This window comes from Stenella coeruleoalba, assembly GCF_951394435.1.
Source record: "Stenella coeruleoalba genome assembly, chromosome: 17".
Classification (NCBI taxonomy): Eukaryota; Metazoa; Chordata; class Mammalia; order Artiodactyla; family Delphinidae; genus Stenella; species Stenella coeruleoalba.
This window is the reverse complement of record NC_137163.1, coordinates 2,287,090-2,425,099: the sequence shown is the minus strand read 5'-3', so window position 1 is coordinate 2,425,099 and position 138,010 is coordinate 2,287,090. Positions and strand designations below refer to the sequence as shown.

At 59.9% G+C, this 138,010-nt stretch overlaps 4 protein-coding genes across 7 annotated transcripts; 2 read left to right on the top strand and 2 right to left on the bottom strand.

Annotated features, from left to right (window-relative positions):
• Positions 1-11,961: 11,961 nt before the first annotated feature.
• GPR20 (G protein-coupled receptor 20) lies at positions 11,962-13,095 on the bottom strand (the record flags this gene model as incomplete). The annotated part of the gene is made up of 1 exon (XM_079901768.1): positions 11,962-13,095. One exon carries the CDS (start codon positions 13,093-13,095, stop codon positions 12,013-12,015), a length of 1,083 nt encoding a protein of 360 aa, XP_079757894.1. The 3' UTR covers positions 11,962-12,012.
• Positions 13,096-46,019: 32,924 nt separating this feature from the next.
• On the top strand, positions 46,020-80,549 carry PTP4A3 (protein tyrosine phosphatase 4A3). 4 transcript variants are annotated; one of them, XM_079902057.1, is made up of 6 exons: positions 46,020-46,071; positions 73,139-74,071; positions 76,088-76,180; positions 77,397-77,527; positions 78,149-78,223; positions 79,932-80,549. In XM_079902057.1, the coding sequence occupies exons 2-6, from the start codon at positions 73,967-73,969 to the stop codon at positions 80,047-80,049; spliced, it is 522 nt and encodes a 173-aa protein (XP_079758183.1). In that variant the 5' UTR covers positions 46,020-46,071; positions 73,139-73,966; the 3' UTR covers positions 80,050-80,549. The 4 variants fall into 4 exon arrangements, with proteins under 4 accessions (XP_079758183.1, XP_079758184.1, XP_079758182.1 ...); XM_079902058.1 differs by lacking the exon at positions 46,020-46,071 and adding an exon at positions 55,958-56,062 and having other exon boundaries at positions 73,851-74,071; XM_079902056.1 differs by lacking the exon at positions 46,020-46,071 and adding an exon at positions 63,158-63,222.
• A 2,628-nt stretch (positions 80,550-83,177) lies between these two features.
• Positions 83,178-122,642, bottom strand: LOC307176051 (maestro heat-like repeat family member 5; the record flags this gene model as incomplete). The annotated part of the gene is given in 22 exon segments (XM_079901797.1): positions 83,178-84,110; positions 84,538-84,743; positions 85,304-85,441; positions 85,443-85,481; positions 89,084-89,116; positions 89,120-89,227; positions 89,902-90,016; positions 90,486-90,535; positions 90,541-90,622; positions 105,722-105,801; positions 106,575-106,697; positions 107,318-107,349; positions 107,352-107,421; positions 107,424-107,459; positions 111,758-111,810; positions 113,327-113,404; positions 113,407-113,593; positions 114,768-114,796; positions 114,799-114,846; positions 114,849-114,911; positions 116,027-116,208; positions 122,602-122,642. Coding segments are annotated over 22 exon segments (2,484 nt in total). The 3' UTR covers positions 83,178-83,419.
• Positions 122,643-131,146: 8,504 nt separating this feature from the next.
• On the top strand, positions 131,147-136,001 carry LOC307176113 (uncharacterized protein C8orf90; the record flags this gene model as incomplete). Its single annotated transcript, XM_079901923.1, has 2 exons — positions 131,147-131,213; positions 135,418-136,001. 2 exons carry the CDS (start codon positions 131,147-131,149, stop codon positions 135,897-135,899), a joined length of 549 nt encoding a protein of 182 aa, XP_079758049.1. The 3' UTR covers positions 135,900-136,001.
• Between the last annotated feature and the right edge of the window lie 2,009 nt (positions 136,002-138,010).

Sequence of the window (138,010 nt, the reverse complement as noted above, 5' to 3'; positions counted from 1 at the left end):
GCTGGGTCAGGCCAATCCCCGAACCCCCAGTGGCGGTCACCAGGAGCCCTTGGCAGTCCCCCGCCCGCAGGCCCATGGAAAGGGGTGGGCTAGGGCTCGGACTGGTGCAGGGCTGTGATCCCCTCGGGCCACAGGCAGGCCCTTCTGGAGGCACCCCCCGCCCCCTGTGTGGTGTTGGGGTCCCTATGGGGATGGCAGGGGTGGCGGGTGACACGGAAGTGGGTGGAGTCTCCTGGCCACTCTCTGGGGTACATTGGGGTCTCCCTGGAGACTCTGGAGCTGGTGGTGAGGCTGCCCTTCCCCTGCTGACTCGCCTCAGCCGGCCTTGTCTGAGCACCAGGCTGGCTGCAGCAGTGCTAGGCGGGCCACAAACCGTACAGATGGTACTTCTGGTTAATCCTGTCCGCGGTCTTGTGGGGTGTTGTTACCCCTGTTTTTCAGATAAGGGTTTTTTAATAGTTTTCTTTCTTTGTTTTTTATTGACGTGAAATTCACGTAACACAAATCACCACAGCGAAGCGTACAGTTTGGTGGCCTTTGGTACATTCACAACGTTGTGCAACCACCCCCTCTATCGAGGTCCAGAATAAATACATTTTTTATTAATTAATTTATTTTTGTCCGTGTTGGGTCTTAGTTGCTGCGTGCGGACTTTCTCTAGTTGCGGCGAGCGGGGGCTACTCTTTGTTGCGGTGCGCAGGCTTCTCATTGCGGTGGCTTCTCTTGTTGCGGAGCACGGGCTCTAGGCGCGCGCGGGCTTCAGTAGTTGTGGCTTGCGGGCTCTAGAGCGCAGGCTCAGTAGTTGTGGCGCACGGGCTTAGTTGCTCCGCGGCATGTGGGATCTTCCCGGACCAGGGCTTGAACCCATGTCCCCTGCACTGGCAGGCGGATTCTTAACCACTGCGCCACCAGAGAAGTCCTAGGTCCAGAATATTTCCATTAGCGCAAAAGAAGAACCTGTATCCATTAAGCGGTCACTCTCCATTCCCTGCCCCCACTCCCTGGCAACCACTAATCTCCTTTCTTTTTTTTTTTTTTAAAGATTTTATTTTTTATTTATTTACTTATTTATTTTGGCCGTGCTGGGTCTTAGTTGCGGCATGCATGCAGGATCTAGTTCCCAGACCAGGGATCGAACCTGGGCCCCTGCATTGGGAGCGTGGAGTCTTACCCACTGGACCACTGTCTCCGTGGATTTTCCTGTCTGGACATTTCCTCTAAATGGAATCACGCACTATGATTTGTGTGTGTGTGTCTGGCCTCTTTCATGTAGCATAATGTTTTCACGTTTCATCTGTGTTGCGGCGTGTGTCGGTGCTTCCTTCTTTTTGATGGTTGAATAATATTCCACTGCATGGCTGTTTAACTGTGCTGAAGTCGGGGTTTGAACTCTTTGTGGAGTCCTGGCTGTGCTCTCTCCCATAGGCTTCACCACCCCAGGCCTGCCCTCCCCTAGCGACTGGGGGCTTCTGCCCCCTCCAGGGTGAGTGTCAGGCTGGGCTGGGGAGGGGTTGGGTGGGGAGTGTGAGGTCCCTCCAGACTGAGATTGAGCACAGCGGATATTCTGCAGATAACCTTCCGGCCTGAGGTTCCAGAATTGGCAAATCCTACAGTTCCAGGGTCTCAGAGCTCTTGGATCTGAAGATTCTTAAACACTCAGCCTCTGAGGTTCCAGGAGCTGAAGAGTTCTGAGCAGATACCTGTCCCCATCCACAGCCCCACAGCAGATATCACTAATCGAGCTAGCTGGGCCTTAGGGTCCCTGCAAGGGCCTGGGCTGGGGACCTCCACCCAACTGGGGTGAGGCCTGTTGGCCCCTGCTTCCAGCAAACTGTTCATCTCCAGCTGACCGTTCCCTCCCTCCTGGCCTCCCAGCCCCCTTCTCATGCCCCTAGGCTCCTCCCTGCCCCCTCCTACCCTGGGGGACCCTGGTCTTTCCTGCCCCCCTCCATCCTGTGACAGCAGGGCCTGTGACAGCCGGGGTGGACCCCGAGAGAGGGTCCTGCAGGCTCTCCTGTGGGGAGAGGTGGTGGGGACAGAGGGCTTTCCAGAGGCTGGGGGAGGCTGCCCAGGGTGCCCAGGCTCCTTGGCCAGCAGCAGAGAACCTGGCTGGAGGGCAGGGGAAGACCCCAGGAGGTGACGTGGCACCCTGTGCTCCCTCCTTGCCCACCTGTCCTCCAGGTGTCAGCCCCAGGGTCTGTCCTTTGGGTGGGGGATGGGCTCCTGGGGGGGGCTCCTGGGGCGGGGGGTGATGAGGTCACACATGGTGTTGGTAATTTCTCTCGTCTCCTCCTCCTGACATCTTGTGGACATCAGTTCCACGGCATCTGTTAAAGGGGGGCTTGGAATTGGAGCTGTGTGCTGGGGGCTCTCAAGCTGGGCTCTTGGCGCCCTGGGCCCCTGCGCATTGGGGGGTCTGTGCTGCCCTCGTGGGAAGACATTCCATTTCTGTTCCTCCTTGTGCCTCTGGCCCTGTCCTCCTGCCGCGGCCTGGGACTGGGGATCCTTTGTGGGAAAGGGCGAGCTCTGGCCTGGAAATAGCCAAGTGTGCACAGAAATAACCCTGGCCTCAAAAAAGAACATGGAAAATTAAATAGGGAATATTAGCATTCGCCTGGCCCTTTCCATGGCCATTATCTCATGGGGAGACAGCATTTTTATCCTCATTTTATAGACGAGGGAACTGAGGCTGGGGAGGGAAGTGACCTGCCTGAGGGCCTTCTGCCGGGCAGCTGGCCTCTGACCCCGTGCTTTCCGTGACGTGGCTGCACCCCACCCCCCCACCCCGGGGGCTCTGCCACCCCGGGAGATGTCCTAGCCTGCTTCTCTGAAGGCCAGATTCCTCTGCATCCCCCAAAACTCAGCGAAATGCCCCTTTCTCTGGAAAGCCCCCCCAGCCCCCTGGCTGCCAGTGGAGCCCTCCGTGGTCCCCACCAGGACAGCGCCACCCTGCAGCAGACGGTGGGCTCCGCAGGGCAGGGACCGTGGCTGTGTCCTTCACGCTGCGCCAGGCAGCACGTGGCAGGTGCTCGGTAAGTGCTTGCTGAGTGGCTCATCGATGGACTGTTCCTATTACCGTGTGGGTAGAGGTCAGCTGAACCCCTCATCCCCTCCCCTGCATTTTCATCACAACAACCTGAGAAGTTCAAATTAGCATGAGCATAGCCACTTTACCGATGAGGCTCAGAGAGGTCAACTCACCTACCCAAAGGTCACACAGCGACTAAGGGCAGGATCTGGGATTTGATCCCGGCCCCACAAGCACGGATCTTTCTGGAGAGCCCAGTGTGTGCCTGGCACTGGGCTCAGGTGGGCCTCTGACTGCCCCGCCTGTCAACTCCCTTCCCTTCCTGCACCCTGTGGCCCACTGTCCCTTGGGATGGCTCTCATGTGTGGCATCTGAACGCCCTTCCTCACAGCCAGCACCCCCTCTGTGGGGTCTGGCTTGTCTCTCGAGGGCCCCTCCCAGGCGTGGGGGGGCATGCTGCTCCAAGAGCATTTCAGGGACCCTGTGAGGTGCCGCCTGCAGCCGCCGGGGGGACCAGGAAAGGTGGATTATCACAGGAAGACAAGTGCCCGGTGCACCGACCAGACGTCCACGTTTCAGGGGCCTCCGGGAACACCCGCGAACCACAAACCTCCCTCTCTCAGCTCCCTCAGCCTGGCCCCCCATTTCTTGTCTCCTTGGCAAGCACCGAGGCCTGAGGCTCCCCCTGTGAGAGGCTGGGGTGGGCAGAGGCCACAGGCAGGGGACACGGGAGCAGCGGAAGGTTCTAGAGCCATCTCAGTGAAGGAAGATGGATGCAGGGAGGATGTCAAGGTCCTGGTGTACAGAATTAGGGTTCAGGGTCCTAGGGTTGTGTCCATCTCTCCAGCCCAGCAAACACCTGATATTTGGGGGAGTGCAAGGGGCTCTGGGAAGGGGACACAGGCTGAGGGGGTGGGTAGATGGGAGGATGGGAGGGAATATCTGGAAAGGGAAGCACGTCTGAGGGAGGGGTGGTCGGCCCTTGTTCCAGGAGGCCCGCCGGGGGTCTTGGGCCCCAGGGCCCTCGACTTGAGCTTCCTGGGGCTCCCGGTGGGGCTCCTCGGGAGAGGCCGGTCCCACTTGACGTCTCCAGGAATCCAGGCCCTGCGCCAGCCCCAGGACCAGACTGCCCTCCTCAGTGAGCCGGGCTGGGGGCTGCAGCCCGCCCCGACGGGCACCGCTGCGTGGAAGTTTGGTGGGCAGGTGAGGCATGGGCGGCTCCACACCTCAGCTGTCAGGCCAGTGCCTACTGGTCACTCCCCTCTGTGTCCAGTACAGGACCTGTCCCTTCTGCCTAAGCAGAGGGTCCAGGGACCACCAAGCGACTCATGCCCAGGGCAGTCTCTCCCTGGCTTCCACCTGTCCATCTGTCTGTCTCCTGCCTCCTTCCACAGCCTGGAGCTGGTGCCAGTGCTGCGGTTGGAAACGCAGAGCACCACTTGTCCGGACATCCCAGCCCTTGGGCGCGTTTCTCTCTCCTGCCACACAGCAGTCTCAGCTGCCAGGCTGTGTAACTCAGGGCAGCTGTCCGACCCTCTCTGGGCTCATGAGATGGTGAAATGAGGTTCTTCACCTGGGGCCCCAGTATGGCCTTGGGGGGCTCTCAGCTCCCCCTAGATCACGCGCCAGAAGAGGAGGCACATCTCAGGGGAGCCCCCGCTGCCCACAGAGCCCACCGTCCCCGCGTGTCATGGAGTCAGTCGTCGGCCTCATTCCACAGCCCACAGGGAGGGGCTGGCTCCTCCCCCTCTGCGATCACCTCGCCTAGCCGCCCCTCTGGCGGGTGGGGAGACAGACCTGGCGTGAGGGGCTGCCTGGAAGGTGGCCGAGTTGAAGGGGTCAGGGGCTTCCTGACTCAGTGTCACTCTTCTCTCCGGGAGGGGAAGGAAGCTGCAGCTCCTCTGAGCAGCCTTCCAGGATTGCCAGCTCTGGGGCCACCCCCCGAGGGTCAGGTGGCAGAGGTGATCAGGAGGGTCCCTGCCCTCCTTGGTCCTGGCTGGCGGCAGACACCTCGGGCGCCTGTCCTGGGCCAGCAGCGCCACCTGGTGGCCGCAGGCCCCCCGGACGCCTCCATCCAGCCGGTGGTGCCAGGGGATCAGCCGCGGGGGGGGGCTGGGCCAGCCGGGGAGGCGCCGGCCCAAGATCACTGGCAGCTCCGAGAGAGAACGCAGGCATCCTGCCCGCCTGAGACCAGAATGTGCCCCCCCACACACCATGGGTGCAGGCATCAGGGGGAAGCTCAAAGACAGGGCTTCACCCAGAGGGATGAGTGAGGATGGAGGCGTCTCAGTCACTGTGACCAGTGTGTGCGTGTGCGCCCAGGAGGGGAGGGCAGGCGTCCTGTTGGGAGGGAGACCCTCAGGTCATACCTGGCACAGGAAGGTAAAGGACGCTGTTGAAGGAATGAAGGAAAATGAATGAACGTGCTGGGACCTTCCTTGGGGAAGCCCTATTGCCCTCATTAGCTCACTTTAATCATTACTTATTGACAGCTGAGCACCGTGGGAAGACACACACACACACACACACACACACACGTATTACATACACGCACAATGCACGCACACACATACACAAAACGTATGCACACACAACACACGTGTACACAAATACATACACACAGAACACAATGCACATACAAATGTACACACAACACATGCATACACACATGTGCACAACACAACAAACGCATATACAACATACATGTACACACACGCACACAACACACGCACACATACAACACACACAAATATGCACATGTATATGTGCATGTGCCTGCATACATACACGTGCACTCACACACGTGCACTCACACACGCGATGCATGCATGTATAATATACGCCTGTGCACACACATTCAAATACATGCATACACTTCAATACACAACCACATACATGCATGCACACAACAAATACACACACGTCCCAGTACACGCACACATACGCACACACACGCACACACACAACTGTTTACTCCTCACGATCGCACCTGAAGGCAGAGGGTGTAATTATCCTCCACGACACAGAGGAAGGAAACGGAGTCCCGGGGACAGCGTGTGAGTTGCTCAAGGCTGGAGAAGCTGGTGTGGCCAAGGGGCCTGGCATGGGCCAGACGCCCTGTTACCCTGCCCTGGGCTGGACTGCGGCACCCACTCCACGAGCCTCTGGCAGTTGGGGTCCCAGGAGCTGCCTCCCGTGGCTTTGCTCTGGAGAGGAAGGGTGGAGTAGAGTTCAGCGTCCTGGATGTCACCCCTGTGGAGTAGAACTTGACCTTCAGTCCCCGGCAGGACACTCGGAGGGGTACCCATGGGGGTGGGTGGGGCAAGAAGACCCTCAGAGGTCCCAGGACTCCTTCATGAAGCGGTTCCCCAGGCCACTGGTACAGCCTGGACCCCTGGGGTACACACCTCATCCCTACTTCCATCTGAGACCCCCGTCAAGAGCCCCCACTCTGCCGGGGTGCCCCGGGAAGGCCTCCCTGTGGTGTGACTGGGGACCCCACGCCTTGTGAGGACACCTCCCTGCCCAGAACTGGGGCCCAAGAAGCCGAGGGGCTGCAGGGTAGGGGGAACAGAGCCCCAGGTTGGTTCATAAACACACACAGAGCGTCCCACATTTCAGTCGTTGCTGACCTGGGTACTGAGGGTCTAACACCGCAGGGAGCCATTCTGAGCTCCGGATTACGGATGAGGAAACTGGAGCCCAGAGAGGGGCAGGGGTGTGGCGGGGGTCTCATGGGGATTTGGAGGGACTCCTAGGCTGCGCCTCTAGCTGGATGGGTGCTGTCTCAGTTTGGGGGGGCACCTGCGGTCTGGGCAGCAGACTCCTACTTACAGGTGGCAGAGCCAATGCTCGGAAGGGTCCCAGAGTCAGCAGATCAGCAGATGAGCTGGTGTGGGACCGGTGTGCATGGTCCCAGTGCGTGGGCTTGTGTCCACGCACCCACTGGACCTCAGTTTCTTCATCTGTAAAATGGGGGTGAAACACCCTGGCCCTGCCATCCCGTCGGGCACTGGATGCTTGAAAAGCTCCCAGCACCACAGCCTCAGGAGAGGCCCAGCCCGAGGGGTCTGGAACCCAGGTGGATAAGGTGAGGACCAGGAGGGGAGAGCCGTGAATGTCTCCTCCTCCGGGAAGTCCTCCTGGATGCCCCTACGTGGCTGGTCCCACATGGTGTGGTGTGGGGCTCTGATCTCCCACCTGCCCAGCTGTGCCCCCAGGCTGCAGACTCCCCAGGGCCTGCAGAGAAGATGCTTCAGTGCAAAGCACAGAGCGTCAACATCATCTGAAGAACCAGGACGATGGGGGTGGGTAGGTGGGTGGGTGGGGAGTCCCTGAGGGATCAGCGAGGGGCCAAGGGCACCGGTGGGGCAGGCATCCAGTCCGGAGGGCACAGCTGAGCCATGTGGTCTGTCCTGCAGTTGGGTAGGTGCTGGCCCCGGGACAGCTGGGCAGAGAGGGAGGGACCCGCAAGGAGGACAGTCAGGGCTGGTCCTGGGCAGACTGGCCGGGCAGTGGACCTGCTGAGACCAAGACACAGAAGAGAACAGGACACCCCCGGTGCGGTTGTCGGGAAGCTCTGTGCCTTCCTCCCGCCAGTGGAGGCTGGGGAGGCCCCGAGGGGCAGGTGGTCAAGTGCAAACGGCGGGGCTAGGGTGGTGGGTAAGCCAGGGAGACAGCAGGGGCCCAGGCCCGGTAGCAGGGGAAGGCGGGGGCCATTTCCCCAGTCCCCCCACCGTGCCCCCTTCCTGCACCTGGGGGCGCCCTTCTGTTTGCTGACACTCAGCTGACTGGTCCCTGACCTCCCTGGCCCACAGCTGTCCTGGCTGCTGTCCAGGGGTCAGGGGTTGGGGGTGGCCTTGGCCCTGGGGTCAGGCAGGTCCGGGTGGGACATTCCAGCTCCGTTTTTAAGGTGGCATGGGGTAGCCTTGGATTGGTCCCATTGCATCGCTCAGCCTCAGTTTTCTCCTCTGTGAATTGGGAACAGAGACCCCTCGGGCATGGGGTCGGCCCCAGTGTGTGGGGGGATGCGAGGGGTGACTGGTCCCATGGGGGTCTTCGCCTCATTCAAGGGTCCCCCTCACACCTGCCTCCTGAGCTCCCCTGTCTGGGGCTAGGGGAGGGCTGCATCCGGGGGTGGGGGCACTGAGAGCCTCCCGAGGGGCTGAAGAATGGGAGGCGGTGAGGGCAGAGGGAGGAGTGTGAAGAGGCAGGGGGTGGGCAAAAGTGTGGGGTGTAAACCAGGACGTGAGGGTGGGACAGCCATCTCACAGGGCCGCCACCTCTGCTCAGGCATCAGAGGCCTCCAGGAAGCCGGGGCGGGCGCCCAGGGACATTTCCTGCTATTAATGGAGCTTAATCTAAACAGGCCCTAATATTTACCTCTAGGCGCCTCCGGCCTCTGAGGGTGCCGTACAGCGAGAGTGACGAGCCCCACCCGGGCAATGCCCTTCTTACCCCGTGCTTCCCGGGCCGTGTGTGAGGCAGGAACTAGGGGCCTGGGGGCTCAGGTTTGAGGCCCCTGCCAGATGCCCAGAGCCTGTTTCCCTGTCTGGGCAATGGGGTGACAGCCCAGGCTTACGGGGAAGTTCAGAAGGCGGACAGCTCAGCAGCTCTTGCCTGTAGCGGAGCCGTAGCCCCTCCCTCCGGATCATACCTGTGGGTGATCTGACTGGATGCTGCGGGCAGGCTGGCTGCCCTGCCCACGTCTATGTTCTCTCCCTGGGCAGGCGGAGTTGGGACCAGGCTGGGGCGACGACCCGTCACTCTGCCGGTCTGTGCCCCTAACCAGCTACTGTGCCCACCCACGGCCCACACCTTAGCACCTGCATCCCCTCCAACCCTCGCCCTTCAGAAGCCCCTGTGCCTGCCCCCAGCAGTGATGGCAAAACCATGACGCCACCACCACAGACTTTCCCGTGGAGCCCACTGTCCCCAACCACAGGATAGCGAGCGAAGTTGGGTGGACGAGGGGGCCCCCACCTGGCTCAGTGCCCCACGGCGACCCCTGCCCGCCAGCCAGGGCGCTGAGTCAAGGGCATGAAGGGAATAAACAGTTTTAATTCAGGACGAGGATTCCTCGTTAAGGAGAATGTTTACATCAGATATAAATACACAAGCCACCTCACGTCACTTGGGCTTTTCAAAAATCTGGGAAGGGAGGCCATGTGGAGGGGACTGCAGAAACTTCGCACTCTGGCCCCTGTGGGAAAAAGGACTGTCCCAGTCTGGCCTCTGGAGGCTCCTGGGCCTGTGTCCCCATGGAGGGAGTGGGGAGGAGCCAGCCGTCAGGAGGAGGAAGCAAGTGCCTGAGGAAGTTGTGGGGTCACGTGCGGTGAATCTCTTGCCCTCAGCCCCCTGTCCACCGGCTGCCAGGCTACAGAGAGGAGGGAGAGGAGTAGAGAGTGGGGAAAACTGAGGCCCACTTAGCGAGGGCTCTGCAAGGGGGCCATCAGACAGCTCTGGGGGGTGATGGAAGGCTCCCTTGGGCCCTGGCACCCTTTATCCCCACGGCTCTTCCAGTCCCTGAGGAACCCAGGCTGGATGGTGGGATTTCACATGTGGGATGAGGGGAGGGGGCTTGGCCACCCTGGATCTGGATCCCAGTTCTGCGCTGGGCTCTTACTTCCATGAATGGTGGGGACAAATGAGACACTGGGTGTGAAGCAGGGCCAGACAGACCTGGGACCCAGCAGGCGCCCAGTCAGTGTGTGCCGAGACCCACGCTGGCCCACCTACCTGAGACCGGCCTCCTCCTTGAGGAAGGAATTGTTTCAGAAGCATTGCAACCCCTCCACCCCCAAGCACAGCCGTCAGCTCAAGTCAGCCACTCACTCTTTAGTATAAATTAGAGTGAGAACCTGGGATAGAATCAGGGCTGCTGACCCTGGAGGAAAGCCCACAGGTGGTGCTGGGCTGGGACAAACACCTCACACTAACTTTCCCTCCTCTGCTGTGTGACGGCCCAGGTGCCGGCTTGCAGGCCGGGGAGAGACAAAGCTCTGTCAGAGCCTCCCCGCCTGAAAACCCACCATAAGTGCCACTCCCTGGGGTCAGCATCGCTGTCACCGTGGGCTTCTTGGCACAGACAACCCACTCCCGCACCCTCCTTTCCCGAGAGCCAGGCCCCTCCTCTGTTCCATGGAGCTCTGGGCCCCTCTCTGAGCTGGGAGGTGGGGGGAGGCTGCATACTGTGCCCGGCACCCAGTCAAGGCCAAGGATGGTGGTCCTGATGCTGACAACCACGCCCCTTGCTTCTTGAGCACCGGGCCCAGGAGGCAACCCTGGGTCCAGCTCCCCCACCACTTCACTGAGCAGGGCTTGGACTCCCCCGGGCTCCAGCATCTCCCACCTTGGCCACCCCACAAGGTCCTAGGGCCAAAGGAGCCACCCCCACTGGGCTCCAGCAGACAGTACTGGTCTTGCAGTACCTGGGTACTCTATGACCCTGGCAAGCTCCTTTCCCTCTTTGAGCCTCAGTTTCCTCATCTGTAATATGGGGATATAAATGGCCTTTCTGCCTCCCATCCAGGCCTTGCACTAGGGCCCTGAACTCGGGGCCAGGATACTCTGCCTGGAGCCGCCGAGCATGTAGGACTATTATTTTCTTTGGCTGTACCGTGTGGCATGTGGGATCTTAGTTTCCTGACCAGGGATCGAGCTCATGTCCCCTGCGGAGTCTTAACCACTGGACCACCAGGGAAGTCCCATGTAGGACACTTCTTTGCAGACAAAGGGCAAACATGGGGCCCAGATTCCATCTCACCAGTTTCAGTGGTGGTGGCCACGTGAGAGGGTGGAGCCTGGTGGCTAGAGGTGCCTGGGACGCCCAGAGCTCCTCTCTCACAACAGGCGCCCTCCCCCCATACAGCAGTCTAGAGAGGGCTCATGGGAGCTTGAACATTCAACTAGAAGGCATGCAGAGGCTATCCTGGAGTCCAGCTCAGAGGAGGCAACCAGAGGCCCAAGCCAGAGAAATGATCCCTCCCCAGGAAAGGCAGGGAAGCATGATGAGCCAGGTGAGAGGGAGAACGAAGGGTTCTGAGTGTGGGGAGATGGTGGCCTTAGGCCAGCAGGCCTGGGTTCCAGTCTCTGTGTCTTTGCCCTTGGTCTCTCATCCATAGGATGGGCTGTGAGCCTACTGCCTTCCTGGGCCAGCGGGCAGGGTCCTCCAAGATGGTTCCTATAGTGGAGGGCTTTGGGAAGATTTGAGTGGTCTCCATGGGGCAGGCAAGGGGATGTTGGAGGAGGTGGGGCCGAGCTGTGATTGGCCATCTCCCACTCATGGCACCTGTATGTGCCGCTCAGCCTCCCCCTCATGGCTGGTGGGTGGAAACAGTCTCCCCTTTGTAGGGTAGTGTCTGGTTTGCGTGTCAGCCCAGGTAGCACGGTACTCACAGCAAAGCACCCCACGGCGTCAGGCTGTCTTCCTGTGTGATTTATGGATGCCTCAAATGGAGGCCCTGCGGACGTGAACCCTTCACGTCCGCTCACATAACATTTGTGTCCTCTAACACTTCCTTTCTGTTCCTGTTCTTCTCTCTTTGTGGGGGAGGGAGAAAAAGGGGGAGGGGTGGGGAGGGAACCCCTTCAGGTTATCTTTTTAACCCTCTTTGAAATTCCCAGTATCTAAAACATCTTTGTCCATGTTTCTCAGGGACCCCTTCTAGAGGTTGAATGGTCCAAGTGAGAAGCAGCTCCTGGCTACCCCTCTGAGTTTTCAATGGACACAATATTTACCTTAGGGATGGCAAATTATCAGCATTCAGATCACCACATCCTGTCTAGAGCCCATGGCAGACATGGCTAATCAATCACAGCACAGTGGCCTTAGACACTTCCTCCACGCAGTGCACTGGGCAGCCATCACCAATTGATCAGGTGAACCCAATTTGCCATCCGAGTAGAGCAGATATCTGTGCTGTCCCCGACCTGGCGTGTCCAGTCCAGCCCTGACCTTTGGCCCCCTTGCAAAGTCCTACCAACTAAGCCTCAGGCCCGTTAGCCAGGGCCTGCGTGAGGGCTCGAGGTCTGGCGCCGAGGATGTGACGGTGAGCCGAGCTCTTGGAGCTCTTGCGCGTGCTGACCACGTTGCAGCCGTTGGGCTCGCACCCCGCTCCATGCTGGTGGAAGAGGCCACGGACGGTGGTCTGGAAGCTGCTGGTGACGAAGCAGTAGACGATGGGGTCCATGCAGCTGTTGAGGCTGCTGAGGGTCACTGCCACATGATAGACCACGAGGCTGGTGTGGCGCGGCACGTCGGGCCACAGCGCCACAGCCACCTGGCGGGCATGGAAGGGCGTGAAGCAGACGAGGAAGATGACGAGCACGGTGAGCAGCAGCTGCATGGCCCGCATGCGGCGCTGGCGGCCCTGGCGCAGCAGGCCCGGCCGTGACAGCGCACACATGATGCGGCCGGTGAATATGCTAATGACCAGCAGCGGCAGCAGGAACTCCAGGACGGTCAGTGCAAAGACGCGGCAGCAGGGCCCGCCGGTGGCCGTCACGCCCAGCACGGACAGGGTCACGGCGCCGGCGGCCAGCCACACGAAGGCGCACACGGCTCTGGCGCAGGCAGGCTGGCGCCAGCGGCGGCCACCATCGGGCTGCACGATGGCCAGGTAGCGGTCCACGCAGATGCAGGTGAGGAAGAGGATGGAGCAGTGCATGTTGAGGAAGTAGCCAAAGACGTGCGGGAGGGCGCAGCGCAGGCAGCCGCGGGTGCCGTAGAAGACAGCAAAGCGCGTGGGCAGGGACAGGCCCACCAGCAGGTCAGTCACTACCAGGTTGATGGTGTAGATGACCGACGGCGTCCTGGCCTGGGTGCGGCAGCCGAAGACGTACAGCGCCAGCCCGTTGAGCACCAGGCCCACCAGGAAGATGACGCCATGCACGGCCATCAGCGCCAGCCACAGGCCTGGGAAGGCGGCGTGCAGCTCCCCGTCCAGCACAGCAAACAGGTGGAACAGGGGCATCTCCGGCACGCTGACATTGGTCCACGCTGCCGCTGCCGCTGTGGCATTGGGGGCAGCCGCGGCCGAGGGCCCTGCGGAAGACGCGGAGGGCATGACGGCAGCCAGCGCACGCCCGGGGCCTGGAAGGAAGGAGACCGGGTTACCCTGGCGTTATTGGAGCCCTGCCCCGAGGCTGGACCTCACCTGGCTCGTCTGCCCACCCAGCACCCCAACATTCCCACCTTTGTGCCTCTGCCTGGCCTGGCCCTGGCACTTGCCAGCATGCAGCTCCAGCAGAATGCCAGTGCTGTGCACCTGCTGCTTGCTGTAATGGGAGGCGAAAAGCCTCGCAAGACTGTCACCGGGACTGAAAGATGACAAAGGCGACTGGTGTGGCACAGGTAAGATGACGGGCCAAGTGTGTGGTGTTTGAGCCTGGGCTCCAATTCCAGTTGCTTCCTCGCTCGCTGTGCAACCTCAGGCAAGTCGCTTAACCTCTCTGTGCCTCACGTCCTAATCTAGATCATTGGGACTACAGAGCTGCTGGGAGGATTAACTGAGCACAGCAGTGCTCAGCGCACCATTAGCTGGTGCCAAATACACCACGGTTCTGCTAGGACAGATCCGTGCCCTCGGTCACCCCAGCCCACAGCTCCCGCACCCATGCGACACAGCCCCTGTCCTCCAGGCCACCCATCTGTTCTCACCTCCTGCAAGGCTGGCACCAGGTCAATGCCCTGGGTGAAGGTCCTCATAAGGGAGGCTGGGACTGGGGAGCTGGGAGCCAGCTGGGAGCCAGCCCCCTGGCCACCCCAGTTTCTCCCCGGCCCTGAGAGGTGGCCACCTTTGCTGTCTTGGAGGCCCACGTGGGGTGGCTCACTGGGGCTCGAGCCTGGAGCCAGGTCCCAGCAGCGGCAGCACAGCAGATGTGAGTTAAATAAACACTGTGCTCCCTGCCTGGTCCAGGCCTGGTGGCCCAGACACTGCGGTGGGGGCAGGCTGGGGTGGGGCCGCCCACCCTGTTTCTGTTCCTGCTGAGCTGTTTAACTTGCTGAGGCTTATCCCTTTGTTTATAAACGAAGGGTTAACAGGCTCCCATCCCCGCCCTGGGCCAGGCTGATCCTCCAAATAAGGACATTTCTGTCTTTTTCAGGAGAAAGGAGAAGGCTTTGGGGAGAAGCAGGGAGGAGGCGAGGGCACATGGGACACCCCAGGCATAGTGTGCCCTCCCCCACCCGCGAGGGGAGGGAAGACCGCTCCCCCTTCCTGGCGACCAAGGGAAGTGAGGCGTCTGCTGTGAAGGGCCTCACGCTGCCCACTCCCCCGGACGGCTACTGCACATCCTCGAGCAACAGGCTCCTTCTGGCAGTTTCCACCCAGCGGAAGTCGTGCCCGCTGGGGGACTGGGGACCGAATGCCAGCCTGGAAGGGGTGGGCACAGCAGGGGACCTCTTGCTAGCTGAGGCTCAGGTCCCAACCTGGCCGGGAGGGGGCCCCTGGCAGGGCAGGCAGCCGCCCCCATCCTCCAGCTCAGAGAGGGCGGCATCGGCTGAGCCTCTGTCTCCGGGACGCCGGCCCTGAGCGTCTGCTAACTCTCAAGGCTGCCGGGAGGAGTCGGATGCTGCCCAAGACTGTGTCCGGCCCCTCTGGCCACCTCCAGCGCAAGTGGGCCCGGGCCTCAGCTCACGGGGTCCTCTGGGAGGGCTGTCCTCTGCCCGGTGTCCCCAGCCCCTAACACACAGGGTCTTTGGATGTGTTTGTCCAACGGCAGCTCAGGGAGACAGCGTGCGAGAGTGATGTCCGGGGTGGGGAGAGACCTGTGGGCGTGAGGGCCTGGGGAGCAGCGAGGGGAGGTGATGAGGCTAGGCTGTGGGGCTGGCATCTTGGTGCCTCAGGGCTGTGGGCTTCGTCCTCGGGCAGCGTGGACCCCTGCAGTCCCCCAGGAAGGAGAGGGATGCCTCCCAACGCGTCCCTGCTCTACTGTGGAAAACACGACGCCTCGGCAAACCCCCAGGAGGAAGGGCCCGGGAGACAGGAGCTGGCCCCAGACACACGCAAACAGGGTTTCGAATTTCCTTTCGCGCGCCTTTTGGTTTTCCAATGTGTCTGCATGAGGTCTGCATCCATGTGACAGTCAGAGACAAATAATAAACACCACAGAAGGTTTCCTCTGGCATTGAGTCCCAACCCAGGGACAGCCTCACACGCTGGCCAGCACCTCGCTGAAGGGGCCGGCGGTGTGGGCCAGGGCTGCACACCTGGAGCTCCAGAGCAGGGGTAAGCGCGGGACACCCCAGAGGCCGGGCAGGTGAGGACGGAGGACGTCAGCCAAGCGCACCATGATTCTCAGCTCCGAGAGTCTGAGCCTGATCTGGTCCCCGCCCTGGGCGCCGCCGCTCACACACTGAGGTCAGTCCCGGAACACGACGAACCTTGGCATCTGTCACGCCGGCCGAGCTCAGATCGCGGCCACAGCCCGGGTCCTCCCATCCCCCCGCTTTCTACACCACCATCTCTTCCCCTTTGCTCTCTGCTGAGTCTGGCTGTCTCTGTCTGTATGATAAGACCCCCGCCACCCCACCCTGCTTACACCGGCCCCAGCACACCCCTCACCTCTCACGGTGATAACACACTGACCTGATTAGTCACTGGCCGCTCTCTGGGGGCATCTACTCACGATCCCTTTTGTTTCGCAAGATGAGGAGCTCAAACCGTGAGACCCTGGGCCCTGTGGAGGTGGGCTTGCTGATGGCCTCGGGGATCCACAGTCCAGGGCGCTCGGCTCTCTGGGGCCGGGGAGGCACCGGGCTGGGAGTGTCTGGGCTGAGCTGCCTCCACCCCACATGGCCTCAGGGCAGACACTCCTTCACTGGGCCTCGGTTTCCCCCGTGGTCTCCACCGCCTCAGCTCTTGGTCCTCCTTGAGGCTCCACGGGATGGACCGCTCCACTCCCTGAATCTGCTTTGGTCAAGCGCGAGGGCTGCCGCGGGCCCCCCCCGAGCCCTGAGCAGAGCGCCCCCCCTTCCATGCTCTCAGCACTAGCCCTGCCCTCCGTGGTCCCGCCGGTCCTCCGGTCTGGGGCTGACTCGCCCTCGCGTCCACCATGTCCGCTTCTCCCTCTGTCCACACCCAGGACCCCATACCCCCATCTGCCAGCCCGGGCTGGGCCTGTCCACACTCCCGTGGGAAGATGGGGCTCAGTGTGGTGTGGGATGTCACAGCTGGTGGTGGCTGGGGGTGGTGGGCATTGCGGGGAGCACTTGACCAGTAAGAGTAACCAGTGGAGGTGCACGCTGGGGGCTGGCCCCCGCTCATGAGGGGTCACCCCGGGTGTTGACTAACCTCTCTGAGCCTCAGCCTCCCTGCCCACAAAGTGACGTAACAACAGCACCTTCCTTCTGCAGTTTCTGAGCGGGTTCATGGCATCGGTTCCCTTGCAGATCCAGGCACTGGTGATGGTAACTCCTTACCCACCTGGCTCCTGGCCTCCTCCACTCACTCAGAGGAAACTGAGGCTCTGGAAGGGACAGGCCAGGGCTCGAACCTGGGTCTGCCTAGTGCGAGCCCACAGCTGGGTCCTTGGGCCTGAGGGAGGGCGGGCACCCAGGCAACGGTCCCCTCCTCTAGCAGGTGCACGGTGGGCACCCACTCCCCACCTGCCTTCCACCCTGCTCCACTCTAAATGTAGCCTGGAATGAGGGGAAAGGAGAGAAGCCTCTGCTCTTCTGTGGGGATAGCCTGACGCTGGCCCTCACACTCGGGCTGAGTGGGGAGGCACAGACCTGGCCCTTGGATGGGCCCCAGGTGGTGAGCAAGCAGAAGCGTCCCAGACACCTGGGCTCGGGCCCAGCCCTGCCACTCCCTCGACCCTGGACCTCGGCCAGTCAGGGAGCCTTCTTCTCCTCATCTGCTAAATGGGGTCACTAGTGCTTTCCACAGCCTGAGGAAGCCAGTCTGAGGGTGGCGGCATGGCCCTGTCCCCGCCCCGTTCCTGGCAGGTGCCCTAGTCCTGGCTGAGGTGCAGCGAAGCCTGCAGCTGGGGTCAGCTGGCTGGATCCCAGTGGGCAGGGGCCACGTCCTCATAGTGCCTAGCACCGTGCCGGGCTCAAGGTCTGGAAACTGCCTCAGGGCAACTGACCCAGGCTGGGAGCCTTCACACATCTACCAGCCACTACCCTGGCCTGCTCCGCCCACCCATGCTCAGGCCCTTCCCTGGGCAGAGCGGAGGGCACGCGGACCTGCTCTCCGGGGGCTCAGGGTCAGAGGAAGAGACGCACAGTGGGTTGGGGGGACTGGAGCACAGCCACTAAGAGTCTCGACTCTGGCCTGGACGCCCCACCCAAAGCCTGGCTCCATCTCAGAACCGGCTTGTGACCTTAAAGTCTCTGAGCCTCAGTCTCCTCATCTGTAAAGTGGGCAGAATTGGATCCATCTCTGAGGCTGTACCGACACATTGTCAACACGTGGCCCTGGAAGGGTCCTGAGAGGATTTCAGCTGGTGAGGGGATGGGAGATGGGCCGAGTATAAACAAAGGTGAGGGTTAGGGAAGGGAGGTGCCCTGTGGAGAACAGCAGCAGGAGGACGGCAGGGCAGGCAGGCAGGCCTTGCAGAGTGCACTCTGCACAGCCCCAGGCCCCAAGGGCGAGTGCTGGTCCTGGGTGGACTGAACAGCTGGAGTGCAGCTGTGCGGGTGGGGCCCAGGGCTTCAGGTCCCTGGGGGCCTCCCTCCTCCTGCACCTCTCTTCCTTCCTTTTTCCCCTCCTGCCCATCTCAGAGGAAACTAGGGTCTTGGGAGGAAGGGTCAGGAATTCCTCCACTGCCCAGGCTGCCCAGGTCTCAGTCTCCCCATCTACGCAATGGGCAGGTGGCTCTGAGGGTACTTCCAGCTCGGAAGCACTTCAAGGCTTGAACATGTCTGCACCTTTGGGAACGTCTTGGCTGCAAGACTGCTCTGGAAGGCTCTTTCAGGGAGCAGGGCAGAGGGATGGTCGTGGAATCCCGGCGGCTTGGGGACTGGGGCGAGATGTGGGCCCAGTGCTTCCCAGGTTAGGAGGAGCCCTTGGGACCCGTGGGCAGGAAGTCTCAGCCTCCCTCCGCCATGTGTGGGATTAAGTCCTTCAGTGGCTTGGCGCTGCTCAGCTCCTAGCCTTAGACATGGGCTCCTGTGACACGGAACCCCAGGCTACAGTGCTTGGTCACAGGTGGCCTCATGACCCCAGCCCAGCCAGTCGCTACCGGCCCTGGGACTTTTGCTGGCAGCTCTCTTCCCTGGGGTTGCCACTCTAGCTGGTTATGAGACTCAAGCTGCTGATGGCCGTATTCCTCTAGAGGAAACCCACCAGGAGGAGAGACTAAGTCCTGACAGGATGGTTCAAGTGCCTGGATCCAGCCCTTCCTGAAGCTGGTCGTCTGGGACTTGGTTATCTCCCTCTTCGGCTTAAGTTACTTTGGAGTTTCTGTCACTTGTGACTAAAATAATTCTGACGATACCCTCTCATTCACCTGTCAGCTTTCTTCAGTTCGGATGCCGCTTCCTTCAGAGAGCCCCCCCTGATTGCTTCCGGTAGATCTGCTGCGCCTTCTGGGCCCTCACTGTACCCGAGGCTCTGCCGTTGCCTGGCCACGTGTCCAGTTTCCCCACCAGCCTGTGAATTTTTGGAGGAGTGGCCTGCGCATTCACATTCCGTATACGCCAAGTGGGTGAGTGAATGAATGTGCAAAAGCTCAGCTTGTGGGGCATCCCCGGCGGCACAGCGGTTAAGAATCCGCCTGCCAATGCAGGGGACACGGGTTCGAGCCCTGGCCCGGGAAGATCCCACATGCTGTGGAGCAAATAAACCCGTGTGCCACAACTACTGAGCCTGCGCTCTAGAGCCTGCGAGCCACAAATACTGAGCCCACGTGCCACAACTACTGAAGCCCGTGTGCCTAGAGCCCGTGCTCCACAACAAGAGAAGCCACCCCAGTGGGAAGCCTGTGCACTGCAACGAAGAGTAGCCTCCACTCGCCACAACTAGAGAGAGCCCGTGCACAGCAACAAAGACCCAACACAGCGAAAAAAAAAAAAGCTCAGCTTGCACTCCTCCGAGGACGGGGAACTCACTACCTACCAGGTTAGCCCACTGTAATGCAAAACTCTCTGAAAATAAGAAAGGTCTTTCTATATTGTAGCATAAATTAACTTTCTCTGACCCAAGCCTACAGCCCCTGGCCTCCCTAGAAATACGTCTGCTTTCTCTGCCCCCTACCCATGGGGCCCTGGCGAGAGACATCTGGATTCCTCCTATCATCGTGGAGGGGGCACAATCCATGTTTTATCAACGAGGATGCAGGATGCAGAGACAGGGAGCTTCAGCAACTAGCCTGGGGTCCCCCAGCTGGGCCCTGGGTCTTCTGGCCATAGGTAACCTTGTGGGCCTCCCTCCCATTGCCCCACCTGACCTTGGAGTGAGGGTTCTGACCCTGCAGGGGTTCTCGCTGAGCCTCAGTCTCCACTTGTGTGGAGTGGGGCTGGCACAGCTGTATTATACTGCTCCTCTGGGATGCTGCGGGCCTCAGCTGATTCAGAGCACCTGGTGCAGGTGTGGAGAGGTGCCGGAGAGTGCGGTGGGAGTGCACTGCTGCCACCTGGTGCCTGGTAAGGGGGGCACGTCTCCCCTTGCCCCCCCAGATCTGCAGACCTGGAGCTCCAAGACCCTCTAGGGGAGGCATATGGGGGGTGAAGGATGTCTTCCCCCCCCAATATGCTCTCCTCACAGGCATCTGGTCACAACCAGGCTTCGGAGCTGGGATTGCTGGGCAGGGGTCCTCCCCGGGAAAAGCCTCAGGTTCTGAGCAAGGCTAGGGGAGCCCCCTCCCCAGTCTCCTCGCGCCCCAACTGAATGACAACGCCCCAGGCACCCTCCAACCTCCGTGCCTTTGCCCAAGCTGCTTCTCGTCCCGCACTGCAGTATTCCTGCCCGCTTTCAGGGCTTCCTCTTGACCTCAGCTCCTCAGGAAGCCTTGTCTTTCCACCATGGCTGGCCCAGTACCTCTCCCGGATGCTCCTGCCCCAGCACCGGCCAGCCCAGCACCGTCCCACGGTGCCTCCCCGTTGGACCGTGAGCACCTCGGGGTGGGCCTGGCGGCTTCGGGGCTGGGGCAGTGCTCCTGTCTGCTCCTCCAGCACACCCAGAACAGCCGGGCGCAGAGCAGCACCCATCTTTCTCTTTGGCTGAGTGAACCGCTGAGCGAGCCCGGCAGGGCCTGCAGGGCGAGGCCCGTTTCTCACCCAGGCATCCGGTGCCCTCCCCGCCTGGCCCAGCCCCTCTACAGCCCACCCAGTGTCCCAGGGCCCCCGCCCTCGGCTCCACCCTCACTACCCACCGGTCTTTCCAGCTGAGCAGGTTTAACACCTCCTCCAGGAAACCCACCCGGTCACCCTGACCATCGTCGGGGGTCCCTCGGTCCCCATTGTCCTCCCCCTCCCCCTCCCCTTGGTGCTCAGCAGAGGTGTTTGGTTCAAGTCTCAGAGCCTCAGTTCCTTCACCTGTGATGCTGTGATTGCTATTTGTTGAATGGACAAGTGAGCAAACCAACAAGTGAAATCGGCAGGACAGTTGGGGGTATTGGGTGGCCAAACGGCCGCAGGTGCCCCCCCAAAGAAGGTGTATAATGACAACAGCAGCAGTGCTAGAGACCCCTGTTTTCCCACCTGAACGGAGGCCTGCCTGGGCCCCCCTGCCCATTTTGGGGAGAGGCCCGGGTCACACCGGGTGCTCAGTGCAGGACTTCTCAGAGCCTTTGTGAAGCTCTCAAACCCGGGGAATGAGCATCTTTCCCCAAGTCACTTGACCCTGTCCCCTCCTGGGCTCCCTCTCCATCCAGCCTGAGGGCCGCACCAGCTCCCCACTGAACACCGATGGGGGATCATGCCCCGCTGCCTCCACCTACAGCTTTCGGGTCCTTGTGTGCCCAGAGACACAGGCCAAGACCCAGAGGCTCAGGGTGCCAGCGCCTGCCCACAGGCTGCGAGGGGGACCCGGGCCACACTGACCTCCCCTCCTCGGCAGGTGGGCGGTGCATCCTGACCTCTCCTTGGCTTCTCTTGAAACCACCTTGCTATCCCTGTGTGTCCTCTGTGTCCGCGCAGCTGCCTAGCAGACCCCAAGCCCGCAGCCTGGCTGCCTCCTGTCCTGCCGTGTACAGGACCGGGGCAGCCAGGGGGCCTGGCCTCAGCCCCGGGCAACAGGTACCTGCCTGGAAGTGTGGCCCGAGATCCCATGTTCTGCTTGCATCGGGAGCCGGGAGGGACAGGCATGGAGGACAGGCCCAGCCTTTTTCCTGACCAAGGTGCCTGGAGCGTCTGCTGTGAACCAGCCGCCATGCCAGACACTCTGCGTCCACACGGCAGTCGTGGGTTTTATAGACAAGGAAGTGGAGGTCCAGAAGGGGGAGTGACAGGCCCTAGGACACACAGAGTGAAATTGACGGAGCCGGGACTCAAACCTAGGTCCACTGGCTCCTGGCCCAGGCAGGGGTGGGACCAGGGAGGGGTGAGCATCTCTGGCCCTGGGGTTTGTGGGCAATCAGATTCTGGGTACACAGCGTACCTGCATGTGCCTGTGCCCCTGTTGGGGTGACCCTCACAGCCTTCCAAGGCCAAAATAGCCATTATCGGGGGACCATCTGCCTGATTATTTTCCTGATTATTCGTGGTTCCATGGCATCTGCTTTAGAACATTGCCTGCTGTTTTTGGCTAGTCTGAGTCTCTGCTTGTTCCATCCAGGGACAGCTGGGCCCTTACTGAGGCCCCCAAGGGGGCCGGTCTGGCCCGTGGTCACCCAGCAGGTCCCAGGTGGCGCCAGCTGGCATCAAGCTCCCCATCCTGGCCAGGGCGCCCTCCCAGCTCAGGGAGAGGGGTCACTCGTGGGTGTGGGTGGAGTGCCGGGGACCTGGGCTCCCCTTCCACTGTCTGAGAGCCCTTGCTGAGATCTGGGCTCTGATGGAAATGCAGGCTCCTCTGGGAGGGGCCGCCTCAGGCGTCGCCGCACCTGGGGGTCCTGCCGGGGGTCAGACAGCCCTCCCTGCCACCCTGGCTCATCCCTCACCTCGTCCTGATGGTTGCAGCTGCTGCAGCACCTGACCGTTTCCCTGACCCAGCCTCCCCAGGGGCACAGGTCATGGATCTGCGGCTGCCCCTGCCAGGTCTCTGCCCGTTCCCTCGGCCCGGCATGTCACTTCTGCCTGCGTCACCTGCTGAAGGCCCCCAGCACCAACAGTGCCCACGCCCACAGTCCTCCCTGGGCGCCTGGACACCCCTCCACTGGGGCAGAGCCCTAATCCCACACTTCATAGCTTGCATCCGAGATGACCCCTCCCAGGGTCTCATGACCCCTCCCAAGATGCCCCACATTGGTGCTGCCTGTGAGGAAACTGAGGTACAGAGAGGTTAAGTGGCCTGTCTGGGGTCACCCAGCTGGGGGCGGAGGAGCTGGGATTTGAACCCTGCTCTGTGGACCCTCCTGCCTGTACCATGCCAGTGAAAGTTTACCACGTCCCACCGTACAGGGGAGGACTCAGAGGTCCAGGGCACGCAGCCCAGTGGCAAGGTCAGAGGAACGATGAGGACCCCATATGCTTTGGCGGCAGCAGACCTGGCCTTGAGGCCGGTGCTGGGGGCACAGAGGGTCTCAGGCAGATCTGGCTCTAGCTTGTGGAGCTCGCAGTCAGGGGCAGGGTGGGGGGAGTGGGCTAGAAAGTGGCTGGGGGGACCACTTTGGCCGCTCAGGAGCAGGAGGGGCCTCAGGAGGACCTGGGGGAACAGTGCTCCAGGCAGTGGGACGAGCACAGCAAGTGCAAAGGTCCTGAGGTGGGAACTGGCTTCTGTGTTCAGAGCACCGTGAGGGGTCTGAGGGGCAGCCTGGGTGTGGTGATAGCCAGCAGGGCAGAGCAGGGTTGGGGTCCACCAGTGCTCTTCAGGCCCGAGGGCTGCCTCCTCTGGGAGGCCCTCCCGGATCACCCAGCTCCCCGCACACCTTCACCTCCACCTGCTTTTTTTGCCTTGCAGCCCTCCCACCACCTGACAGCTTCGTATTTATTTGTTTCTTGTTTTTCCCCTACTGGACTGGCAGTGCCGTGAGGGCCAAGGCCTGGGCTGTGGCTAAATGAACAAATGAATGATTTTGAGAGCCCCCTCTGGCCTCTTCAAGCCTTAGTTTCCTCACCTATAAAGTGGGTGTGCTGAGACCCACCTCATCACATCAGGTTACCGCAGGACAAAAGGAGACCAGCCCGCAGGCTCCCAGGAGGTGCCCAGGAAACGTCCAATCCCCTCCCCCACACGCTGTAGAAGCAGCAGACTTTGCTTTTTCTGAGGCTCAGAGACACGCAGCAACTTGTCCATGGCCACACAGCCATGAGGGGAGGTGGTGCCCTGGTAACCCTCTGGCTGGGAGCGACCATAGGTTGGCAGAAGAATATGGGGGCCACTGGTAGGGCCAGCCGCCTGTCCGAGGGCTGTGAGCTGCTGCCACCATGCCTCCAGTCCCTTCCGTTCCCAGTCCTGCCCCAGGACGCACAGCTGCTCCTCGTCTGCCCTGCCCAGCACCCTGGCCACAGGCCAGTTCCCAACTGGCCGTCCCCCCCTCGGGACCCTGTTCCTGCTGCCTTCTCAGGACCGGCACCACCAGAGAGCCAGGCGGGGGCAGTGCCAGCCGTGAGGTCTACGTAGGGGGCTGGGTGGGCCCTGGGCCTCAGTTTCTCCGACCCTACAAGGGTGGGGAAGGGCCGGGCTGGGGCCTAGGACCTGAGCTGTGGGATGTCAGGAGGCGTGCCCTGGTCGGAGCCTGTCCTCACAAATCCCTCACCCCCTGGCCCTGCCCCAGCCTGGGGGATGGTGGTGGCCAAGGTCCCAGAGCTCAAGTGCCTCTCGGGTACCGCAACCCTTTCCCTGACCTCTGGGGCCGCCCAGACGGGGAAATCGAGGCACCCAGCAGATGACCAGTGAGAGTGCTGAATGAATGAAGGAAGGAAGGAAGTCCAGAGGAGGGGGCTTGGGAGTCCTGCAGCACAGGTGGGGCTGGGCACAGCAGGGATGTCCCCGCGAGCCCTGGGGAGCTCTCCCTCCCCTATCCTTCACTTGGCCTGGTCAGCTGTAGCTGCCCTCATCCTCGCCCTCAGTTTTCCCATCTGTACAATGGCTCCCTGCAGGGTGGGACCGCAAAGCCACATTTGGGCTCTGAGTTCTCTCCAGCCCGGGTCTTTCTCTGCCCCTGCCCCCTGCCTGCCTGCCTGCCTGCCTGCACGGGGCGTGAGGACCCCGGCACCCACCATCTCATCTCAGAGAGGGGAGGCCCGGCCGGCCCGAGGGGGACTCACCTCACCTTCGCCCGCGTGGAGAGGAGACGGCCGCGGCTGTGGCTCTGTGGGCCACTTACTGCTGCTTCCCTACGGACCTCGCCTTCCTGGGGGCTGACGTCAGGCCCGCGCTCGGGGCTCCTTTTGGGCAAAGGCAGCGGGGCGGGGGCGGGGTGGGGCGGGGCGGGCGTCTTCCCCGCCCCCGCCGGCCCCCTGAGGAGCGTGGTTCAGGGCCCTGGGGGAGGGAGCCTGGGGCAGCGGAGTCCACAGGCCCGGCCAGGCAGAGGAGGAAACTGAGGCACGGAGGGCAGAGCCGAAGCTGCACCACCCAGGAAGGGGAAGGGGTACAGCGGCTTCAGCCTGGCTCTCTGTCCCCCACAGTGTCCTCTCTGGGAAGGCTCCCTGGGCCTGGAGAGCTCAGCTGGCACTCACGTGTGCTCTAGGAGCTGGGGACACACGCAGATCGGTTTTCTGCCTGGGAGGGGACAAAGGCATCCCGGGCTGCCTCTGGCCATCCTGGCTGCCCCATGCAGGTCTGGGTTGCCGCGCTGCTCTCCAGTTCCGTTTGCCTGTTCTGGCCCTGGGGTGTCTGTGCCCGTGACCAAGGTCTCGAACGTGTGTTGTCTGGGTCTCTGCGTCCACTCGTGTGTGTCCCTGGGGCAGATGTGGCCTCACAGGGGCACACGCATGCCTGACGCCGTGCACCGGCCTGGCGCCACGTGTGACCCAGCATAACCTCTGTGAGTGCTGGTGGCTCTGTGGGAACACGTAGCGGCTGAGAGGGACATCCCTCCCCAGACAGACACCCTGACCAGGGTGGTGGCTTGTGGCCAGGCTGGGGGGTCAGGGTTTTGGGGTCGAGGTCAGGCAGGGCTCAGGGCCAAGTCTGTGACATGCCGCTTCCTGCGCCTGAGTGCCACCTCTGCTCTCCTGTCTCTGTGCTCCTGCCCACTCATGCGGTTGAACCACCCTAGACCCCCCGACGAAGCACCTACTGGCCTGGGGCTGGGCACTGAGGACACAGGCCAGAGACAGGCCCCTGGCCGCCACGCTCTGAGTCTGGTGGGGGACACGGCTTCAGTGCACCAGCGAGAGGGAGCGGGGTGCCGCAGGGCGCTGGCCAGGAGGGCAGCACATGCGGGCAGAGGCAGGGGTGACAGGAGGTAGGCAGCCTTGGTGGGCTGAGGGAGGGGAGGTCCTCGGGCAGCGGGAACTGCATGCCAGGGTCCCCGTGAGTGGAAGGCAGGAATGAGCAGGGCACTTCCACACGGAGTTATAGCTGCCCCTGTGGGGCCCAGAATGGGACACTTGACCCGAGGGCAGTGGGGAGCCATTGAAGATTCTGGGGGAGGGTGGTCCTTGCAGCAACCTCGCTGCCCCCCTCAACGGGCTCCCTACTAATGCAGGGCTGAGCCCACAGGCTGCCGTTGTCTCCTTAGAACGCTGTCGTATCTGTCCCAGAAGGGGAAACTGAGGCCCAGAGTGGTGCAGGAGCCCCTGGCCCATCCAGGTCCCTGACCCGGGCTGGCACTGGCTTCTGTCTGGCAAGGCAGGGGCAGCCAGGGTCTTGCTGGGGGAGTGTGGATCCAGCGTTGTTTGTGTGCGGGGCAGGGGTAGGGGCAGACTGGAGGCAGCCAAGACGTGGGAGGTGCCGGAGGGCTGAGCCGTCTGAGGGTCAGGTTTTATGAGCTGGAGGCAGCCCGCGGCCGCTGAGTCACTGGCAGGGCCTGCCAGGCCTCGTACTCTCTCTGAGGGCCGCGGGGCTCTGGGCTGGCACAGGAAGGCTGGTTCCCAAAGAAACCTCGGGGAGGTTCTCTGGAACGCAGCAGATGCCGTGTACTGCCGGGGAGCACCTCTCACTCTAGGGCGCTCTTCTCTGTAGGACCGAGGGGGTCTGGGGTGGGTGCCGGAGCCCACAAGGCTCGGGGTGACCAACCCCAACAGCGGCCCTCAGCGGAGACAGGGGCACCGGGACAGTCTCAGCCTTGTCACGTCCACAGGCTGGGTCGGGCCAGGCTGTCTGTGTCTGGGGTCAGGGGTCAGATGTTGGCTGGCTCAGGGGTCAGACCCCTTCTGGTGGGTCTGACGCGAGCAGTTTAGGGTGGGGCTGCCCCTCCTGGAGCCAGCCTGGCAGAGAGCCCGCTGAGCTGCAGAAGCCCCCCACGCTCACGGCTGGGCTGTGAGGCTCCACAGTCGTGTCTCGGGACGCCCCTCCCCTGCGGCCCGCCACCCTGAGGGACTAAGCCACAGAAGCAGCAGAGCAGCCCGGGGGCCCGAGGGCAGGCGGGGGACGCGCGGCAGCAGCCAGGCCGCTGCTCTCACCACCCTGCTGCCTGCAGCGCCAGACCTCATCCACCCTCCCTCATCCCGGTGCTGCCGGGGGATGTAAACAGCGCTGGACCCAGGCCACACAGGCTGCCCCGGGTGAGGCGGGGCGAGGGGCGCTGCGGGGGAGGGGACGCAGGCCAGCTGGGTGGTGGGGGAAGACTCGCCCCCAGAAGGGGTGATCCCGGCAAGACAGGTGGTAGCGGGGCTGGGTGGGTGGCTCAATGGCCATGCACCCCCTCCTGTGCTCTGGACCCCCTGGAAGGGCCCGGCAGCCACAGGGGAGGCCCGGGTAGGCTGTCGGGGTACCATGTGAGTGTGTTGTGTGTCTGGGTTGGGGGGCCCTTGGGCAGCCCTGTGTTCGAGCCCGGTTGGACCCCTCGCTCGTGTGCTCTGACCCTCAGCGTCTCCCCATAAAGTGGGGACAGCGTGGCCGGTGAAAGGCCCCAGGCCAAGTCCCTCTCCTCTCAGGAAGCACCGAGTCCTGCCACTGCACGTGGGACGTTTCACAGGAACGCTCATCCCCAGCAGATGTGGGGAAACGGGCCGCAGGTGGGGACTCACCCTAGGTGCACAGCCGCCGGTGGGAGAGCTGGAGAAACTGGGCCGGCTCTCTGGAGGGTGAATGAGGCTGAGGTGGGGCACAGATGCCCACCCTTCTCCCACCCCTGTGTCCTTAAATGCACGGAGCTCGTTTGGGCGGGCCAGCTAGAGCTGAAACGTGCATTGTGGGGAAATGCCCAGGGCACAGAGGATGGGCCTGGAGCACAGTTATGGTGGGAGCTTGCTCTGAAGCTCGCGGGACCACCACCCCTGGGCTTTGTCTCCTCAGTTCCCTGAGCCACTCTTCCAGGTCTCATTTGTTACCCAGAAGCCCCTCAGAGCTCATCTTGTGCCACCTTCAACTTTTACAGGCGGAGAATTTGAGGCCCAGAGACGGACAGAGACCTGCTTAAAGCCACACAGCAAATGGATCGCTGCAGAGGCTGGCGGGAACCAGGCCTGGGCTTCCTAACTTTTGGGCTGCCTGAGTGACCGGAGCAGGGTTGTTTAATCATTCGTTCAACGCAGCGTCTGGGACTGTGAGAGCAGCCGCCCTCATGGGTCTGCTGAGACTGTGGACCTGACCCTGGGTGAGCCCAGGGTGAGATGGAGGGGGGCTTTTGGTGCTGCTGAAGGGGGGCCTGGGGACTTGGCAGAGGTCCCGAGGCCCCACGGAGTGAGGGGAGGGGCCCCTGTGGGAATGGCAGGGAGGTACGGGGGCGGGGCTGGGCTCATCCCTGAGGAAGTCGAGGGAAGCCCTAGGTCTTTGAAGGGTGGGTCCAACCCAGGAGGGCTTGCAGGAGGAGGAGGCCTTGTCAGCAGCCTTTGCAGGCCTGGAGGAGCCATGGTTCCAGGCAGCAGGTCTCAGGGAAAGAAAGTCAGAGAATCATTCACAGAGGGAACTGTGGCCCCAGCAGGGTCTCACCCTGAGCTCTTGCTCTACCCCCCGCCAGGGGCTGTTTCAGGGCTTCCATGTGCATCACCTCATTTTCACAACAGCCCTGAAAGGCAGGTGCAGTTATGATCCCACTTTACAGATGTGGGGATTGCTGCCCAGAGCTAGGCCACTGACCAAGTCCCCAGCCGGAGAGGAGCTGGCTGACCTCTCAACCCCACAGCACATTTTCTGCACATCCCAGCCCTGAAATACAAGTGTCCGCTTTCACCCCATCCCTACGGCACACACAGACCCTGAGGCCGGCCCTGCTCCGGCCCTTACGTGCTTTTATACGCATTTGTGTGTGTGCACACGTATGCCTGCACGACACACACAGATGCATGCACGCAGACCAACACACACACCCCTGCACACTGCGATGCACACACACACACACCTGCATGTATACACACGGGCACAAGATGCACACTCACGTACACTCCCGCACACACACGGACGTGCACGCACACGCATGACACACGCCTCTCCCCAGCTTCCTGGTTAGCGTCAAGTCCTCTTGGGAGGCGTGTGTGCAACCCCCTCGCATGTATCCCGGCTGGGCTGTGGCGGCCGGAGGAGGAATTTCCAAACAGGAAGAGCTCGCTTGGTGGCACCGTCTTCCCTGTGTCAGACATCCCAGCCTGGCCTGGCTGAGGGACAGGAGCCTGTCACCGCTCCCACCGGCCCTCCCGGGATTCGCACCGGCTCTGCCCAGCTTGGCTGTGGAGCCCACCTGCCCAGGTGGCCCGACCTCTTACAGGTAAGCGAACTGAGGCCAGGAGTGGGGCTCGGCTCTCCAAACTCAGCTGCTGCTCAGCCCCCTCTGACCTCCCCAAGGTCTGGGCAGGTGCTCCCCCGACGGCTCACCTGTGACTGGCCAGGTCGGGCAGGGGTGCACTTCGGTGTTCTCCACACGGCCCTCTATGGGGGCACCCTTGTAACCATCGTGGTCTGATGGAGGGGAAGCAAGGCCAGAGGTCACGCAGCTGGGAAGGGGCGGAGTTGGGGGTTGAACCCAGGCAGCAGCGCGGGGCCTGCAGAGCACTGAAACTGCCCTGCTGAGCGGGTCTGCTTCCTCTGAGGAAATTTCAGGAACCCATCCGCCAGGCACGGTGGAGAGCTCCCCACATCCTGGAAGCCCCGCACCCGGGGCGGGGAGTGCTGGTTCCAGGCCTCTCCCAGGTCGAGGGCCCTGTCCGCAGGCAGCCTTGTGCCCAAGCCCTGGAGGCCCAGGCCGGCCGCCAAGAGCTGCCCCAGCCTGGCCTGGGCTGTGACTCCCTTGGCAGCGCCAGACTGGCCCACTCAGGTCACGGGCTGCCGCATCCCCTGCAGGGCCTTCCTGGGGACCTGCTTTCTATTTTAGCCTTTCCTGGCCTCTGCAAGGCACCATGGGACCGGAATAGCTCTGTCTGTCTCTGTCTGCTCAGCAGGACTTGGCGGGTGGCTCCGGACGCCTGGGCTCTATTTGCTGACCCTGGAGTGAGAGTGGGACCGGCAAGGGGGCAGCGGCCACGCAGGGACACTGTCGCAGCAGCCGCTGTTCTCTACACAGCCCTGTCTACCTTCCCTCCCAGAAGACGGTGAGCTCCCCGTCACTGTAAGTGGCCAAAATAGAGCCCGGATGGGCACATTCCAGAGCTGCTGAGTGGGTATCAGCATTGGGCGGCCAGGAAGACTGATGACCTCTGAGGAGTGGGACGCAGAGACCCCAGACTCTAAACATCACTGATTCTGGGATTCTGCGATTCCAAACTGCTAAGATGTTGTCACTTCTAAGAGTCTGGGGTTAAAGCTTCCGGGACAGGCTCTCCCCAGGCTCCAACCCCCCCCCCACCGCTGGAGACAGAGATGCCACCCTGAGGCCTCTCCCCACTGTCTCTGGGGGAGGCTGAGTTCCTTGCCATAACCACACCTTTGCCCTCACTGTTCTCGCCACTTCTCTCCAGATCCAAATCCACCCTAGCTTTGAGGCCACCTCTTCCATGAGGCCTGCCTTGATTGACTTCTCTAAGCCCCGGATTCTGAGGGCAGTTTGGGCCCTGGTCACTTGTCTGGATCTCCCAGGCCAACTCTGTCTCTAACTGGATGTTTAGGTCCCTCCAGACAGGGCCAGAATTTTACTTGTTTCTCTCTCTCTGATGCTCAGTGTATGTGAGGGTGTACGGTAGGAGCTCAATGAATGCAAACACCGTCTCATATTTTTTTTGGCCGCGCTGCACAGCTTGCGGGATCTCAGTTCCCCGACCAGGCGTTGAACCCGGGCCACGGCCGTGAAAGCGTGAGTCCTCGCCGCTAGGCCACTAGGGAATGCCCAAACCCATCATTAAAAAAAATTATTTGTTCTGGCTGCGCCAGGTCTTCATGGTGGCATGCGGGGTCTTTTAGTTGCGGCATGTGAACTCTTAGTTGAGGCATGCATGCAGGATCTAGTTCCCCGACCAGGGAGCGAACCGGGCCCCTGCATTGGGAGCGCGGAGTCTTCGCCCCTGGACCACCAGGGAAGTCCTTGCCCAGTCATTTTTAAAGTGGGCAGGCAGCCTGGCATGGCCCCGTCGCAGGCACTCGGACCCCTTTCCTGCCTTTCCAGGTTTCCCCAGCGTGCTTCCTACCCCTCTCACAAACAGGTCGCTCTTCCTGGTGGCCGACCTCCTCCGCTCCTGCTGCAGCTTCCTCTCGTGCTTGCTGAGTTGTAGGGCCGCTCACCCTGCCCTCTCCTCCGGGGGCCAGGCAGCCACCTCTTGTTGGTGAAGGGGACGGGGTGGGTGGCATGCAGCATCAGTGCTACCCCTCCCTCTTACAGGCAAGGAAACAGACTCAGAGAGGGCAGGGGCCCGAGGCCACGCAGCTAACGGGCAGCGGAGCGAGGATTCGAAACAGGCACTTGGGGATGTGATCCCCACGTTTCTCCAGCTGATGGGGTGCGGTGGGTGGCGGGAGCCTGGGTTGGCCCCTGCCTCCCGAGGGTGCCCTGGACACGTCCCAGCCTGTCTCCTCCCTGACTTGGTCTGTCCATCTGGGCAGCAGGGGCAAAGCCCAGATCAGGGTGCTGGGGGGATGTCCGGGTCCCTGTCCATGGAGCCCCACCCCCTGCCCACTGCCCTGAGGAGCGGGCAGCTGGTGGGAACGGGAGGAAGGCTGCTGTTTCTTTTGGCTAGGACAGTGGCTTTCTGGAAAGCTGGTGCCAGTTCTCTGGGTTGGTGGGTAGGGAGGGCACTGGGGTGGGGCACCAGGGAGTGGGCAGGCACCGGCCAACGGACAGCCACACAGAGGTGCAGGCTGCATAGTCCCCAGAGTCCCCACTCAAAGTCCTGAAGACCAAACTGCTCTGAGATGGGAAAGCAGCAGGTGAGGTACAGCTGAAGGGGCTCAAACCCCCTCGGCCGTAACCAGCCAGAGGGTATTGGGATCTTATGGGTTCCGCTCAGAGTGAACTTGATACTTCCCGCTGCAGAACGATCGGTGTTTGGTGGAAGGGGCAGCCCCGGACGCCACTGGGGCGACGTGTAATAGACAGTGTATACGTTTAGTGTCTTTCTCAAGTTGGAACCAGAAACGCATGCAGCCCCGGAAGGTTCACAGGGGCAGCTGTGTGTCTGCCAGCCTCCTCCATTTTACAGAGAGCTGACCCCGGGTGGGTGGGGTCTACGCTGGGGCTGGGACGTCTGCTCCCTGCCAGAGCTGACCCCTGGCTTTGCTGATGGGGTGCGGTGTGAGGTCATCTCCCACTAAGGAAGCACCTTCCCCCCAGATCGGACTCTTCTGTCCTGTGCTGTCTTCTCAGAGGCCTCTGGGGGAGCTTGGCCCCCAGCCCCACCGGGTCTTGCCCTCTGTCAGCGCTGGGCTGGGCACAGACCTGCTCTGCCCCTGGCCTCAGGGCACTTGCCCAGGAGAAGTGCATGTGACCCTCCCAGGGACCTGGTCATGTCCTCAGGAGCTTTATTTGGTGGGAGGTGACAGTGCCGACTCAGAGTCCAAGGCCCGGGCTCGGGTCCAGCTGCGGGAGCCAAGGCTGGGGCTTCACGGCTCGAGCCTCAGCGTGCTCACCTGCAGCAAGGACCAGTGAGCCCTCCGCCTCCCAGCTCACAGCCGAGGGGTCGGGGCTCAGCGTGGGACCAGGGGCGGGGCTCAGTGTGGGAGCAGGGCTCATCTGCTGGCTGGGGTCAGTAGTAGGGCACCCAGCCTGGGTACATGCCATCCCACCATCTGACCCTGGCATCTCTAAAGAAAGGTCTTCACGCATTACAAATGACCCTGTGGCCTCCGTGCCCTGCCCTGTCCCTGCCCCAGGGAGGTCTCTCTTTTGATGGGGAATCGGGGCGCTTGCTGGGTCCTATGGGAGGCCCTTCCCAAGCCTTCCTCTTTCTCCCGATGGAGCTGGTGGTGTCTGGGATCCGCCTGGGAGGGCCTGCTGGCTACTTCCTGCTTACAAGTCATGTCAGGAGGACAGAGGCCAGACCTAGAAGGTGTTTAGATGGGTGGGAGGGGTTGGGCGTGGGTTAAATTTGGGGTAGGAGTGAGGGAGCCAGGGCGGGGGCCAAGGCCTGTTTTCAGGCTGTCAGGATGGCTGCCCATGGTCAAGGGCGTTTTCTGGTGGCTGAGAATCTGGTTCCCATCTCCAGCTGGGTGACCTTGGGCAAGTCAGTGGAGGGAATGAGGGTGGGGCTGAATGTTTGGGCCCCAGCTGGCTTTCCCTCCAACGAGGGGGACTCTGGGCTCGGGCCCCTCCCTCACCTGCTCTCAGGCCATGAGCCCAGTGTCCATACTGGGCACTTGTCCCAGGCCCTGCACCTCAGGCTCTCCTCTGTGGGGAGGTGGGAGAGCACTGGGTCTGGCAGGGACACTGGTCATCAGAGCCACAGACACAGATGGACATGACGGTGATGGTGATGATGGCAACGGCATTAAGATGACCGTTAAGGTGGTGACCGAGCGGCAGCAGCTGGAGTTTGTTGGGCACGGGTTGGAGCCGGGGTGTGGTCCGGCCCCTCTCTGCAGTGGGGGAGGCGGCCCCCGCGGTCACACTGAGAGTTGGAGGGTCAGAGCCAGGACAGGCTGGGGGAGCTGCTGGGGAGGGGCCTCTGCCCCGACGCTCTGGACCCCGTTCTGGGGCTCATTTCTCTCCCCAGGAGGTTGGAGAGACTGGGATGTGTCCTCAGCTGAGGTGATGGGGACATTTTGTGATGACACGTTTAGGCTGTCATCCTAGCCCTGCTGCCTCCTACCTGAGTCACTGAGCCTGCCCGTGCCTCAGTTTCCCCATCTGCACGAGGAGGACAGCAGCGTTTGGCACTAGAGTGAGAGCAGCAGATGAGATAACAGATGTGCTTTGGGGTCCGTCTCATGGTCGTGCAGGGTTGAGTGTGTGGGCTGAGAGTCACCTGGGGGTCTGGATCCGATACAGAGGCCCAGGCCAGGCCCTGGGGAGGCTGGCCTCAGTGGTCTGGGTGGGAGCCTGGGCATCAGTATTTGAAAAGGCTCCCCCAGTGATTCTGGTGTGCAGCCAGGGGTGACTATGACTGGGCCAAGCTTGGCTCCTGCCAGCACACTGAGATGTTGGTCAGAGTGGACGCTGGGCTGCCGGCCCTCTCAGCTCCCAGTTTTCAGCCTAGACCCTGCCTGATGGTTACTACCTGAGGTTAGTCTCAGGTAGGTATGATCTCTTTCCATCCATCCATCCACCCGCCCACCCCCCCCACCATCCCTGCATCCGTCCATCCATTCAGGAACAGACTGTGTCTGAGGCCTTGTGGATAATTATTTTTTCCTTTTTATAAATCAGATCCTGTTATAAATCAAGGCCCCGCCGCCGGCTGGCCTGCTCCTCGTCTCCGGTCTGCCGAGCAGGTTTGTTTAAGGCCGGCTGACACTTCTTCTCCCGGGCCTCCCTGTGTTTACGCTGGGGCTGTCAGCGGAAACTCCAGGTGCAGGAGGGAGGCCGCAAGCTTATTCTGGTCGGAGACAGGGCGGGGGCCGCAGGGGGCTTCAGGGCACCCTCCACACAGTGACCTAGCTCTGTCACCATCCCCACTTCACAGGTGAGTCCTCAGAGACTCACCCAGCAGGCCCGAGTCACACCTGAGTCCTGGCCCCAGGCTACCAGGTCCCTACTCTCTCAGAAGTAGAGCCCAGGAAGGCTTTCGGAGGAGGTGACATCTGAATTGGTTGTCTGGGAAAACTGAGGAGGGGCACACTGGTAGGCGGTGGAGGGGAAGGCATCAGTAGCAGAGACAGGAGGCTGGGCTGTGGCCGTCCAAGGGAGGCGTGGCCAGAAAGCAGGCAGTGTGGGAAGGGTGGGAAGCTCTGGGCCAGCTGCCTGGGTGTGAATCCTGCCTCCACCAGTTACTTACCTGCTCTGTGGCCTTGGGCACATTACCTAACCTCTCTGTGCCTCAGTTTCTTCACCTCTAGAGGGAAGGGAATAGTTGTATGGACTTTGCAGAGTCATCGTAGGGAAGCAATAATCTAGGAACACGGGTGGGAGCCACGCTCATGAGCTTGGGCTCTGCCCTGCAGGCGATGGGGAGCCGTGGCAGGTGGCTGGGCAGTGCCAGAGCTGCATGGATTCTCGAGGCTCTGGCCAGGCTTCCAGACAGTGCGTGGATCTGAGCTCCCAGGGCTTTTCTGTGTGGCTGGGTTGAGGGTTTTACAGTGCAACCCTCTGACCAATCACAGATCATCTGCCCTCCCTCCTAGCCAGGGATTGGTTCTGGGGTGGGCAAGTCTAGGCTGATTTAGGCCAGTGAAAGGTGACCAGGAGCGGCCTCGTGGGTTCTGTGCTTTCTTCTGTCCCTGGATAAACAGGCAGCCTTTTTGTGACCGTGAACGGAGCCCACCCGAGAATGAAGGTGGGGAAGAATCTCAGAGCAGCACAGCCAGAGCCTGACGGATCTGTGTCTAGAGCCCACATTCCCTTTGTGGTTCCTGTTATGTGAGATAACTTTCCTTCCTGGGGAAGGCCATGTAGTCCTGGTTTCCATTACTTGTTGCTCAAAGTGCCCATTTCCACAGGGCCCAGAGCATCTTCCTAGAGCTTAAATCCAACCTTGTAATTCCCTGCTTAGAATGGCTTGGGGGCTCCCGTCCCTTTACAGTGACAGCCTATGCTTCCTGGAGGCCCCGAAGGCCCCACGCCCCACGGGCTCTGGCCTCCCACTGTGGCCTCTGGGCTCCACCCGTGACTGTCCTTGACCACACTGGGCACCCATCTGCCTCAGGGCCTTTGCTATGGTTGTTCCCTCAGGTTCCCCGCACTGTCTCACCCCTATAGCCTCATTGAGGGCCCTGCTCAGATGTCACCTGTCCAGAGTGGGTGAGAGGTCAGTATAGCAACACACAGCCCTGACTCCCAGGGGCCCAGACAGTGAAGATATGTTTCTCACTCACACCACGTGTCCATTGCAGGTCAGGGGAGTGGGGGTGGGGCTCCTGCTCCCTGGTGGCCTGGGGACCCTAGTGACAGAGACTCCACCATCACACAAAGCCTCTGCGGTCCCAGCATGAGGCTTCAGGACCCACCGCCATTGGAGGCTCTTAGATGCTTTGGCCTGGAAGTGCCCCTGTGGCTTTGCTCCTGTTCCCAAGGGCTGACGTCGGTGGCATGGCCACGCCTCACATCAGGGGGTGGGACAGTGACCCCCCGAGCGTGGGAGGGAGGAGACGCACAGCAGTGACCTCTGCCTCGGGGCTCCCAGGCCACTTGGTCTCCCCAAGAGACCCTGTCACTCTGCGTTTATTCAGGAAAAATTCACATAACATAAAATTAACCCTGTTAAAGTGTACAATTCCGTTCAGTGGTATTTGGTACACTCACAGTGTCGTGCAACCATCACCTTTATCTAGTTCCAGAACGTTTCCACCACCAAAAGGTTTACACATGGAAGGCCTGAACCTGTTAAACAGTCACTCCCCTTCCTCCCCCCAGCCCCTGGCAACCACTCATGTTCCCCTTCCTCTGCCCCAGCCCCTGGCAACCACTCATGTACTGTCTGTCTCTGTGGCTTTGAGTGTTCTGGAGACGGTAGGTAAAAGGACTCGCAGAGCACGTAGTCCTTCGTATCCGACTTCTCTCACTGAGCGTGATGTTTTCAAGGTTCATGCCCATTGTAGCCTGTGTCAGGTCTCACTCCTTCCTATGGCTGGAGAATACTCCACTGCAGGGTGGACCGAGCTGTGCTCATCCTGTGACCAGATGATGAACATCTGGGCGGCTTCCACCTTTGGCTTCCTGAGCGGACTCGCAGCACAGTCTCGAGCAGGTTTGGTCTGAGCCCCTGCGCTCGGTCTTTGGGGCACGTACCTGGGCGTCACTCCAGAGTTCCTTCATCACACTGATTCTTCTCTGTGGTCACTTCCTGTCTGAGACCTTGGGATGGTCACAATCCCCACCTCCCCAGGGCGTGTCCGAGCCGAGACGCGTTTTGCTTTTTGCGTGGGGGGACCGCCCTCGCTCGTGCCCACCGAGCTGCCTGGCATTCTCCTGTCGCTGTCTCCTCCTGGCACAGGCCTGGCACGCAGCAGGTGTTCTACTGAAGCTCGTTGAATCACGAATAAATTCAGAACGATAACTTGGGCTTCCTGGGGAGTTTTGTTTGCAAAAAGAAATCCGCTGCTAAAGAAGTGATGAGCCCCACACTGTACTGGTCTGTTTCCTCTGCCATCGCCGCCCAGACGCCCCCAGCACCCGGGCTGGGGGTGGGGTCCATCTACTGGCGGGCAGCCCCGCCTCCTGGGCCAAGAGCCAAGTGAGGGCGCCCACTGCCAAACGCCGTGTTTGGGCACAGGCGAGGTGGGGCTGGGTGGCGCCTGGTCCCTCCTGTGCCTCATAAATTGCTCTGAAGAAAATTCCCCAAAAGGAGTTTCAGATGCTGCTGTGCCCGGGACAGCAGGCTGGTCTCCCCCCCAACTGGGGGCGTCTCCTCCCCCATCTGCTGCTGGAGGAGCCTCCAGTGGGTCACCTCAGTGCCTCGCCAAGCGTGGGGTCCACTTTTGACTGTTCTTGTCTAAGTCCTAGAGGAACGTGTGAGTCTCCCCAGCCCAGCATCCTGTTATGAACCCATTCTGTTCCTCACTGCCTTGGGCCATTGCCCTAGCTCTCTCCCCCATCTCTCACAGGGTGCCCCCCCCCCCAGTTTGTCTTCAACACCCAAGTGTGTCTTCAGCAGGTGGGTGGCTGAGAGCATCGGCAGTGGGGGTCTGGGTTGCCTTGCCTCCTCCACTGCTGCACGCACTCCTGCTGTTCTCTGAGGCTTGGTTTTCTCCTCTGTTAAATGGGGAGAAGCAGATGCAGCAGGAAACGTGCTTGGCCAGGGCCTGGCACGTGAAGAGTACTCGCTAGATGCCAGCTGCAGCCCTAACCATGCCTACTGAGCCCCGGCCGAGCCCAGGAAGGACGTCCTGCTCCGCAGAGCAAAGCCCAGGCATGTCGCGTGGCATCTGAGACCCTCTGCCGTCTGGGCGCACCTGACCGTGTGCCCCAGTCCTGGTGCTGCCAGCTGCCCTCGTGCTGCCCACCTGCCACGTGCTCCTGCGCCTCTGCGCCTTTGCGTGCGCCATTCCTCTGCCTGTGCTGCCCCGCCCACCCCGGGGGCCTGCAGCATCCTCCTAATGTCACCCAGACCGTGACCGTCTGTCTGCTGCCCCTGGAGGGCAGGGCCTGTGGCATCACCCGCAGAACCTGCAGATGGTGGGGCGGGGGTACAGACTGGGGCCCCAGCCGAGGGCGGCCACTCCTTCAGCCCAGGGACCCGTAGCCAGTACCCTGGTAAGTGATGGTACCGGGTGCAAACTCTTTTTCTTTTTTAAATTAATTAGTTAAATAATTTTTGGCTGCGTTGGGTCTTCATTGCTGCGCGTGGGCTTTCTCTAGTTGCGGCGAGCGGGGGCTACTCTTCATTGCGATGCGTGGGCTTCTCATTGCGGTGGCTTCTCTTGTTGTGGAGCGCGGGGTCTAGGTGCGCGGGCTCAGCAGTTGTGGCACACGGGCTTAGCTGCTCCGCAGAATGTGGGGTCTTCCTGGACCAGGGCTCAAACCCGTGTCCCCTGCATTGGCAGGCGGATTCTTAACCACTGTGCCACCAGGGAAAGTTCCTTTTTAAAAATTTTTTATTGGAGTATCGTTGCTTTACAGTGTTGTTAGTTTCAGGTGTACAGCAAAGTACATCAGTTATACATATACATAAACCACTCTTTTCTAGATTCTTTTTGCATATAGCCCATTACAGAGTGTTGAGTAGAGTTCCCTGGGCTATACGGTAGGTTCTTGTTAGTTATCTATTTTATATATAGTAGTGTGTATATGTCAATCCCAATCTCCTAATTTATCCCTCCCCCTTTCCCTCCCGGTAACTATAAATTTGTTTTCTACATCCGTGACTCTATTTGTGTTTTGTAAATAAGTTCATTTGTACGCTTTTTTTTAAGATTCCACATATAAGAGACATTGTATGATATTTGTCTCTCTGTGGGGTGCAGACTCTTGAGCCATGGGCAGCTCCAATGTGCTCTGCAGTTTGCATCCTCTAGCTCAGAGCATTGTAGAGGTTCAGCACCTGGTCTGTATTCGGACACTCCTGTGATAGGGAGCTCACTACATCGTTAGGCCATATTTTCAGCACTGGCAGCTTCCTGGGAACGAGGGCTCAGTCTCCCCACAAAGTCTCCCGTGCGGCGGTCAGCAGCCCGAGATGGTGTGTGTGATGAGTCGTGGGGTCTCTCTCCCACCACCTCCTGGGGCTCTCCAGCAGGGAGCTCAGGCTACAGAGTTGTGCTGCCCCCTGGTGGCTGCGGTTCACAGGGGCCGAAGCTCTCCTGTCCACAGGGCTCCTGTCCTTGAGTGCCCGCCACTGAGGAGGCAGGGGACAAGGCAGCAAGTGGATCACAGACCCCTGGAGAAGACAGACACATACATAAGTGTGGAGGACGTGGCATCTTCAGGCTCGGGGAGGCCTGACGGTAGCCTCGCACAGTCCCTGGATCCACGTGGGCCTTGTCCTGCGGATGGGAGGGTTAGGGATGCTCAGACCCATCAGGTTTGCTTGGCCTGGACCTGCTATCTCCTGGGAAGTGTCACTGTTGGTGGCCCCATGACCTTGGCATGGGGTCACCTGTTCCGAGGCTGCCGTCTGTCCCCTACAGGCTCCCCAAGAGGGGACTCACTATGCAAGGTCAGAACATGCCAGACTTGGGGAGACCTGGCTGGACAGCCCCCACTGCCCTGGGGCCAGCTCTTACCCAATCCCGGATGCCTGGATGGCCAGCCAGCTGCCCCTGCCGTCTGCTGGGTCTACTGGGGTCTCCTTGGACCCTCTCTGTACCATCCCACCCTCCCAAGCAGTCAGCCCTGCTGTTCCCCAGACCGTCAGCAGTTCCTACCTTTGAGCCCCGTGCTGAAGGCAGGGGACTGGGGGGCACCTACACTGGGTGTGAACTTGCTGAGACACGGCTGGTTGTCCTGCTGCAGGACCCTCACCTGTCACTCCCGTCTTGCTGGTGTCCTGCTGTTCCTCCTTTCCCTGGGCCTTTGAATCCCCCATCCCGATCGGGACAAACCCTAACCCCGCTCCCACTGCAGGGCCCAGTGGCGGTGTTTCCTCCCCCAGGAAGCCTCCTGGCCTAGTCCCAGGAGAGACTGCCCTCCGGCCTTCCGCAAGTACCGTACCCCCGTCTCCTGGGTGCAAACTTCTGTGAGGGGTGCAATGACCCTTTCGGTGCCCGCCGAGGCCCCCGACCGTGGACTGCACCCGGGAGGGCTCCCAGCTTTATCTGCTCTGGGCCTCGGTTGCTGAGGGGGGCAATGCACTGAAACAAGCTCTCCTCGTGGTGTCGGGGTGAAAGGACAGACCCTCTTCTGGGGCTTTGTGGGGCAGGGGTTCTGACACTCAGAGGCCTCGTGCAGGACCACAGTCTCGGTGGGTGGAAGTACCAGGGTGGCTGCGCGTGGTTCCGTGAGAACCTGAGCCTCCTGCTGCCCCTTTTGGGCAACCCCGGCCCTGGAGCCCCAAGACCCTGCTCCTGGGGCACAGTTTTGGCCCCTGTCCCCAGTGCCTATACCGAGGAGACCGAGCAGGAGGGACCCCGTCCTCCATGGGCCCAGGAGGTGGGGACAGACTCAGATATACTGGGGACCCCAGAGGGCTGAGATAAGAGACCTACGCCAGGGCTGTGCAGAAGCGCAGCGGGGCTGCCAGTGGGCTCTGGCGGCGGTGGCACGCCCTGCTCTTCCCGTCGCAGTCCCTTCCTTTCTCCCTTCCCCGGGTGGTCTCTGGAGGGGCTACGGGCCATCCCCTGGATGTGTGGCTCGCCCCCCTGCGCCTCATTCTGAACTGAGTGTTGGGGCTCCAACTCCCACACTTCCCTGTTGCCATCTCCCTGGCAACCCAGGTCACTGGGGCTGGGTGGAGGGCCAGGCAGGACCGGCTACGTTAATTCCTGGGCCCAGCGTGAAGCCAAACCGTGGGCCGCCTGTTTCATAAGCGCTGCCCGATGGGGACACTAGAGCATCGCGCCCGTGGCTGACCTCAGGCCTGTGACCGCCCAGGTCTCACTCCCGAGCAGCTGGCCCTTCTCACAGTCACCACGAGGCGGCGCTCGCGAAGCGTGCCCGATGCCTGTTCCGGGCTGGCGCCTGGAGGTGTCCACCTCAAGCCTTCTGGTCCTAACCATCCCAGGAGGTGTCGGGAATGCAGGCTGCGTCGGTGTCCAGGCCTCCTCACTGGTGGGTCCTCTGGCTGTTAGTTCTCTGCTGCAGCATCCCGGGTGGACGGCACCGCTTGTGCAAAGGCCGGGACGTGGGCTTGATCTGACGCCCTGGGGGCTCCAGGGATGGAGCTGGAGGTCGCCAAGAGCAGCACTGGGTGTAGATGGACCCAGGGGTCAGCAGGGCTGGGTGGGGGACACAGCCGGCCATGGCCGTCCTCAGGGAGGCCTTGGCGCACACTGGAGCACTCTTCCTGAGCTGCTTGCCTAATGGCTGCCTGGCCTGCAGGCCCGCCGCATGTGCTGATGCCTGGAACGCACCCTCTCAATTCCCAGGCCCAGCAGCCTCCCCACGTGCTCCTGACCACTGTAACTGGGGAGCTGCCTGGGTGGGCTCTCCCACACCAGTCTGCAGCATCCCCAGGACAGCCTGGCACAGCACTCAACACGTGGTTGTCAGAGCCAGCAATCGGTGAAAGGGCTGGAACTTCCAGGCTTAGCTGGGGACCCTCCGCTCCACTGGTTCTCCAGCTCCAATGGCCCCCAGGGCTCCCACACCCACCCCACTGGCAGTCTCAGAAGTCTGGGCTTAAGAACTGCCCCTCCGGACTTCCCTGGCGGTGCAGTGGTTAAGAATCTGCCTGCCGATGCAGAGGACACGGGTTCAAGCCCTGGTCCAGAAAGATCCCACATGCCACGGAGCAACTAAGCCCGTGTGCCACAACTACTGAAGCCTGAGAGAAGCCAATGCAATGAGAAGCCTGCTCACCGCAACGAAGAGTAGCCCCTGCTCGCCGCAACTAGAGAAAGCCTGCGCGCAGCAATGAAGACCCAATGCAGCCAAATATATAAATTAAATAAGTAAATAAATAAAAAAATAAAAAGAACCGCCCCTCCTCCATGCTGGCACTGGGAGGGAGGACCCCCGCCTCCCCTGCGGGGACCAGAGCTCATTCTGTTGCTGCCTTTGCCTCCTGAACAGATTGCAGGCCCATGAACGGGCCCTGTCCTTCCCACACTGACTGCACGGCTGGCCTGTGATGGATGGACAATGGTGGGGAGGGGCACGAGCGACCCCTGAGGCTGGGTTACAAATGCATGGCAGCTTCTCTCTGCGGTCGCTGACTTGGGGGACGCCAGTCGCTGTCTGGTGAGGACGTCCCCCCGGGAGACCTGCTCTCAAGAGGAGGGATGGGCCTCGGCCAACAGCCTGCACAACTGACCAGCTGGGGCGGTGAGCCAGCTTGGAGCGGGTCCTCCCGCCCCAGGTGGGCCTTCAGATGATGCAGCCAGGCCACCACTGCAGCTGCCACGAGAGCCTGAGCCAGAACTGCCCAGCTAAGCGTCGGAACTCCTGCCCCACAGGTGCCCGGAGAGGACAGATGGTCATTGCTGTTTCAAGGTACTAAGTTTGAGGTGACTGTTTCGCAGCATAGCGAGCGCACATAAAATCCTCGTTTAAGCAACTTGACTGTGTTATTGGAAATTCGGGAATGAGAGTGATGAGCCCCGAAGGCCTTGTTCTCCAAGTCCAGTTTCCTCTTCATATTTGGAACACAGTTGTGTGTTCGGCTCCCCGATAGCAGAGCCTGAGATCGGGACTTGGGTGCAGGGGGTTTACTCAGGTGATCCCAGGTGAGGGTGGGAAAGCCAACACACGGGGGCATTGTGGAGATCTCTCGATGCTTCCAGGGCCTCTGGAGGTGTTCCAGACACCCTCTGTCTGCAGGAGGGAGGCTGGGTGGGTACACAGGTGAGGGCTGTCCTGGTTCACACATTCGGGGCCCGGTGCACCCTGGGGGTGGGGCACTGTCGGGGGGAGGAGGGTCCCACCGGGCTCAGGACGGACCTTTGCTTCTGCAGCTGAGATGGGTGTGACGTGGCCACCAGGAGTCAGTCCCCGAGGTTCCTCTTCTCGTCCTATACCTCGCACCCAGCTTTTGCGTTTACCTGACTTAACGTTCAACCAGAAGCTCTTTGGGAATTCACTGGTGGTCCAGTGGTTGGGACTCTGAACTTCCACTGCAGGGGGCATGGGTTTGACCCCTGGTCAGGGAACTAAGATCCCACATGCCGCGCGACACAGCCAAAAAAAACCCCAAAAGACAACCAGAAGTTCTTTTTCCCTTTGCTCATGTATGACGCTGGGACCTGAGGATGATTCTGGAAGGAAAGTCCTAAGAACGTCTGCTGGGCACCTGTTCAGCGACAGGTGGAACCAAGCCGGTGTCAAGTCTCATCTCCCAAGGCTGGAGCTGTCACCCTGACCCCGTTATGGATGACGAGACTGAGGCAGGGAGAGGTGAAGGCGTGCAGCTGCCCGCTGGCCGCGGCCGGCCGGCTCTGGCCCCCACCTGTGGTCCTGCCGCCGCTGGCCCAGGCCGCTTTCTGGAAATCCACTTAGCACTGACCTCGCCTTTGTCCTCCTTGGAGCTAATCTGCTAATCCTGTCACACCGGCGGGCGCTCCCCAGTCCGGTCCTCCTAACCCACCTCCCCCTGCAGGCCCTCTTCCCCAGCTGGGGGCCTCCTCTCAGCCATGCTGGGGGGTGGTGGGCAGGTCCAGTGACTGGGGGTAGATTGGGTGGGGCTCTCAACCCCAGGGAGGATCTGGGCATCTGGAATTCAGGTCTGGATCCTGACTGTCCTTCCCTCACTCAGCCATCAGCTCTGTGGCCCCGTTTCCCGGGTAAAGGAGATAAGTTCTGAGCCAACCCTTCCTGCTATGAGATCACCACTCAGCTCACCCCTTCTTGCCCCGCCCATTCCACTCACAGCAGGGGTGCCAGCTCTGGCCTCCCCAGACCTCGGTTCGAATCCCAGCTCTGCCTTAACTGAGCCTCAGCTTCCTTATCTGCAAAATGGGGGTGGTGGCCCCTCCTCTGCAGGGCACAGTGCAGACTTGGTGGGACAGTGGGTGTAAGTGTCTGGTACGAGGCTGGAGTTCAGTGAATGTTTAGGGAGTGGAACTCTTGGACCCTCCTCCTCGGGTCCCCATACTGATGCCAAGAATGTGGAGGTGAAAGGGACCGCAGCCCATGAGGAAGGCCACATCCATGGGGGAAACCTCTCCAAGATTTGGGGCAGGCGAGGAGGAAGAGTATGAAAATTAGGGAGGCAGGTGCTGTTCTTCGAGGTCAAGCTCAACATTGAAAAAATAAAGATCGGTAATTAAAATGGACCCGGGACTTCCCTGGTGGTACGGTGGTTAAGAATCCACCTGCCAGTGCAGGGAACACTGGTTCGAGCCCTGGTCCAGGAAGACTGCACATGCTGCAGAGCAACTAAGCCCGTGAGCCACAACTACCGAGCCTGCGCTCTAGAGCCCACGAGCCACAACTATTGAAGCCCGCGCACCTACAGCCCATGCTGCGCAACAAGAGAAGCCACTGCAAAGAGAAGCCCGCGCACCGCAACTAGAGAAAGCCTGCACGCAGTAACAAAGACCCAACATGGCGAAAAATAAATACATGTATATATATAAAAAAAAAGTTAAAAAAAAAAAGGACCTGGAAATGGGCTGCCTCAGTGGGTGCCCAGCTCCCATTTCAGTGGAGGCGTCCTAGGCCCTCAAAGCTGGAATGCATGCCAGATGTTGCCTCTTCCAACAGCACAGCCTTCCCACTCTTCCCTGCTTGAAGGCACGGAGGACAGGGAAGCCCAGCTTTGTGGTTCAGCGAGGGAGGCCTGGACCAGCTCTACTCCCAACTTGAAGTGTGATCTTTGGAAGTTGCTTAATCTCTCTGTGTCTTCATCTACAAGATAGAGAGAACAATTGTCCTTACCTCATGGGGCTGTGCAGGCATTAAATGAGCTGGCGAACTGAGATTTGAACCCAGATCGGCAAGGCTCTGCCCTCTGAGCCCCTGATGCCTCTTAGGGAGGAATCGGGGGTCTCTGGGGACCATCCGACCACCCCCACCCCCCCATCCATGACTGAGTGTACTTTTGGTGTGCCAGATGTAGGTCTGTGCGCTGGAGACACAGATGGGGATACGGGTGAGGTCCTCACCCAGACCACGATCGGTGTTATGTGTCACTGCCTGTGACTTTCTGGCAGAACTTGGTGCACAGCTCTGGGGCTGAGTGAGGGGATGGTTAGCGGAGATTGAGTTCTCAGAGGAGACAACAACTGAGAGGGACCACACGTGAAGGACGGCACCACAGGGATAGTCTGGGGCAAGACTTTCTAGGCAGAAGGAACAGTAAGTGCAAAGGCCCTTAGGTGGGATGGACCCTGACTATTGGAGGAACTGCACGCAGGCGCATGAGACAGTGGCAGTGAGGTGGCAGGTGGAGGGCACCTGGAGGAGTGAGCCTGGGCCTGCTCAGGTGGCCTGGGGACAGTGAGGTGGGGCCCTGCAGGATTCCGCACAGAGGAGGATGGGCTCACTCTTGCCTTCCAGGGGTCCAGGTGGGTGGGTGGTCGGAGGGCATCCTCTCCGAGAAATGGAGGCAGGTCCAGAGTCTGGAAGGAGAGGCTGGGCACTTGGCTGGGCTGGGGGTCCACGGACTGGTGTGGGGGACAGGGTAGGGTGAGTGAGGCGCCCGGGACACCCTGGCCAGGCTCCACGCGCCCTCTGTCCTGGGTTTCCTCCATATGTCACCACTGGCCGAGCCATGAGCTCCCTAGGATGGGCTGATCCGTAAGGGGCCCTCCTCACCAGTCCCCAAGGGGGCACCTTAAGATCTCCCAGGGCCCCAGCATCCGCTCCCCGAAAGCCACCTTCCGCCCCATGTATCATGGGCGGCCTGGCCTCGAGGCCCGGTCTGACCCCAAGCACCGGGACAGGTGTCTGCTTTCCGTAACCCATCCTCACGGCAACGCGCCGTGCGCGTGGGGCTCAGCCCCAGTCGACACAAGATGAAGTCCAGGACTCCAAAAGTTTCCTGAAATCCCTGGACCCCGGACACCATCCCTCAGCCTCGGCGCACCCTGCCCTCTTCACCCGCATTCGGGGTCAAGCCGCCCCCCAACCGCCCCGGCTTCCCGCAGCAGCCGCCTTGCGAGGGATACTGGACCACAGTCAGAGCCCACGGACACGCCCCTTCCCACCTGGGCGGGGCTCCGGTGCGCGCGCGCGCGCCCGCGTCTCTCCGGTGTGGAGAGCGCTCCCATTGGGCCGCGCCGTCCACGTGACGCGGCGGGCCCTGCCCGCGCGCCCGGAGCGGGGCCGCGCACGCGCCCCGGGCCCGCGTGCACGCGCATGCGCCCCGAGCCCTCCGCCTGTGGAGCCGGCGTCCGGACCGCCAGGTCAGTTTCCTCGTGCCCGCTCGGGCGGGGGCGCGCGCGTGGTGCGGGCGCGTGGCGGGGCGCGCGCGGGCCGAGGGCGGGCCGACTACCCAAGTCCAGGGACCCTGCTCCCGGCGGCCGCTGCGGCGCGAGCGCGGGCCTGGAGGCTGCCACGTGCAACTCTCAGCCCGGGGGGCCGGCTCGGGACTCCGCCCGCCGCTTCCCCCTGCGGCGACGGGACGCCCGGGCTGGGAGGCGTGACCCCCTCCCCCCGCCCCCGAATACCTCTTCCCCAAGGGCCGGTAGGGTGTCGGGTGCTGCCTCCCATCCCCTGGCTCAGTTTCCTCCTCCGCACAGTTTGGGGGGAGTTGGTCCCTAGCGCTCCTGCCCGCCACAACCCCACCGGATTCCCTGCGTCGTGATGGCGGGGGGTGCCGGCGAACGTCAACGAGGTTGAGCTCCAAGTCCCGGTACAGGTCCGCGCCCCGGCTTTCAGACCACTCTGGGGCTGGTAGCCCGGCGGTGCCTCATTTGTCCAAGCAGTCCCCCAGCTTAGAGCAGGTCCCAGCCTTGTCCCAGGCGGCTCGTGATGCGCTCCTGTGTTCTCCCGGGCAGCTAGCTGGTGGCCGGTTGAGTTGGGGTGGGTGGCGTGTCAGCTCCAGGCCAGTAGAGCAGCTGTCGCCCTGGTCTGGCCTTCCTGGGTGGAGCATGGTGACCCCACAGGCCGGACCCTGACAGTGGGTCTGAGGATGGGTAGAGTCCAGGCCAGCTGGTCACAGTGTGCCGGGCACTCCGGCCCTGGCAGGTGGGCATGCGGTGTGCCTCCTCTCCTGGCTGGCCAGCCCTGCATGTGATGGTGGGTGCCTGGGAGCTGGGCACCAGACGTGTGTGGACTCCGGGGGGCCTGCTCCTAGGCCGGAGCAGTGTGGGGCTGTGGACCAGAGAGGGTCAGCGGACACAGGGTGCCTATGGCCTTGCCCAAATGGAGACCCCTTTGCAGCTCTGTGCAGGCGCCTTGCCTCACTGACCTCAAATCCTCCCATGAAGTTCTTAACCCCACTTCTCAGATGAGGAGACTGAGGCCCAGAGAGGTGGAGTCATGTCCAGCCCCTCAGCCTGCAGACCTCACCAGAGCCTTGGTTTTCCCACCTGTGAAGTGGGTGCTGGTTGACCTTCCTGGCAGGCTGCTGTGAGGAGTAAATGGGCCCTGAGGCAGGCACGGGGGGGTCTCCCCACGGCCACCCAGGCCTCCCTTGCTGCAGGTATTCAGGAGAAGAGGCTGCCCCCCAGATGTCCCCCTGGGGAGCTGGCCACCCCACAACACCCCCATAGTGCTTGCCACGCACTGTGTGCCAGGCCCGGTGCTGGACTGAGGGGTGGACGATGGCAGGTCCCGCCTCAGGCCGTGGCGCTATGCCTCCTCGAGTCTTTGTCGTCCGGGTGGCGGTCCTCCCTGAGCAGTCTGGCTCTGAGCAGCCCGTCAGGCATTCCTTTCTCACTGAGTCACCAAAACTTGAGCACCTACTGTGTGCCAGGCCCTGATAAGCTGTTATCGAGGCTGACCTGGGCCCTGGCCCTGGGAGATGGCAGTCAGGTGGAGGCGTCCACACACACAGGTGGCTGTGCCGTCTTGGGCGTGTCCCCGCCGAACCTCACAACACCCTTCTCTCACTTGGGACGGTGACGCCGTGTGACGGGTGGGGCTGTGTGTGCCCACTGATGCATGTGGCCAGGGTCCACTCTGCCAGGTGGGGCTCCGGGCACTGAGGACCAGGGAACAGAACAGGTGTGACCCTGCTCTCCTGGACCCTGCCTTCAGTGCTGGGGGTTCTGGCGGGTGGGGAGGTGGGCTGCCGGGCTGGCCGGAGGGCCCAGGGCTTGGCCAATGCACCCTGCCGTTTTCCTGGCCAGGAAGCCGGGCCTGGAGGGACTCTGCAGGCTGGAGGGAACGAGGGCAGGTCCGTTCGTGTGGAGCAGGGCTCTGTCCACGTCCCCAGGGTCACAGCGTCTCCTGCCGCTGGGGCTCTGGGAGAGGGGTGGTGGCTTCCCTTCCAGGTGGGGAAGCCGAGGCTCAGAGAAGGTAGCCACCAGGTGTGCTGGGTGCCTGCTGGGTGCCGGGCCCCTCCCCCATCCTGGTCTGTACCCCAGCAACTGGGGTCATTGTCTACCTGTCCTGCAGCGAGAGGCCAAAGTTCAGTGAGGCTCCTCACTTCCCGAGGTCACGGGGGCTCTGGGCAGTGACGGCTCAGGGAGGAGGCCCCTCTGTCCCACCCCGCCTCTGGCCCAGTGCCCCGAGTCCCCCGGGCGGGCTGGGAATTGTTCCTGTTGGGACTCTGGAAGGCCGCCCAGGTCAGGGGTGTGTGGAAGCCCCAGCCAGGCCCAGTTCCCGCCACAGTGACCGTTCTGCTGCCTGGGGTCTGTCCCCTCCTCCGCCCAGGCCTCAGTTGGGAGTGTGTGTCCTCTGCGAGCCGTCGCAAGGCAGGTGGTTTTTTGTTTTTTGGTTTTTTTTTAATATTTGTTTATTTATTTGGCTGTGCTGGGTCTTAGCTGTGGCATGCAGGATCTTCGTTGCTGCGTCCAGGATCTTTTAGTTGCGGCATGCAGGCTCTTAGTTGCGGCATGCGGGATCTAGTTCCCCCACCAGCGATTGAACCCGGGCCCCCTGCATTGGGAGCGTGGAGTCTTAACTGCTGGACCACCCGTGAAGTCCCTGGTGTGTACATTTGGATGTGAGGACCTAAGCCTCAGTGCCCGAGGGTCTCAGAGGGCAAGGTGGTGGCTTGAGCCTTGTGGAGACCAGTGTTCTCATCTCTAGAAGGTGACGATCCCCCAGGATGGCTGGAGTGGGGTTCCGCTGTCCTCGGCCATCACTGCCAGAAGGGAGTTGAGGAGAAACTGGTCCGGCAATGAGACCTGAGCCCCGCGCGGCTCCTCCCGCTGCCCCAGCTTCTCAGGCCTCTGTGCCACGAATGCCCTCTATCCTGGATATTCCCGGCCGCCACCTTTATTGTGCACCTACTGTGTGCCTGGCCAGAGCCTGGCTGAGTCCTGGATGGGGCCGGGGTGGGTGTCACCACCCTGGGTCTCCACTCTGCACCAGCAAATGAGGGGCTGGATCAGACCCAAGGCTGTCAATGGGGGAGGTGCTCCCAGATGCTTGGTGCTTTCTGAGGTGCGCCCACACGTCCCCCAGGAGATTCTGATGCCCCCGGGAAGGAAGCACCCATGGCTGATGTGGGCAGATGGAAGGTTGGGAGCCGCAGACTGTCGTGCCGCGGTTCTGTTTCCTGACTCAGATTCTGAGGGAAGGGGCGGCAGGAGCCATGGAGTGTTCTAGAGCAGGGTGGAGGGGTGGTCTCTGGTGCGTGGCTGGGGGCTGATGTGCTGGAAGAGGACTCAGCCAGGACGTCCGTGGGTGCCGCTGTGGGTCTCCCCAGATCCCGGCCTGGCTGCCCAGAGCCCCCTTAGGCAATGAAAGGCCATTAGCCGTCTGCCTTTGGGCCAGCTTTTCTCCTCTGGGGTCTCAGTTTCCCCTTCTGCAGAAGGGGGGCTCTGACCTGCTGTCACCAGCTCCTCCTTCCCCCCAGTCCCTCCTGGGAGCTGCAGGAGCCCGTTCCCATGGCCTCACTCGCCACAAAGACCCCGAAGCAAGGGCTGGCCCAGCTGGAGGAGGCGGGCGGGCAGGCAGCCCTGCCCTGTCCCCTTCCCATGGGAGTGGTGCTCCCGGCCCCTCTCCTGGCCCCGGGGCCCCCCTTGTGACTCAGGCTTCCTGGAAGAGGCGCGGGAGAGCGACGAGGATTCCCCGCCACCCCACCCAGAGTTCCCGCAGCGACCGCCTGTGTGTCCCGTCACCGCCCCACCGCTACCTACGGTGGGCTCCACGTGCTGTCTGCTCTGTGCCTGCCCCCAGCGGGCGCCCCTTCCTGCTACTTCCGCTGGCACCCTCCGGGCATCGTCTGTTGATGCTGGGACAGGCCCCTCCTCCTCCTTTGCCTGGACCAGGCCCTGCCAAGCCAAACATTTCCTCCCCTTTCATCTCCCCATGGACTCAGCGCTGGGCCCTCTCCTGGCCTTCACTCCTCTCTGGCTGGCTGCCCAGCGGCCCATCTGCTGGGAATTGCCATGCGGAGCTCAGGGGGTGCCCGGGGGTGCCCGGGGCTCCCCATGGTGACCTCGCAGTCCCCTCCGCATAGCCCTAGGGAGCCCAGAGCCGTGGCCCCAGCTCTGCCAGGCCTCTCTGGGTGACCCTGGGCTGGCCCCTGCTCTTACTGGGCCTCAGTTTTCTCGTCTAGAGAATGGAGAGCTTGGAGCAGACCTTGGGCCCCACAGCAGACTGGGTGGGGGGTCAGGACAAAGCTGGTAGTCTTGGCGGTTAAGCCCAAGCCACCTGGGCCAGGCGACCTGCTTGCAGCCCTGCGTCTGCCCATTGTGACCGGCCCGGCAGACTTGCCGTTTACAGTCTCTGAAGCCTGCAACCTCGGGAAGGGCCGTCCGTGGGTGTCTCAGTTCCCCTGTCTGTCAAGTTGTGCTCTTGGGCCAGACCCTGTGCAGGGAGTGGGCAGAGAGGGCCTGGGGCCCTGCTGTGACGGTACCTCCTGGGCACAGGAACTCACGTTGGGGCCGGGGACCATCCAAATAGTGCTCCGTGTTGCTCAGTACAGATTCAGTGATGACAGTCAGACAGCCCCGGAAATTCACAGCTGCTCTGGGCTCTGGGCTGCGGGGCACATGCTGGATCTCACGGGGACAGGCTGCCCACGTGCAGCGTGATGTATCTCACTTGAAATTTCCCTCACCGCTGACTGTGGGCCTCTCTCCTAATGGCGCTTGGGGGCCCGGGGCCCGGGTCTGGATGGACCCTGTTTATGAATCAGTACCCTCGTGACAGCCGCTCCTAAACAGGGCCCTGCCTCCCTCTCGCCCCCATCACCACCAGCTTGGCCGCTGTGTAGCGGGGCTGGGGAGGCAGCCTACTGGCTTGGCCTGGCTCCTGCCTTCCTGTGCCTCTTGAGGGGCCGCCAGGCCTGCACTGGCCCCTGCGGGGGATGGGAGAGGGCGGAGGAAGGTGGTCCTGACCCCGGGAGGGATCGTGGGTGAACAGGACCTGCAGGAGATGACTGTCACCTTCCTGGAGCGTGTGTCCCCAAGATTTTGCGGTCGTGTTGGAGCAGGAAGTCAAGGTAGCCTTCTGAGAGGAGGTGGTGTCTGGCTGGGGCTTGAAGGATGTGGGCATCACAGGAGCTGGCGGGAGGGGCTCCAGGAAGGGAGAGCTGGGCGGAGGCAGCTCCGGGGAGCTCGGGGCCTGAGTTAAGAGCACCCCTCAGGGGCGCTGGCGTGGTCTCACTCTAGGCCGGAGTGGAGCTGGTCCAGGGCACGGCATTCATCCTCACGGCCAGCTGTGCGGCAGTGGCTGTCACTGCCCCGTCTCCCAGGCCACGTACCCTGCCCAGGGTGGCAGGCGTGTCTGGCTGGTGCCCCTTGAGTCGGGGCTGTGCGGTCCTTGTACAACGGCCTGGAGCCAGACTGTCGTCCCCTCGTTTACAGATGAGGGGCCTTCAGGTGTGTGTGGGACCGGGGTGGAGTGGATCTCACCCCAGTACAGCCACCGGCTCATCTGGCCCGGGAGACCCTCCCCTCTCTGGCCTCAGCTTTCCCTGTTTCTCACACGGGGCTGGGAGGACCTGCCTGCACGGTGGGTGGCAGTCTGATAAGGAGGGGGCACCTGGTGAGCGGGAGGCCCTGCTTCTGGCCTGGCGTTAACGTGCCGGTCCGTGCCTCGGTTTCCCCCTCTGTAAATGGAGGTGTGCACCCCTTTCGTGGGCATGTTGGGAGGTGTAAAAGGGGGCACCGCGCGGTGAGCAGAAGGTGGTCTGCTGAGGGTGCAGCCCTTCCCTGCTCCTGTTCCATCCTCCGTGGCCTCGAGGGCTGGGCCGTTCCCACGGTCGCCGGGCAGCCGCAGGAAGCCATCTGGAGGCCTTGTTTACCCCTCCTCCCAGCTTCCCTGGCAGGAAGTCACCGGAAGGGCCGTCCCGAGGGGCCCCCAGGCCTGTGAGGACAGCCAGAGGCTGGGGGTCCCGGGGTGGAGCGTAGGGGGCAGGGAACGTGGAGGACAGGGCCAGGCAGAGCCCGCTGGGCGTGTGGGCTGGAGTGTAGATTGAGCCATTCATCAAGGGTGTCCGTCTGTCCGTCCACCTCGTCAGCTGCCCCTGCCCCCCACAGGCCCCCGATGAGGCCCAGCATGGCCACAGCCCACGAAGTCACGGTCTGCAGACAGCAGTGAGGCCACCGCAGCCTCGGCCCTGGGTGGACTGTGTGACATCAGGGGAGGTGTGGGGTCCAGGGAGCCGGGGGAGGAGCCCCAGCCCCCGGGGAGGGGTCAGAGGAAGCTGAGGGTCAAGGAGGAGGCGTCTAGGGGAAGGGCTGGGGGGAGAGCGCTGCAGGTGGAAGGGGGCAGCCTCTGGGGCGTTGGAGGTGGGCGGGGTCTGGGGGCGTGGATGGTGACGGTAGGGGTCATCATGCCCCACAGACCTCTTTCTCTCCTCCCCTCCCCCAGCCCTCCCGCCCCTCCCCCAGGACCCCCACGAGACCCCCAGATCAGCCTGCAGGTCTCGGCGTGGTTGGAGCAGGGTCAGGGCCTGGGCTTCCGCCCCTCGGGACGTGCCCAGCTGCCCCGGCATTTGCTGCAGCCCCGATGCCCACTGACTGGCCTGCGTGTGGCCGGCCAGGCCTGGGGACTGTTCCCACAGACACTGCCAGCTGGGCCTGCCCAGCGCTAGGAGGGACGCTGACCCCTCAGGGCCTCACGTCCTGTCTACTTGGCTGCCTTGTGCCTGCCTGGGCCTCCTGTCTTCAGAAGGAGCCTGGTGGGCTCAGGGGTCAGACAGCCCTGCCCAGCCAGCCCTGGGGAGGCCAAGGAGCGCCCCACCTTGGTTTCCTCCCCTCTGTCCCCCTCCCCCTTCTCCCCTCCCTCCCCCTCCTCCCCTTCCCTCCCCCTCCTCCCCCTCCCCTCCTCCCTCCCCTCCCTCCCCCTCCTCCCCTTCCCTCCCCCTCCCCCTCCCCTCCTCCCCTTCCCTCCCCCTCCCCCTCCTCCCTCCCCTCCCTCCCCTCCCCCCTCCCTCCCTCTCCCTCCTCCCCTCCCTCCCCCTCCCTCCCCTCGTCCTTCTCCCTTCCCTCCCCTCCCTCCCCTCGTCCTTCTCCCTTCCCTCCCCTCCCTCCCCTCCCCTTCCCCCTCCTCCCCCCTCCCTCCCCCTCCTCCCTCCCCTCCCTCCCCCTCCTCCCTCCCCTCCCTCCCCCTCCTCCCTCCCCTCCCTCCCCCTCCTCCCCCCTCCCTCCCCCCTCCCCTCCCTCCCCCCTCCCCCCTCCTCCCCCCCTCCCTTTGGAAGGCTCTGGCGCAGGTTCTTATGGGCAAAGCCTCCCAGAGAGTGTGCTGGGGTTTCGGGGCCAGGGTGAGTTTACGGTACCCCACCCCGGGGAAGTGAGTGTGAGAACCAGGGCTTTGGGCGGATCCGGGATTCAGGAGCATGCTGCCGGGAGGCGTGTCCACCGGCCAGTCGTGGGTGAGACTGGATGGTCCAGGGGCATCCATGGGCCGAGGACAGACGCCCGTGAGCCTGTCCCGGGGGGGCCAGTGACCTTCCCAAGCCTGCTGCTTGTGCTGCTTGCAGTGACCCAGCCTCACCCGCCGGGGGTTGTGGGGGATCGGCTGCCTCCTGGTGGTAGAGGGCAGCTGACCCCAGGTCTGAGAAGTGTCGGCCTCGCTCTGCTGCCTTGTAATGAAATGCTAAGTCCAGCGAAACGTGGAAGCAGAGGGAAGGGTGCTCTCTTAGGAGACGCTGGCTGTGTGCGTGAGCGGGAGTGGGGGAGGCAGCAGGAGGCTGAGGCTGGGCTCCCTGGCGCTTGCTGGGATGCTGCTGAAATGGGAGAAGCCTTGGGGGGTGTTAGGGGAGCCCTGCGCCGAGAGCCCAGAATCTGGGGAGGCTGGGGAGGAGACTGGCCGAGGGATGGTGGCTAGCCTCAGCCCTCAGACCATTTCTTCCTGGGCGCCGCGTGCTCCGTTGATGGTACGTGACAAGACAGTGCTCTCCACGCCCCTCCCCTTCTGCCAGGGCGTCTGGGTGGAAAGTTGGTTGAGATGGGAGCTTCTCAGTGCGTCGGGAGTCCAGCCGGGGCAGGGGCTCCTCGGCAGGCCAGGGCCTCTCTTCTTCTCTTGCTGCTGCTGGGGCCGTGGTCTGGGGGCACCTGGCCCTCAGGGTCACCACCTGGCTGCCATGGCCAGATTGGCCGTCTTGCTAGGAACTGAGCTTTTCTTCCGGAGAGCTCCTTTGGACCCAGAGCATAGCCAGGGCATTCAGGAGGTGCTCAGTAAGTGTTTGTGGGCCGGTGAGCCGGCCTCCAAGGAGGTGGGGTCTGGACAGACCCAGGAGAGCCAGGAGGGAGTCCTGGGTAGGTGGCGCCCATAGGCAAAGGCCTGGTGGCTGTGTGGGATGGTGCAGGGCAGAGAGCTGGCAGAGGGCACAGTACGTGCAAAGGGCTGGAGGCAGGATCCCAGAGGCAAGTTTCAGGAACAGAAGGAGGGCAGGTGAGGCTGGAGCCGAGGAAGGGAGTGGGGGGAGGAGGTCAAGGGGGCGGGGCCTTCTTTCAGGCCTAAGGACGAGCACAGGCTTTCCTTCTTCGCCATGTGGGTGCCATGGGAGGGTTTCAGCCGAGGAGGACAGGATGGACTCAGCTGTCACCACGTAGGGAGTGGGGGGCAGGGTTGGGGGGACCTGCGATGCCAGCGGGGGCCTGGTTCTGGGCCGATGCTCCTCAGGTTCCTGGTCACCCCAGGTGGCTCCAGGCTCCTGGGCCCAGGTGTTGCCGTCTCACCACCCATGGCAGCCGTCTTGCCCCCCGCTGGGGATTGTGGGAAGTTCCCACTTCCCTACCTTGAGCTTGATTCTGTGACATGCCTGGATTTGGGACTCTGAGGACCGGTGCCCCGCAAGCCCGCCTGCCCTGGGGACCAGCTCCCTGTGGTTCCCCTGAAGGCTGGGTCACCTTTCTGCTCCCTGCCCTTTCCTGCCTTGTGGCCTTTGCTCAGGCCGTGCCCTCCACCCAGACACCTACCCCATTCACCCAGTTGGATCTTTTAAGGCAAAAGGGGGGCGGCGTGTCCTTCTGTGACTACTGGGTGCCGTCCAGCAGGCCGCCTGGGCAATGCAGCTCTCGAGGGGATGTCCGTACCTGCTTCTGATTGAGTGGGGCCTGGATTCGGGGGGGTCGCATGAATGTGCGGTTTTGTCTGGTGGAGGAGGTTGCCTCCCTGGGGCCCCATCGAACACCGCTGGTCTCTTCTCCCCTCTCGCATTTTAGTGCTCAGAATCCGCGGGCTGAAAGCACTCAGTGCCGTGAATTCTCTGAGCCAGCGTTGCCCCCCGCCAGCTCCATCACAGATGATTGACTAGACCTCAGACTCGTGCTCACTTTACGTGTGATAGTTGTGTTTTTAACTTCTAAAAAGGCTTTGACAAACCTTTCCCATCCTTGAAGGCCAGCAGTGTCCCGCCTGGAACCCTGGAGGGCCCCTCCCCCTCCGTCTGGCTGCTGGGGCCTCTGTCCCTTCCAGACATGCCCAGTGCCCTCGGCAGCCTGGTGCAGCCCTGACGGGCTGGGAAGGGGCTGACCAGGTGCCCCCAGGTGTGGACCTGGATCCTCTCTGCCCACCCCACCCTGTGTCACCTGGATCCCCCTGTCCAGCATCGCTCCCCTGGTACGTGCTGCAGCTCAGTCCCTGTGGGTGAAATAAAAACAGACCTGGAAACGACCCAAATGTCCGTCCGCTGAAGAGCAGGTAACGCAGATGCGGTCTCTCCACACAGCGGACTAGTGGTCAGCGTCCTGATCTACCCTACAGCACGGGTGACGCTGGGAAGGATTATCCTGCATGAAGGGCGCCGGACGCAAAGACCACACAGTGGTGACTCCATTTGTGGAAAGTGTCCAGGACAGGCAAATCCACAGAGACAGAGAGCAGGTTCCCGGTGGCCAGGGGCTGGGCTGGGGGTTGGGGAGTGACTGCTAACAGTTGTGGGTTTCTTTAGGGGGCGATGGAAGTGTTCTGGAATTGGTGGTGGTGACGATTACACGACACCGTGAATGTACTAAAAAAACACCGAAGTGCACACTTTGAAATAGCAAAATGGCGAACGTCACGTTAGGTGAATTTTATCTCCAGTAAAAAAAAATGTCAACGGCCCCCCTGCCCCACACAGCCTGGCTTGAGCAGGCTCACAGTCAGTCTGCAAAATAGGGTGTAACCCAGCTCTGTCCCAGGGTTCGAGCAGGCAGGGGCCTGGTTCGCTTGCAAGAGAAAGTGAAGCAGCCCCTGTTCGCTGCTTGGGACGTGGGGTGCTCCGCGGGTGTGGGAGGACAGGTGGGCCATCCTTCCTCCCTGGCCTGAGTTTTGCTGAGTGAATGGAGGAGTGAGGCTTAGGGGCAGGTAGACGTCTGTGTGCAAAGTCCCCGCCCTCCCCTGCCCCGTGACCCTCATCACCCTTATGCGTGGGGCCTGTGTTCTTCTTTGTCTGGGATCTGTCTCCGGTCTCTCCCCTGCTTCAATCCCCTGAGCCCGGGCAGCAGGGTGCACCTGGGGGTGCGGGCACAGAGCAGCCCCTGCCCTGCTCTGCACCCCAGGTCCGTGCCCTGTGCGGAGCTCACAGAATCACCGAGGGGTCAGATGAAGCCAAGAGGGCGCCCGCTTGGTCGCCTCTGAAGTGTGCCCCGCAACCCGTTCTGTCCCTGCATACGTTTCTTTTTATGTTGGCCTTGCTGGGCCTGGCGAGTAGGGCTGCCGGGCCTGTGCACCCACCTGGCTATGGGCATTTTTTTTTTTTTCAATTGAAGTATAGTTGATTTACGGTGTTAATTTCTGCTGTGCAGCAAAGTGATTCATGTATGTATGCGTGCATGTGTATATACACGCGGACATCGCTTTTCATGTTCTTTTCCATTACGGCTTATCACAGGATGTTGACAGCAGTTCCCTGTGCTCTGCAGCAGGACCTTGTTGTTCGGCTCTGGGCGTTTCTGCCCAGTCTGAAGGTGCAGCCAGGGGCCTCCTGGTCCCCGAGGGGCTGACCCGCGCCTGCCCCCCGGAGTCCTGGCCCAGCTCTGCTGGAGGAGGCCTGCGAGCTGCTGTGTCCTGACCGTGGGAATGGCCCGCGTGATGCTGCCAGGTGGAGCCTTTCCTGTGCCCTGGGGGCCACCCTCAGGCCAGCTCATCCAGCCCTCAGCCCGCAGCCCCTCCCAGGAGGCTGTCGTGCTGTGCTGTGCAGCCCAGGGAGAGGCGCTGAGGTTGGCGCCCGCCCGGGCAGGGAGGGGTGGAGGGGCTGGCGCAGGTCTGCCCTCTGGCCCGCAGCAATGCCCAGAGCCTCCCAGGGAGCCAGGGCCAGTGCAGACCCCAGGCTGGAAGGCGCCTCAGCCCCTCACAAAGCTCAGGCCCGGGAGAGGAGGGGTTTCCCTCGGCTCATCCAGTCTGATGGTTCCCTGCTTCCTCCCCTGGGAGCTGGGCAGGTGCTTAAGGCGGGTGGTGTAGGCAGCCCGGGTCCTGATGCCCAGCTCCCCAGGACGCGCTGTGCCCGGCCCTCTGCTGCCTTCTGTCTGGGAAGGCAGCTCTGCTGGCATTGGCGGGGCTGCTGAGGGGGCGGCAGGGGCCGTGGGGAGGGTGGCATGGCTGGGCGCTTGGCGGGCACTGGGCTCCCTGTGGCTGGGCCCTTCCCACTGCCCGCTTGGGCTGGGCATCCAGCCTCGGCCGTTCTCAGGGCAGGGGATGCCTGCATCCAGGAGCTAATCCTGCCACCCTCAGGTCATTGTCGCCACGGCATGGCCAAGGTGGGGACACAGGGGAAGCAGGGAGGGGTGTGGTCTGCCCCCACCCCTGCTGTGACGTTCACACAGTGACCACCAGCATGGCCCGCCTGCAACACTCCTCACAGCCGGGAGCCTTCATGGTCCCTCTTCACAGATGGCGCCCAGGCTCAGAGAGATGGTCCCAGACACACAGGCGAGCAGGAGTCGGGGGGCCAGGCCAGGAGGCTCTCCGACCCTCACAGCTGGGAGGCTGGGGCCCAGGGTGCCCTAGCCTGGCGTTGCCCAAGTAGGGTTCTGTGAGGTGCCTCATTGCTAGGGCCTGGCTTCAAAAACATTCTGGAGGGACTTCCCTGGCGGTCCAGTGGTTAGGGCTCCACGCTTCCACTGCAGAGGGCATGGGTTCGAGCCCTGGTCAGGGAACTAAGATCCCACCTGCTGTGTGGTACAGCCCAAAAAACCCCCCGCATTCTGGAAACGTGCCGCCGGCTGCCCTTCAGGTCTTCAGGTCCCCGTGTCTGTAGAGACAGCCTGCGGGCAAGAGGTCCCCTTGAGTGTCCCAAGGAACCCACTGGGACAACCATGAACCTGAACGTGGACCCTCCTGGGGGTGCCAGAGTCCTGTCAGAGCCCCCGGGGGTGTCCGGCACGGTGGGAACATTCGGGGGACGCAGGCAAGGCCGCTTGGGAGCGGAGTGTCCTTCTAGACCCGGGAGAAGAGCCAACGGCAGCTCCGCGAAGGATGAGCTTCCAGCGAACCTGTTTTACCGATGAGCAAACTGAGGCACAGGGAAGTTGAGGGGTGTGCCCGGCGTCACATGGCTGGCAGGGGGGAGCCAGGATGGGAGCCAGGCCAGGCTCCCGAGCTCGTGATCTGCTGGGAAGGGCAGACTCTGTGGGCAGGGACAGCTTGAACAAGGCTGTGGGGCAGAAGCCTGGGCCTGGGGTGACAAGAGGGGACTGTCCCCTCCCCCTCGGCCCCCAGAGAACCTGCCTGGCCCGGCGGTGTGAGTGGGGCTGCACCTCAGGGTCTTCTGCTGTCTCTGGGCCTCATTGGCCCAGAGGCCAGAGGTTCCCATGGGCCACATGGTCATTGGTGCCCACAAAGTTATGGGGGTGGTGGTGACCCACATGGGGCAGGAGGAGCCCCAGGCTGGAGGCTGTGTGTGGTAGGGTGCAGTGCTGGCATCTCCGGGGGTGTGGCCCGGCAGGGCAGGGGGTGCCCGTGTGGGCACGGGGGGTCCCTGCCACGGTCAAAGCCTCCTGCGGCCCTGTGCGCTTAGGGTCGGAGCCGGTGGAGAGCGGAGAGCAGAGCCCCTGCTTGTTTCAGGGGTCGGATGTGGTTCTTTGTCCGGCCAAGGGCCCAGCACAGAGCTTGGTGGCCGAGAAGGCCCTTAACTGCCAGTGGGACCCGCGTGACCCTGACACACTAATGGTGCCGATGGGCTTTTTTTTTTTTTTTTTCGGTACGCGGGCCTCTCACTGCTGTGGCCTCTCCCGTCGCAGAGCACAGGCTCTGGACACGCAGGCTCAGCGGCCATGACTCACGGGCCCAGCCGCTCCGCGGCATGTGGGATCTTCCCGGACCGGAGCACGAACCCGCGTCCCCTGCATCGGCAGGCGGACTCTCAACCACTGCACCACTAGGGAAGCCCCCAATGGGCTTTTTGGAAGGGAGCCAGCTCAGAGAGAACAGGCAGCAGCGTGGGGTCCCCCAGCAGACCCTCGGCCACAGGTAGAGACCCCGCGTCCTGGGGCTGGGGCCTGCCTCGACCGCCCCTCTTGCGCCGGCTCTTTGGGGCGCTGGGGGGCTGCGTCTTGCTGCCAGGCTGGCCCAGAAATAGCTGTGACCTTCCGCGCCCAGCTTGGCAGCGTCTGGGGCCGAGAGGCCTACGTGCGCCCGGCTGAGTCCTTGCAGGGCGGTGGGGCTGGTTATTTTGGACGTGGCCTGCCGAGGCCAGGTCAGAGCTCTTTCCCGCGGCTCCTGCAGGCCCCTCTGACGTGCATCCACCAGGGCCTTGGCCAGCGGCCCCGGCCACCTCTGTGATCTCGTGCCCCCTTCCTGCCCGCCTGACCATCAGTGGCCCTGTGCTCTGGGCGCAGCAGGGGAGGGGGGCCCCGGGGACTGGTGCAGGCGCCGGGTGATAGGGCCGCCTCCTGGAGCCCTGACATCTGTGGGAGGCTGGGCCTCAGTTTCCCTCCAGGGGCTGTTTGAAGGAGAATGTACACAGAAAGTGCCCCCCCTGGGCTGGCTGGGAATCCTGGCTTGGGGCCTCAGGCAAGTCACTGATTGCGTGGTCTGAGCCTTGGTTTCCTCATCCGTAGAATGGGGCGGTGGGTGTCTTCCAGTGCGGCTTTGGGGATGGATGTGGGGAGCGGCCTGTGACGAGGGCACGGCGCGGAGCCATTGCACGGAGGGGTCCTTGGGCCTTCTCCCACTTCAGGGGGCTGGACGCTGGGCCCAGGGACGGGACCTACATGGGAGGTAAGAGGAGGGCTGAGCTGGGCGGTGGCTGTGTGTGTCCTGAGGCTGCTGGGTGGCCCGTGGGCCTGGCTTCAGCTGGGCTGCAGCCTCCTCTCTTGTGACCTGGGCAGACTGTGCTTCTCTCCCGCTCTGGCCAGGCTCCTGGGCATGGTGGTGAGCAGAAGTGGCCACCACATCCTGATGCTGCAAGGTCCACTCGCTCCTGGGGCCCACAAGCTCCCCGGGCACCGTGCTAACAGGGTCCAGCCGTGGAGGACAGGCCAGTTCTGCTTCCCACCTCCCTGGTGGGTGCAGAGTGTTTGGGTGGGCACAGGGGACTGGCTGCCCTGTCTGGGGGCAGAACCTCCCCGCCGAGGGTGCTGGGGTGGGAGCCGACCCTGCTCCCCGTTGGGATTGGGGTGCCCAGGAGCGGCGGGCAGGGGCCGCATCACTTGCGGGGTGCTGGCTGCGGCTCACAGCCCTTCTCCTCCTCTGTCCCTCTCCGCCCTCGGGGAGCCGTCCCCGCACCGGCCAGGGGTCCCAAGGAGTTAGCCATAGCCACTCCTCCGTGAAGAGGGCTTTGGCGCCGTGGCCCAGTTTGATCAGGCTTCATTCTGCAAGGTGGGCTTCACTGGAACCTGCGTGTGCACCCCACCTGCTGCCCTGCAGGCCACGTGGAAACTCCGTGGGCCCCTACGGGGTACAGTTCTGTTTTCTTATCTTTCAGCGGGCCTGTTACTCCTGCTTTGCGCTGGTGACTCCGAAGCCCAGAGAGGTGAGGCGATGGGCCCAGGGCACACAGCAGCCGGGGAGGCCTTTCGCAGCCGCCGTGGGCATCCCAGTGCTCCTTGCGGGCCTTGTCCCCTTGCCAGCTCTGCAGCTGATCCTAGTGGGTGAGGATTTGGTGGGCAGCCTCCTCCCGGCCAGTGAGAAGGCCTGTTAGGCCACACGGACCCTCTGTGAGGGCCCCGGCACCCACCGCCCCCTGTTCTCTGAGGCCCCAGCCCGGGAGCCCGGTTTAAGCCCGGGGTTCCCTCTGCCTGTTGAGGGTCCCGTGTATGCGCTTGTGGAACAAGAGGGGTTGGGGCTCTGCCTGGGGAGCACTTAGCTCTCGGGGAGGCCAGGATCGGGGGCCTCCTCTGGGCCTCCTGGGGGCCTTCACTTGAGCAGGGGGGCCTGGGGGTGCGAGCGCCTCACAGGGGCCATTAGCTTCAAGTGGATCCGTGAAACTCCATGCCCTGCTGGGACGCCACGCCCGTTCTGGACACCGGCCTTTAGGGGCCTCGGAGACGGGGCGGCATGGGGCCAGGAGTTGGTACCAGCCCCACGGGGCCCAGGAGGAACGCGCCGGGGACTGTGGGCGCCGGTCCAAGTCCGAGGGCGGGGCAGGTCAGAGCTCTGCTCCCCCTGGCTAGAATCCCAACCCAGCGCCCCACACTGCAGAGTGATGGGCTCTGCCTCTCAGACAACCAGACCCCTGGGACTGGGGGCTCTGCAAGCAGGGAGCCGGGGGCGCCGCAGGGCCTACAGAACACTGCTCCCAACTGCCCGGGTCAGCCCAGCTGCGCGTGTGAATACAGATGCCGGGGCCCCGAAGGGGGTGGTGAGGCCTGGGCCTCAGAAAGGTGGGCAACCCGTCTCTGTGTTGAGGTCCCTGGTATTGTGAGGCTGGAGGGCTGGGTGGCTGGGGAGGGCTTTGGGGACTGGCCGAGGCACCGGGTAGCCATGACGGGCTGAGCCTGGGTGATGGGCCCTTAGGAGGGGCCTCCGTCTGGGGGTGGCAGCCGGTGGGAACCAGTGGGGACCTGTGGATGTGGCAGGACGTGGGGAGGTTATGGGGTAGCCGTCTGGGTGGCATGGGGTAGAGGCCCCTCCTACAGCTAGGAAATGCCCCCATTGCTCACCTGGCAGGGAGCAGGCATAGCGTGGACTTCTTGGTGGCCTCCCTCTGCCCCCTAGAAGTACAGCCCTGGGGGCTGGGTGGGCCTGAGATACCCCCCCCCCCCATGGGCTCCACCCCTCCTGATGTCACCGTGACTGGGGCAGCATCCTGGTGGGGGAGGGGCACGTGACCCTGATCTGGGAAGCAGGAACAGCCCCTCCCCCATGGTGGGGTTCCCACTTCCTCAGTGCTTTTGTAGGGCCGAGGATCCCAGGCCTGGGCCGGGTGGGCTAACTCGCTTCTTCGCTGGCTTCCTTGCGGAGGAAACAGGAGGAATTGAGCGCCGGGCTCAGTGGGGCTCTGGGCAAACCTGGCTGCCCCCCTGAGCAGGCTGGGGAGGGCACCAGGGGGCTGCTTGGTGCGGTGGGCTCCCCATCCCCGCGAGGGAAGGGCCCTGGACCCCCTTTCCAGCCCACAGCAGGCAGTGCGGAGACGCGCCAGAGACCCGGGAAGCCTCCAGGCTGTCGCTCCGGTCCCCCACCCTCCCAGCTGCAGGGCCTGGGCTCTGGTGCCTCTGACCCCTCCCCGCTATCTCTGAGCTGGCCCCGCCTGCCCCTGCTGCCCCCGTCAGCTCTGGCTGCCAGCAGTTACAGGGCCCTGGGGACTGTCCTGCCCCCTGTGGGCCCCAGAGCCCGGCCCAGCAGGGGAGGGGGGCTCTCCTGCCCTCTTCTCGGGACCAGGGTGCCCGCCGTGACCACAGACTTGTGCCCCAGCCCCCCTGCTCAGCTGCCGGGGCTGCCCTGGGAGACGGGATCCTTCCGGGGCTGCCCCTGCCTGAGCCCCCGCCTCCCGGGCAGGCGGGTGGTTCCAGGGCCTTTGACGTGGGGAGGGCGGGAGGCCCGGAGGCTGGGAGGGAGGCCAGGCCAGGGATAAAGCTGGGCTGGGGGCCGGCCTCTGCGGACTCCAGGACTGAGGACGGAGGGTGAGTGTCCGCGGGCTCGTGGCAGGCTCGGGTGGGGTGGGGACCGGGAAGTGGGCAGACCCCAAGAGAGGGCGGGGCCCGGGGGTCCCCAGGCTTTCCTGTTCATGCTCGCAGCTCAGCTGGGAGCCTCAGTGGTTTCCTCCGTCAAATGGGGCGAGGGGTCCTTTTCCTTCCAGAGCCCAGACTGGCCCACGTGGGAATGTACACCCTCCTCCCAGGCTCTGTGACGTTGTGCAGCCCAGGCCTCCGAGTTCTGGTGCCCTGTGCCTCGGGGTACAGGGGGAGGGTGACCAGCGGTCCTGGTCACACGGTCAGAGGTGGGACGGGGTCACAGTGCAGAGAAGGGACTCAGGCCCCGCCGGGGTCCAGCCTGGTTCTTCTGCCCCTTGGGTAGTGACCAAGCCTCCTCTGCACCCGTGTCCTCGTGTTAAACGAGGGTCATGACGCAGTGACCACACGGGTGATCACGTATCATCACGTTGGGGAGTGAAAGGAGGAGGTGCTGTGAATAACCACTCCTCGCCAGCTGGCGTGAAGGGAGCCGGGGCCACCTGGCCAGCAGGTGCCCTTGGAGGTGCTGCGGGGGCTGGAGAGGGCCCAGCCCCCAGGCAGTCTGTGGTTCGTGTGGCCATCAAAGCAGATTCGGAGTTTGAGCCTCACAGCGACCTGTCGGCCGCGTTAAGTCCCCTCGTACAAAATGAATCCGTGGAGCTTCCAGGGACGCAGAAGCCCGGCCGACGAACAGAGGACTCACCATCTGTTTGACCCTAACAGTCTTTAGGCTGTGTCAGAAAGCAGGTTCTCGACAGGTGGTAACTGCCGCCATTAATGTTTATTGTTAATAAGTGGTAGCCTAGATTGTCATCCATTGTTGTCTTGGGTTTTAATAACCCCCTGAGGGGGTTGGAAGTATCCCGCTTTCTAGGTCGAAGCAAGAGGCGCTGGGCTCTGAGCTGAGGGCCGGGAGCCTGGTGGCGGATGCTTGTGGCTGGGCCTCCTGGCATCCGTTCCCGCTGCTCTGAAGGCCTTGTCTGTATTAACACTCCCCCGGGCCCGGGCTCTGAATGGATGACGTTTGCATTGATTCATTGGGGGGAAGAGAAGGAACCCTGGGCTTCGAACCGGAAAACCGGGTTTCGGTGGCTCCGCTCCGCCTCTCTGTCTGGCTTCCGTGTGGAACGGGGCTCATAAGTCTTTGGCCTCTGATGGGGGTGTGTGTAGCAGTGAGGGTGACGGGGACAGCGGGGGTGGAAGGGGTCCTGCGCTGGCGAGCAGTGCTAGACGGGGCACGCTGTTCTCGCGGAGCTCACGGGGAGTCTGATGTGTCCCCGCTCGGGGGCCCCTGCCGTGGGTGTGGGTCCTGAGTCTCTGCCCAGAAGCCCCCTCCTCAGAGAGGCCTCCACGTCTACCCCCTTACCCCCCAGTCAATGTCCTTTCTGTCGACCTCAATCCACCGCCTGGTTGTGTGTCCCCCCACCGCCCCCCACCCTGCCCTGAGGGTAGGGTCGTGAGGGTTCACTTACCCCTGACCCCCAGTGCCCACACGGATGCTGGGTAGGTACACATAGGAATGAAAACCCAGGCCTGGAGGGCACCGAGGGCTTCCTGGAGGAGGAGGGCACCTTCACCCGGTCTTGTGGGTGAGGAGTGTCTGGGGGCATTTTGGGTCCCAGAAAGAAAAGGGAGATTGGAGGCATGAATCCTATAGCCCCCTCCTTCCCTCCCCCTACTGAGGGTAGAGGGGCGGGGCTGAAAATTCAGAACTTAGTTTCCTAGGCTATAGGGAGCCATGGATGCTGTGTGGGCAGCAGCAGGGTGGGCGCCACCATACCATCTCCAGCCCCAGGCCAGGCCTCGCTGTGGCGACCACTCACTGGGGGTGGGGGTGGGGGTGGGGGAATGACATGGGGCCTTGATCCCGGGTCTAGTCTGGGGCTGGAGACCTCATCAAACCTGTGTTGAGCCTCCCTCTGAGATAAGAACACACGTGTCTCTTGCTACCCACCCTGGTGGGGAGGGTGGGCCAGCTGGTTGGATGGAGGTGGAAGAGAGAGAAGGGAGGGGTGGGGGGCTGGAGGTCCCTGCGATTCCCCTCCCCTGATGGGGGGCAGGGTGGGCGGGCCTCCTTTGAGGACAGCTCTGTGTCCCGAGTTCGGGTCTCAGGTGGGGTCCTGAGCTGCCTGGGGGTGCTGGGGTGGAGGGGCCTAGCAGCACGGGGGAGGGACCCGGGGAGGCAAGGCCCTGACATGGGGGACGGGGTCAAGGGCTCTGCGTCCAGCCTTGGAGGAGGCGGAGGCGGGTGGCCATGCTGAGACTGGAGGAGGGGGCGGCGTCTGCGCTCCGGGGTGAGGGTACCGCAGGCAGTGCTGACGGCCGGGCTGTGGTGGTGCTCCGTGCCAGCCCTTGTCAGGCAGTTGCGGTCGTTTCCCTCTTTGCAGATGAGGAAACTGAGAAACAGAGAGTAACCGCGGAGGTCACCTGGTCAGTAAAGATTCTTGGAGGAGATGGTGTTTGATCTGGAGCTGGGGGAGGGGTGCTGCAGGGGAACCCGGCGTGGTCCCAGGGAAAGAAGCTTGCGGTCAAGTGCCTGGAATTCCATGGGGGCGATGCTCCCCCTGCAGGAGCCAGGGGAGGGGAGGCTGGGCCGCTGGCAGGTGTGGCCCAGGTGGGACCTGGGTAGCCCAGCGACAGGTGGCGCTGCGAAAATGCTCCGTTCTAACCCTGTGAGTGACAGCGCGGGAAGCTGAGGCACAGGGTGGAGGGAGGTCTCTGCGAGGAACCCAAGGGGCTTGGCTCCAGGGGCGAGGTGACCCCTGGCTCAGTAATGCTCAGTAATGGGGAGCACCTCCACCCCCTCCTGGGGCAGCCGCAGTGTTGTAATTAGCCGGCCCGCGCATGCCCGTGGGAGGTGGCTTCTCAGGGTGGGGGTGGGTGGAGGGCGGTCAGCAGTCCCGTTTGGGGGTGGGCCGGCGTTATGCCTGTTCCGGTGACCTCTTCCCCTGTGTCCCCCAAGCTTAGCCCAGCACCCGGCACTGAAGATGCTCAATGAACATTCGTAAGTTGGATGAATGAATGAATGAACGAACGGATGCTGGCTCCTCTGTCCCCCTTGGAGGGAGTCCTGAGCTCTGGGCCGGGAGCAGGGGAGGCCGCAGGGAGGACCCCGGTGGCAGAATGGGCCCAGAGCCAGTGCTGAGGCCTGGGTAGGGGGGAGTGTGGGAGGGGGGCGTCTTGGGCAGTGATGGGTGCACAGTGGAGCTTCAAGCAGGGGCAGCCCCAGGGGTGCAGTCCCCCATGTACCTGGACACCTGCGTGAGCTGCGGCCAGTGTGTCCCCGTGTGATGTCACAGGCGGCCTGGCCAGCAGTAGCCACACCTTCCAAGCCATCTGTGCCCCCAGCTGTAAGCCCCCGGCAGGAAGCTGGGTCTGGGAGGGAGGGGTGCTGTCTCTGACACCCAGGCGGGGGACCTCCCCGCAGCGGGGTGGAGGAAGGGGCACCTGCAGGGCACCTGGCAGTCCTGCTTTCCCTGTTGCACCTCAGTTTCCTCGTCTGAGCGGCTGCATGGTGGCCACAGAGGCCCCGTTTTCCAGCCGTCAGCGCCTGTCCCTTTGTCCCCTCGACACCCCAGCAAGGCAAGGCTTGTCATACCTTTTGGTGAGGAGCCGGGGCTCCGAGGGGCAGGTGGTCACAGACAGCTTTGGGTTCAACCCCAGACCCACGAGCCCAGAGCTCTGCAGGCAGATCGGCCCTTGTCCTCCTGTCACTCCTCTGCTCAGCCCCCCTCCTCCGGCCCTACTCCTTTCCTCTCGTGCCAGGTCCCTTCAGGGGAGTGTCCAGGCCCAGCAGGGTGTGGCCAGGCCAGCTGAGGCCAAGGCGGGGAGGCCCAAGCCCTCGCCAGGACTGGGGCAAGGGCAGCCTGCAGAGTGGTAGCAGGCAGCCTTCACCACGTGGGTGCCGGCCAGGTGGGTACCATCGAGGCCAGGGATGCTTAGCGTGGGCCTGGCGGGCTTGGCATGCCCATGGGGTTCAGGAGACCCAGGGTGCCTGATGGCAGCCAGGGTGGAGCACAGCGGCCTTGGCCACACTCACGACTGACCACGGAGGGGCAGTTCTGGCTCCTGGGTCTGCACTGGAGCTGCGGCCGGCCCGGTCAGTGCTGGCAGCTGATGGCACGTGCGGGCGGGCCACTTGGGTTGGCAAGTGGGTACCACGCCCCACGAGGCACCATCAAAGCCACGGTGTGGTGAGGGCGGCCCATGCAGCGCCCAAGGGCAGTGGTGGAGCTCCAGGGAGTGTGTTCACGGCCCTCTTCCCCATCTCCAGATCCCGGAGGGTAGAGCAGGTGCCTTCCCCGGGTGGAAACTCAAGCCTGCTCCCAACAGCTCTGCTTCCAGGTCACGGCCTGGGCGCCCCATGACCGGCTTGGAGCGGGCCCCATCGGAAGGTGTCTTCCCTTCCTGGCAGTGTCACCATTTATACAGGAGGCCTCAAGCCCCAGAGAGAGCAAGCATTGGCCCCAGGTTACACAGGGAGTCAGGGCAGCTGGTCAAGCCCTGATGATGAGGTTCCAGACACAAGGAGCATGCCTGTTCCCCTCGCCGGCCAGCTCCTCCAGGAAGCCTTCCCTGACCACCTGATCCTCCAGTTCTGCCCTTCACAGTGCCTGCTGTGCTGGCTTGTTCGGCCCCAAAACTTTCCTGCCGCTGGTCCCCATCCCAGCAGGGGGCACTGAGGAGGCCCTGGAGGGAGGGATTCATAACTCGGGGAGCTGCCCGAGGGTGGAAGGTGCTGCCCAGGAGCAGTGAGCACCCTGTCACCGGAGGTGTGCAGGCTGGCGATCAGATGGCGTAGTGACCTTTGAGTTTCCTCTGGACTTCAGGGGCTCGGATCCTGTGATGGGTTCTGGATGGCTCCCGGATCTGGACCTCTGCCCAGAACGTTGGGTCACTTGTTCCTTCCACAACAAGTGGGGAGCCCTCCTGGTGCCAGGCCCTGTGCTGGAGGTGGGTGGAGTGGACAGCCTCTGAACCCCTCCTCCTTCAGGACACACCTACCCTGGGGCCAGGACTCTCTGCTCCGAAGGGCGTGTGGCTGCAGGGAGGCGGGGTGGGTGGGAGAGGAGGCGGTGGAGCTTGGTCAGCGATAGGGCTGGACCCTCGGTGCCACGGGTCCAGAGGCAGGAGGGTTCTGGCAAGGTTTCTTGGGGGATCAGCATGGACTCGGCCTGTGGGGTCTCCCCTCCCGGCCCCCGAGCAGCCTGTGGACTTGGGCTCATCTGGGAGGGTTCCAGGAACGGCTCCTGCCTTGATAAAAATAGACTTCTCTGAAGGGCTTGGGACGGTGCCAGCTGCAGCAGGTGCCCCAGGCGAGGGTGGACAGGTTAGCAGCCTCGGCAGCACGGTGGGCTCTGGGTCCTGGGTGCAGTGTCACAGAGCTCGGTGGGACCTCTCACCTTGCACGGACGAGGATGCAGTGTGGGGCGGCAGAAGCAGCTTGCCCGGGGCTCCTCGCTCCCAGAGGGCCAGGGTCAGGATGAGCAGGGTCTCTGGGGTCCAGCAAAACAGTCCAGCTTTGGTTCTTCTGTTTCCTTGGGCAAAGCCCCTCAAACCCTCTGAGCTGCCGTTTTATTAATACAGTGTGGCCGACGTGTCTTGTTCACGGGATGCAGTGTCCAGCATGGTGTCTGAGGGGACAGACTCTCAGAAAGTGGTCCAGGTGGGAGAGTGGTGGGGCCCTGAGCTCCCACAGCTGGTCTTTAGGAAGAGGCTGCTGGAAGTGGGGACCTAAGAGCACTGGACTGGGAGTTCTGGCCCGAGCCCACCTTGGTTCCGGGTGGAGGAGCCCTTGCTGTGAGCCGGTGGGCAGGCCACCTGGCTAGGCTGGGAGGGGCTCCGGCGGGCCTTCCTGCCCTGTACACAGCGTCCTATCCTCACCTCCTCTGCCTGCTTGCCCGGCTGAGGGTGGGAAGAGTGCGGGTCCCGGCATGGCTGACACTCTCTGGGTATGTGTGTGGGGAGAGCCTGGGAGGGGGCCGTGCTCTGGGCTGGGCCCCTGGCCAGTTCCTCCCACCCCGCCCCTGCGGTGCTGACCGATGATTGCAGGGGCCAGGCTGGCTGTCTGGGAGCTGGGCTCAGAGCCGGGTTCCCAGCGAGGCAAGGCCTCTGGGGACCCTGTGTGCTGGGGGCTCTCCCCACCCTGCTCCACCCCCTTCCGAGGGCCTCCGCCGGGGCCGGGGCAGGTACAGGGTTGACTGCGGCGCCAGGCTGCACTCTCGGGGCTCACAGGCTGGGGAGCATTTGTGTTCCTGACATGGTGCTTCCAGGAGGTGAAGCCAGGACCCTGCTGGGCGGGGCAGGCCCAGACCCAGGGAGGGCTTCCCATCACAGAGGGCCTCCTGGGGAGGGGGCGTCTGCACTGAGCATTGGAGGATGAGCCGGGATGTGGAGACCGCTCCCTGTGTGTCCGGGTGCTTCGGTTTCCTCACCTGCCTACGCGGGGGGGGGGGGCGGGGTGCCAGCGCCCGCCCAGGGGTGTGGTGAGGATTCAGTGAGGGACAGCAGCGTCTGGCAGGAGCTGCCAGGGCCACGAAGGGGGCACACAGTGGAGGGGCCCCCGGGTCTGAGGCCGGAGCAGGAGGGCTTCAGGGCCAGACCAGGTGGTGGGCCACCATCCTGTGGGTGTCACCCTCGGGAACCCACCTGGGCCACAGGCACCCTCCTTCCCATTTGCAACGTAGGGAGCTCGCCCTCTGGGCCTTGGCCTGTGCTGCGGTCCCGCCAGGAGCCTGGCTCCATGCTGAGCTCCTCACGACCTGGCGCCGCCCCCTCTCCGCAGAGCGAATCCTTCCTTGGAGAAGGAAGGCCATGGGGAGCCCCAGTGGGTTCAGGAGGGCGCCGAGCCCGGCGGGAGGAAGGCGGGGTGCGCGAGCAGCGCCCCCGCCCTTGCGTTTCCCTTTCCTCCGCGGCGTTTCCTCTCCCGGCTCGGCCCTCCGCCGCCCCTTTGTTTGCCCCTGCGCGGGGCCGGGTCGTGGTTATATTTAGGCGGCAGGTGTGGGAGCCACTACAAGCCGGGTCGCTCGCCGGTCACCGGCCACGCCGCCCACGTGATGCCTGGGCGCTATAAATAGCCCCCCGGCAGCCTGGCCGCGGAGCATCCGTGGGGAGGCCGGCGCGCCCCGCGCACTGGGTCTCACCCACCGCGTCCTGGCCCTGCCCGGCCTCGCGCGAATGGAGGCGGTGGAGGCGGGACGCCTGCGCGCCGGTGAGCCGGGGCGCGCTAGGGCGGGGGCCCTGCCGGGAGGACCCCAGCCCCGCCCCGGGGAGGGGGCCGTATCCCTCGGAACCAGCCTCCCCCGCCCGTCTTCCCTCCCCCCACCGCCCGTCTCCCCCCCCCCCCCCCCCGCCCCCTCGCCCTGCTGCTCGAACACCGCGGGACAGGATGCCTGCGCCCAGGGCGCCAGCCCACTGGTCCCAGCCCCGCCCACGGTGCTCCCATAACCCCCCCTCTCCTTAGCTCTCCTGGGACCCCACTGAGCCGTGGTCCTCCAGCCTCCCCCCAAGATCATACAGGGTCCGGGGTGCAGAGAGGCTGGCGCTCTCTGAAGCCCTCTGCAAACTCCAGCTTCTCAACCAGCTGTGCCACCGCGAGTGAGCCTCCTGGACTTGCGATTGAGAACGCCTGCGGGGAGCACTTCCCGGGGCCTGGCTTGGTCAGGGCCCAGACAAGGCCCTCCAGCTCTCCCTGGCTGGTTTATTCATCTGCAAACAGGGGCCAGGATGGGGCCTCCCCTAACGGGCCTGGAAATAGCAGAGGGCTCAGAGCCGGCCCGGGTGGAGGCCGCTGGGGTCCCAGCCCAGCAGTGACGTGGGGCCGGTGGTAGGAAGGCCAGAGGGAGGGGCCTTGGGCTCCCAGAAGGGCTCCCGCATCATGGGGGGTGGCGGCCAGGAGCAGTGGCTGGTGGACTTGGGTCAGCCCTGCCTGGGGGCCTGCTCGGTGACCTCACCGAGGGGGTGTGGTTAGGAGGGAGGGCCCCTCCCTGGGGGGAGGCCGCAGGCCTGGTTGAGCCGCAGGCCTGGCTGCCTGGGGCAGGAAAGGGGGCTTTCACTGCTTTGCTCTCACCTGGGGGTGTGGGCCCTAGACATGGAGGAGACAAGTGGGGTGTGTGGCTAGAGCCCGACCCGGCCTGGGCAGTGGTCTTGGTTCAGCCTCGGCCCAGACCCTGACCCCGTTCTAGCTAGGGCCGGGCCCCCGACCCCTGCGGACGGGTGACCCTTGAGGCTCACGTGGGCAGCAGTGTGGTGTGGCTCTGGGCCCTCAGCTCTGAGGGCCGTCCAGGGACACTGGCAGAAGAGCCAGGCCATGTGCCCTTGCCCCCGGGGTCTCCCCAGGTGTCCAGCAGCTATGCGCGGTGAGGTGGCGGGTCAGGCCCTTGGAGAGGCCTGTAGTCCTGTGGCTTCCTGGTAAACACGCACGCACACAGGAACAGCCCGCGGCCCAGGAGGGGCAGGTGTTTGTGTGCTGCTCAGGGCGCCCGCGGCTGGCTCCTTCCTTGCCTGTACTGGGAGCGAAGCTCGCTCTGGGGGGGTGCGGGATCCCTTCTCCCTGTCTTTTGCCCCCTCCCCGGGGATGCCCGCATAACCCTCCTAGACAAGGCACGGAGCAGAGTGTGAGCCTGGGAGCGGCGCTGGAGGCCCTCCACCGCGTCTGGGTCCCAGCTGCGGGCCCTGTCTGCACCCAGGTTGAGGTTCCAGGGGCCCAGCCGGCCTGGTGGGTAGCTGGGGAATGGGGTGCTGGGCGGGGCAGAGGTAAGAGTTGTCTGCCGCGGGGGATGGAGGACCTGCCGGGTGAGCAGGTGGGATTGGGCCAAGCCCCGTGGCCAGGGGCATCTGCTGACCACTGGGTTGTGCCGGAGGGACCTTGACAGCATCTCGTTTGGCCCCTCACTGTACAGATGGGGAAACTGAGGCCAGTGATGTGCCCAAGTCCTCCCAGCCCGTCTGTGCGGGTGGGAGTGAGGCTGGCTGGGTGCTCCTGCTGAGGCCCCTGGCCCTGGCCCTTTGGGGCCTAGAGAGTGAGAGACAGGCATGAGGTGCTTGACGGCTGTCTCTGTGGCCCAGCAGCATCCCTCCTTGAGGCGCTGTCACAGCGGGACCCCGCTCCTGGCCACCTGCACTGTTACCATCTTGGCAAGCACCTGGTGGCCGATGCTGGCCATTTGGCCCCTGTGGTCTGTCCCCGCTTCTCCGAGCTGCTGGAGGGCAGAGCCGCTTGTTTACCTCCGGTGCGTGGCCAGCCCTGTGGGCGAGTGGTGGACGGTGGCCCAGGGCAGAGGCTGACCAGAGCCGGAGGTTTCCCTGGGGAGCCCTTGAGAGATGCGTAAGGTGGTGCATGGCTGTGAGTGAGGCTGCCACACCCTCAGCCCACTGTGCTCTGGCGCCTGGGCCTCTGCACCTGAGCCCCTTTCCCGGAGGACCGGCTGGCCCAGAGCAGTGTGGGCTTGGAAATGCCACAGAGGCTGGCGTTCTGCAGAGGAGGGGGTGACTGTCCCGGGGCGGGGGTGGACATCCTGGGGTGCCCGGGCTCAGGGGATGGGGGCTGGGCCTCTGTTGCCACAGACTGCCCTGAAATCGTGTGTCGGGGTTCAGCACGCTCCCGGGGGAGGGGTGTGTCCCTCCCTCTGTCCCTCTCTGCCCTGTCCTGGTGGCTGTCCTGTCACCTCAGGGCCCTGGGTCAGCCCTAGCAGGAGCCGTCCTTCCTTGTGCTCCCAGATGGGGAAACCAAGGCCCAGGGAGGGTGGCTCGCTCGGCGCGGCCTTGTAGCAGGGCCCGGGGGAAGCACTGGCCGGGACCCCTCCTGGGAGGTGGGGCGCCCGGGGACCCCTTCCCTTTTCATTTCTTCTTCTCCCCTCCTCCCCAGACGCTGCCTGCCGCTGACCAGCCCGGGATTTATGGAGAGAGCCTCAGAGGGCCACTCTGAGCGCCGCTGCGGCCAGCATTGCTGCCGCGCCTGGTGCTGAGACCCCACGCCTCCGGCCCTCACCATTGCCCTCGCCCGCCCATGGCCCCCGCCGCCCGGCCCGGGGCCGGCTCTGCCGCCTGAGCCCCCTGCCCCCTTCCAGGACTCGCCGTACCCCGATGGGGTAACGTGACGGAGGCCCCGTGTCACAGCCGCCTGCTCCCACCCCAAGGCCGCCCCGTTGGTTCAGTTCGAGTTCATTCTTCCTTTGGTCCTTGGGGGTTTGGGGCCTTTGAGTGAAGGCGGCCGTCGACCTGTCCACGGATGCAGACGGGGCGTCCCCAGCGACAGGACAGCGCTGGCCACGGCCGCAGCGGCCGGACTCACTTTGGGCTTTTTAAAGATTTCTTTGCTGACTGTTTTTGGTTGTCGTTATTTTTGCTTTTGCCCCCTTGTAATTATCCAGCTCCGAGAGACAGGAGCTTGGACTGGTTCGTTTTACTTCCGGGGGCTCTTTCGTTCCTTTCGTTTTTTAAAGATTTGGGTTTTCTTTTTTAATTATCCACCCGTTAATCCGGGCAGCATCCTCCCCCCTCCCAAGTATTTGCACAATATTTGTGCGCGGTGTTGGGGGGCAGGTTTTTAAAGAAGCATTTTCTCTCTCTTGGACAAGCACAGGGATCTCGTTCTCCTTGGGTTCTGGGGGGCTGCTGGGGCCTTCTCCCACCCGCGTCCCCGACCCTGCCTGCAGCCCCGTCCCGGGCGCCGCCCCGCCTTCGGGGTGCAGCCATGGCGCGGATGAACCGGCCGGCCCCCGTGGAGGTCAGCTACAAGAACATGCGCTTCCTCATCACGCACAACCCCACCAACGCCACCCTCAGCAGCTTCATCGCGGTGAGTGTCCAGCACGCCCGGCCGCGCGGCCGGGGCCTCCCGAGGGCCGCAGGGTGAGACGCAAAGCTGTCGGCCCAGGGACTGCGCGTGGGAGCGGAGCTGCCAGCCTGGTTACAGGGTCCCCGGGGGGCACCCGAGGGTGTCCTTCCCGCAGAGCTGGTGTGAGGACTGCGGGGGTATCCGCTGGGCCCAATGGGGCCTGCAGGGTGGGCAGCGGGAGTGCACGCTGCACGAACAGAGGCAGGTTCCGAGGCAGGAGGAGAAACGGGCCTCGCCTCCTCGGGACGTCACCTGTGGCCGGCGCAGTCCCGAGCCTTTGCTGGCCGTTTGGCCTCTGTGCGGAGGCTGAGCGAAGGAGGAGGGAAGGTCCCCCACGTGAGGACTGGCTGCTTCAACAGCCTGGACACAGGTGGTCGCAGGGCACGAAGGCCAGCTGCACGGCCAGCCCAGGCCACAGGAAGCCCACCTGTGGGGGAGTGGTGGGTGGGGAGTGGCGGTGGGGGAGTCCTTGGGTTGGAACAGGCCGGCTGCGCGCTTCAGGCCACAGATATCTGTGTGAGGAGGGGCTGGGCGGGAGTCTGAGGTGGCCCCGGGAGAGAGTGACCGCCGGACCCTGGGAGCCAGCAGGTTGAGGTGTGCGCTGCTCGTGGCCGCAGCAGATGGGGCCAGGTGTGTCTGCAGAGCCTGCGGCTCTCCACCTGGCCCCTGCGGGAGACTGGCCTCTGTAGTGCCCCTTCCTGTTTGCAGAGCCTGTGGCTGTGTGCAGGGCCTTTGTGGCCTCAGACCTCCAGCCATCCCCTCTGCAACATGAGATAAGCTCCCTTGAGCTCTTGTCATGGTTGAACAGGGGCCTGGGCACGAGGGGACTTCAGCAACTCCGTAGAGAGAGGCAGTGGGCCCCCTGCCATTGGGGGACCTGGACCCTGGATGTTGAGGTGGGACCCTGTAGGGGAGGGCTGCCCCCCGTATAGCCTGTGATTAGGGTCAGGGCTGGGTGTGACCAGGATTAGGGCTCAGTGTGTGTTGGAGGGTCAGGACTCAGTGTGGGAGCAGGGTCAGAGCTCAGTCTGTCACTAGAGGCAGGGCTCAGTGTGTGACCGGGGGCAGCGCTCAGTCTGTGATGCGGGTCAGGGCTCAGCCCTGGGCTGGGTGGAAGCACCCTCGGCTGCAGGCACAGAGGGATCTGAGGTACCCCTTTGGCCTCAGAGCCCTGCACCACCGCCCCCTGCTCCCCGCATTCTCAGAATAGCTCTGTGCTGTCCTCACTGGGTCCAGTGTCCCCGTCGCATGATGAGCAAGGTCCAGCAGCTGGTTCCTCACTGCTCCTAAAATAGCTGCTGGGAGCAGGTCGGGGTGGGTGCAGCGCCGGCACGTGGACCCCGTGGAGTGGAGCCCTCCGCCCCAGCGTATAAATATCCCTACGCCTGGCTGTGACCTTCTCCCTGGCAGCCCGGGGCTTCCCCGCTGGTGTGCAGGGCCTGGCTCCCTCCTGGCTGCCATCTGGGCAGGCGCCTGCCCTCCCCGCCCCGAGGCCTGCCCCGCCGAGACTCTGAAAGCCCCGGTTCGGGGTCTGGCTGTGCCCCTTGACTGGACTTGTCCCTGCAACCCTGGCTGGGAGGGCTGCCCAGCGCAGGGACCGTGCAGGGGCTCATGTGTGGGCTGGTGGTGTCCTGTCCCTGCCTGGGGACCCAGGATCTTTGCCTGGAAATTGCTGATGTGATCTGGGGCCCTGAGCACCCGAGAGGAGGGAGGTAGTGCTAGGAAGCTGGCTCCTGGCTGGGTAGCCACGATGGCAAGGAGGGTCGGTGGGGACACCCTCCCTGCTGCTGGGTGGGCCCAGGGACAGTTGCCCCAGGAGCATCAGGAAAGACTGTCCCACCCTCGGCAAGTCACTGAGCCTGAAAGTCAGTGAGCCACTGGTGATTCACGCTGGGTGTCACCTTTCTGCCCAGTCAGGGGGTCCCCAGCCCTGAGCCCCGCAGTCCCGGCTCAGCCCTGCCTTCCTTCCCCTGCCAGGACCTGAAGAAGTACGGGGCCACCACCGTGGTGCGTGTGTGCGAAGTGACCTACGACAAGGCCCCGCTGGAGAAGGACGGCATCACCGTCGTGGTGAGGCTGCCGCGCGGGGCGGGGCTGCAGGGGGCTGGGGCGCCGCACCGGGAAGCAGGCACGCGTGGCCTCTCCGCGTGCACCCTGCTGCGCCCCCCTCGCCGTGTTCGTGCCCGGGCCTCACCTCTAAGGGTCTGGGCTGCCTCAGGGGCGCACCTCTGTCTCCCTGCCTGGCGTTCGGGGCCCTGTCGCCAGGCAGTGGGTGCCTCCGGGAGGGTGGGCTGGGGGCACCTGGCGGGCCCCTGGGGAGGCTCTACCGAGGCGGTGGGGAGGGACCCTGGGGGCTGTTTCCTTGGTCCCCGGTGCTGGGGACCTGCGTCTAGGCGGCAGGCCCTGTGGGATGGGCCACGGGTTTCCCGGTGCCTCGACCAGAGCCCTGGGGCCAGCCCTCTGGGGAGGACGCCGAGCCAGGCGACCGTGGTGAGAGTGGTGGCAGGGTCGGAGCCTCAGGGTCAGACGGGCCTGCCTGAGTCCCGCCTCTGCCCCTTCCCCGCTGAGTGACCCCAGTTTCCTCACCTGTAGAGCGTGGGTGCTTGAAAGGCACCAGGTGAACGTGGTAAAGCGACCCGTGGCGCAGGGAGTCCGCAGCCTTTCACACCCCTCTCACTGCAGCAGGAAGGATCTGAGTTAGACTTACAGCCGCCAGGCAGACCGGTTTCCTCCAGGGGTTGCTGAATCTGGAGTCCGGCAACAGGATTAGGTGACCCGGGGGCCTAGCCTTGGTGGGCACATGTGGATGCACTCAACGGCACTAAGTCTGCTCCACTGGCACTTAAGTGCTTCCATCCTCACTGGGCCCGGCCTGCTCTGTACAGCTGTGCTGGGGGCTGGGGACACAGACAGGCACATGTCACCATGTTTGTGGGCCAGACCCCTTGGGCCTCCTGACCCAGAACCTCTCAGGCTGGGTGAGGGTCAGGCTTTGACCCCAGAATCGCAGTGTGGGCTGATGGGGAAGGGGGTAGGGCTCCCGGGGCTCCTTGAAGAAAAGAGCAGGGTGTTCCGGGGAGGCTTCCTGGAGGAGAGGGCAGCTGAGGGAGCGGAGAGGATGAAGAGGAGCCTCGCAGTGGGGAGCTTCCTGGCCCTGTGCCCTGGCCCTCACCTCGTGGGCTCCCGACATCCTCTGTGCTTCCCGAGAGCCCGTGGGCAGGCCAGCCTGTGCCCCTCACCCCACCTTCAGGTGTGGAGGGCCCTCACGGGCTGCTTCCTTCCGCAGGACTGGCCGTTTGACGACGGGGCGCCTCCGCCCGGCAGAGTGGTGGAGGACTGGCTGAGCCTGCTGAAGACCAAGTTCTGTGACGACCCCGGCAGCTGCGTGGCTGTGCACTGCGTGGCCGGCCTGGGACGGTGAGCTGGCGGGGCGGGGCAGCCGGCTTGAACCCGGGGACCCTGTGGCCTGGCTCCCTCTCGGATGTGGGTGCTGACCTCCTTCCTTGGAAGTTCCCAGACCTGGGCGGGGAGGAAGTCCTTCCCAGAGTCTGACCCTGCTCCCTCCTGCTGTGGTTGGCACTGTGCACTTGAGCAGGAAGGAGCTGCCAGCCCCGCCCCTCTCCAGGCACAAAGGCCCGGCCCCCAGCAGATAGCCTGGGTTTCACTGACGGACCCAGGTGGTGGAATCCCCGTTTGCAGAGGGACTGGCTGAGTGGGGTTGATAGCCAAGAGTCAGTCTCTTATCCACAACCAGACCTAAGCCCAGCGCTTTACTCTCCCTCCTTCAACCTTCTCGCCAACATATTTACACACAAGGAGCCTGAGGCACAGAGAGGTTGCCTGGCTCACCTGAGGTCACACAGCAGGGTCGGGAGGAGCATGTGCCCTCCACAGGGGAGGGCAGGGCACTGGGGGAGTCTGGGCAGCCCTCAGGCCCCAAGGGGGAAGGCATTGCTCTGTGTCTTCAGTAGGTGGCCTGTCAGGGGAGGGCTTGGGAGTAGAGGCTCGGATGTGATTTCGTTCTGCCGTCCGCTCTAGGGCTCCGGTCCTCGTGGCTCTGGCCCTCATCGAGAGTGGGATGAAGTACGAGGACGCCATCCAGTTCATCCGACAGTGAGTGGCCGGTGGGGGAGGGCGGTGGTGAGCGCTCAGGGGTCCGGGTTGAGGGGGCCCTTATCCTGTGCTCCCCGCCCCGCAAGGCCCAGTGCCCTGCCAGTGGGCACTCCTGACCCCTGGCCCCGGGGTGTCCTCTGAGGCATCCCCCGGTCCAGTGCAGTCTCCTTTTGTGGTACCAACGTACCGCTCAGGCCGCCTGGCCCTGACTGAGGACTGGTGTCTGAGTGTGGCCTTCTCCCCTGGCTGGGAGGTATGAGTGAGGAGAGGCTCCAGTGAGGGCCTGGCTGGTCCCACCTCCGTGGCCTGCGGCTCCCTCAGCCTGGGGCGCGGGGCAGTCCAGACAGGCTGGGCTGCGCTGAGTAACGAGCAGGCCCGTGTAGGGAGTTGCGGCAAACAGCTCTTTAAGCCTCCAGCACTCCTGATGAGGGGTGTCATTCTCCTTACCTGGGAGAGGAAGGACCCCCAGAAGCCATCCAGCCCAGCCCCTCTGTGAAAGGAACCTCCCGTGGCACCTGCCCACCTTCCCCAACACCCCAGGGATGACTGACGCACGGCGGTCTTTCAGAGCTGCCCTTCTGAAGCCCTGGCCCCTGGGGCCTCTGCCCCAGCTTCTCAGCCCCCATGGGGGTCTCCCCCCTCCCCCTCCTCGGGTGGGGGGCTCCTGGTGGTGGAAAAGAGCCCTGGTGGTGCAGGGTCTTGGGGTGTCAGCAGGGACAGTGGGGCGGATGGCAGAGGACCTGGGCCTGCACTGGGCCTGCCCCCGCCCCAGCCCAGCCGCCGTGTGCGTGTGTGCGTGCGTGTGTGTGTGTGAGACACGCACGCTCTGTGCCTGTGTGTGTTCTTGTGCTGCTCCCCCAGTGGCAGCTCCCAGGGCACAGCCACCTTTCTCCCAGAGGCAGGCTTGTTTACCAGCCAGACAGCCAGGCCCGCGTGCACCCGTGGGAGCTCAGGCCTCCTCGGGAGCCCGGCACTCCTTCACACACGCGCGCACACACAGGCACACGCTGTTTCTCTCCGTGAGCCTGTGTGCAGCTCTGCAGATCCAAGGGGCACCAGGGCGAGGGCCGGGCCTTCCCCGGAGCCCTTCCTGCACCCACCTCGTTGGTGGTTCCCCAGCTTGAGGCCCGAGGCCCGTGACTGGGGGCTGGGCCCAGCCCGGTGACTCAGAAGCACAGGCTTGCACCTCCCCCGCTCACGTTTCCTTGGCCAGAGCAAGTCTGTGGCCACGTCTGAGGTCACGGGCGGGTGGGGACAGATGGCCTCCAGAAGCGTCCGGTGGGCAGCCCTAGGTGCCCTCACACCTGGGCACCTGAGGTCCACCTCCCCCCTCCTGTACTCCCGCCCCCCCCCCCACCCCGGCCAGCCGGGATGCTCAGGCTCCACCCCTGCGGCCTCTGGGGTCCCAGGGCCTGGGGGTGAGGTGGTACCCAGGTAGACACGGGGACCTCGTGGGTGGGGTCAGGGAGCCAGCCTGGAGGAGGTGATAGCCAGGTGAGTCGAAGGCCCGCAGCGGTGACTGCAGGTGATGGGGGAAGGGTGATTCTGGCCGCAGGAGCAGCCCGGGGAAAGGCCTAGAGGCGGGACGGGCTCTGCTGGCTACGAGGACCCGCTCCAGCCCCACTGGACTCTGGTGCCTCGAGGCCCTGGGGCAGGGCAGGTGGCCGAGCCCGGGTCCCGCCTGATCCCCCCTGTTCCGTCTGCCCAGGAAGCGGCGTGGAGCGATCAACAGCAAACAGCTCACCTACCTGGAAAAATACCGGCCCAAGCAGAGACTGCGGTTCAAGGACCCGCACGCGCACAAGACCAAGTGCTGTGTCATGTAGCTCAGGACCCCGGCGCCCTGGCCTCGGGCTCAGCGGGGCTCCGCCTCCCTCCTCTCCAGATGCCTCGCACACCCGCCGCCAACGGTCCGGCCCGCCCCACGCGCCCTCTGCTGTCTCCTGTCACCGTCCCCCTGCGTCTCTGTCCGCACGCGCGTGCAGGTGTGTGTGTGTGTGCTCGCACCACTGTCTGGCCCATCCTTCCTTTTGTCTACGTGCCCGCGTCTGTCTCGTCCTCCGTGCCCCGTGTGTCTCTGTCTGCGCCCTCGGCTCCTTCTGTTCCTCTGAGGCTTAATTCCCCCTAATCTCCCCCTCACCCTGTGTCCCTGGCTCTCCTGCCAGTGCCCTGCCCCTGCCCCTGGGCGGCTCTCCTCTTTGGCCCGTTGGTTTGGGGGCTGGTGTAGTTTTTACCCACTGGGCCCGGCTCCTCCTCTGCAGCCCCTCACCCTGAGGTGAGGCACCTTAAATTATTTGGTCTGGGGCGGTCAGATGTTCTGGACACTCGAAGGCAATAAAACCGGACCCTGTGGCTGTGTGTGTTTGGTGGGGGCCAGGCGGCCTCGAGTGGGCAGGCGGGGCCCCGGGAAGGCCCCTGAACAGGACGGGGCCGGCAGCCCCTCTGGCCGGCTGTGCTGGGGCGCCCCCTGGCGTCCACGCCGGGTCCTTGCGCTCCCTGGCTTAGGGGCAGGGGCCATCCCAGATAGACCAGAGCAAGGGCGGTGGCCTGAGCGGGCTCTGCCCAGTTGCCATGGTGCTGTTTCAAGGCCGGGTCACCGGCATTGCTCCTGTGCAGGACAGGGCGGGTCATTTGGTAATTCCTCAGGGCTTGTGTCCAGTGGGATGGCTGCGCTGCCCCCACCAGGTGTCCTTAGAGGCCCAGAGCAGGGAGCGGGTGATGGTGGCCGACTGGGCCTGCCGTGATAGGTCAGAGTGTGTGTGGGAGGGGCAGGGTCTGCCTGGGGGCATGGGTTGCCCTGCTCCCAGCCTCCCCATGTGCAGCTCTCAGCTCTCGCAGGGCTGGGGGCCGGCCCCTCCCTGGGTCGGGTGGGCTGCACCTTCCCCAGGTGGGAGGGTGGCCCACCCACCAGGTCACAGGCCCTGTCTCCCCGCCCCTGGTCTGCCTTGGCCGGCCTGGCGGTGAACTGTTGCTGCTGGTACGGTTAATGGGGCACCTCCCGTGAGCCCGGGTCTAGAGCCCCCCGCCCTGCTGGCCAGGACTGGGCTCCCACCACTTCAGACTTCTCCTGTCTCAGTTCCCCTGGGGGCTTGCCCGGTCACCATTGGCTCCAGGAACCTGTTGGGTCCAGGCCCACCCAGCTCTAAGCTTTTACTAAACCAGACTTCCCAGAGGGAGGGTGAACTGTGGCCGGGTGGAGGGATGTGCGGGAGGCCTGCCTGCCCACTGCCCGGAGGTGGCCAGGGGGCAAGTGCTGGGTGAAACCAGGGAAGTCCCTCTGTTTCAGGAGAGATGGCACTCCTACCCACCAGCTGGACCGAGGGGACCCTCCCCCTCAGGCCTCTTGGTCCTGAAGGAGTGCACCCCTCCCCCCCAGGCAGGGGGTTGCAGCGGAGGAGAGATGGGGGGGCACCCGCGGAGGTCCGTGGACAAGATGGAGAGTCGTGAAAAGGCAAACCCACCCAGAGCTCCTCCTCAGGTGCCCTGTTCAGAGATGCACAGACGGGGAGACGGGGCTTCCAGGTGGAGAGGGGCCGCCAGCTCTACCAAGAGTTATTTCCTCCTTTCCCCAAACGCACCCAAGAACACAAGTGAATCTGGGGCGTGTCCATGAAGTTGCTGTATTTTTTCAACCCACCATCCAGGTTTTGGGGTCTCCTGGGTGCCAGCCGTGTGCAGCCCCATCCCTGCCCCGAGGGGCTCACAGTCTAAGGGGGGTGGTGAGCCGGCTAGGGGGGTGCCCGGCCTCAGGAGGGGCTGACGAGGGGCAGGGGGCCTTGTTTGGCAGGCCCTCGAGGGATGGGGCTTGTGGAGGTGTCGAGGCTGGGGATGTGGCCAAGGCGCTCCAGGTGGAAGCTCTGTCTGGGCGGAGTGGGGAGGGTCAGGAAGGGCATGGGGGGTGGTGGTGGGGGAAAGCAGGGGGCAGGCTGGGCTGGGCTGGACCTCCTGTTGGAGGGTGGCCGGCTGGGGTCCCGAGAGAGACACCCTGGGGGGAGGCCCTAGGGAGGACTCCGGCGAGGGAGGGTCTCACAGGCAGGGAAAGGGCCCACCTGCCCATTGCACAAGTGGAAAGACCAAGACTGGGGGGGGAAGGACCTCCTGAAGGTCAGGTGGGTCTCCAGGGGCTCCCTGGGAGTCGGGGGACCCTTTCTAGACTCGGCCCTCCAAGGGGTCTTGGAGGAAGGTCTTACTACCCATTTTACAGATGGGACAGCTGAGACTCAGAGAGCTGAGACCCTCGCCTAAGGCCACACAGCTCATCCAGGATGGGCCAGGCCCACCAGGAAGGTCTGCCTCTGGGCCAGGCTGGTTCCGCTGCCAACCCCGGGTGCCAGCCCTGACTGGATTCAGGAGGCTAGAGATGGGGGTGGAGAGAGACCTTGAGTCGCAGGAGCTGAGGGAGACCAGCCACGGGGCCTCTTGCCCACCGTCAGCACTGCCCGTGACTACGGAGCTCTAAACCAGAGACAAGCTGAATGCCGTTGGAGTGCCTCGGTGAATGGCTGCACTCAGCAGTGAGCCCCGAGGCCCAAGGCCGCCCTGGGAGTGCCCTCCCAGCGCCCAGGACACTGGCAGGCCATGGCTTGGGCTCTGGCCAAGGGGAGCCCACCTGATCTCCATGAGGGGAGGGGTTGTCATTTGCAGGGCGCTGCACAGACTTCCCAGTTTGTCTCTGGGGGACACGGTCTCCCCGGCCTCACCCAGGCCTGCCAGTGTCCCCTGGGGCTTGCCTGGTTCCCCTGGGGACCCACGGAATGGTGGGCAGGCAGCGTACAGGTGTGACACATCTTTGTTGAATCTAGATCTTTCTTTCAAATGGAAAAATGTTATGCAGCCAAGCGCTGTGTGGACAGAGCAGGGCTGCCTGACACGGTGGGCCCGGGGCTGGGGGTGGGTGAGCAGGAAGGTGAGGGAGGACGGCTGGACGTCAGCGCGCTCCGGCTGCCACCTGCTGAAGGAAGGAGGACTGCCTGGTGGCAGGTTCTTGGATGCTGGGCTCTGGGTCATTCTTAAGATCCTCAAAAGCTCCAGGAGAGGAGGGAGAAGTCAGAGGTGCCCCCTGCGGTCCGTCTGCCCACAGCCCCGCCCTGACAGGGCAGCGCCCTCGTTCCCACCTGGGGTGCGGGGGGCAGGTTGGCACCCAGACCCCACCTCCTGGGCCTTCCGGGCCTGGGTGCTCCCCTTCCCCACCCCCTCTCAGCCCCGCGTGACCATCTGGGACACGGCCTGGGGGTGGTGGCAGATGGTATAACCTGTGTGACAGCCAGGAGCACGCTGGCCGGTGGAAGGGGCTCGGACCCGCTCCTGACCCTCTGAGGCCCCGCCCCCTCGCCGCCTTTCCTCTTGCCAGTGGCCCTCGAGCTCCAGCTGCAGTGGCGAGGCAGGCGCCGGGCGGGCGGGTGAGCTCAGGGCGCTCAGGCGGGGCAGGCCCGGGGGTCCGCGAGCCCGGCCCCGCTCACCCACGAAGAGCGCTGCCCAGGTCTCGATGTGCCGACGGCGGCTGTGCAGGCAGCCGAGGGCCTGTGCCAAGGGGGTGCTGAGCCCCTTCTGGCTGCGGCTCATCTGGGGAGCACGCCTGTCACTCGCTGGGGCCAGAGGGCTGGGCCCGCAGAGCATGGACCGGAGCCCCAGCCCCGGGGAGCCCGGCTCCTGGCCCCCCTCCCCTCCCATCCCCCGCTGCGGCCCTGAACCAGGCAGCTCCAGAGGAAGTGGCTGGCGCCGAGGCTCGCCCCCCAGGCCAGCATGCAGGAGAGGGCGTGGCGCAGCCGCACCGCGGTGGAAGGCGAGCTTGGCCTGCTGGGGGGACCGCAGGGGAGGGCCCGGGCTGGGGTAGGGTCTGAGGAAGCCGCAGCGTGGGCGCGGCCCCTCCTGGGCTCCTTCCCGCTGCCTGTGAGGCTGCGCTCAGCCCGCCCACCTCCCTGGCCGTGGCACCAGGCCCCGCTCAGCCCCTATTGGCTGGGACACTGGCCGCTATTGTCCATCTCCCTGGCCTCTGGGAGCTCCAGGAAGGCCAAGCTGCGTCTTAGTGGCCTGGCGTGGGGCACGGGCTGGCACACAGTAGGGCTCAGCCCATATCTCAGCAAGTTCAACGAACAACCTGAGCCCCGACTGCAGGCCAGGTGCCGGGGACACAGCAGTGAGCAGGACAGACAGCATCCTGACCACAGACGGCACGGCCACGTGTTTGCACGTGTGTGTGAGTGCACGTGTGTGCACATGGGGAGGGGCAGGGAAACCAAGGAGGGGGCCAAACCTGTTGCCCCAGGGAGCACCCCCTGCCATCTACAGACCCCCAGTCCCCTGCCCCCTGCTACCCGTGGGTCCCCAGCCCCGCCAAGGCGAAGGCCCATCGGGAGGCACTGACTGTGACGATGGCCCGGCAGCTGTCCTTCAGGTGCAGGAGCAGGGCCACCATGCTCTGGTGCACCTGGGTTCTCAGGCCACTTAGCTTTCTGCCTGTCATTGACGCCACCAGCTCCCCGAACAGTGCCATGGCTGCTGCCTGGACTCCATCCCGCTCCTGCAAGGCAGAGGCTCAGGGCCAGAGCCAGACCTGCCTGGGGCTCCTGACCCTCCGCTCCGTGGTGGGGACGGGGCTCAGTCCCCTCAGCGGGACCCTTTCACCTGGGCTCAGGGCTCTCAGGGACAGGGCTCCTGGGGAGGGTCACAGGCCATCCTCAGGGACCTGAAATCGTTTCTCTCTCATGCTCACAATCACATCCTGACAACCCGAGTGTCATGAATGCAGCTGGGGGGGCGGGGCTTATCCCTCTAATTTCCCAGTGAAGGAAAATCTGCCATTGCAAACGTGCTGACAGGTCAGGAAGGTGAAGACAGATGGGGTTGGAGAGACTGGATGTCGGCGCTAGTTCAGCCCCATGGAGAGGGGCGAGCGCCACCTGGTGGCCTCCCGGTTGGTCCACCTGCGCCGGTGCACACCCAGGGAGCTGCCCTGGACCTCCACCTCCCTGCCGCAGCTGGACCGTGGCCTGGGGTCCTCCCCGCCTTCGAGGAAGGGAGCGGGGGAGGCACAGGAAGGGCACGAGATGGGGGCACTCGCCCCTCCCTGGGCACACTCACGTCGTTGGAGAAGGAGTGGGCGTTGATGGCGATGCCAAGGCTCTGGGCCTTTGTGCTGTGTGCGCCCAGGCGGTGCAGCACGTCCGTCACGGTGCCCATGACGCGCACCACCACCGGCTCGCTGCTGTGGAAGAAGCCCGTCGAGGAAGGGCGGCAGCAGTCCACGGAGCAGGCGTCCCTCGGGGAGGTGGGGACAGTGGGCAGTGGGACCCCTGCCTCTGCACACACCCCGCACCCCAGCCCTGCCGGGTAGACCCAGAGCCAACACAGACTCTGCCCTTCCCAGACCCCCATCCAGGCCTGGGCACCTGCAGTTCCCTGCACCCTGCTGGATCCCGCCCTGGCTCTGCCCATGAGGGAAATGAGCTCCGAGCCCTGGTCTGTCCTCTGGGAGCTGTGGACAGACTGCGGACAGGCTTCTCCTCTCTGAGCCACTGGGGGTCCTCCTGGGGTTAGGGGAGCATTAGCCCCGGGCTAGTTGGCTCCCAGGTCCTTCCTGTCCGGCTCCGTGCTGGCCAGAGGGCCCCCACCAAGTCCTGGAGACCACCCTTCCCTTCCTCCGTCCCACCCTGCCTTTACCCCCATTCCTGGCCTCCCCATGGGTCAGAGAGGGCCTGGGGGGCTGGAGGAGACAAATTTGGTCAGGTGGGCACACACTGAGGTCGCTGGCGACTCACATCCTGGGGAGCTGGGTGCACCAGTGGTGGCTTCTATGTTGCAATGACCATTTCCCATGTTTACGTTACTTCAAAAGAAAAAGCTAAGTTCATTTTCAGCCAATTCTTTCTGCTCCTCTTGTGTGCAGGGTGCTCATGAATTGTCTGGATGGACATGTCAGAAAGGGACATGTCAGCAAATGGATGTTTCCCGCCATCAAGCCCCTTATCGATGACTTGTGCAAACTAGGCTGATTTTACCACCTTTAAGCAAGTTTTAGGCAACTTCATTGGCTTCCTCAGCTGTGTTTAGTTTTACAGTATTAAATTCATTTCAGTGACAAACACTTTCTGAGCACCAACTGGGTGCAGCCAGGGTGCTGGGACCCAGGTCTGGCAGTGGACTGGACGGGCAGAATGGATTCTAACGGGAAGGACCCAAAGTTAAACACACAACATGGCGTGTGTCAGTCAATGACGAGTGGTATGATACAGTAGGGCAGGGGTGGGACCGACTGGGGTGGAGGTACCAGCAGAGGTGGTGGTTATGAAGATTTTTAAAAAATTATTTAATTAATTATGTATTTGTTTGTTTGTTTATTTATTTTTTGGCTGTGCTGCACAGCATGTGGGATCTTAGATCCCCGACCAGAGATCGTATTGAAAAGCGGATTCTTAACCAATGGACCACCAGGGAAGTCCCTAAAGTTTTAATTTTAAGTAGGATCAGAGCATTTGTTACTGAGAAGCTGACAGCTGAGCAAATTCTTACAAAGAGGTGCTGGAAGAGCTTTCCAGCAGAAGGAGCAGCAAGTGCAAAGGCCCTGAGGCAGGAGCACGCCTGGGTGTTTGTGGGGTTTGTTGATTGGCTGAACGACCTTACTGTTTGGGGCTGGAGCAACTGGACGGGTGGAGCCCCCATCACCTGAGATGGGGGCTGCAGGAGGAGCCTGTTTAGGGTGAGGGGTCCGTTGTGCACAGGTTGAGTTTGAGATGCTGCTAGAATCCAAGCAGTTTGAGGGTCGAGGCTGGAGTTCAGGTCCGCGTTTGGGATACAGGTTTGGGAGCAATTGGCCTATAGGCGGTACATAAAGATTGGAGGATACCACCAAGGGAGCAAGTGTAGACCAAGGAGAATGGCGGGAAGGGGTCCAAGAACAGGAGGAAGAACCGGTGAAGATGACAAGACACCACCTTCGACGTGGGAGGAAAACCAAGTGAGGGAGGGGTCCTGGGGCCAAGCGGACGGAAGGTCACCCAGTCACGTGTGCTGACGGGTCCACTGTGGGGAGGTCACAGGTGACCTGAACGAGAATGGTTTCAGGTCGGCTGTGGGTGGGAGGCATGCTAACTGGAGCGTGTCTGCCTTCCTTCGATGGCCACATTTGCAGCGTTTTCAGTTGAATTATTTCATTAATATGTAGGCATGACATTGGTAGCATCTTCTAAAAGCAAAATAGAATTTCTAACAAGGACGAACATGGCTGGGCGCCGGTCCTGAAAGCAGCACGCAGATTTTCCATGTGATTGTCCCGTGACTGTCGAGTAGCTTTTAACCTAGTTGTCTGGATCCCCTCCCCCGAGGGGAGCAGTGGGATTGGTGGAGGGGGCCCTCCTTCCGCCTGCCGAGCTGGCCCCTTGTTCCCTGGTAAGAGGACCCCTTTGTGGCAGGGGTGGACTTCCCTGGCCTCCTCGCGTGACCACTGGAGCAGGAGTGAGTGATCAACTTGCAGGTCGCGCCTCAAGGGGCAGGGTGTGCCTGCTGGCTGGAGTGGGCATGGTGGTGGCCGCCCAGGCCCTGCAGAGGAGGGCAGCACCCAGAATGGAGCACAGCAAACGAGGAGCCTGCTCCCCTGGGGAGTGCAGAGCAGGACAGCCACAGCGGCGGGAGAGAAATGCACTTCTACCGTGTGTAAGCGGCCGGTTTGTGTCTTTTGCGTGTAGCTACTCTCCGGTCTCCCAGTGCACACACCGGCACCCAGTTAGTGCGATTTGTGTTTGACGGTAGACAGAAGTGGACAGTCCTGCGGGGCCATTTGTTCTCATGGGCCCCAGCGGAGGGGGCCTCTCTGGCGTCCAGGGCAGCGACTGCAGCCCCTCCCTCAGCCCTGGGGCCCACTCCATCCCTGCCCCGTTCAACGTGTCCCCACAGAAGCAGGTCTCCTTGGCCGAGGGGCTCAGGGTGTGTTGTCTCCCCCAGCCCTGCTGTGGCTGCACGCCCCCTCTGGAACCATCCGCCCTCCCTAGCCCTGGCCGTCCTGGTCTGGTAGCCCCCTCTGCTCTGTCTTCTCTGTTCCTGCAGGTCCACACTCAGTGCGGGGTAGAGAGGAAGCACATGGACACTTCCTACTGATTGCCTGTCTGGGAGAACACCTGGGGACAGGTGTCTGGATGGCTGACCACTGACAGAATGAATGAATGAGTGACAAAGCAAACGTGAATAACTGATTGAGTGAAATGAATGAATGAAAGAAATAATAAAAGAATGACTCATAAACGAAGGACCCAAGGAACAAGTGGATGGGTGGATGGATGAGTGGGTGGATGGATGGATGGATGGAGGGATGGAGGGATGAATGGCTGACTTTATGAATGGATGAGTGGGCAGGTAGGTGGATGAGCTGGGGGGCTGTAGGTGGAACGGCCAGACCCCCTAAGGCAGCATTGCGGGCCTTTCCTTCTGCTTCTTTGGTGATGTTCCAGCTGTTCATTCATTATGGGATGTGGGTTGCACGGTGATGGGGGCAGTCGGGAGGGAGTGAGGCTGAGTCTGCAATGACCGGGGGTACCTGCCCATACGATTCTCAGGGGAGGCTCCTGTCTGCGGGCCAGCCTTGGGGTGCCACCTGGGGGGCTCCTCCTAGGTGCTTGGAGGTCTGCAGGAGCGTCCGCCTATTCCCGGGTGTGGTGGAGGCAGCGTCCTTCGGGAGTAGACGCTGCACCCCTCCCGCGGCCCCGCCAAGAGGCCGTCACCAGCGCCATTCTGCAAGTGAGGAAACCGAGCCCCAGAAAGGTGATTTTGTGTCCCTAGAGCCGGGATTCCAACCCAGGGGACCTTGTCTGCACCCCGCACACCTGGCCGCTCTGGGGGTTGCTCCAGCCACGGCTCCCCTCACCCTCTTACCTTCTCTGGGTGGAAGAGGATGTTTCCCAGGACCTACAGGCTCCGCACGCAGACCTCAGGGCTGGGGTCCCTGAGGCTTTGGGCCAGCATGGTCAGGGCGGCCTGTTTGGGGAGCACCTCCAGCAGGGCAGGGCTGTAGAGGAACTGGGTGGCCCCCGGGGCAGGCGGGTCAGTCCTGGCATCCTCTCCTAGGGGCCTTCATCTGTGTCTGGGAGCAGGGCTGTAGGACCAGGGCCTGGCAGGCGGTTTGGAGAGGGGTGCTGACCTGCTCCTTCCGGGTATCTTGGTTAATGGGTATTTGAAACCCACCTCCAAGCTGGTTCGATTCTTCAATGTATAGCTGGGGAGACTGAGGCCCAGAGGGGGAAAGGGCCTTGTCTGAGGTCACACAGTGAGGCTGGGAGCAGCGTCCATCAGCAGCCTGGCTCGTGGGGCCCTTGGGGACAAAGCCCCGTGGAGGGAGGCCCAGACCTTCCTCGAGCGGGGTGGGGTGGGAGAAGCACAGGCTTTGATTGGGGTCTCCTTCTACTCTTTCACTGCCCTTTTGGCTTCACGGTCCCAGGGGTGGGACCTCGAGTCGTCAGGGAGCAGGGTGCGTGGAAAGACAGTCCCCCCAGGCTGCAGGCTGAGGGGGCGCTGGGAGGTGCGGACCCAGCCAGAAGCCCCCGACCGCGGGCCCCAAGGAGCTGGAAGCGGGAAGGAGGGGTGTGAGGGGTTTGTCGGGTAGGTGAGGTCCTGGTGTGGTTCTGGCGGCGGCTGAGGCAGCCGGACGAGGGGCTCAGGCTGTCTCTGAGGGGCTCCCCTCGCCGCACGCAGGTCCCCGTGAGGAGGACGATGGCTGCCTTCCTCCCCCGCTGCTCCTGGCTCTGCAGGCTGGGTAGCAGCTGGGTGATCAGCGCCGCGACTTGCTTGCAGCGGCTCTGCACCATGGCCCTGGGCACAGGCGAAGGGCAGGGGCAGGGCTTGGGCTTGCGGAAACAGCCCCGTGTCCCCCTCCCCACACACCCCAACCCAGGGGCCAGGCGGCCAGAGGTGTTGCTGAGCGTGGGTGGGCACATCTCTCTTCGACCGTTTCCTGCTCCCTTTGCACCCACTGGCCGCCCACTGGCTGCCAGGCCCGGGCTGAGCATGGGATGGACAGGGGAGCAGACTTGGCCCTTGTCCCCTAGGAGGCCTCAGGCCGCGGAAGGGGCCGGGGGAAGACGCCTGCATCCTAGGCTTCCAGCGTGTGCGCGTGAGAGGGGGGCGGGGCGCCCGTGCTTTCCGTGCCCTGCGTGCGCACGCGTGAGTCCGTGGGGCTGTGCTCGCAGGCAGGCCCTGGAGGTACGGAAGTCCACAGCCTAGCCTTCTGGGCAGGGGTGACCCGGGCAGTCCCCTTCCCCTGGCCCCACCCCGCCCCTACCTGGCGAGGAGGCCCATGCCCTGCGGGTCGGTGTGGGTGGTGGCGAAGAGTCCCAGGCTCCCTGCAGCTCCAGGTGGGCGAAGTCCTGCCAGTGCCCGGTGGCGGGCAGCAGGCTCTTCAGCGCCTCCAGCGACGTGCTGCGGCAGCGCAGAGGGGTCCCCAGCCAGCCTCGCCCTTGGGGAGGGTGCCTAGCCGTCGCAGGTGGAAAGGTGCCTTGTGGTTCCCGTCTGCACTCAGGGCCCGGCAGCACTGGGGCCTCCCGGGGGCAGCTCGTTCCCGGCCTCCTTCAACAGAGATGTCGGGGCGTGGGATGGTGTGCGCCCGGTGGCGGAGCCGGAGACTGGAGGGGGCCTCCTGGGAGGGGCGGGTCCAGGGGGAAGCTCGAGACAGGTTTGGCACATGGTCAGTGTGAGGTGCCCACAGCTGGCTTTCCAGGGCTGGGGCTGAGGGGACAGGGCTGCAGAGAGAGAGCTAGGGGACACCGGGGACAGGTGGTTTCCCCAGTTGCAGGGTGGAGGGGGCCCCAGCAGAGCCTCGATGGACACTGCCGTTTAAAAGTGGAGCTGAGAATGCAGAGGGGTCCCGGCACGGGAGGAGGACAGTGGGGGTGTGTGTCACGGGGGCCCGGAGGAGGGTCCACCTGCAGCTCCCGAGGATGCGGGGAAACCAGGTCCACCGGCCGCATGGTTGCGTGGACTCAAGAAAGAGCTGGACCCGGAGCACGGCGGGACGGGGTGCGGGTCAGGGACCGTGCTGCCCGTGCCCCGTCGGGGTCACACAGCCTGGCCAGGGGCCGCAGAAGCAAAGTGCGGCTAGGCCGCGGGCTCCAGACCTGCACAGTGGTGTCGAGCCATGGGCTCTGGGCTGCCCCGGGCCCTGCAGGCAGTGCACGGGCGGAGGGCCCGGGAATAGCTCGGTGGCCCGTCTCCCTGCCTAGCCACCCCGCGCCTGGTGGTGTCACCTGGACGTGTAAGTGCCCCCAGAGCGAGGCTGTCAGCTTGGACCAGGCACAGCTCTGATCAGATTTGCAAATCCAGATGTGAAGGGATGAAATGCCCTCTGTGACAGTCCCCAGTGGGGCCGACTCAAATGTCAGCTGGCCTGTCATCTTGCCCCCAAGCCGTGCTGCTAAAAAGAGGCTGCGTTTTCCGGGTCATTGGTCTCATCCAGAGTGATGCCGGTTGCAGGAGAAGGCGACTCCGGGCACACTGGCATTTCGTCTGCTCTGTGTTGACTCTCGGAAGCTTCTGGTCCTGGGGCACGTTGGGCATCTCCTCTCACGGTCGCTGTGTCCCTGCACCACAGCAGGGCTTCTGGAAAGATGGCGTTTGGCTGATTTGGGCATTCTTGGGACTCCCTTGCTGACTCTCGGGGTGAATAGCATCACTTGTGGGGCCCTAAAGCCTAAGGCCATCCCCAGCCCAGGACCCCGGGCAATGCACAGGGACTCTTGTTGCCTGAAATCCGTGCAGCTCCTTGACCGACAGAAGACGGAGGCGCTCGGGTCCGAGCCCGGCCATGCAGGACGCCCCTCCCTTCCTCCTGGGGTGAAGTCGTGCTCTCCTTCAGCCTCGCCCCAGGGATGCCTGGCGCAGAGCGACTCTGAAGGTGAGGGAGGGCGGGCTGCAGGGGCGCAGGGAGCCTGCGGGGTTCACACAGGGCTAGGACTTCCTGTGCACCAGTGCCACGGGACACGGACCGCTGTTGTCCCGGGGGGATGAGGAGATGGAGCGTGGCCCTTTCCTTCCCTCCTGGTGTCCCCCCATCTGACGTGAGCTGCAGGAGGCGGCTCTGTCTTCTCATCTTTGTACGTCGCCCCAGTGCCGACTGGATACTGTCATTTCCGCGGCACGGAGCCCCCTGTGGCTCCCCACTGCTCTGGGGCTGAGCCGTGGGGTCACCTCCTTCCTGTCCCTTCCTCTTTGGGGTACCCCTGCCTGGAAGGCTCTCTGCCCTCCTTTCCCCACCCAGCGAGCTCTAACCATCATTCAGGTCTGTCCTCAGAGGCCGGGTCCTCAGGGAGCCACATGCAGGGGGCGCCCCCCAAGGTCATCCTTTGCAGAGGCTGTGCCTCTCCTTCAGGGCACTCTCCAGGGTGTGTCATGCATCACCGGGCTGTCACTTGACCCCACCTGCATTTCCATGGGGCTGAGCTCCTGAGTGCAGGCATGGCTCTCTGGTGACTGAGCACGGTCTGTGACATGGCAAACGCCATCCGTATTCATTAAATAACGAGAGCAGGACACACAGGACGCTTAGCAAGTGTGGGCCAAATAATACATAAGCCGTTAGTCCTTTCTCTCCTCTTTTCGACCAAGAGCTGTGGGGAGCACAGAGTGGGAGGGGGACCGAGGCTGAGGCCAGGGGCCAGGGAAGGAGGCAGGTCCGAGCAGGGCCGTGGGGACTCCAGACCGGGGCAGAGCACCAACCTTCCCGTCTGTCCCTTCCTGCTCAGGAATCCCTGCTCAACCCCTGGGAAGTCACAACCCCCATGGGTCCGAGGAATCAGGAGGTCCTTGGGCCTGAGACCACGGCACCCCAACTGGGCAAATCGAACAGAAGACGTTTGGGCTGGGGTCATGATCTAACCCTTAACTGAGGCCCCAAGTGTTGGTCACTTGCATAGGGTCACCCTAGCATAGAGGCTACCCAGTCCTCTGCGGCGCCTGACCCGCACAACACCTGGGGAAGGACCAACCCCATCGCACAGAAGAAGAAACCAAGACCATGAGATGGAGAGACCAGCTCAGAGTGCTCACAGTGGGGTTAGGAGGAGATCTTAGATCTCAGATCCAGGCCCCAAACAGCATATCATTATTAACTGCTTATTTGTTCCTTGTCGACTGCCAAAACCCAGGACTACGAACAGTGTTTTAAATAAAAGAGCTTTAAATTAAACTTAAAGCTTTAAGTCGAAAAGAGGACTAATCAGGAAGTGAGAAACAAAAGGAAGCACCCCCGTGCCACAGTGAGAGATGACTGAACATTAATTTTATGTGAGCTTCCTGGCAGCCAGGGCAAGAAGGAAAATATGTTGGATTATACCTATAAGTGAATGAAGGGAGTGTCTTTGAAATGAAGAGAAATGAGATGTCCCATTAGAGTTAAAGAGATTCAGCCCATAATGGATGAAACAAGAGGAATGAGAAGTCCTTTGTGGGGCAGGGTGGACATTGCCTGGAGCAGGACCTTGCTGAGAACCAACCAAAGCAGGAAACGTCTCTAAAAGAAGGGGTTTTGTTCATCAGAGGTGCAAAGGAAAGGGAGAGTCCCAAGGCAGAGCCGTTCACACTTGCTCCTTGCCTGGCAGGAAGCCCTGCCAGACCCTCACCTGTTGCTTCCAGGGACCGGCACAGCTTAGCAGGACGTCAGGAACCTCAGAGGCCCAGGACTGGTCTGACTCTGCCTTGAGACTTGCGTGGCTGCCACAGGTGTCCCGTGCCACCCTCATGCTGCCGGCGGCACCCACAAGACAGTGGGCCTCTCGGTAGTGAGTGCCCAGATTCCTCTTCGGCCCCCGTCCCCCTTGTCGGTACCACCACATCCACCTAGTGTCAGACCTGGGGCCACAGTGACGCGCCTGGGCGGTGCTGCCCTCTGAGGCCCGGGAGCGGCTGCTGACCTCGTCGCTGTCCTTGATGGCTGGCGGACATCACTGCCGATTGGCCTGCTGTGCTCTCGGGCCCCTTGGGGTGGTATCCGCATTGCCGTTGTCCTCTGGGCAAGGGGCCCAGTCCCATCCCAGCTCCAGGGAAGGTGTGGGAGACAGACCTGGTCAGTCAGAGCCCCACATGCCCCTGGCCAAGGCAGTTGTTTCAGGGGTGGGCCTGTGAACTAAGCTGGGCCAATTAGAGCCAATAGACATGCCCAGGATGGGAGTCTGTCCTGTGGTTGCTGGGGCCTCGCCCTTCTCTTCCGGGAGGACCCGCCCAGAGAAAAGCCAGGACCTGCGAGGTGGGAGGGGGGAGGGCTGAGGCTGCTGGAGCATCTTGACACAGCTGAGCCTGAGCAGAAGGCCCCCTGGTGCTCCCCGCGAGGTGACAGCCATCCTGTTCTCTGGGGGAGCCCCGTGTGAGACAGACATATGTCCCTGCTCCCCGGAGCCCCCATTATATGGGGCACAGATGACAGCTGTAGCTGGGATGGGCTGGGGGAGAACACAGCAGGGAGGGAGGAGGGCTGCTGTTTTAGAGAAGATGGTTGAGAGACCACAGGAGGTGAGGCTACTGGGGGAAGAGCACCCCAGGAAGAGGGCGCAGCAGCTGCAAAGGTCCTGAGGCAGGAGTGTGCTGGGTTTGAGAAACGGCAGGAAGATGCTGAGGCTGGAGCAGAGGGTGTGCATGGATGGTAGGGGCTTGTGGCAGGAACTGAGGTCCTGGAGGAGACAGGCACCCAGATGAGGAAGGACCAGTGGGCCTCTGGAAGGATTGGGCCCTTCTCAGAGTTAAAGGGGGAGGAAGCAGGGAGGGTTCTGAGCACAGGCGGGGTCTGACCTGACTTAGGGGTGGAGGGCAGTGGGGGGGTGGTAAGGGGGAGAAGGGGAGGCTGGACCTCATGGGGCGGCGGAGGGAAGCTGATGGACCGGGCAGTTCATCATAGCTTTCTCCTAACCCTCCTGTTTCTGGAAGGAGAACTCTTTAACAGCTTATTAGGGAAGATGCATGCATTTTGCATGGTTGATTTGAATAAAAAAGGAACTTGGTGCACATTCGAATTCAGAAGCAATATGAGAGAAGTGACAGTTTTTTTCAGTGAGTGTCTTGAGGAGAGCTGTTAAAGCTGACAGCTTGTGTGAAGCTCATCATAATACCAACAAATGAAAAGAGGTTGCCCCGCGGCGCTTAAAGGCTCGCTTAATGGATTTCTCCAGATACGCCGCAGTGCAGAGGAAGGCAAGTCCGCCGGCCCGGGCCACGACCCTCCCACAGGGGCCAGTCCACACTGGTCAGGAGGGGGTGGGGGGAGGCTGACAACGGTCCAGCGCATCAGAGCGAAAACGTGCCAGGGTCCGGCGCCCTGTGCAAGGGAACCCGGAGGGCGTCTGCCTGCGGGGCCGAGTGGTGGCTGGGCAGGCATCCCTGCCGTCCTATGGGCTCTAGCTCAGCAATGCACAGACATTCTGTGTGGCTCAGAGGAAGCCTCCTCTCCTGCCTCTGGCCTCCTCACCTGGCCTATTCCCGCTCAGCCTTTAGGGCTCGCCCTACAGTCACTTCCTCCTGGAAGCCTGCCGTGGCTGCTTCCTCCTAAGCCTGGGTTTCCTGGGGTCCAGCTCCCCTGGCACCAACCTGGGTCAACTTAGGGGCCATCACTGGTGTGTGCAGAGCTTTTCAGTGTCCTTGTGCCCATTTTGCACATGAGGAAACTGAGGACTGGAGACAGGATGTGCTCTGATCAGGGCCCTGCCTCGTAACGGGGAGATGGTGCAGGTCAGGCCTGCCTAGTCCCATGGCCTTTCTGCCTGGTCGGGGGGAAGCACGGCCCTGCAAGACTGGGGGAGGCAGGGGGCACCGGGGCTCTCCAGTGTCAGTGACCATGACGGCCCTCTTGTTTTCTTTGCTAGGTGTCTTTGGGCCTGAGTGCTGGGTGGAAGGGGCTGGAGGGGCAAGAGGGACCCTGGAATGATGGGGTGTGGGCGGGGAGGGCATAGTTGGGAGGTTTGATGAGGTGCAACCCCCAGCTTTCAGAGACACCCCAGGGGGGCTGCCCTTGAGCACTGGGGAGGCCACACCAGTCCCATCTGACCCTGGCTGAGTGGGCTCAGAGGACTCTGGGAGATTCCAGAGTGAGGTCACCACCCACCTAGAAGTGGCATCTTTGCAGTGAGAAGGGCCTGGACTCAAATCCCTGCTCTGCCCCGTGCTGGCTGGGTGACCTTGGCCAAGTCACTTCACCTCTCGAGGGCAAAGCTGCCTCGAGGGGCTTAGGTGAGACGGCTCCCCAGGAGCGAGGGTGCACAGAGGGCCAAGGCTTCTATTCTACTCCCTGTGGGTGTCTGTCACTCAGTTGGCACCTCTGTACTGGGCACCGTCACAGTCAGGCAATGTCCCAGGGTACTGGGCAGAGACAGAATCAGTAAGAATCCTGGGCGTGACCCCCCTAGGGTTTGACTTGGGCAGCAAACAATGGTGCGTCAGACACTGCCCCACGTGCGTAAAGCAGGGCGGGAGGGGGCACGGCAGGAGGGGGCACGGCAGGAGGACGCATCTGGGTGTCCTCGACTGTAAGCAGGGCAGTCGAGAGGCCTCCGCTAAGAAGGGGGGTGCCTGCGGAGACCTGAGAGCAATGGGAGAGGCTGCAGCTCTGAGATGGTGGCCTGCGTGGTGTGTTCAGGGCCAGTGTGGTCGGCGTGGCCTGAGCAGCAGAGGGCAGGAGGACAGTGAGGTCGTGGGGCAGCGTCACGACTTGTTGGGTGCCATAAAGGTTTTGACATGGGGGCCACTGGAATGTTTGGAGCGGAGAAGAGACGTGATCCAACCTAGTTTTAAAGGGCCACTCTGGCTGCTGGGACGGAGGGGCTGGAAACGGGCCAGGACGCGCAGTGAGAGCTCGTTATGTCATAACTAGGGTGGTGGTGGCGGCGGCTGGGGGAGATGGAGGCAGGTGGACCACAGGGCTTCCCAGGGGCTGGGCTGAGGGGTGGAGAAGAGAGCCAAGGCGACACCGAGAGCTTTGGCCTGAAGCTGGAGGATGAATCGCCACGTCTGACACAGGAGCTGGCAAGACGAACAGGTGCAGGGCAGGGTCAGGGGGTGGCCTGGATGTGGCAAGTGGACGCCCATTAGACATCCCCGTGCATCCGGCCAGAGCGAACATTCGGGAGGCGCCTGGGCTTAGGTGATATTTAAACCAGGGGGCTGGAAGTGGCCACCAGGGCAGGGAGTGTAAGTGAAGATGGGGCCTGAGGCTCAGCCCTGTGGCCCCTGCGTTAAGAAGCCAGGGGCACAGGAGGAAGCAGCCAGGAGGCTGTGCAGGAGCGGCTGGGCTTGTGGCGGAGGAGCCAGGTGAGGGTGGGCTCTGGGAGCCAAGTCAGGAAACTGTTCCCAGCCCAGGAATAAGCCCACGCAGACCTGGTCAATTGATTTACAACAAAGGAGCCAAGAACATGCAATGGGGAAAGGACAGTCTCTTCAACAAATGGTGCTGGGAAAACTGGGCAGCCACGTACGAAAGAATGCAACTGGACCTCTATCTTACAGCACACACAAAAATTAACTCGAAATGGATTAAAGACTTGAATATAAGACCTGAAACCATAAAACTCCTAGAAGAAAACCTAGGCGGTAGCTCCTTGACGTCAGTCTTGGCAATCATTCTTTTGGATCTGACGCCGAAAGCAAAGGCAGCAAAAGCAAAAATCAACAAAGCGAGACAACATCAAACTAAAACGCTTCTGCACAGCAAAGGAAACCATCTACAAAATGAAAAGGCGACCGAGTGAATAGGAGAGAAGATTTGCACATCATATTTATGAAAAGGGGTTAATATTCAAAATACTTGAAGCACACACAACTCAATAGCAAAAACAAACAAACAAAAACTCCCCACACAATCCGATTAAGAAATGGGCAGAGGATCTGAATAGACATTCTTCTAAGGAAGACACACAGGTGGCCAACGGGTATGTGAAAAGATGCTCAACATCACTCACCATGAGGAAAGTGCAAGTCAAAACCACAATGAGGCATCATCTCACACCTATTGTCAAAACGACAAGAACTAACAAGTGTTGAGAAGGATGTGGAGAAAAGGGAACCCTTGTACACTGTTGGCGGGAATGTAAATTGGTGCAGCCATTAGGGAGAACTGTATGAAGATTCATCAAAATACTAAAAAGTGAACCACCACGTGATCCAGCAATCCCTCTTCTGGGAATTTATCTGAAAAATGCGAAAACACTAACTTGAAAAGATACATGCACCCCCACATTCATAGCAGCATTATTTACAATTGCCAAGATATGGAAACAACCTCATTGCCCATCAGCACATGAATGCATAAAGAAGATGTAGCATATATATATAATGAAATATTATCCAGCCATAAGAAAGAAGGAAATCCTGCCATTTGAGACAACATCGATAGACCTTGAGGGCATTAGGTTTAGTGGAATAGGTCAGACAGAGGAAGATAAATACCACATGATCTTGCTTACATGTGGAATCCAAAATGAAAACAAAACCCAAAGCAAACAAACAAAGACTCAGCTCATATCTACGGAGAACATGCTGGTGGTTGCTAGAGGTGAGCAGGCAGAGGTAAGCGAAATGGTGAAGAGGGTCAAAAGATACAGACTTCCAGGCATAAAATAAGTTAAGTCCCGGGGACGTAACGTACGCACCGCGACCGTAGCTGTTAACGCTGTGTGGTATATTTGCAACTTGCTAAGAGAATAGCTCACCACAAGGACAAAATATCTGTAACTGTGAATGATGATGACTGTTAACTAAACTTACTGTGGTGATCATTTCACCCCACCACCCCTCCCCCAAAAAAAGAAATAAGACAGAGAAAGAGTTCCTAGGAGTGAGAGTGGTTGCCATGAAGACACAGAGGAACCTGAAAGCATGTCAGAAAGTGACAGAAGCCAACCTGAAAAGGCTACGTATGGTATGATTCCAGCTCTGTGACATTCTGAAAAAGGGAAAACCATGTAGACAGTCAAAAGGTCAGTGGTTGCCAGGGGTTTAGTGGGAGGGAGGGATGAATAGGCAGCGCACAGGGGGTTGGGGGGCAGTGAAACTAACCTGTATGATGCTGTAATAGTGAATGCTTGTCACTCACTGTACATGTGTCCAAATCCCTAGCATGTACACCCCCAAGAGCAAACTGTAATGTAAACTATAGACTTTAGTTAATAATAATATATCAATATTGGCTCATCAGTTGTAGCAAACATACCACACTAAGGCAAGACGTTACCAAGAAAGGAGCCTGGCAGGGGAGGGAAGTACATGGAACTTTGCACTTTCTGCTTAATTTTTCTGCAAACCTAAAACAGCTCCAAAAAAAGAAAAGTCTATTTAAAAAAATGGAAAGAGACATACAATGCAATACTAAAGAAAGGAAAACGGGTGTTACTAGATTTGGATTAGAATAAACAATCAAGATTGAAGAATCTACATTAATATCAGGGTGGTGGAAAAAGGTCTCCAAAGACTACAGGCAGCATGATACTCTTTATATAAAATTATTGAAACTACAAATAAAATGTTTTTAAGAATATGTTTAGATGCAATCTCACTATATAAAAAGAAAGCAAAAAAATGAGGGTGGATGAGCCAGGGGGATGGAAGCAGTGACGGTGGGCAGTCCTGTCCTTAGATGTAGTTCATAACTAGGGCCCTGGCTTTTGTACGGGTGACAGCTTCACACGTGTGCATTCGATTACTGAGAAGAATCCTTGCTCTAAGTAAAGAACTAAATTAAAGCAGGCCATGCATAGAGCCGTGATGGACGAGTGAGACAAAGCCAGGATTATTCCTAGTCCAGCTTTGAGGGCCAGGGCAGTAAAAGCAGTTGCCCGAGGGTGAAAGAGGAAAAAGAGAAAACGAGGAAGCTGGGCAATGATTCTAAAAGTTATGTAGAAATGCAAAGGGCCAAGAATGGCCAAGACAGTCTTGCGGAAGGAGGAGGGGGAGGCCTTTCTGGATCAGGGGAGGTGAATTAATATATAAGTTGTAGGAATGAGAACCTTGGGTGTTGGCCTAGGCACAGACAAGCAGAGCAGTGCCGAGCAGGGAGAGCCCAAAGGCAGCTCCCTAGCACACAGCTCTTTTTTTAAAAAAAATGTATTTATCATTTTATATTTATCTCTGGTTGCATTGGGTCTTTGTTGCTGCGTGCGGGCTTTCTCTAGTTGTGGCTCGTGGGCTCAGTAGTTGTGGCATGTGGGCTTAGTTGCTCTGCAGCATGTGGGATCTTCCCGGACCAGGGCTCGAACCCATGTCTCCTGCATTGGCAGGCGACTTCTTAACCACTGCGCCACCAGGGAAGTCCCTCAGCACACAACACTTGACTGCAGGGAGCAAGCACCCAGAGCTGCAGGAACAGGGTGGGGAACTCGAGAAAGGATGCTGGACGTTTAGAAGAAACTGGAGCCCGATTAGCACCTCCATGATGTGGGTGGTTGGAGGGCTGAATGAGATAGGCAAACTCTAGGATTTTCATAAGGTAATGTCTGAGAATGAATGATGGAACTTGGAACTCCTTTTCATCAAAGGACCTAGTAAGGGAGCGAAAGGAAAGCTGCAAAGTGGAAGAAGATATTTAACATAGAATCAGCTGAGACCTTGTATCCAGATTACTGTACATAAAGAATTCCTAGAAATCGATAAGAAAAAGAGGGACGACCCAACAGAAAAATGTGCAGGATACCTGAACAGGCATCACCAAAGACGCCGTTCCAATGGCCAAAAAGGGCATGAAAAGATGTACAACCTCCTTATTTAATCAGCAAAGTGAAAATTAACATGGAAATATGATTAATACTACCCACAAGATTGGCTAAAATTTTGATGGTTGACTAGAAAGTTGATGTTAAGTGTTCGTGAAGAGGTAGAGCAACAGGAACTCTTCAGGTGGTTTAAGTACTTTAGAAACATTTTGCATCATATGTTAGTGTTGGTGCCACGCCTACACTATGGAAATTGAATGCAGATGTGCCTCAGAGCACATGTATGACCAAACTCACAGCAGCGTTAGCCACCGACCTAAACCCAAATGTCCATCCATAGTAAGAAGGGTACCTGGTGTTCATAGGATGGGATCCTACACAGCCACCAAAATGAATGAACTCCAGCTATATGGAACATATCGGGAGGAGGCTTAAGCACAAGATGTTGAGGGAAAAAGCCAGATAACGAAAGAATACTGGAAGGGCTCATATCACACCATTCTGTTTATATTTTAGGACACGCCACCATTATCTCACGCACTACTAAGAAAGAAAAGGTATCCAAGATGGGAGTCTAATAGGGGCCCCACCAAAAAGGTTGGACCCCAAGGGCTGTGTGTACAGTGTCAATGTGATAAAGCAAAACAAAAGGAAATAAAACCCCTGGCTTGCAGAAAGAACAGCGAGAAAACCGGTGCTCACTGAGCACACTGTGGGGAAGGAGGATGGCGCTCCTGAGAATCCAAACCACAAAACCCACTTTGGGGTCTGAATCGCACCACCCTTGTGCCCTCCACCAAACACCCTCCAGCAGAGACTTTTAAACTTGAAGCGGCCTCAGGATGAGAGTGCCCCCGGGGGACTGAGAACCCTCCATCAGTCCAGGTGTAAGTCACCATCAATGTAAAATGTGCTCCCACTTGATGTGTGAAAAATGTGCTTCTTAGAACCGAGGAAATAAGGTATAAATTCCAATACAGATAAAACTGAACTATAGACCTGGGCAGCTGAGGACAACGGTGGCTGCCTGGGTACCCCCCCCCACCTCTCAAAATTTCCTTGAAAAACAACACAGCAGGAAGAAGAGAAAATTAAACCACACAATGCGACCTCAGAGAACACCCAGACTTCAACACAGTATAAGCAGAAGAGAGCTCTGCCAGCCCCGGCCTGCAGTCTCTCACACTCCCACCCCACCCCTGTTCCACCATGAGGCTCTGTGGCAGATAAAAGGAGGATGAGAGAAACTATGGAGAGGGGAGGAGACAGGACCTGGCAACAGGGCTCAGAATTGATCTAAATCACCTTCAGGAAGACAAAGTCCATCTTAAGTCTGAAAATATGAAACAATAAAGAAGAAAGACACCAACGAAACCAGAGCACTGACCACAAGAAAGGGACTGAAAAGAATGTTCATTTGAAGGGCGGCATTCAACACACACAGCTTTGGGGAGAAAAAAAGGGCAAAAAAGAAAGAAGTACCCTTTGAAATTGGTTGGTGAAAGGTAATGGCACAAAAAGGAAAAATTTAAGGTCCTACAAGAGAAAAAGGACACCCCATACTGGAGGATACATAATCCTTTCACCTACCACCAAAACTAAAAATCTGCTAAGTTACCTGGACTTTGGTATACTGACAGAAGAGGGTGCCATTGAACTTGAAATTCTACAAAACAGTCTAAGTGTTGCATATAAACAGGAGAAAAATTAATAGACCCATAGAGTTACTGCAAAAACCCCTGGAAAACAAAAGCACACATCCAGGGCTTCCCTGGTGGCTCAGTGGTTGAGAGTCCGCCTGCTGATGCAGTGGACACGGGTTCGTGCCCCGGTCCGGGAAGATCCCACATGCCGTGGAGCTGCTGGGCCCGTGAGCCATGGCCGCTGAGCCTGCGCGTCTGGAGCCTGTGCTCCACAACGGGAGAGGCCACAACAGTGAGAGGGCCGCGTACCACAAAAAAAAGCACACATCCAATGAGAAAATTCCTCCCCTGAAAAACAACCATGATTCAGATAAAAGTGTAAGACAACACCCCACATGCAGGCCAATATACTCAAGCAAGCCTTTAAAGATATGAAAAACCACCTTGAATTATAAATTCAAAAAGGACCAAAAAAAAAAAAAGCCTCTAATAAGAAAGGAAAAGAGAGTTGACTGAATTCAGAAGTGAAAAAAAGAATTCAAGGTGCTCAAGAGAGAGAAGGCTCAAATGAAAATTAGAAAGGGGCATTGAGGAAAAGTAGAAAGACCACCAAGAGAATAAAGATGAATTTAAGAGACGTAAAAAGGGTCACAGAGAAAGTAGGAGAAATGGAAGACAGGCAAGGAAAGACTAGCATTTGAATTACTGGAGTCTCTGAAGAAGAAAAACAACAATGGAACAGAACTACTATTTAAAACTATAACCAAGAGAGAAATAGGTGAGGGAGATAAAGAGGTACAAACATCCAGTTACAAAATAAATAAATCACAGGGATGAAACCTACAGCGTTGGGAATATAGTCAATAATAATGTAATATTTTTGTGTGGTGACAGATGGTAACTAGACTTATCATGGTGATCATTTTGAAATGTATAGAAATATAGAATCACTATGTTGTGTACCAGGAACTAACACAGTGTTGCAGGTCAATTATACTTCAAAACAAACAAACTCATAGAAAGAGAGACCAGATTTGTGGCTACCAGAGGTAGGGGTTGGGGGAGGGGGAATTAGATGGAGGTGGTCAAAAGGTATAAACTTTCAGTCATAAGATAAAGAAGTACTAGGGATGTAATGTACACCATGATTAATAGAATGAACACTGCTGCGTGTTATATATGAAACTTGTTAAGAGAGTGAATCCTGAGTTCTCATCACAAGGAAAAGAATTTCTTTTTCTTTTCTTTTGTATCTCTATGCCATGGTGAATGCTCACTGAACTTACTGTGGTCATCATTTCATGATCTATGTAAGTCAAATCATTATGCTGTACACCTTAGACTTATCCAGGGCTGTATGTACAATTATGTCTCAATAAAACTGGAAGAAAAAAATTACAACCTAGAGAACTTTCCAGAAACAATAACAACAAAAGACTTAAATCTACATATTCAAAAGACTCACCGGGTACCTGGGAAAATTAACACAGAATGATCAAGTCTGAGACATTTCTTAGTAAAATTGTTATATTTCAAAGATAAAGAAAAAAGTTCCAAGGTCTCCAGACAAAAAGATCAAATAACTTACAAAGGCAAAAAAAAAAATTTTTTTTTTTATCAGACTTTTCAAAAACAAAGCAAGGCAACAATTGAGCAGCATTAAAAAAATACTTAGAGACTTCCCTGGCAGTCCAGTGGTTAACACTCTGTGCTCCCAATGCAGGGGACACGGGTTTAATCCCTGGTCTGGGAAGTAGGATCCCACACGGAGCATGGCATGGCCAAAAACAAAACAAAAGACAAACAATAAAAAAACTTAATAAAAGAAAGTGTGAACCAAGGACTTTATATCCAGCCTAGCTGCCCTTCATAAAAGAACCTAGGGTGTTCTGAATCCATGAACCTTCTTGAGGAATCTCAGAGGACGAGCTTTGTCAAGCTAAGAGATGACTAGAAATCTTTGGCAAAGGGACCTAGGGTGAGTGTGTGTACTCACTAAAAACAAATGTAAGGAGGAAGGTGGATGACTACACTGCAAATTTTGAAGTGTGCAAATGAAAACAGAAGGAGAAGGGACGAATAATCTCACTGGTTGTTATATGGGCAGTGGATGGGAGTTTAAGGATGTCAATAAAAATGGGTAAACCAGATATTAAAAGGTTAAATAAGAAAACAAGGGACTAAGGGCATTAAAATAGGTTAGGAGTACAAACATAGCAACTAGAACAAAAATACAACCCTTCCTAAATTAAAAAGACTACTAAAGCTCAAAGAATACACATCTCATAGAAAAAAAAAACAGCAAATAAAACACGTGCAATTACAAAATATGATGACAGAGTTGAGATTCAGCATAGCCGTCATATCAATAAATGTGAATGGACTTAACTCACCTATTAAAATAAAAAGAGTTTCAATTTGGATTACAGATCAAGACCAAACTTTATGCTATATGTAGGATGATACCTAAAGCAAATGGATTCTGAAAGGTTAAAATAAAAGCATGGGCAAATCCATACTGGGCAAATGGGAAAAAATAGGAGAGCAGAGGCAGTGATGCTGCTAAGAAAATTCAAGCCCTCAAAGCATTAACTGTGACAAGGCAGGGCACTTTTTAACGCTGAAAGTCACAATTCATAAAGAAGATATAACACTTATGAATATGGGCACCAAATAACATTATGAACCTTATGAAGTAAAAATCTTATGAAGTAAAAACTACAGGAGATGGAAGGATACATAGATAGAAACACATTAACAATAGGAGACTTTAACACACCATTCTCAGGACAAGGCAGATCAAATGGACACAAATTAAGCGAGGAGGTAGAAGACCTAAACACCACAATCAGTAAAGTAAACCTTACAGGTACATAGCAAGTCCTACACCTGATAACAGGAAAAAACACCTTTTCAAGTGCCCATAGAATCTGGGGTCTCACCATGAATGACTGCTCTGACCTTGAGTGTCTGGGTGGGTCCGCTCACTCTGGGGAGTGGCTGTGCCCCAGTGGCTCTGGCCTCCATAAGCTGCCCACCTCCCACCTCCTGTGGCCTGCACTGGCTCAGGTCCCTAGCCCTGCCCAGTAGGGTGTTGCTGTCTGATCTCTCCCCGCTCACTGTCCTGCTGGTACCAAGCCTGAGCTGTGAGGCTGCTGTTTGATGCTGAGCAAGGTCCCGTGTGGGGTTGGGGAGCCTACCAGAGGCTGGAGGTGATGTGGATGGCCTGGTGGCGAGTCGACGCGCACAGCGTGTCCTGGGGCTCCTTCTCCATCAGAAGCTGGAAATCCCAGGTGAAGGCTGAGTCACTCACACCTGGGCCTATGTCACTTCCGCCACCAAGTCTCAACCCTGCCTAAAGACCTTGGTGCCCCGCACCCCTGTAACCCCCAGGATTATGCTCTAGACCCTCACCTACCCAGGTGGGTCTCTGTGGCCTGGCCCCCACTTAGACAACTAGAGCATAGACTTTAGAATAGACAAGTCACGTCTGAATCCTGGCTACCCCCATACGAGTTGCATGACCTTGGGCAAGTCTCCAAACTGCTCTGAGCTTCTTTTATTCACAGAAAACATGATGTTCTTGCCCTTGTGTTACACATGAGGCAAAGCATGAGAAGCAGAGTGTCTGAGTCCCAGCAGGGTCTCAGTAAATGAGAACCGTTATTATTTTTATTATCACTATATAATCGTCCATCACTTGTGTGTTTCCTCCACTACCCCAGGGGTTCTGTGAGGCCAGAATCTCTAGTAACTAGTGGTGTGAGCTAGGTCAGTATTAGCAGAATGGACGGCGCTGGCCTTTCTGGGTCTCAGCCACATCAGCTGTGCAGCGGATGTAACTGGCCAGCTCAGGGTCCCTGTAGGAACCAAGTCATGTGGGGGCCATGGATGTGCTTCCAGGTGTGAAAGCCTGAGGGGCTTGTACACGCTCTAGAAATCCAATCAGCCCAACCTTTTCCAGTGGGTGCCTCTCATGAATGTTGCTGCTCTGAGGGAGGTGCCCCCTCTGTCCCGGGAAGCCCTTCCTCTGCCCCAGGACCTTGCACTCACCATCAGACACTCGAAGAGCTCAGAGACCTGGGAGAGCGCGTAGCTTTGGGCGCCCTCGTTGTGGCTGACAGCCCCCACCAGCATGAGGATGGCCATGAGGAAGCTCTGCTTCAGGGTTTCGTCCTGGCAAGGGGTCAGGTGGTGGGGCAAGGGGGCGGGGTCAGGGAGTGGGAACACCAGAGGGGCAGGAGAGCCGCAGTCACATGTGGCAGCAGGGCCGCCGCTCAAGGGGGCTCAGCAGAGGCCTCCAGCTCTGGGGCCACGTAGCTGGGTGTTTTTTTGACGCGGGAACCGGTGATTTTGTTTAGCAATGCGAATACGTCGATGAGGCTTAAGCATCAGGAGGTGCCTGTAGGAAGCTCAGTGTTCAGCTTCTCGTGATGTGTGGCCACCCCAGGCCCAAAGGCCTCAAGTGTGCGGTGGTCTCACAGGCTGCATAGCCCCTCAGAGTTACCAGGGTGGAAGCCCCTGGTGCGGGGTGTAGAGTCAGGGGACCGTCATCACAGGCTGTGACGGGCAGTCACCCGGACTTCCAATTCCCCCGAGTGAGAGCCCAGGGTTTTCTTTAAGGGGGGCGGTGGAGGGAGGGGGTCCTCATGGAAGCCCATGAAGCCTTAGGTGGGAACGATGGAGTAGGAGCCCAGGGTGGTGGGGGAGTGGGGAGGTGGGCTTCAAGGCCCTGGAAGGTCTGGAATTCTCAGACCCCGGTTCTGGTGGGCTCAGGGGGCCACGGGGGGTCACACCCAGAAGTTGTAGTGGAAGAAGAAAATCATCGTGACAAGACCTTGTCCACCCATGGGAGGATGCGGGTCTTGGCCTTGTCCGCCCTCTGGCCACAGGCCAGGAGATGATGCTCGCCCACCTCCACCGCATGTCCTCCGAGTTCTGGACACAGAACAGCAGGCGGATTCTTAACCACTGTGCCGCCAGGGAAGTCCTCGTCCACATTTTTGCATGCATTCTCAAGTTCACTTCTCTATTTCTGCTCTGAATTTTATTATTTCATTTCTGCTGCTTGGTTTCAGTTTTTTTAAAAATTTAATTTAATTAATTATTTTTTTATACAGCACGTGCTTATTAGTTAGCTATTTTATACATATGTGTATATATGTCAATCCCAACCTCCCAATTCAGTTTAACTCACTCTTGGTTTCAGTTTAACTCGCTCTTCTTTCTCTAGTTTCCTCAGGTGGATCTTTGGGAGGGAATGAGTCTGCCTAGTACAGGTTGTTTCCAGTTTGAGGCTCTTATGAGTAAGGCTGCCGGGAACATGCCTGTATGTGTAATTTTGTGTACGAATGTTTCATGCCTCTGGGGTTAATACCTAAAAGTGGAACTGGTGAGTCATAACTGTATAAGACAATGTCGATTTTCCAAGGAGGTTCACCATCCCACCAGCAGTGTGAGTTTCCCCGCCAGCATTTGGTCGAGTCTTTCTCTTTCCTTTGAGCTCTGTCCTGGGTGGGTAGTGGCAGCTCCCCGGGTTTTAATTGACATTTCACTGAGGATTCAAGATGTTGACTGTTGTTTCTTTGGCTTTTGGTCATTCATATGCCTTCCTTTGTGACATACCTATTTAAATCTTTGATTCACTTTTGCAATTGGTCTGTTTGTCTTTTTCTCCCTGATTTTGTAAGAGTTCTTCATTTATTCTGAATACAGTCCCTTGTCAGATATATGTCTTGTGAATATTTTCTCCATGTCTGTGGTTTCCCTTTTTTCACTTTCCTCACAGTATTGTCTGATGAGCAGAAGCTTTAATTTAGATGAAATCTAATTAATCTATTTCTTTTTTTCTTTTTATGATAAGTGCTTTCTGGGTCCTAAGAAATATTTACCTACCCCAAGGTTGGCGAGATTGTCTCCTGTGTTTTCTTCTAGAAGTGTTTTCGTTTTTTTATATTTAGGTCTTGGGTCCATCTCAGAATTAATATTCATGAAAGGTTAAAGACAGGCATTAAAGTTCTTTTTTCCCCCTAGATACGCAATTGTTGTAGAACCATTTGTTCAAAAGACTCCCCATTGAATTGCTTTGGTACCACTGTAAAAGAAATTAATCGACCATATGAGTGTGGTTTTATATTGGAGTTTCTATTCTGTTCCATCGATTTATTTGTTTAATCTCTGTCAGTTCTCACTGTCTTGTGGACTATAACTATATAGGAAATCTTGAAATCAGGTAGTGTAATTCTTCTAACTTTGCTCTTTTTCAAGATTGTTTTGGCTATTCTAGGTCCTTTGAAATATCCATATAAACTTTTAACTTATAGATTATGTTTAATTCTATAATCAAGTTAGTTGGGATTTTGATTGGCATTGCACTGAATCTATAAATCAACTTTGGGAGAACTGACATCTAAACATCATTGACTCCTGTTATCCATGATCATATAGCTCCATTTATTTAGGTTTTCTTTAATTTCTCTTTGCAATGTTGGTAAAGATCTTGAACATATTTTGTTAAATTTATCTGAGTCTCTTATGTTTTTCATGTGGCTGTGTCATTGTGTTTTTAAACCTTACTTTCCAATTGTTTGTTGTTAGTATATAGAAATTCAATTGACATTTGCATGTTGATTTTGTATCCTGAGATCTAGCTACATTCAATTATTAGTAATTAATAGTTCTAGCATTAAAAAACAAACTTTTGTGAGATTTTCTGTGTATGCAATTATGTTGTCTGCAAAGAAAGCTGGCTTTACATTTTCCATTGCAATTTGTGTCTGAGTTCCCGTTCCTCTTACCTTACTGCGCTGGTTAGGACTTCAGTGCAACGTTGACCAGAAGTGGAGAGGGTGGACATCTTTGCCTTATTCTGATCTTAGCGGGAAGGTGTTCATTTATTTGTGACTAGGTATGTTAGTTGTAGGGTTTTCATAGATGTCAGTTTCCTCCTATTCCTACTTTGTTGAGAGCCTTTCTCTTTGTGATGTTGTGATTTATAATAAAAATATATATTTGGTCTTCATCTCTATTTTCATCTGGCACAGAACTTCTAAAACCCTTTCCTAAGTGATTGGAGCAGTAAAGGTGTCTTTTGTTGTTCATAACAAGCCCGGTTCCGATTTTGGAAAGCTCTTAGGTAACCACAGGATGGGGGCAAGTTGTCAGGGAAACCAGTCATGGTTAAAGGGTTGGAACTTTCATTCACTCCTCAACTTTCAGAGAGGGGAGAGGGGCTAGAGATTGACTTTAATCACAGTGGCCAGTGATTTCATTAATCGTGTCTATTAACAAAGCCTCCGTTAAAAGCCCCAAAGGACTGGGATCTGAGAAATTCCATGCTGCTGAACGTGTGTGGACTTTTTTGTATATTGCCGGATTTATTTTGCTAATATTTTGTTAAAGACTTTTGAGTCCATCTTCATGAAGGATATTGGTCTGTAGTTTTGTTGTAATGTCTTTGTCTGGCTTTGGTGTCAGAGTTGTGCTGGTCTTATGAAAACGTTTTGGAAGTGTTTCTTCTTCCTCTATTTTCTGAGAGAATTTGGATAGAATTGGTATTACTTCTGCCTTAACTTGTGATAGAAAATTAACCAGCAAAGTATCTGGGCCTGGAGTTTTCTTTGTGGGAAGGTTTATAAAATATGACTCCAGTTTCTTTAATACAGGACTTCTCAGACTTTCTGTTTCTTCTCGCGTCAGTTTGGTAGTTTGTGTTTTCTAAGGAGTTAGTCTATTCAATCGAAATTGCCTAATTTATTGGAATCATATTTTATTACCATTCCATATTAAAGGATGTGCAGTGATATTCTTTCTTTGCTGTTACTGAATATTTTTTATTTTCTTGATCAGCCTATCAAGGAGCTTATCATTGTATCAATCTTTTTGAATAACCTGCTTTTGGTTTCATTCACTCTCTACTGCTTGTCCGTTTAAAAAATTTCTTTGATTTTTACTCTACTTTTTATTATTTTCTTCCCTCTACTTACTTTGGACTTAATTTGCACTTTCGGGGATAGTTTCTTAAAATGGAGGTTTAGGAAATAGATTTTATACACTTTTTTCTTTTCTAATATAGGCATTAAAAATATAAATTTCTTCTAAGCATTGTTTTTTGTTGAACCCCACAGATTTTCAAAATTTCATATTGTGTTTTACTTATCATTCAGTTCAAAGTATTTTCTAATTTCCTTTGTGATTTCTTCTTTGACCTATGGAGTATTTAAAAGAGTGTTGTCTAACTTCCAAATATTTGGAATTTTTCCAGATGTATGTTTGCTATCGTTCTGTAATTGATGTTCTGGGCAGAGAATGTACTCTGTTTGATTTCAGTCCTTTTAAATTTATTGGAACTTGATATATGGCCCAGCAAATGATCTATCTTGGTGAATGTTCTATTTACATTTGAAAGGAACGTCAATTAGATCAATTTGGTTAATTACGTTGTTCAAGTCTTCTGTGTCCTTGTGATTTTCTGTCTCATTTTTCTATTAATTACTTGTATTGCTGCTGCTGCTGGTGTGATTTCCACTAAATGCCATTTAATTACTACTATTCTGCTGCTACTATATGATAATAATAACTAATGTAGGGAGTGAGGGCTTCCTGTCTGTCAGGCACAGTGCCAAACACTACGTGGATTATTTCCTGTCATCTCACAACGAACATTTGAGGTTGGTACTTTTACCCCCATTTGACAGACGAGGAAACTAAGGTACGGAGAGGCAAAGTAGGTCATCTGACACGCAGCTGTGATTGGTTGAATCTGGACTTAAACCCAGGTCTGCCAGGGCGCCATGTCCCTTTTCCCGACCACACAAAACCTTCACGTGGTGTGTGGCCGGAGATGGACCAGCACGACACCATCCTCGGCTGTGGCAACTTCAGTCCACGCCGACCTCTTCTTTCCTCCCTTGGTCTCAGATCTGGCCTCTGCATCCTCTCTGGGCCCCTCAGTCACAGATCCAGCCCCCAGGGTGGGTGGGAAGGACACTTACCCTGTGCCAGGTGCCTAGAGACCAAGGTTCAAATCCCAACTCCACAGAGACCAGTCCCATGACTGTGGTCAAGTCCCCTCCCCTCCAAACCTGTTACTCATCTGTAACAGCCTCGCCCTGCCTCCCCCTCTGTCCCCTCCCTCCCCTCCCTCCCTGATCTCCTCCCTCCTCCCAGGGCTGAGCGGGTGCCTCCCATCCCCCATCATCCCGGCAGAAGGGCTTGTGGCAGAGCTCCCTCCCTACTTGGGCCAGCTGCTCTTCCCAGCAAGCCTTCTCTCTCTCCTTGAAGATCTCCTCTGTGGGGCGGAGGACGGGTCCCTGGAGGCCAGACCTGATGTCCATGGCCAGGACCGGGTCTTGGGCTCCATCTCCCCCATCCCTTGGAGACGACTGATGTCCTGCCTCTGCCTATTCTGGCTCCATTGGGGAGGTGAGCTCAGAGGATGGCGAGCCAGAATTGGGCTCAGGGTCCAGAAAGCTGGTCTGGAGTTGTGGCCCTGCCACACTTGCTGTGTGACCTCAGGTAGGTCACGTTCCCTCTCTGGACCTCAGGCTCACCAATGGTAAATGGAGGGTTCCCTCTGGGCATGGTTGCTTGGGATGTACTTGGGTCCCCTCAAGGGTGGGGAAACAAGGCTCAGAGAGGGGCACACTGGGAGGCTGCAAGCTTTTACGGAACTTTGGAAACCCAACCTCAGGGGGAGCGGCTGCTTCAGGGATGGCCCTGGGGGTTTCGGAGGTCACCCAAGGCAAAGAGGGACCTCCACCCAGGCTGCCAGCCCCAGGCACGGGGTGCAAAGCTGAGCTAAGAGTCCACACTCCCAAGCACGGCCTCTGAGGCCTCCCCGCCAGGCTTCCTTGTAGAGAGCAGGGCCTGCCACGCCCCTTTCCTCCCCCTGACCTCAGCCCCTCGCCGAGGCTGCTGACCAGCTCCTCCCCAAGGCCCTGAGGTGTACTCACACCATTCCCTCCTCAAACTCCTACTCATCCCTCAAGGCATGGCTCAGACTTGGCTGCCTGCTCCGGGAAGCCCTCCCTTGTGGCCACCAGGGCCGCCCGGTACCTCCCCCGCTGGGCAGAAGGGAGCTCAGCTCATGCTTGTGAACGGATGAATGAGCGAGGGATGAGAGCTGGCGCGTGCCTGCCTGGGAGGCTGTGAGCTCCTGAGGGCAGAGCCGGGCACGTGACAGGCGCTCAGTGTTTGCTGTCCTGCATTAGCTGAGCCTCATGCTGGCAAGACCCTTCCCTGTAAGTCCTCTCTGGGGGTTCTCAGAGACCCCCACTATCCAGGCGGTCCTTCCAGTGGCTCAGAGGCAGCGGCTGCTGAGGAAACACAGAGACCTGGACCCCACAGGCCCAGGACGTGAGGCTGGGTGACCTAGGCCCGTCGCACAGCCTCTGTGAGCTTGGCCTCTCCGCCTGCCAGTGATCCGGGGAGAGGACCACGTGGCAGGGCAGGCCTGCCTCCTGGGCTTCCTCGCTCCGTCCCGATTCTGTCCAGGCCTGTTGTCGAAATGCTGACAGCGGGAGCACGGGCTAGTGGGGATGGGCAGCTCGGCTAGCCGCTGGTGCCCTACCCTGGGAGTCCCGAAGTGGCCCAGGCTGGCCGAGGGGAGATGGGCTGCGGGAGTGCTCGGGCCATAGCCCATGGCCCTCTGGCACGGGGATGCTTCACTGTTGCACAGCCTGTGTGTGTCCCGCGGATCAGCAGCCCTGCACGCCCCCTCCTGCTCTCTCCTCATGACCTCCCCCTCCCCCTGCTGGCCTGGGGACAGAGGGTGGCCCAGCCCAGGCCCTGAGCACGGGACATACCGTTAGAGGTCAGGACGCCCATCACGTAGAGGAGGCTGCGGTGCGGGAGGACGCCCGACAGGACCTCGGTCTCCAGGTCTGGGCCACCAGCCGCCAGCAGTGCCTGCAGGTGGCCACCAGCACGTTGCTGGCCGCGTCCCGGTAGCCCTCCTCCAGCTCCCGGGTGCGGGCAGAAAGGAAGAGTGGTCTGGTTTGGTGGGCAGGACGGCTACCATCCACCCGGTTTTTCGATAGAAAACTGAGACCGAGGAAGGCCGACATGCATAGCTGGCAGGTGAAGATCGGGTCCAATCTCAGGCTCAGAGCTGCACGTGCCTGTCAGCATCCCCGGCCCGCTGACTGGTCCAAGACCCGTCATCATTCTTCTTGCTTCTGAGCCTTTGCTCGTGCTGTACCTCCTGCCTGCCTTACGGTTCCCACTTGCCCTGTCTATGCAAACCCTAGCCCTGCATTTGGTGGCATCTGAAAGTGAAGGGGTCTCTGGTCTCTCCCCACGTGATGCTGGTCCCTGTGATGCTGTTTGATCATCCCATGAAATTGTTATATCATTTATAAATTTTTTAAAATTTATTTATTTGTTTTATTTATTTATTTTTGTCTGCGTTGGGTGTTTGTTGCTGCGCGTGGGCTTTCTCTAGTTGAGGTGAGCGGGGGCTACTCTTCGTTGTGGTGCGCGGGCTTCTCATTGCGGTGACTTCTCTTGTTGTGGAGCACGGGATCTAGGGTACGCGGGCTTCAGTAGTTGTGCCACGTGGGCGCAGTAGTTGTGGCTCGCGGGCTCTAGAGCGCAGGCTCAGTACTTGTGGAGCAAGGGCTTAGTTGCTCCACGGCAATATCTTCCCGGACCAGGGCTCAAACCTGTGTCCCCTGCATTGGCAGGTGGATTCTTTTTTTTTTGCGGTACGCGGGCTTCTCACTGTTGTGACCTCTCCCGTTGCGGAGCACAGGCGCTGGACGCGCAGGCTCAGTGGCCATGGCTCACGGGCTTAGTTGCTCTGCAGCATGTGGGATCTTCCCGGACCAGGGCTTGAACCCGTGTCTCCTGCATGGCAGGCGGATTCTTAACCACTGAGCCACCAGGGAAGCCCCTCCATTCATTCTTTTATTCACTCATTCATTAAAAAGCCAGACAGAGCTTTCCCCCAATCATCTACCCAACCATCCATCCCCTGTGACTTTAGGCAAATCATTTCCCTTCCCTAAGCCTCAGTTTCCTCATCTCTGGGGATCATAATAATCTCATCGAGAGACTGTTCAGAGCATGGTGCACACGTGTCCGTCCACTTTCCTCCCTTCCCCCTTGGCTCATTGGACACATGAGATTGACTTGCCCCAAATCATGGCGCTGCTGTCTGGAGGAACCAAGGTTTGATCCCGCTTTGGGGTCCAGGCCTTCCCTCTGCTCCCCACGCCTGCCCTGAGTGGCCCGAGCAGTTCCCACATCCAGGTTGTCTACAAAGTAGTCATGATGGTTTCCAGAACCAGATTGGGGTCCCCGTGAGCCACGTTCTTGATTTTTCGATGACGTACTTCAGGTGGAGGGGGTCTGAACTATTCAGGTCCCGGAGCGTCTTGAAGCAGATGGTTAAAGCAGATGGCAAGAAAGTGTGAGGATCGGTGTGCTGTAGGAATGTCACGTTGTGCTAACAGGGCTGGGTGGGCAGCGAAGGGGTAGGGCTGGGAATGGGAAACAGTGATCTGAAAGGGAGGGCTGGGAACTGAACACACTGGGAAATCCTGGGCCTCCTGACTGTTCTGTCAGTCCTTCCGGGGTTCAAGGTAAGATGAGAAGCAAGAAAGCAAGCAGGGAATGCATCCTTGTTCACCCATGCGTATTTCCATCCATTCACTGATTCATCCTCCTTTTCATGCATCCATTTACCCATTCATCTATCACCCACCTATCCATCAATCCATCCATTAATAAACGTATCCATCTACCTACCCATCCACTCATAAATTCATCTATTCATCCATCTACCCACTCTTCATCCATTTAAAAATTCATCTACCCATCCATCCATTTATCCATCCATCCACCCATCCCTCTGTCCCTCCATCTATTCATTCCTTCATCCTTTCATCCTCCATCCAGTCACCCAACATTCAATGATGTTCATTCACTGTGTGGTCATAGGGCTGTGTGTGCGGCTTAAAGGGGAGTCAAGGCCCAGCTCTGTTCTGAAGGAGCCTCCAGTCCAAGGGAGCCCTACCCAGTATTGGTGGACTTTAGGGAGTTATTACTGGGGAGTTGTATAAAAGGCCCTGGGCACACAGAGGGGGAGGGGTGATAAATCCTGACTAAGGTGGAGAGTCGGGACTGTCTTCTCAGAGGAGGAGGCACTTTAAGTTGGCCTAGAAGGATGAGGGCAAGTCATCCTTTGAATGAGGGGAAAAGCATTCCAGTGAGAGGGCCAGGGGTAAGCTGAGGTTCTAAGGTGTGAAAGGTGCTGAAGGAGAGTGGAGGGTGGTAGGTGAGAGAAGGCATTTTGGATGGTGCCTCAGGAGACATGAAAAGGCCGAGGAGGATGGGCAGGAGGCTCTGCTGAAAGCTGCACTATGTCCACACCTCTTGACACCCCAAGGTCCCAGAGAGTGGACTTCCTCTGGCCCTCGTCCCCAGGACTTCTTTGGGTGGAGGGACTGAGGGGGTCTGCTGGAACCTGACTGCCCTGCCTGAGCCCCGGGGCCAGTGGTCACCTGCGCTGTAGGCTTCCTCCATGAATGTCTTGTGTTCCTTGGGCACCAGGGCGGCCTGGCTGCTCTGTGACTTGCAGAGCAGGATGGTGGTGGGGGGCATCCATCTGTCCCTGGGGGCAGAATCCTGAGGCACATTTACGTAAGACTGGTTCTTCGTGGATTCAGAGATGTGGGAGGAGATTCTGAAATGGAAAAGGGGGTCCTGGGTGTGTGCGCCTGGGTGCCCTTGTGTGTGTTCATGGATGCAGGTGCAGTAGATGCTGAGAGCCACCTTGGTCTGGATCAGGCTTGGCAGCAGTTTTCTATGCACCCACCCTTCTGTTTAATAGACTGACTGAATCCTGGGAGGAGGGCAGGGGTCTGGAGGCCCAAGGGACACGGTTGAGTGGGCCTGGGGGGGCCTTGTTTCCCAGCAAGTGTTGGTGGGACAGACATGGCTGGCAGGAATTAGAGGACTCAGGATATGGCAACCCCTCTTAATACTAATATTAAGAGGGCCAAGCCCTCTTAATATTGAACTATGAAATGTGTGTCAGATAAAGTCACTCAGAATCCTCCCATGGTTTCCCACTGCACTCAGAGAAAAACCCAAAGTCCTAAAAATGATGAAGATGACACTGGTGCTTCCATCCAAATGGAGTCACAAGGACAAAATTCACCCTCCTGCCTTACATAACTGGAAAACTGGAAAAAATATACAAAACCATGAATAACAGATATTAGGCAGAAAGCAGGGCAGGACAATGATTCCTGATGGACGGAAAACCAGTGAGGCTGGCTCCAAACTGCTGCAGCTTTTGCTGCCTGAAAAACTTCTAATTTGCAGTGCAGGGGGCGGAGCCCAAGAAAACCTAGTGGTCTACTTGAGTTGAGGAAATAGAGGTGGAAGTTTGGGGAGGCCAAAGTGGCCAGAGTTTGCAGGGAAGAATAATAGCAGAGAGCTGCCTAGGGAGGGACTGTGAGCTCTGGACATTTTCAGAGCACCCCCTGCCCCCCAAGTCTTTCTCTGCATGCTGATCAGTACACGTGTGAAAAGAAAGCACCCGAAGGAGCAGAGGAAACAATCCTTGGAGTTTACATAGTCTGAGAGTAGTTCCTGTTTTCATCAGCCAGAGTGGAAAACCTTGTAATTCATAGGGCATTGGTCAGAGTACTATGAATGGTATTATCTCAATAGCGGGGAAAAATTTCAGCCCTAGACAAGAATGCTTTGGCCTGCCCTTATAAAGCTTAAAGGAATGCCTCGAAAGGACCAAATTGTTTTTCAATAATTTAGTTATATGCCAGAACAAAGCTCAAGAATATTTATAAAGTACAGGAATATCCAGTACCCGAAAAGGTAAAATTCACAATGCCTAGCATTGAATGGAACATTACCAGGCATGCAGAAGCAGCAAGAAAATATGACCCATTATGAGGAGAAAAATCAGCAGATCAAAAACAACACATAAATGACACAAATGAGAGAATTAGTAGGCAAGGACTTGAAATATTATTATAATTATGTTCCATATTTTCAACATGGTAGATTAAAACATAAGCACACTAAGGAAAGACATGGAAAATATAAAAAAGCTGAAAAACACAACGCTTAAGATTAAGAATACACAGAATGAGTTTAACAGCAGATTAGACACCATAGATGCAAAAATTAGTGAACTTGAAGACACAACAGAAACTATACAAAAATGTAACACTAATAGAAAAAAGATTGGAAAAAAAAAAAGAAGGAACAGAGCATCAGTGAGTTGTGGGACAACTACAAAGGGCCTATTTGAGTCCTCACAGGGGAAGAAAAGAGGACAGAGAAATATTTGAAGAAATAATATCTGAAGTTTTCAAGTTAATGAAAACCATAAACCCACAGATCCAGGAAACTCAATGAACCACAAGGAAAAGAAACATGAAGAAAACTACACTAAGTTACATTGAAATAAAGAGGAAATCTTAAAAACAGCCAGAGGAAAAAAAGATACATTTTATACAAAGGTATAAAGAATGAGAGCCATAAGATTAAGAATTAGTTCTTGTCAGAAACAGCGCAAACCAAGTGACAGTGGAGCAATATTTTAAAATAGAAAAGAAAAATAGAACAAAGAAGAGATGGGACAAAGAGAAAACAAATTGCAGGTTGGTAAAATAGAAACCAATAATAGAAAGAGAGGTGGGAAATCCCCAAGCATTTGGAAACTAAATAACATATTTTAAAATAAGGCACAGGCCAAGAAGAAATCAAAAGAGAAAGTAAAAAGGATTTTGAACTGAAGGAAAATAAAAACACAACATATCAAAATGCATGGGGTGCAGCTAAAGCAGTGCTTAGAGGGAAATTTATAACATTAAAATTTATAGTACTAGAAAGGAATAAAGGTTTGAAATCAATGACCTAAGCTTCCATCTTAAAAACTAGGAATAGAAGGGCATATTAAAGCTAACACAAGAAAATAAAAAGTAGAACAGAAATTAATGAAGTAGAAAACAGGAAAACAATAGAGAAAATCAACGAAACCAAAAGCTGATTCTTTGAAATGATGAAAACATTTTCTTTTTCTGGTATGCAGGCCACACGTATTTTGATAAAGGCACAAAAGCAATTCTATTAAGAAAGGATAGTCTATACAACAAATGGTGTTGCAATAATTGGATATACACATGTAAAAAAAAAATCCCAATTTATACTTCACCACATACATAAATTAACTCAAAATGGATCATAGACCTTAAAGTAAAACCTACAATTCTAAAACTTCTAGAAGAAAATATAGGAGGAAAACTTTGTGACCTTGAGTTGGACAAAGATATGTTGTATATGACACCAAAAGCACTATCCATGAAATAAAAAATTGGTAAATAAATTCATCAAAATTAAGAATGTCTGCTTTTCAAAAGGCAGCTATAAAAAAATGAAATGACAAGCTTCAGACTTGGAGGAAGTATTTGCACGTCACATATCTGATAAAAGACTATATCTGATATATACAAATAACTCACAAAACAAAACAAAACAAAACAAAACACAAACAACCTAGAAAATACAGGCAAAAAATTCAAATAGACATTCCACTAAAGGAAAAAAGCAAATGGCAAATAAGCCCATAAAACAGCTCAACATCATTCCCCATGAGGGAAACCAATTAAAACCACAGTGGGATATCAATACACATCTACTAGAATGGATAAAATAAGAAAAATCAGAAAATACCAAGTGCTGGTGAGGATGCAGAGTAACTGGGGTCTCCATCATTGCCAGTGAAAATCCAAAATGGTACGGCCAGTGTGGAAAGTAGTTTGGTACTTTCTTAGAAAGTGATACCTACATTTACCATCCAAATCAGCTATTCCACTCCTAGGCATTTACTCAAGTGAAATGACGACTTCACACAAAAATCTGTACACGAATGTTTAGAGTGGCTTTATAATAACCCCAAACAGAAAAAAATCCAAGTGTCCTTCGACTGGTGAATGCATAAACAAACTGTGTTACATTCACAGAAATACTACTTAGCAATAACAAGAAATGAATGTATGTAAATAAAAAAGAAATACTGTAAGTAAAAAAAAAACAAACAAGAACCAAAGAAATAAGAACAAAAAGGATCCCCTCCACCTCACTTCCTTCCGCTCTTTCTTGCTAACCCCGTCCACCCCAGGTACAGTGAGCTCCTGAGGCTCCGCAACCCACCAGGCACACTTCTGTCTCAGGACCTTTGCACTGGCTGTTCCTTTGGTCTGGGGAACGTCCTTCCTTCAGAGAGCTGCTCGGCTCAGTCTAACACCTCCTTCAAGACTTTGCTCGATTGTTTCTTTCTTGATGAACTTCTTTAAAATCTGACCCTCACCCTGCACTCTCTACCCCCTAAACTTGTCAATTTCTTTCCATATCCCTTTTCACCTTGTAACATCATATAACTCACTGTACTATGTCTGGTTTATTGGCTGTCTCCCCCACTGGACTGTAAACCAGGAGGCAGGGCTCTTCATGTCTTGTTTCCAGCTGTGTCCCCAATGCCTGGAATAGTGCCTGCTATGCTTAGCAGGGGCTCAGCAAATGTTTGTGGAACGAATGGTAGAGTGATGTGTCCAAAGCAGCCATCAGCCCTGCCTGGATCTTCTGGGGACAGCCCTGGGACAGCCCTCCCAGCTCGCTCGTTTCCTGGTGGTCTGTGCCCTGCAGCCTCCACACCAGGATTAGCTGCCTGAGCCCTCTCCAGCTGACCATGGGACTTTGCTCTCCCCTCTGCCCAGAGCATGTGTCCTTCCTCCTTGTCCCTCTGTGAGGCTGATGTGAAGTCAACCTTCAGCCTTCCTGACTCGGTAAGAGCATCCTAAGGTGTGTCTCCTGGCTCCCTGGCTGACTGATGGCCCTCCTTGGCTCTCCCTGAGCTCCTTGGAACCCTGGTGGCACCACTGACTAACCCCTGGTCCTTTGCCTTCCCAAGTTTCCCTGGGGATGTGCTGGCTGTCTCTGGGTCCCCAACGTGTCCCAGGGCAGGCCCTGAGTAAAGGTCGACTGAGCGAGTGAATGAGTGGATACTGCTAAGAGTGTGCTTCTGGGAGGACCTTCCTTGAACAGCGGGACTGTCCTCCTCCCGTCCACCTGGAGCTGCTATCAGCAGCCCTGCCTCCTTCAGCTCCCTTCCCACGTGGTGTCCCTGCTTGGAGTGGGGGCCCCTTCCCCATCCCTTGGCCATGCCCAGCCTGAGGACCCTCCCCCACCGCCATCTGCCTCTTTGGGGACCAGTGACCGTGTGGCCAGGCAGGGGACACTCCCGGGGTTGCCCGAGATGTTGCTTTCCTGCATGTCTGAGCTGGTGACACAGAGGACTCAGCCCTGACCAGGGGACTTGCTGGGATGAAAGCGTTTATAAAGTGCAGGGAACAGAGACTGGGTCGGGGGGGCACTTGGCTTGGGGGTGGCTGACGGGCTCTGTAGTCCCCGAGCCTGCACAATGCCCTGAGTGGCATCCTTCCTGCCGCCTCCACTCACTCAGCGAGTATTTAGCAAATGCTTACAGTGTGCCGGGCACCACTCCAGGACCTGGGGGTTCTTCAGGGGACAGAAACACCCAGAAACTCCTTCCCTCGTGGCACTTATGTCCCGGGGACAGTGAGAAGGACGAAGGTCAAGCCGGCCAGGGAGTGGGTAAGCTGTGGAGGTTATTTTAAGCAGGTCAGGGAGGCTTGGCTGGTAAAGTAGGCACCCAGAGTGGGTGCTGGATGACTGAATAATTCAGTGGTGAATGAATGAAGGCATTCTGGGAACAGGGCAGCTCGCCCCTGCCCGGGAAGGATGGGCGCGTCCCTTCCCGTCACCTCTGCCCCGCCACCCACCTCACCAGCGCCTCCACCGCCACCAACGAGGATGGCCATGTGTTGGGGACTTGATCATGTCCACACTGTCCTCACACCAACCCTGCGAGGTGCTGAGACACAGAGAGGTTCAGTGACCCGTCCGAGGACACACAGCCTCTGCAGGACAGTGCACGTTCAGATCTGCCCAGCTCTAAAGCCTGCATCCCGGGGACGTGGCCACCGGGGCACAGTACACGAGCCCTGCTGGAAGGCCCTTCTTCCTACGGCCTCTCAGAAAACCACTCACTCCCCTACCGCTCCTGGTGGGCTGAGCCATTCACACAGAGCCTGGTCTCCCTCTGCGCCCAGGAGGGGCCTCGGGCGGGTCAGTGATGGCCACAGCCACAAGCGAGACCCCTGTCTCACCACAAACACGCATCCCAGCCCCACGGCGACCAGGACTGGATGTATTTTTAAAGACAGAAAAGCAGTAGGAACGCAGTTAGCAAACAGCTGCAGGGGGAGCGTTTTCTCGCCATAGACGTGATGCAGGATGCGCTGGGGTGAGGGGGGAGACAGGCCTGACAACACAGGCAGAAGCAACAGTGCAGAACAGAGGAGCTGCGTTCAGAGGCGGGTATGGACTGCTGCCCTGGGGACAGCCACAGGGATGGGAACACAGGCGGGAATCCCGCCCTGGAATCCCCCACCCCCACCCCGAGGGACGGCCTGGAGAGCCATGCCTGAGTCCCCACAGAGCGCACCCTGGGCTGGGGGCCGAGGAGGCCGGGGAGGGAGCCTTCAGGCCAGACTCCGACCTGCGACTGGACACGGGAGGTGGAACTGCCCTCGTGCCTGCCTGGGGCGCTGGGGACACGAGACCAAAGTCCCCAGAGGAGCCTTCCTTGGTGTACGTTCCTTGAGTCTGTTAGGTCATGGGCTGCTGTATCCTCTCGATGAAGTCTAGGTTCAGGGAAGCAGTGGACAGTCTGTCTGTCGTCTATCCATCCGTCCACTCGTTCTCATACCTCTGGTTCCCACAAGCAGTCAGCAGCCACAGGTGGCGCGATGGCAAAGGCTGTGTTGGGATTCGAGTACCCCTTTCCACATCACCCCCCAGCCTCCTCTCCACCAAGTCAAGGGGACCTCAGCTGCCGGGCCCCTCTCTCGGCTCAGGGCCTGGGGGTCAGCTCCCTGCTGCCCTGCAGGGGGTGCTCTCCTGGAAGACCACATGGGGGTCCCCTCCTGGGCTCCCACGTGCCCCTGCCTGGCGCTGGGCTGACCTGGGGCTCTGGAACCTGGCTAAAGAGGTCCTGTCGGCCATGGTGTGGCTGTGTGGCTTTTCTGAACACGGCCCGTCCCTGTTGGGGTGCGGTTGGAGGTGCTGCCAGCTCTGTCCTCGTGCCCGGCGGAGCAGTCCTATCTCTGGGAACGCCCTCCGCCACCCCAGCCAGCCCTGACCTCACCCCTGAGGTCACAAATGTTCCAGCACCCAGCACACCTTTGCAGGAACAGTGCTGTGGAATCGAACACCGTGTTCTGGGCACAGCATGTGCGCGTGTGTGTGTGCATGTGTGTGTACACCTATGTCCCCAGTGTGGCCTCGGGCCCGGCCTCTCCACCTCCGGTTCTCAGTTATCTCCTTCTGGACACCCATGGATCTGGCCCCAGCTGACACCTTGGTGCACCTTTGAGACGCCCCAAGGCAGAAGCCCGGCTGATCCCTGCCTGGATTCCCAGCCCAAGCAATTGTGAGGCAGTAGATGTGTGTGGTCTGAAGTCCCTAAGTTTGGGGTCATTTGTTCCATAGCGATACATAGGTAATGCGTGCCCCGTGCCAGGGAAGAAGCGGCAGAGCTGGGACTCTGTATGGCCTCCCAGCAGAAGCTGTCTCTGGGCGGTTCTGGAGCGGAGTTCCCGCTTGTGGCCCCTGGTCCAGCTCCATGGCTGCAGGGGAAGCTGGGTCCAGGAGGCAGACCGGGACTCCCAGCATGGACCCCTGTCACCACACTTGGCTATTGGAGGCCCTACCATTGAGGAGGCCCCAGGGCCCGTGGGCTGCTGGTGCCTGGACCTGATGCTGGGCCAGCTTGCTCCGGGGCCATGGGCATCTCCCTCTGCCCAGCCAACCCCGATCTCGAGGAGTCCTTGTAGCCACGCTGTGCCCGCAGCCCCAGCATCCTGGAGATAGTCATGAGGGGACCCGGGCCACCATGGGGGAAACCACAGAGAAAACGGGTGGCCACCGCCCACCGCCGAGGCCTTGGGGGCTCCAGAGCTGGCCCAGGGTTCAGACCCCAGTTGTGGTTCTGCTGGCCAGATGACCTTTCGGAGGCCATGACCCCTTTAGAAACAGGGGTTGGGGCTTCCCTGGTGGCTCAGTGGTTGAGAATCCACCTGCCACTGCAGGGGACACAGGTTTGAGCCCTGGTCTGGGAAGATCCCACATGCCGCGGAGCAGCTAGGCCCGTGAGCCACAACTGCTGAGCCTGCGTGTCTGGAGCCTGTGCTCCGCAAAAGAAAGGCCGTGACAGTGAGAGGTCCGCGCACCACGATGAAGAGTGGGGCCCGCTCGCCGCAACTAGGGACAGCCCTTGCGCAGCAACGAAGACCGAACGCGGCCAAAAATAAATAAATAAATTTATTAAAAAAAAAAAAAGAGGGCTTCCCTGGTGGCGCAGTGGTTGAGAGTCCGCCTGCCAATGCAGGGGACACGGGTTCGTGCCCCAGTCCGGGAAGATCCCACATGCCGCGGAGCAGCTGGGCCCGTGAGCCACGGCCACTGAGCCTGCGCGTCCGGAGCCTGTGCTCCGCAATGGGAGAGGCCACAACAGTGAGAGGCCCGCGTACCGCAAAAAAAAAAAAAAAAAAAAGAAAAAAAAGAAAGAAACAGGGCTGGCAATGCTCCCTCCGCAGCTTGTTCTGAGACTTAAATCACTTTTCCCTGAGAGGTGCTTGGCACGAGACGGATGCCCGGTGCAGCAGAGCTGCCGGAGTGGGCGGCCTCACCAGGTCTAAATGCGACTGAACTTCACGACCTTCCGTGAGATGCACATCGTGGATTCGCACCGTGGTGGGGAGGAGACCGAGGCTGGGAGGGGCGAGGGCAAAGTAAGCAGGAGGGCAGGTTTCTGGAGGCCTCGCCAAGGCCCCTGGAGTCTTCACCTCACCGCGCACCCGGGAGCTGGGAGCTGGGACTTTCTCCAAGCTGTTTGCTCAGGTCACTCTAACTGGGGGTGGGGTGGTCCCTGCACGTAGCCCAGTTTGCACTCTCCCATCCATCCGGCACCATGCAGGGGACTGTGGAAAACTGGGTCCACAAATCCACCCATGAAGGAGGGTCCCTGGGAGGCCCGATCCCTTGCAGGGCCCAGAACAGGCATTTGGTGGTGCCCCTTCTCTGAGAGCTGTGCCCTCACGCCTCCAGGGTGTGCCGCCCGCAGCCTCTCTGCCTGGTGGCCAACAGGCTTGCGTGACTGGGGCTTAAATTCTCAGCGATTTTGAGAGCTGGTTGTTAAATACTGCTGTAGAAGCTTACAATTCAATGGACTCTGTTAGAAACAGAGGTAGCAAGTACCCCAAACTCATCACTTCCTGCTTATTGGACTATATTTCACTGTCACCTATGTCCTAGAGATAACTTCTAGCTGTGTCTGTGCCTATATATGGTGAGGTTCCGTGCATCTCTGCCAGACTCCACGTGCTGTGCCATCACATTGGCAGAGGGAGATCAGCCGTGGTGGGAGCATTTACACCAGGGCCATGGGCAGCACTGCCAGTCAGGGCCTTTGATTTCTTTCTTTCTTTCTTTCTTCTTTTTGGCGAGTCATTATTGGACATCGACAAGGCTGACTGGGCAAGGTGGGCCAACCAGTTCCCCCCCTTAGGAATTTGGAATTGGGGCCAAGAGTGAGGCGTTGAGGTTGGGGTCCTCTATGGCTGCCCCCCCTCCTCAGGGTTCCAGGCAGAAGAGAGGAGAAAGTGGAGTACAGAGAGAGGCTGGGCCCCGAGGGGGATGAGCTCGAGGGACGAGCTCAGGGGATTTCGTGGGTCCTGGCCCCAGACCTTCCCCTTGGGCCTTCTGGGCTCTCGGAATGTACCTGGATTACGGTGAGGCAGGTTTTCTGCAATCTCGTTTCCACAGGAGAACTTTCCAGCAAGCCCTGGATGGGTAATGAATGAGCTGCCTTAGAGGGAGTATACTCGTATCCCTGCAGGGTTCCAGGGACGCTGGATGTTGGGGGGTGGGGGGATTTGAGCATCACATAGGGGGTGCGGGTGGGAGCGCGAGTGGATAAGTCTCCTCTGTGGACAGACATCAGCCCCAGGGGACACGGGGAGGGACACCTGTTGAGACCTGGGATCTGACCCGTGTCCATCTCCCACTACCCCTCACCACGTTTGAAAATGGTAGTTGTCAGGGTTGCAGGTCCCTGGCTGGGTCATGCCGCATGCCTGCTTCCCCCACGAACCTCTCAGGAATTGGGGAGCACCTTCAGCACTGGGGGAACCACCTGTGCTGGGTGTGGGCTCCCAGCCTGGTGGCCACTTTTCACAGCAACCTGGGGGCCAGATTGCTCACCACCCCGGGATTGGGATGATGCTAAGAGAGGGTCGGGAACTGACTGGAGGTCACACAGCGGTCGGTGGTAGAGCCAGGTTCAAATTCAGGCCCTCAAACCTCAGTTCAGGGTGAGCATGGTGCCCACAGACCATGTCACACCCACCTCCCCAGGGTACCAGGCCCTCCCCAGAGCAGAGCTCACAGGGGCCTCGAGGCTGCTCTCGCCCGCGCCTCCCTGTTCCGCCGGCAGATGGCGCTGCGGGCCCAGGCAGGACCCGAGGCGGAGGGACACGAGGGGAGGCGGAAGAGACGTTCCTGCAGTGATGGGCTCTCCCCCTCCCCGCAGCCCTCCCGAGCCCAGACAGCAGGTCGTGGGGAGGGGACCCTGGCATCCCACCGCCCAGGCACTTGGCACACCTGGGGGTGTGACCCCGCTACCCCCTGGGAGACGGCAGCTATGGGTAGAGTGTCGGCTCACTCCCACCTCCGAGCCTTTGCACAGGCCCCTCCCCCTCCTGGGCTCTCTCCAGCTCCGGCTCCTGCCGGGAACCTGACGGGAGGCTGCAGTTACTAACCCCAGAGAGGAGGGGGCCTGACCCAGGGTCCAGCAGACCAGACCCTGCCCGGCTACCCAGCCCCTGACTCTCTGCCCCCCTCCCCTCCACCGCAGCTCAGTTCCCAGCTGCAGCCAGGTCGGCCCTCTGAGGCTTGTGCAGTGCCTTCCTCCTGGAATGCCCTTGACAAAGATTCTTGGGTTCCAGAACCTTCTCCTGGGCCCATCTGTGCACTTCCTCATAAAATACTGTTCCAGCAAGAACCCCCCGCCCCCCCCCGTCCCCTGCCCTCCCCCCTGCATCTGATCAGGTTCCTCATCCTCCACCCTCCCCCAGGTGAGGTGTGAGCACCTGGCCTGCCTTCAGGGAGAATCCTGGTGCATCGATTTAGCTAGAATCCCCCTTCTCCTGATATTTCCTCTTAGTAATTTTCCATCTATTGACCGCCCCACCCCCGCCCCGCCCACACCCCATCCTGCTCCTTGGCCATAAATCCCCACTGCCCCTGCCGTATTGAGAGCTGAGCCCGGTCTCTCCCCCATACACCCCCATCACTGTGGTCCCTGCACCTGTAGTGATAACCACCCTTGAATAAGTCTGCCATACCATCTTCAACCAGTGTCAGCCCCGCCCCCCCACACCCCTGCTTTCCTAAAGAAACTCCTCGCCCTTTCCTATTCACCCTTGGAGAACCCCAGCTCAGGTCACCTCCTCTGTGACGCCACCCCTGATTTCTCTGGGCTCCCATAGCGTTTACTGTCGCTGCGGAGGTTGGTTCAACGTGAACTCTGAGCTCTGGGACACAGGGTGGTGGAGGCTGGGGCACCTACAGGAGGGGCCAGGCAGACAGACGCTCCCTCCTGGATGGTTCCCGGGAGCACAAAGGCTCCATCAGACCACCTGGCATCCTCCCGCGATGTTTAAGGCCACTGAGCGCGCTCAGCCCAGCCTCAAGGAGCAGAGCTGGGATTCCAATCCTGGGCTCTAGGACTTCCTGGCTCAGGGAGGTCCTGCCCCGCTGCGTCTCCTGTGGGGTGGTGGTCAGGGCCCCCACCTCACAGGCCCACGTGGTCCCTGGGGCGCGGGGGCAGTCCGTGTCCTGCCAGTCCACCCAGGCCCACTTGGTTCTGCCCATGCATGCCGTCCTCACCTGCCAGAACCCTCCCTGAGCCTGCCTGGCCCTGCTCTAGGCAGCCTTTGCCCCTCCCCCAGTCTCCCAGCCTTGGGGATCTCCCGTTGTCCCTTTCTCCCCACTAGACCCTGTGCCCCGCGAAGGTGGAGACCCGGAGCCCCTCCCTGCCGTGCTCTAGCATGTAGTAGGCGCGCACAGAATGCCTGCTGGGTGAAAGCAGCAGCCGCGCCCCTTTGAAGAGGCTGCCCAGGGAGGGGTCCTGCCTCGTGTCTCTGGGGCCCGTGGAATGGGGGGACAGAGTCAGCAGGGCCCCTGGGCCCCCATGCAGGCGCACTGCCGGGGGGCGCCTGCTCAGCTTCCAGGCTCCCTCCTCCCTCCACGCCAAAGTAAGAGGGGGAAAAAGGCCAAAGTAAGAGGTTTTCTCCTCCACTTTCTGAAAATGAGATTTTAAAAATAACCAGGAGGCGGTGGCATTGCCAGGAGGGGATTATGTGGGGAGCGGGGATGGCGCGGGCCTGCCTGCCCCTCCTCCTGGGTGCGCCTCAGCCTGGACCTCCCACTCTGCCCCTCCCTCTCCTGATGGGGGAGGTGGGAGGGAAGACCGCAGCGGGGGAGCTGCTGAGAAGGGAGGTGACCGAGGTGGAGGAGGAAGGAATGCTTGGGCTGGGACCCCAGGTCCCCACTGGCCCCCCCACTCTCCCTTGGCGCACTGCTCAGCAGCCACCTGGCCTCCTGGGCTGTTTCTCGTTCCTTGGGGCACTGTGCTCCTTGCTGCCACAGGGCCATTGCACGTGCACGTCCTCAAACTCTCTTTCCCTCCCTTCATGCGACATCCCATCTTTACCCTCAGCTTCAATGTCATTTTCCCGAGAGGCTGACCTTGACTACAGGATGGTCTATGCGTGTTCCCCCTGTCACTGCTGACCTCACGGTTCCCTGACAGTCTCCTCCCACATCCTCATCATCATTGGGGATTATTTATTGACTTGACTCTTACTTCTCTCTCCCGCTGTGAGCCCCTTGGGGTGGGGGCTGAGGAGCAAATGATATAGGTCTCTCCCACCCCCATCACCTGGGCTCTTCCTATTTCTGTAGTTCAGGGCCAGCCCCTGTGTTTCTTTGTCTGAAGTGCTCTCTGGCTACTGGGGGAAGATGCCAGGGAACCAACTCTCCTGGGAGCAGCACTTAACTCATGACTGATGGGGTGGATGGGTGACAAGCCCCTCACCCCTCAGACAGGACGGCCCAATGAGACTGAGCCCCAGTGGCTCCCAGAGGTAACCACTTAGTTGATAACACCCTTGATCACTGGCCTCCTTCTGTCCCTACCACGTGCGCTGGGATCACTTCCCACATGACCTCCTGTCCTCAAATCATTCCTTAGGGCCTGGAGCTAGGCTGAATAATGACCTCCCAAAGAGATCTATGTTCCAATCCCTGGAACCTGTAATTGTTACCTTATATGGCAAAAAAGGGCTTTGTGGCTGTGATTAAGTTAAGAATCTTCAGATGGGGAGATTATCTGGATTATCCGGGTGGCCCCTTAAAGCAATCACATGCATCCTTATGGAGGGAGGAAGGGGGAGTTTTGACACAGACAGAAGAGGAGGGGGCCGTGTGACCACAGAGGCGGGGATGCCGAGGGATGCTGGCAGCCACCAGAAGCCAGGAGAGGGAAGAGCAGATTCTCCTGGGAGCCTTGGGGGGAGCACGGCCCTTGCCTGCATCCCAGCGATACTGTTCTGAACCACCAGGGGCGCGGTGATTGTCACAGCAGCCCTGGGAGACAATACCATGTGCTTCGGGGGAGCCCAGACTAACGCGCACTGGGTCTGTCTTAATTACGGTGACAGGCTGGCAGTTGTCCCTCCGTATGCTGAGCACCTGGCCGCCTAGGTGTGGACTACATCCCCCAGCCTCCCTACAGCCAAGAGCGACCACGTGACTTAATTCTCACCCTGGCATTTGATTTGAGAAGTGAAGGGCACAGTTTTTTTTTTTTTTTTTTGCGGTACGCGGGCCTCTCACTGCTGTGGCCTCTCCCCTTGTGGAGCACAGGCGCTGGACGCGCAGGCTCAGCGGCCATGGCTCACGGGCCCAGCCGCTCCGCGGCATGTGGGATCCTCCCGGACCGGGGCACGAACCCGCGTCCCCTGCATCGGCAGGCGGACTCTCAACCACTGCGCCACCAGGGAAGCCCCCCCTCACATTCTTAAAGGAAACTGCTGGCCTGTGACTGCCCCCCATCGCCCCCCAACCCCACCCCGGTGAGAATGCGATGGGGGCATCAGTGGATAAGACCACACCCTTGAGGGGCGGAGCCACAGCTGGAAGGGGCCTGGGCCCTGGATGCCCTGGGGAGCAGGGCTGCCTCGGACTGGACGCCTGGACACCTGGGCGGCTGGACAGGGGCAGGAGGGAGACCAAGGCGCCACCTCATTGAAGCTGCTGTACTGGGGGCCGTTTGTTGGCACAGCTGAGCGATCACCCTGCTACACTGGGGTCGAGCGGCACTAACAGGCCTGCCCTGTCTACGGTGCTCAGTGACCACGTGTAGGATGAGAATGTCAGTATCGGGTTTTTCTCCTGCATCGGCCCCACCGAATGGATAGCGCGCCACCAGCCGGGGCTCACCAGGCTGAGCTGAGCTGGTACGATGCTTGCCCCCAGGGCCGGTGCTTGGTGGCCCACGTCACTGGAGCACGGAACCGTGGACAGCACGGCCGGTGCTGTGAAACACAGGCATCACTGGCCCACGGCTGCCTTTGAGGCCCGAGGGCTGGCTGTGCTCCCGCCCGCCAGCGCCTTGAGGGCCGGGTCCTCAGCCTCCTGGGCCTGCTCTGAGTCCCAGCCTAGGGCCTGGCTGGGCAGGGGCTCCGGAGGTGCTGGTGGGTGGGCGGCAGCGAGTGCCGGGCAGGGTATCAGCCCTGTATGGGGGCTGATGGGGCTCCGGGTCGTTGCTTCTCAGGACCCCCAATGGCACTCAGGACCCGGGCCTCCCTGGTGGACGTGGGACCCAGAACCGGTCCTCGGGGCTTGTGCTCATGCCGGGGAGCACCCGGGTCATCGTGCCGCGGGCCCACACAGGAGGGTGAACGGGTGGGCACTGTGCCGTCCTCTCTTGCCAGCTTGGGGCATACAGGGGCATTCTCTTCATTCCCTGTGCTGCCTCTGTCGGTTTGTTAGTGAACGTAGAACGTACTCACAAGGGCTTTCGGAGGAGAGCTGGAGATCGTCCGGTCCCTCTGGGGCTCTGAGGTTCAGAACAAGCAGGGAGGGATTCCTGGCGCCGATTAACCTTGGCGGGTCGGTGGGGTGCGGCCGGAGGTCTCTGACTGCCGGGGTGGGGTCCCGACTCCTGAGCAGGGTCGGCTAAGCTGTGGGAGTGTGGGGGAGGGGGCCCTGTGCCTGCTGACCCTCCCCCTCCCAGACCCAGCCCACTTCCAGGTGGGGCTCCTTTAAATGCGGGGTTCTCTGCCTCCCCAGACGGCCCGCCCCCAGTCTCCCGGGCAGCCACGGGTAAACAAGCCCGACCCCAGGCTGCCGACAAGGCTTCCCCCGGTGCCCAGGCTGCTGACATGGCTTCCCCCGGTTCCGGGGACCCCAGCCTGGCAGGTCTGCCCCCTCGTCCTGTAGCCACTCCAGGTGAGACGCGTGGTGGGGGGAGGGATGGAGGAGAAGGGGGTGCCAACGGCAGCCGGGGCTCTGAGAAGGTGGGAGAGGCGGCAGTGGCTCCGCCCCCTCTTCCTGGGGGGGCGGCTCCTCCAGGGTCGCTGACCAGGGCAGGGCCAGGGTGGGGGCAGAGACCTCATCCCCTGATGGTTCTTCCTGCTGTCCTGCAGCCCTTGGACCCCGAGCCTGGAGGTGGGCCAGGGTCCTCCTCACTCCTCAGGGTCCCTTCCTGTTCATTCTCTGGCCCCCCTCCTCCACCCCCTCCCTAAAATCCCCGTGATGGTCCCAGGTGCTCAGAGGCGCACACCCACTACGCGCTGGGGAGGGCAGCCATCCACGCCCACCGAGGGTCATCCTCCTCCCCCCCTTGAAGCTTGGACTCTGGCCACTGACCCTCTCTCCATCTCTGCTGTCATCACATTGGTGGTCTCCTCCTTCTCCTGGCCCTTCAGTCCCCCCACCCAGCCACCTACACCCCAGTCATGTCCTTGGCCTTGTCAGCATCCAGACTGCAGCCGGGTCCTGACCCCGATCTCAGGACCAGGACCTCAGCGCTCTGTGGGCGGAACCGCAGTCCACTGTTTCTAGCCTGTTTCCCGCCTCCTCCCGCCTGTCCTGCTCCCCCCCCTGCTCCCCCAGCTCTGCCGTGATCATCACACCCTCACACACACCCTCCTCCCCGGGCCCTCTCTCGTTTGATGGTCCCAGCCCCACCCCCCGCCCCCCAGCTCTCCGCCTACTCCTCGCCTGCACCCGTACAGCTGAGCCGCCGAGCTGCGGATGAACTCAGCCACGCTAACGCTCGCTTTAAATTCCTGACTGCAAGCTGCAGGGGGACCTCCGTGAAGAGCTGCGGGTCCCACTGCTTCCCTCCTCCCGTCCATCCCTCCTCTCTCCTAGCAACCACCTTGCACCTCCCTCCACAGCCCCCATCCCTCTCTCCCTCCTCACGTTCAGTTGCTGGCCTTGCTCTCACTCTTTCACAGAGAAAGAAGATTCCCACAGGTTCCCGGCACCTCGGGCGCACCCAACCGCACCTGTGCCCTCGGCTGCTTCCTGCACCACCCACCCCTCTCCCAGCCAAGGCCAGCTTTCCGCCCGTCCCAGCCTTGCCTCCTGTCCACGGCCATGACCCCGGCACCTCTCCACCCTCCTCTTCTGCATCCTGACATTTTCTCTCTTCATGAGGTCTTTCCCATCGACATAAAATCATGCGGTTATATATCCTGTCTCCTGACCCCACTTCCCTTTTAGCTACCGCCCTATCTCCCTGCTCCCCATTTTTAGCAAAACTCCTGGAAAAGATTATTTATACTCGCTGTCTCCCAGTCTTTCCCTCCCATTTGCTCTGGAACCCACTGGACCCAGTCCCTCAGCTCCAGCACTTTGCTACAGCAGCTCTGGTTGGGGTCAGGGATGACCTCCACACTGCTGAACCCGAGGTCAGTTCTCTGGTTCCGCTGGACGTGACGCATGGGCGGCGCATGGCTTAGGACATTCCCTCCTCCTCGCTTGGCTCCCAGAACCCCTCGCGCTCCCAGCATCACTGCCGGCTCTACCTCTTCTCCCTGACCTGGTGAGGGTAGGGCCCAGGCTGACTTCTCAGGCCTCTTCTCTTTCTTCTCACGATCTCATCCAATTCTGTGGCTTTTTTTTTTTTTTTTTTTTTTTTTTTGCGCGGCTTGTGGGATCTTAGTTCCCTGACCAGGGACTGAACCCGGGCCCTCGGCAGTGAGAGCGCAGAGTCCTAACCACTGGACCGCCAGGGAATTCCCTGTGCCTTTCAATACCATCTCCCCGGGGTCTGTCTATCTCCAGCCTGGAGCCCCACCCTGCCTCAGCTCCAGACTCTAGCTAACTGTCCTCTGCACCTCTTCCCCAGCCTGTCTGCAGGTATCACCTGTTGACCCCATCCTCAGGCTGCTCCCCTCTCAGTAAATGGGGCTTCCCTCCTCCAGTTGCTCAGGCCAGAAACCTCGGTGTCTTCCCTTTCCTCCACTCCCCGCCCAGCACCAGCCCCTCCATCAGCAGACCCTGTGGGTTCCACCTTCAAGACATGGTCGGAATCTGATCACTTCTCTCCGCCACCCTGGCTGGGCCCCCAGCCCCTCTGCCCTGGATCACTGTCCTGGCTGCCTCACGGTCTCTGTGCTGCTGCCCTTACCCCTCACCTGTCTGCACCACAGCCACCAGACTCACCTGGCTAAGTGCAACTCAGAGGGTGCCACTCCTCTCCTGTGGCCCGGGGCCCACTCCTCTCCTCTCCTGGAGGCCCACCCACAGTTCCCCTCTTCTTCACAGCTTTTCTCACCTCCAGCCCACAGCAGCACCCCAGAGCCCCTCCCGACAGTCCACCCACCTGCTGGTACTGAGTGTGCGGCCAGGCCAGCGCTTTGGGCACCAGGGCAGTGCTGTGCCTCCAGTTGCTCACCCTGGAGGTCTTCAGGGAGGAGGTGTCCTGGTGGACAGGGCAGGCTGCCTGGGATGGGGGCAGCGCCATTCTGCCCATCGGAATCTGAGGCTCCTGCAAGGCTGCCCTGGATCTGTCCAAGGTGCTGAGTGCTACGGGCCCCAAGCCGGCCCCTCTGGCCTCACACCCTGCTCAGAGCCAGTCCACCGCCTCTCCCACCTGTGTCTGCGGCTCTGGGAGCAGCTGCTTTGGTGTTGCCTGTGGGACTGAGCCACGAAAGCACTTTCCAGTGACAAGGAGGTTCGTCATGGCCTCACCTGCGAGGGCGGCAGATCAGGCTTGTTGTTTCCATTTTTCAGAAGGGGAAACTGAGGCTCAAGGAAGTAAAAACCTAGTCCAGGCTCTCCCAGGTGGAAGGTAGGACCTCTGACCCAGGTCTGCCGGCTCCTGGCCCTGGTGCGGGAGAAGCTGAGTGTGTGTTGTTCGCAGCTGTGGTGGCGCCTGGCACACAGTAGGTGTCCCAGGGTACTTGTGTGAATGGAGGCTGTCCAGAGGCTGCTGAGCCAGGTGGGTGGTCACGTCACGCTCCGGGGCTGCGAGTCCGTTCAGTGTGTGTCTTCTCTGGGTCTGCATCCTCACCAGTAAAACGGCCTGAGTACTGTCACCCCCTCGCTGGGGTGCTGGGAGGAGGACCTGAGAATTCATGGCCAGAGGTTCTTTCATCGCCTCCTCCAAGGCCCCCCAGTCCTGCCTGTCCCCGGGGAGCTGCCCGGTCTGTCCTGTGTCCCCTGAGGCTTGTCTATACCCAGAGAGGGCCCATGGCTGCTTCGTTCAGTTCAGTACACCCAGAGCTAAGGCTTTGCTGAAGGGAGGAAGGAAGGAAGGAAAGGTCTCCTGGACGAGGGGCCCAGCAGCCCAGACAAGGTGTGGGTGTGGGACAGCAGCCTGGGCTGCTCCCTGGGGCCATGGATGGGCTTCAGGGGTGCAGGGACCCCAAACCAGGGCACAGTGCTGTGTCTATACACACGTGATTCTCTGAGAGCGGACCCCGAGATTTCACCAGACCCCCGCAGCCTGGGAATCCTCGTGTGGGTCACAGAGATCAGAGATGTCCCCATTTCTCTTGGGACGTGCTCCTGGGGTGGGGGTGGGTGCTGTCCAGCAGGCACAGACCAGCCCAGCTTCCAACCTGACCCCTCTCCCGGGTGAAGGTGCTCTGCCCGCTGCGTCCCAGGGTCGCTGCACCCAGGCAGGGCTCCTCCCCACCTCCATGCACAAGGCCCTGCATTGGCCCCGCAGTGTCCGCCCTGCTGAGTGCTCATCCTGTCCTTGTCCTAGTTCATCCTGGATCTGCCCCGACCTCCAGCTGGGCCGCCATGGTCCATCCTCTGCAGGGGCCCAGGATCAACTTTCAACCAAGAGCCACCAGGTCACCCCTGCCCCAGTCCACTGTCTGGGGATGAACCCATGTCCACAGCAGGCCCTGTGTGGTCCCGCCAAACTATCCGGACTCCTCTCCTTCTGGAACTTTCCACCCAAATAGTATTTAGTAGCCATACTCTACACCCCTAGGGCCTTTCTGCCCCTCCTAGCTCCTTGGTGCTGTCCCTGGGGATGCGCCTCCCCCGCCCCTCTCAGCCTCCACGTGGCCTCTCTTGGTCTTCACGGTTCAGCCAGGTGGCGGGTTCTCCCTTCTTCTCTTTCCTCGCCACCCCGACAGTTTCAGGTGGTCGCGTATCCCGGCCGCTCCGTGACCCCTTCCCGCAGGTCCCGCCGCGACCCCGGAGCCCCCGTTCCCGGACATCTACTGCGGGGATGCACAGCTCTGGGAGGCACACTTCCGCGGCATCGGGCGCGCCTACTGTGCGCTGGGCAAGGAGGACGACTTCGCCATCCGCGTGCTCACGGAGGACTTCACGCTGCCTTTTCCTTTCGCCTGGCCACCGGGGCCCGACCCGGCCCGCGGGCCGCTCTTCTACGACCCGCACGACCGCACGGGCTTCGACTTCCTGCTGGGGGGCCCCGACGCGCCGCCCCCGGCGCTGCTGCGGCCCCTGCACAACACGGCGCAGGCGGCGGTGCGCAAGCGGCGCCTGGAGCAGCTGGCGCTGAGCTATGCGCGCACGGGTGGCGGACCCCGGGCGGGCCTCGCGCCGCTCCTGCCCGCGCCCACCGCCGGCAGCGCCTTGCCGGGGCCCGTGGGGCCTAAGGCCGCCTCCCCCGGCGGGGGCGCCCCCAGGCTGGGTTAGCACGGTCCCCGAGAAAATGAATAAAGAGTGCCTCTGCTTCTCCCGCCCCAAGGCTCTTTGCCGGCCACACCTGGACGGGCATCTGGTGCCAGCTAGACCCCCGGGGCCGCCCGGGGGGGCCAGACGCGTCAGCGGTGGTGCGGGAGGTCCACTTTGTCCCAAGGGGATAATGAGTGAAGGGGGGTAAGTGGGAAAGGCCGCGGGGGCGGGTTGGCCAGGCCAGGAGTGGAGTGGGAGGGAAAGGACCCGGGATAGCGGGGGTGGTGGCCCTCTGGGGCCCGGCCACTACCCTGTGGTGGGCATTAGCGCTCCCATCCTGCAGGTCAGGACCCCAGGTCCCGGCTCCTCCGGGGTGCAGCTGGGATTTGGTTCCCGTGTGTCTGATTCCAAGTTCAGCAGGCTTCCTGTTTTCCATGACAGAGGGGCATCGGGATCTGGGGTGGGGGATAGGTGGAGAGGCAGAGGGAAGGGCAACGGGTAGCAGAGCAGAGGGGAAGGGGCACCAGGAGTTGGCGCACAGGGTGGGTGGGGGAGGGGATGTGACAGGGAAAGGGATGCCGGGGTGGGAACACCACAGGCACAGTCCCCAGACTGCTGCTTTCCTGCTGGCCATCCATGCCGGCTCTGTGGAGAAGGGCGTGCCTCCTGCCCCGCCTCCCCTCGTGGGGCTGAGAGAATTGGCTGGGCCAGAACGGCCTTCAGCGACCTGGCTTCCCTCCTGGGTGCATCTCCCTCTGTAGGTGACAAGCCCTGGCAGGGTCCTGTCTGCTGCGGGAGGCCAGCGGCCAGGCAGAGCCGCCGCATGGGGGACCCCAGTGGCTTCCTCCTCTGACCTGTAGACCAAAGGCCCGGACTTCCTCTTGTTGGGGGTTTGGATTCCAGGTGTGCAGGTGAGGTGGGGCGGGCTGGGAGGACGCATTCTCACTGGAGTGCGGATGGAATCAGAGCTTTTCTTCCTTTCTTCTAATCCAGGAGTTATTTATAGCTTTCTGGTGGTGGGCAGAGATGGTTTCTCCAAAGTCTTGCTTGGTTTGCAGGAGAACCGGTGACAGGGAATGTGTAGCTCTGGAGGAGAGGGGCTCAGGCTCTCCAAGAGGGTCCTCAGCTTCCCTCTCCTCTGCCGGTGGCCCCATAAGAACCCCAGCCCTGCTGCAGATTCCTTTCCTCCTGTGGACTCGTCTCTCCAATTTTATAGAGACGCGCGATGGTTACGCTGTAATCCTTACGCGTGCGAATCCTGATGGGGTAGCGGCAATAGCAACAGTAGGGATCATGTATCCTACGGTGTGTATTAATTGTTTGGGTTGCCCCAGAAGCAGTCCCGAAACGTAGATTTGAGTGCAGTGGTTTATCTGGGAGGTGACACCTGGAAACACAGGTAGGGGACGGAGGAAGTGAGACAGAGAAAGGAAAGAAGCCGAGAAAGGAAAGAAGCCAATAAAGGGCGTGACGTACAGCTGGTTAGGCCTGTGGGCGACTGGAGGTCCCTCTGGAGACCCTGGGAGACAGCATGGGGCATGCCTCACTGCCATCCCACCCCGGGGACAGGGAAGCTAGTGGTTTTTTTTTTTGTTTTTTTAATTTATTTTTGGCTGCGTTGGGTCTTTGTTGCTGTGCGTGGGCTTTTTCTAATTGTGACGAGTGGGGGCTACTCTTTGTCGTGGTGCGTGGGCTTCTCATTGCGGTGGCTTCTCGTTGCAGAGCATAGGCTCTAGGCGTGGGCTTCAGTAATTACGGTGCCCAGGCTCAGTAGTTGTGGCGCACGGGCTTAGTTGCTCCGCGGCATGTGGGATCTTCCTGGACCAGGGCTCGAACCCGTGTCCCTTGCATTGGCAGGCGGATTCGTAACCACGGTGCCACCAGGGAAGCCCCGGGAAGCCAGTGTTTAATCACTACCTCCCTTGTCCTGTGGGGACCAAGCATGCACCTCGCCTGAAAGCAGCAGAAATGGGGAGTAACCATTTAGAAACTTTTACAACAAGTTGTCAGAGTAGTTTTATGACTGTAAAGTGTAAGAATAAGAATTTGGGGTTTATATTTAGTATATTCTTTTATTTTTTGTTGCGGTACGCGGGCCTCTCACTGCTGTGGCCTCTCCCGTTGCGGAGCAC

What these genes read in the sequence shown, in the direction of transcription:
- PTP4A3 (XM_079902057.1), top strand. Translation starts at nt 73,967, where the DNA reads ATGGCGCGGATGAACCGGCCGGCCCCCGTGGAGGTCAGCTACAAGAAC. An exon ending in CCCTCAGCAGCTTCATCGCG is followed by an intron (nt 74,072 to 76,087) that starts GTGAGTGTCCAG and finishes TTCCCCTGCCAG; the next exon opens with GACCTGAAGAAGTACGGGGC. An exon ending in AGGACGGCATCACCGTCGTG is followed by an intron (nt 76,181 to 77,396) that starts GTGAGGCTGCCG and finishes TTCCTTCCGCAG; the next exon opens with GACTGGCCGTTTGACGACGG.